At 32.9% G+C, this 144179-nt stretch overlaps 9 protein-coding genes and 1 non-coding gene across 19 annotated transcripts; 4 read left to right on the top strand and 6 right to left on the bottom strand.

Annotated features, from left to right (window-relative positions):
* Positions 1-6424: 6424 nt before the first annotated feature.
* Positions 6425-8418, bottom strand: LOC110665964 (protein CDI-like). Of its 2 annotated transcripts, none has more exons than XM_058143501.1 (2): positions 8172-8418; positions 6425-7496 (listed from the first exon to the last, which is right to left on the bottom strand). In XM_058143501.1, the coding sequence occupies exon 2, from the start codon at positions 7439-7441 to the stop codon at positions 6668-6670; it is 774 nt and encodes a 257-aa protein (XP_057999484.1). In that variant the 5' UTR covers positions 7442-7496; positions 8172-8418; the 3' UTR covers positions 6425-6667. The 2 variants fall into 2 exon arrangements, with proteins under 2 accessions (XP_057999484.1, XP_057999485.1); XM_058143502.1 differs by having other exon boundaries at positions 6425-7489.
* Positions 8419-37363: 28945 nt separating this feature from the next.
* LOC110640179 (growth-regulating factor 4) lies at positions 37364-42859 on the top strand. Its single transcript, XM_021791384.2, has 4 exons — positions 37364-37894; positions 38930-39284; positions 41985-42391; positions 42471-42859. Exons 1-4 carry the CDS (start codon positions 37645-37647, stop codon positions 42476-42478), a joined length of 1020 nt encoding a protein of 339 aa, XP_021647076.1. The 5' UTR covers positions 37364-37644; the 3' UTR covers positions 42479-42859.
* A 2344-nt stretch (positions 42860-45203) lies between these two features.
* On the top strand, positions 45204-67764 carry LOC110640177 (GPCR-type G protein 1). Of its 4 annotated transcripts, XR_009147701.1 has the most exons (14): positions 45209-45533; positions 45839-45939; positions 46886-46993; positions 60822-60942; positions 61919-62048; positions 63538-63616; positions 64176-64264; positions 65029-65121; positions 65540-65566; positions 65679-65765; positions 65987-66058; positions 66464-66594; positions 67195-67480; positions 67568-67764. XR_009147701.1 is itself a non-coding variant. In XM_058144342.1 (13 exons), exons 1-13 carry the CDS (start codon positions 45205-45207, stop codon positions 66717-66719), a joined length of 1407 nt encoding a protein of 468 aa, XP_058000325.1. In that variant the 5' UTR covers position 45204; the 3' UTR covers positions 66720-67188. The 4 variants fall into 4 exon arrangements, 2 of the variants coding, with proteins under 2 accessions (XP_058000325.1, XP_058000324.1); XM_058144342.1 differs by lacking the exons at positions 67195-67480; positions 67568-67764 and adding an exon at positions 66680-67188 and having other exon boundaries at positions 45204-45533; XM_058144341.1 differs by lacking the exon at positions 67568-67764 and having other exon boundaries at positions 67195-67483.
* A 2079-nt stretch (positions 67765-69843) lies between these two features.
* LOC110640169 (F-box/kelch-repeat protein At5g60570) lies at positions 69844-72080 on the bottom strand. Its single transcript, XM_021791373.2, has 2 exons — positions 71815-72080; positions 69844-71470 (listed from the first exon to the last, which is right to left on the bottom strand). Exon 2 carries the CDS (start codon positions 71451-71453, stop codon positions 70083-70085), a length of 1371 nt encoding a protein of 456 aa, XP_021647065.1. The 5' UTR covers positions 71454-71470; positions 71815-72080; the 3' UTR covers positions 69844-70082.
* Positions 72081-85270: 13190 nt separating this feature from the next.
* LOC131178921 (small nucleolar RNA R71) lies at positions 85271-85377 on the bottom strand. Its single transcript, XR_009147928.1, has one exon. It is a non-coding gene; the product is annotated as a small nucleolar RNA R71 (small nucleolar RNA).
* A 17964-nt stretch (positions 85378-103341) lies between these two features.
* Positions 103342-115435, top strand: LOC110640389 (uncharacterized). Of its 3 annotated transcripts, none has more exons than XM_058144339.1 (12): positions 103342-104194; positions 104444-104511; positions 105919-107274; positions 108004-108089; positions 108218-108312; positions 108419-108712; positions 109002-109517; positions 109681-110458; positions 110569-110799; positions 110911-111035; positions 113087-113373; positions 114153-115435. In XM_058144339.1, the coding sequence occupies exons 1-12, from the start codon at positions 104122-104124 to the stop codon at positions 115182-115184; spliced, it is 4941 nt and encodes a 1646-aa protein (XP_058000322.1). In that variant the 5' UTR covers positions 103342-104121; the 3' UTR covers positions 115185-115435. The 3 variants fall into 3 exon arrangements, with proteins under 3 accessions (XP_058000322.1, XP_058000321.1, XP_058000323.1); XM_058144338.1 differs by having other exon boundaries at positions 108413-108712; XM_058144340.1 differs by having other exon boundaries at positions 104434-104511; positions 108413-108712.
* Positions 115436-119959: 4524 nt separating this feature from the next.
* LOC110640368 (uncharacterized) lies at positions 119960-123885 on the top strand. Of its 2 annotated transcripts, none has more exons than XM_021791658.2 (5): positions 119960-120137; positions 121274-121406; positions 122387-122480; positions 123344-123424; positions 123517-123885. In XM_021791658.2, the coding sequence occupies exons 1-5, from the start codon at positions 120104-120106 to the stop codon at positions 123652-123654; spliced, it is 480 nt and encodes a 159-aa protein (XP_021647350.2). In that variant the 5' UTR covers positions 119960-120103; the 3' UTR covers positions 123655-123885. The 2 variants fall into 2 exon arrangements, with proteins under 2 accessions (XP_021647350.2, XP_021647349.2); XM_021791657.2 differs by having other exon boundaries at positions 119980-120137; positions 121274-121496.
* Positions 123886-124254: 369 nt separating this feature from the next.
* LOC110640367 (8-hydroxygeraniol oxidoreductase) lies at positions 124255-126393 on the bottom strand. The gene is made up of 7 exons (XM_021791656.2): positions 126224-126393; positions 126007-126149; positions 125769-125806; positions 125282-125684; positions 124966-125202; positions 124715-124870; positions 124255-124628 (listed from the first exon to the last, which is right to left on the bottom strand). Exons 1-7 carry the CDS (start codon positions 126264-126266, stop codon positions 124515-124517), a joined length of 1134 nt encoding a protein of 377 aa, XP_021647348.2. The 5' UTR covers positions 126267-126393; the 3' UTR covers positions 124255-124514.
* Positions 126394-127442: 1049 nt separating this feature from the next.
* On the bottom strand, positions 127443-129624 carry LOC110640366 (8-hydroxygeraniol oxidoreductase). Of its 3 annotated transcripts, none has more exons than XM_058144337.1 (7): positions 129452-129624; positions 129237-129379; positions 128999-129036; positions 128512-128914; positions 128196-128432; positions 127964-128046; positions 127443-127806 (listed from the first exon to the last, which is right to left on the bottom strand). In XM_058144337.1, exons 1-6 carry the CDS (start codon positions 129537-129539, stop codon positions 128005-128007), a joined length of 951 nt encoding a protein of 316 aa, XP_058000320.1. In that variant the 5' UTR covers positions 129540-129624; the 3' UTR covers positions 127443-127806; positions 127964-128004. The 3 variants fall into 3 exon arrangements, with proteins under 3 accessions (XP_058000320.1, XP_058000318.1, XP_058000317.1); XM_058144335.1 differs by having other exon boundaries at positions 127964-128119; positions 129237-129373; positions 129452-129618; XM_058144334.1 differs by having other exon boundaries at positions 127964-128119; positions 129452-129614.
* Positions 129625-131886: 2262 nt separating this feature from the next.
* LOC110640369 (pentatricopeptide repeat-containing protein At4g14050, mitochondrial) lies at positions 131887-133938 on the bottom strand. Its single transcript, XM_058144333.1, has one exon. It carries the CDS (start codon positions 133773-133775, stop codon positions 131925-131927), a length of 1851 nt encoding a protein of 616 aa, XP_058000316.1. The 5' UTR covers positions 133776-133938; the 3' UTR covers positions 131887-131924.
* Positions 133939-144179: the final 10241 nt, after the last annotated feature.

Genomic DNA, 144179 nt, shown 5'->3' with positions numbered 1-144179 from the left:
ACTTGGATTAATACTGGATAGAAACCTTTCTCTTGTCAGGCATATGTTCTCCACTCTCCACTGACCAGACCAGATCAAACTGCCCATCTGGAAATGGTTGGTCTAAAGCATCTGCAACTTGGAAGGAAACCTGCTAATTGTGATAGAAAAACTTAATACCAAATCAACAATTAGATTAAATAAAAAAAAAATATAGACCACAAATAAACAATAAAATTCAAATGATAACAATATAAAATCAAGAGAAAAAATTATTAGAGTAGCTTGTGAATTTGTGAATTGAAACATGCTGAATTTTGGCGCTACCCTTTGAGAGGAAACGGTCCGTCTGCACTGAGTAATTAATTAACCACGTCCCTCTCACAAGATACTTCAATCAGTTGGAGCTCTTGTATTCAACTAAGAGTTCGTCGAACCGATTATTCTTAATGCTCAGAATTTATTGATCGATCTACCAAAAAATACCAGACATAAAAATTGCTTCCTTTGGTAGTGTAAAAAAGATTGCTGGAAGATGTAATAAATAAATAAATATAGAATGAATATATAACAATCAATTCGTGATAGATAGAAGAAAATAAGATTAAAGGTTAGATGGGATTTAGTGGAGAGTGCATGACGATAATGGGTGGTTCATGAACAGAAAAAATATGTGTTTTTCAACGACTAAAAATTCATAGTTTTGATCCACTAATCAGAGATATTATGCTACTAATCATTAAAAGTAGCAACCAAGTAATATTAAAAAATAAAAATAAAATTAGTTCCCAAAAAATAGGGAATAAACTTTACTGGGCCAAAAAGTTTTTTTTTATTTTAAATTTTAAATAAAAAGTTTAACATTCCCCCACATGATTTAAAATTTAATTAATTCTGAGTATATAATACTATGTAATAGGCGTTAAGTACTTTTAGGGTTTGAACCTATACTTAGTGTTAGTGAGTTTTAATATGAAAGAATACAGTAACATAAATATTTTAAACTAGTCATTTTTTAACCAGATTAAAATTCACCATACACACAGTATGAGAAATCATCTAGGTTCTATCAATGTTGTGTTTTACGGTCATGCACAAGTATCTATTTCATGAGTGTCTTTATAAAATTGCCCAAATTTTCACAGTGGCGACCCCACCACCACACTCATTAGGTGAACCCTCCAAGAGCAATCTGTGATCATTAACGCACAAAAAAATATGCTATTGGGTTTGTTCAGAATTTAATTCATCCTATACATCACAGTAGAGAGCACTACACCATAGGAATGGAACTCGGAATTTTTCCGCAATAATAAAAATATTATGTGCTATCCCTCGTTACCATACATTTTCGTTTTTACCCATTGAACTTTATTCATGAGATCACCATACCTCTAAAGACGGGTGTCCACTGTGGCAACTACTCTATAGGCTTCAATCCCATTCCCCTCGATGTTTGAAGAATTTGCTGGCGTGCCAGTCCTTTGGTAAGCGGATTCACAATATTAGTTTCAGACCTGACAAAGTCTAAAGAAATCACACCATGAGAAATCAAATGACGTATAGATTTATGTCTAACCATTAGGTGCCTCCTTTTTTAATTAAAATTTTTACTTTTAGCTCTAACTATAGTAGCTTGACTGTCACAGTGTATTGAAATTGGAGGTAAAGGTTTAAAAATGAAATGCAAGTCATTCATAAAATTCTGAAGCCACTCTACTTCAGTACTATTAGCATCTAAAGCCACTAATTCTGCTTCCATAGTAGAGCGAGAGATTATTGTTTGTTTTGTAGACTTCCATGAGACTGCACCACCGCTAATGGTAAAAACATAACCACTAGTTGATTTAGTTTCTTCTGAATTAGAATCCAACTGGCATCACTATAACCTTCCATTACTGCAGGAAAACCACAATAATGAATACATAATCAATTGTTCCTTTAAGATATTTAAATACTCTTTCCAATGTATGCCAATTTAAAGAGTCTGGATTATGAGTATATCTACCTAATCTACCAACTGCGTATGCAATATCAGGCCTGGTATGATTAGCTAACTGCAATAATGCTCCTATTATTTGAGAGTATTTATATTGTGAAACACTTTCTCCAGTATTTTTTCTCAACTTAACTGCTGGATCAAAAGGACTAGATACAGGTGACACATTATCATAATCAAACATTTTCAATATTTTTTCAATATAGAGAGATTGAGTTAAAGCAATGTTGTTACCATTTCTCAATAATTTAATACCTAAAATTACATCAACTTGACCTAGATCCTTCATATCAAAATTACTAGATAAAAAATATTTGGTTGTATTGATAACATAGATATTACTACCAAAAATTAAAATATCATTTACATACAAGCAAAGAATAACATAAGCATCATCAAATTTCTTACAGTAAACACATTTATTAACAATATTAATATTAAAACCATCAGATAACATAATCTTATCAAATTTTTCATGCCATTGTTTAGGAGCTTGTTTCAAATCATACAAGGATTTTACAAGCTTACACACTTTTCTCTCTTGTCCTAATACTACAAAACCTTCTGGTTGATTCATGTAAATTTCTTCTTCTAATTCACCATTTAAAAAAGTTTTCTTTACATCCATTTGATGAATATCTAGCTTATGGATAGAAGCTAAAGCAATCAAAAGCCTAATAGTAGTAATTTTAGAAACAGGTGCGTAAGTGTCAAAGAAATCTACTCCTTCTTCTTGTTTAAAACCTTTAACAACTAACCTAGCTTTAAATTTTTCTATGGAACCATCAGTCTTTAATTTTTTCTTAAAAACCCATTTACACCCTATTGTTTTGCAATCAAGTGGAAGATCAAACAAAACCCAAGTTTTATTAGGAATAAGAGAATCCATCTCACCCTTAATTGCTTTTTTCCAAAATGGAGCATTAATAGAAATCATAGCATCATTATATGTTTTAGGTTCATCTTTAAGCAAGAAGGTGAAAAAATCAGCACAAAAAACTTTATTTTTTCTATTTCTCTTACTTCTTCTAGGTTCATATGAACTCACATTATTATGATTAGAACTAGAAGGACCCTCATTAACAGGTCTAGATAATACATTTTTCATAGGAAATATATTTTCAAAGAAACATGCATCTTTGTATTTCATAGTAATATTATTAGAAATTTCAGAAATATCAGAATGTAATATTAGAAAACGATATGAATTACTATTCAAAGAATATCCAACAAAAGCACGATCAATAGTTTTAGGACCTATTTTTCTTTTCTTAGTAATAGGAATATTAACCTTAGCTAAACATCCCCACACTTTGAAATATTTCAAAGAGGATTTTTTGTTATTTCATAATTCATATGGTGTTTTACTATAATTTTTATAAGGAATTCTATTTAAAATAAGACATGCAGAATACAAAGCCTCACCCCATAAATTATTAGGTATACCAGAACTAAGCAACACGACATTAACCATATCCATTAAGGTTCTATTTTTTCTTTCTGCTATTCAATTAGATCGAGGTGAGTATGGAGCAATAACTTGATGGATAATACCATGTAATTCACAAAAATCATTCATTTCATTAGAAGAATACTCACCACCTCTATCAGAACATAAAATTTTTATTTTCCTTTCTAGTTGATTTTCAACTTCTGCTTTATAAACTGTAAATTTATCAAATAATTTACTTTTAGAATTAATTAAATACACATAGCAAAATTTAGAAAAATCATCAATAAATGTAACAAAATATCTCTTACCACCACAGGTCAAAATATTATTACTATTACAAATATCACTATAAATCAATTCTAACAAGCATGTTTCCCTTTCCACCGATTTAAAAGGTTTCCTGGGTTGTTTTGCTTGAACACAAATTTGACATTTATTCTTTTATTAATTTCATATTTTGGAATTAAATCCAAACTCATCATTCTTTTCATATTATCAAAATTTACATGTCTAAGTCTACCATACCAAAAAGTATCACATTCAACATTAGTAACAGAAGTGAAATAAACTGTATTAATAGAAGAAGGCATTACATTCAACTTATAAAGTCTATCAACCAAATAACCTTTACTAATAAAATTACCATGTTTACTAATAACAACTCTATTGGAACCAAGAACAAGTTTAAAACCATGCTGATCTAACAAAGATGCACTAATTAAATTTTTCCTAATAGAAGGAACATGAAAGACTCCATCTAATACAAGAAAGTTTCCAGAAGACAATTCCAGTTTTATTTGGCCTTCTCTTAAGACTTGAGCCTCATTCCCATTTCCCATTCTCACAGATCTTGTGCCTCACTACCCAAATAAACTATAAAAATTCTAAAATTTTGCCCCGTGGTCCTTAGCATTATTACTAAGTTAATGCAAAAAGAATTAAAATTTTTTAAGCTACAATGAATATTTTATAAATTTTTAATCAAATTCAAACGCTAGATAATTAAGAAAAAGTAAGGTTCGGGTTTACCTATATCGATTTTGACCTAGGGAACGCGCTCGGGACATCTGACAACTGTGGGGTAGCCAAAATCTCGACCCAATTCCAAGACTTTTTCGATAGCTTGTCTGCCCGGTCTGAAATTTACAAACCCGGGCAACCGTTGAATTTCCGCGAATTGAAGGTACCCACACGAAGCCCACAACACTGGAGTTAGTATATAATTTTTACGAAATTTTCTAAACTCATTTAGTGCTCGAAAAAATACTACAAAGTTTTCATGGGACCCACAGAAAAACGGTGTCGAAAAATTTTGAAATTGATATTGCGTGAAGCTCTCGACGAGTAGAGCACTCCAGTACTCTCAGTTTTCTCGTGGGATTCACGGTTTAAGAGAAATTTAGCCCAAAAATCAAAATGGGCTAAAACTTTCCGGACAAAATTGGGCAAACCGCTTGATGGATTTTGGTATTATTGGTGTCTATGGAAAGCTCTCGAGGTGTAGATGAGGTTTAGCATAAGACATGGTCCAATTGGCGGCCGGATCGGCCGGAATCGACTAGAGAAGCCGAATCGGCACGCTGTGCGTTGGGGCGTTTTCGGGCGCGTTTTCCCGGCACCTCAGGCGATGGCCGGCGAGGGGGACAGGTTGGGGTGGCGTGCCGGCGAGCTGGGAAGGCTGGGGCGGCGGTGGGGCAGCAAGAGAGAGAGAGTGAGAGAGAGAGAGAGAGAGAGAGAGAGAGTGTCGGGCACGCGCGGAGGGAAGAAGAAAAGGAAATGGGTCGGTCCGATTCGACCGGTCGAATCAATTTGGTCCGGTTCGATTCGACTGGTCTGATTCAGGATACAAAATTTTGAATTTTTACTTTGCCTTTAGATCGAAAACGAGGCCTAAAAATTTCGAAAAAAATCTAGAAAACTCAGAAAAATTCATAAAGTCCAAATATATTTTTAGTTTTGCCACGTAGTCTTTAAATTAATTTTTAAAAATCATCAAAGTTTTATATTTTCGAAAAATCGAATCCAATTTCTAAAATCTAAAAAATTTTAAATAATTTTCTAAAATTTAATCAAAATAAAATATCAATATCTATCCATAAAATAATTAATTTAAAAATTAGGAGTGTTACATTAATAAAAGTGAAATGTAAAGGCCAAATTATTTACAGAAATAAAATTCAAGGACCAAATTATTATCAAACCTATAGTAGAGATTAATTATATAAATTTCGTTAAACCTAAGAGATTTCATTGTAATTTACCCTAATAAAAACACTAAAACATCTACTTACCTTTTAAGCCCATTTATTAAAGTCATGCAATGAAATTATTCACAAGATTGTGGATACTTTGGCCCAAAACAAAAAATTAAAACAGAAAAACACCAAACATAAGCCCCTTTCTCTCATTTAATTGTTGCTCTCTTAAGTTTTTATTCCCTTCTTTACCTTTTAACTTCGTAAGAAAAAAATTTAATCGAATTATTACATAATTATTTTTATTTCTATTTTTTTTAAAATAAATATTTTTAAATTAAAAATAATTAAAATTTTCATTTCAAACATAACCGCAACGCTGGCAGTAGCATCACATGAACTTGCAATTGAAGCAATGCAGTGAAGATTTAACTTCTCCAACCTGTCACTCTGCTCATGGTAAGAGTAAAAACTGTCCACCAATTCTCACTATCTTAGACCCAATATCCGAAACTCAGGCTACTTACCATCAGCTTCCAGAGATACATCAACCAGCTCTTTATGTGGATATGATATGCCCATAGACAAGTTATCTTTCTTTTAACATCCAGGCGTCTCATGTTCAATACCCAAAGGCTTTTAGCACAACTGCAGCATAAACCATTCCAGACCAATTCTTGCATTCAGCTTTATAAAGAAATCATCCCTTTAACAAGGTGAAAGGAGGGATGGGGGTAGGACAAGGCAAATACATAGCTTTCTGGCACTGTCTAATACTATTGCGTAGTAAACCAGTGGTTTACACCCCCAATGAGGTGATAAATAAATAAACATATTCAAGACTTTCATACGCTAGAAATGCCAATGTGGTAACTCTAGCAACCAAATCCATAGCTAGCTCTCCAGAGAAGCTTCATACTAGGATACACATAACAAATTCATCATAATAGAATACATGAATAAAACATAAGCAAATAAGCTTTACTAATAAAACCATGAATTTAAGAACAACATTCTACCAGAGTTGATGCCTGATTCAATCTAATTTTCAGCAACCTTCTTATTCTCGTTAATGTATTCTTCCATCTCCTTTAACCACAAGTCTGCAAACTCACAATTCTTCCATGCATCAAACCATGGCCCTCCACGAGTATAATGTATTGCTTTAGGAAATGTTGTGGTGTCACCCTCCAAAACCCTGTTATGGCCCTCAAGAAAATTCCACACAAATGGGATTGACCCAATTTCTTCATCCTCAAGCCACTGAAACCTATGAAGAAAAGCACCTGTTTGCGTATTTACAACCTCGGGTGTCAGCACCTTATTCTTTGGATGGCCACAATTGTACAACACCATAGAAGACCAATTCTTCCTTGGATACACAGTTTGCACTGCCCCATCCATTTTTGTGGTCTCTTTAGGGGTGTAGTCATGTTGCACACACATGATAGCATATTTATCATCAATCAAATTACTCAGTTCCCTAATGTCAGCCAAGTAGAGAAAATCACAATCAACAAACATTGCCCAACCTTCATAGTTGGCCAAGTATGGGGTCAAGAAACGGCTAAAAGAGAACTCTGTGCTTTCAAACTGGCCCCTCTCACGCCAATACAGATTTTTCTTTCTAAGTTCTGATTGAATGATGGGGTTGATATCAACAGGAATTGAAGATCGCTTCATGATGGAATGGCGACATACCTCATATGCAATATCTTCACGAGGATCATAACCCACAAGGATCTTGAAGGGTTTGTCACTTGTTATGCCTCCTTTTGTGTTCACTTTGTGAATCCCACCATTGGTTATGGTCATTGCGTTAATTGCTAATCATGAATCAGGATCATAGGATTGGTGTTTAAGCTGTTTTCTTAAGAAAAAAGAAAAAAAACATTCATAGGATTAGCTACAAAATACTTGATTACACTAGGTTAAATATACATAAAATAGAAGCTGCATTGCATCCATCGATATTATACGTATCAGCATCTCAGATTTGGTGTCTTAACTGCTTAGATTAAATACATCCAAAGTAAAGTAATTTATGTAATTTTTCATTTTAGTTTGGCATTCTATATGCAGAACGATTTGGTGTTTTAACCACCTTCTCTCTCCCAAAAAGAAAAGGAAAAAAAAAAACACTTTTCGCAGTATAATGATCTTTGTATAAAAATAATGCTCAAAAAAACACAAAAAGAAACGAATTGATCAATGCCCAGTCATGAAATTTGGGCATTTGCAAGGGTTCATTAATCAATGAAAAATCTAACAGTTCATGTTATAAATAATCAAAGAGTCAAATGCAACATATACATCAGACTGAACAGAATTCCAAAGATCAAACCCATAATAATTCTTGAAAGAAGAGAAAAGGAATAACAAATACAAACATGTTTTACATTGCATTGGATCAAAATAACAAAACGTCCTTTTGAGTAACAGAACAGATCATCATGAGATAAAAAGATGATGATACAGAACAACAGAGTTTCAAAATAAAAAGAAAAGAAATGCTGAAAAAAAAAAAATAATAAAAAAAGAGTACCTGTAAAATGGGAAATGCAGATCTTGAAGAAGAGAATTGAGGAATGCAACTTAAGGGCCGTGAAGAATTTGCCTTTGTGAATATTTTGGAGTTGGAGATTTGTGTTTCTTGGTACTTGTCACTACTAATAATGTCAAGAGGATTATTCAATAGAATTCATTTCTGTTCAATGGTTTTGCAGACGGACAGACAGACAGACAGAGAGAAAGAGAGAGAGGAGACTGAGCGGTGAGAAATATGAGCAGTGTTAGGAGCTTTATATAGACCCAAAATTGAAAGGCAAGTCTCCACTTGGACTCATAAGAGTCAAAATATCTAACGATAAGAAAAAATATATATATATTTTAAATATATTAATTAAAAATTATTAATTTTTTAATAATTTCAAATAAAATATAAAAATTCCTTTTTTGGTATATAAAAAAACTAATTAATAATTTATTCCCACTTTGCTTTCTGCTTTGGTGCTTCAGAGTTGGTTTGCAGTTCTGTTCAATGAAACACGTTATAATTTCTTTTGGCCATATTACAAAGAATATATTCTCTTAATATCTGCTTCTGAGTTTGCGGATTCATTGGAAATATTGATAATTCTAATTTTTATTAATTAAGTTTCATTTAGTGTTGAATTTATGAGGAAAAATTGCTTTTATAATAAAGAGGGCATTAAAAAACACTTTGAAATAAGTTATTTTATTATTATTTTATTTATTTTATAATTAAATTAAATTTTAATAATTTATTAAATAAAATAATTGTTAAAAAATAAATTATTATAAAAACTCTGAAATTATATGAATTCTATAGTTTTTAGTTAAAAAATTATTAAAAAAAATTGAATTTACCACGTGGTCTCAACCTACTACGTTTATTAAATCTAGTTTGGATGTTCACCCGGTAAGGAGATTGAACCGATGAATAAGTGGTTCGATCAACGAATCAATGATTTAATTAGTGGATTAATCAAAATTAATTAAATATAATATATATTAATATAAATAAATTTAATTAATTAAATTTTAATAATTTAAAATAAAAAATTCAACTTTTATTAAATTATATTAAATTTTATATAAATTTTGAATTTAATATGAGATATGAATTAAAAGTACTTAATTCAAAATTTACATGAGAGTTCAGATTATTAATTTTACCTATTTGTATTTATAAAAATAAAATATTTTTTTAATTATAATAAAATAAAAAGAGAAAACAAAATGAGAAATAACATAAAAAATATACATTTTTAGGAAATTATTAGATTAATTTTTATTTAATTTTCATCAAACGGCAACTACTTATTTAAATACTTACTTTTTAATAAAACTTTGTACTTATTTAATGAAAGCCAAATTTCAATTTAAATAGTAAAATATAAATTATGAGATACGAATAGAAAATTTGAGGGGCCCATTGATGAAGAATTAAAATTTATTGCACTTATTTAATATTGGTTTAAAATAATTATAAAAGTCAATGCAAGTTTTTAGAGATTAATTAATGAAAAAATAATTTTTATTATACATAAAAATCAAATACTCACCCTCCACATACTCATAATGTCATAAAATCAAATGGGAGCTCAGCTCCCTCATCCAATCCAATCATACATGCATCTAATAATTTTACAGATCCAACACGACATTATATTACAGACCCAATTCAAATAAAATATTTTTAACACATGCGAAATTGTAGAAGTTATTAAAATTATACAAAACATAACAGGTATTAATAGATTGCCTGTGAAGGAGAGAGGCAAGTTATAACTCAACAAAAAAATCTCTTGTATCGTGAAAAAAATAAAGTGAACAGAAGTGAACGTTATACTCAGAGAGTTAAATACTGATTTTAACTACACTTTCTATAGCTATCTAAAGTTAATGCATCCTAAAGAGTGGAATGCATCACCATCGTAATTTTTATACAAATCACATCATAACAGTAAAAAGGTAATTTGGAGCACTCACACACCCAATAATATTCAAACAGTACATATATGGGAGCTGAATCCCTATACAGCTCTCTTAATCCAACCTCTATCAGAGAGTACATCTTAAGCCGGACTTTCGCTTAATAGGGCAAATGCGTGGACCAACCCAATAATATTCAAACAGTACATATATGGGAGCTGAATCCCTATACAGCTCTCTTAATCCAACCTCTATCAGAGAGTACATCTTAAGCCGGACTTTCGCTTAATAGGGCAAATGCGTGGACCAACGAGATCATCTCAAACCGTGCCTACCCCGACTTATCCATAAAAGATCGAGTCACAACTAGTCAAGCTCCAGCCGTGTCTGCCCGTCTTATCCATATTCAACACTACACATCACACGCACGCCAATATACGCACACTGCTCCCAATTACCATAAAATAACACCCATGGTACTTCATTAATTAAGAATGCAATATAAAACGTACCTAGTGTTTAACTACATATATATATATATATATATATATATATATATATATATATATAAGTGATGCATGGACGTGCCTAAACATATAATAATATTAAAATTATAATTAAAATCAATATTTTACTCACAGACGTGAACCGAGGTCACTGCGGCTGCTGGACGGAGGAGGAAGGCTGTCTTGGCTCACCTGACAACTTCATTACAATTATTTAATATAATTGACTCAACACAAGCTTAAAAAGAATCAAACACACCCTAAATCATGCTGAAAATCTGACAGAGTCTCCCCAACCTGCAAAAGGGTTCAAAATACACTTCTATATTTACAAGTCACACAACCACAACTCAATCACATCACATGGCCCCTCTTGGGCCCATCTAAACAGTCAACAACCATAATTTAAAAAATTATTATTTAATCTCTATAACTAATCATTTTGCAAAAACTACCAAAATAAGCTATAAAAATTCTAAAATTTTGCCATGCGGTCCTTAGTAATATTATTAAGCTAATGTTTATAATTTTCTAACCTACCAAAAATATTTTATGGATTTTTATTCAAAATTAAGCCTAGATAATTAAGAAAAATGAGGGTTCGAGTTTACCTATGTCAATTCCAACCATTGGGACACGTCCGAGATGTCTGAAAATGATGGAGTAGCATATAATCTCGACCTGATTCTGAAGTTTTTTCGGTAGCCTGCCTGCCTAGTCTGAAATTTCATACTCAAGCAACTGTCAAATTTTCTAGAAATGAGCATACCTACGTGAAGCCCACAATACGGGGGTTAGTACATAATTTTTATGGAATTTATTAAGCTCATTTAATGCCCAAAAAAATATTATGAAGTTACATAGAACCCACCGGAAAACGGTGTTGAAAAATTTTGAAATGGGTATTGCTACGAAGCTCTTGTTAAGGGGAGCACTCTGGTACTCTCAGATTTTTCTTGGGGTTCACGGTTTGCGAGAAATCTACCCCAAAAGTTAAAATGGGCTAAAATTTCCCACACAAAAATTGGACAAACTGCTAGATAGATTTTTGTGTTATTAGTGTCTATGGAAACCTCTCGAGGTGTAGATGAGTTTTGGGACAAGACCCAGTCCAATCGATGGCCAGATCGGCTGGAATCGGCCTGGAAAGCCGAAACATCGAGCGCGCTGGGGAGTTTTTGGTGCGATTTACGCAGCTGGAGCTTGGCCACGCGAGGAGGCATCCAGCGGGCGCCGTGGCGGGGAAGGGCGGTGGGCGGCAATGAGAGGAGAGAGGAGAGAGAAAATGAAACGTCTGGAGTGAGAAATAAGAGAAAAGAAAAGGAAGAGGGTCGGTCCGATTCGACCTGTCCGACAGATCCGATTCTATTCGATTGGTCTAATTCAGATATCAAAAATTGAATTTTTGCTCTGCCTTGAGACAAAAAACGAGGCCCAAAAATTTCGAAAAAATTCTAAAAAACTCAAAAAAATTTATAGAGTCTAGATATATTTTTAGTTTGCCACGTGGTCTTTAAATTAATTCGTAAAAATTAACAAAGTTAATTGATTTTGAAAAATCAAATCAGATTTCTAAAATTCGAAAAATTTGAAATAATTTCCCAAAATTTTTAATAAAATAAAATACTAATATTTACCTATAAAATAATAAATTTAAAAATTAAAGGTGTTATAATATTATTTTTTATACATTTATTTATACAAAAATATTATTTGCCACATGTTATCTTCTATTATAATAATAATAATAATGATGATGATGATGATGAAAGGTCATTGATGACCATTAGTTTAAAGAAAATTGATTATTAATTTATGATCTCATAATCAATTATCATGTAATTTGATAACTTAAAATTATTTTATATCTCTAATGAATATTTTTATTATATTGTTATATTTTTTATTCTTTTTATTATGAAATATTTGTTAAAAAATTTAAGAGATCAAAAGTGTAGTCTACATAAAAAGTTATAAAAATAAAATATAGAGATTTTACTTATTTATAAATATAATGCCCATGCAATGCATGAGTAATTTATAATTTATATTTTTTAATTTAATTTTTAATTACATTTTAAATAAGATAAATTATTATAATTAAATTAATTTTGAATTAAATTTACCTTTTATTTAACTTAATTTGAATACATATTTACTTGTTATAATAATAAATTTTTAAAAAATTTATGATATAATTAATTAAAATACTTATCTAATTCTTTTTATACATATACTAATAGTAGTTTCCATGATTATTTCATTGAAAATGTAATAAAAATACTTTATTCTAAAATAATTTAAATTTTATGAAATTTTATATTTTATCTCATAATTTATGTAAATCAATATTTATTTTTTTATAAATTACATAAAATATATTAAATTAATAAGAAAATACTGTTATTTTAAAAATATATAAATATAATATTTTTTGTTATTAATATAATAAAAAAATTAAATTACTAACAATGAATTAAATTATTAAATTATAATAATAATAAAAATATATAATATTATTATTAATTAAAAATAACATTCTATTATATTATTTTTTAAAAATACTACACCTAAGTTTAAATTATTTTTTTATTAATTTGATATATTTTTCATAAATTAATTTATTGACAAAAATAATTATCAACTTACAAAAAATTATAATATAAAATAAATATATTTTATAAAAATTAAAATTTTAAAATATCTTCATTTTCTATTAATACAATAATTATTAAAAATGCATACTATTTTTTAAAAAATATATTCTATAATTTTAATACTATAACTTTAATTATTTTTAATTATCTTGATTTGTAACTAATTTTTTGATTCAATTATATTTGTAATTTATTTTTGAAATTTTACTTTTATATAAAAACATAGTTGAGGGATAATTTATACATAAAAATATAGATATTTAATTAAAATTTAAAAATAATTCTATTGAAAATTAATGATAATAAAATATGAATAATCAAAATATTAGTTATCATTGTATTTGATATATAATTATAATAAAATAAAATAAAATATTTAATAGTTTAAGAAATATTAAATAAGAAATTTAAAAAAATAATAATAATTAAATAAATATTAATAAAATATATTTAAATAAATAAAATTTAAAAATAATAACTAATAATTTTTGAAATAAATAATAAAAAAATAGCATAAATAAAAAAAAAGATTTAAGAGTATTTAAATAAATGAAAATACTTGATGAGAAGAAAGTATTTGACGTGTGTTAAATGTTTCATATGACATAATATATATAAATAAACAAATGAAAATTATTTAAATAAAAAATTAATTTATAATTAAATATTATTTAATTGAAAAATAGTAACCAAATATTTAAATTCAATTTTTATAACAGTAAAATATTTCTTATTTATTTGACCGTTTCAATTAAATTGTCATAAGTTAGCAATAATAATAATAATAATAATAATAATAATAATAATAATAATGAGCATTAATTAATTTTAAGAAAATAAAATAAAAAAATATTAAATTATTAATATAAAAGATAATACATACTGATTATAAATAAGTTAAATCTCTATATTTTATTTTTATAACTTTTTATGTAAACTACATTTTTTGTCTCTTAAATTTTTTAATAAAAATTTCATAATAAACATAATAGAAAATATAACAGTGTAATAAAAAATTTTATTAAAGATATGAAATAATTTAAGATTGATTAAATTATATGATAGTTAATAATGATATTATAAATTAATAATCAATGTTCTTTAAACTAATGGCCATCAATGACCTATTATTATTATTATTATTATTATTATTATTATTATTATTATTATTATGGAGATAACATGTGACAAATAATATCTTTGCATAAATAAATTTATAAAAAAAATATAAATAATTTTTAAATATTACATTTAATCATAAAAGGTCTTGATTTTTTAAAAGTTAAATTTAAAAAAATAATAATAATTAAAGTAAATAATATTAAGGTAGTATTATAAAAAATAATGATAATTAAAAAAGAAATGAAAAATTAAATGATAATTAGTATTTATAAATAATATAAATAATTTTTAAATATTATATTTAATTACAAAATGTCTTAATTTTTTAAAATTAAAGTTTAAAGAAAATAATAATTTAAATAATAAAATGTTAAGGTAGTATTGTAAATAATAATAATAATTAAAAGTGAAATAAAAAAAATTAAAAAATAATTAGTATAAAGTAGAATATTTATAATTAATCATGAGATCACAAATTAATAATTAATTTTCTTTAAATTAATGATCATTTATTATTATTATTATATTTTAAACTATTTTTTACTTTAAACTACTATTACTATTATTATTATTATTATTATTATTATTATTATTATTATTATTATTATGTGGCAATTAATATGTTTACATAAATAAATTTATAAAAAAATAATATAAATAATTTTTAAATATTACATTTCATTATAACAAGTCTTAATTTTTTAAAAATCAGATTTTAAATAGAATAATAATTTAAATCATAAATATTAAATAATATTGTAAATAATAATAATTAAAAGAGAAATAAAAAAATAAAATAATAATTATAATAAATAAGAGTATTTATAAAAGGTGACACGTTATATATTTTTTAAAAAAAGTGTCACGTGTCATTTTCTTAGAAATATCTTTTTATTTTTTATATATTAGTGTGCATTATTTTTTATGTTAATAATTTAATATTTTTTTTATTTTATTTTTTAAGATTAATTAATGCTTACTGTTATCGTCATTATAGCCAACTTATAACCACTACTACTATTATTATTATTAAGAACTACATGTGGCAATTAATGTTTTTGCATAAATCAATTTATAAAAAAATAATATAAATAATTTTTAAATACTATATTTAATCATAAAAAATCTTAATTTTTTAAAAATCAAATTTTAAAGAAAATAATAATTTAAATAATAAATATTAAGGCAATATTATAAATAATAATGATAATTAAAAAATAAATAAAATAATAAAATAATAATTAGAATAAATAAGAGTATTTATAAAAGGTGACACGTGAAAATTTTTTTAAAGAAAATGCCACGTGTCATTTTATTGGGAATATCTCTTTACTTTATATATATTAGTATGTATTATTTTTTATGTTAATAATTTAATATTATTTTTATTTTATTTTTTAAAATTAATTAATTCTTATTGTTATTATTATTATTATTGTGGTCAACTTACAACAATTTAATTAAAACGGTTAAGTAAATAAGAAATATTTTACTATTATAAAAATTAAATTTGAATGCTTTTGTTATTGTTATTTAATTATAAATTAAATTTTTATTTAAATAATTTTTATTTATTTATCTGTATATAATATATCATATGAGACATTTAATACACATCAAGCACTCTTCTCTCATCAAATATTTTCATTTCACCTAAATACTCTTAATTTTTTTTATTTATAATATTTTTATTATTTTTTTCAAAAGTTATTAATTATCATTTCTCAAAATTTATTTATTTAAATATATTTAATTAATATTTATTTTATTATTAATTTTTTATAAATTTCTTACTTACTATTTCTTTAGCTTTTAAATATTTTATTTCATTATAATTATACATCAAATGTAATTATAACTAATATTTTAATTATTCATATTTTATTATCATTAATTTACAACAAAATTATTTTAAATTTTAATTAAAAATTTATATTTTTACACATAAATTATCTTTCAACTATATTTTTATATAGAAGCATAATTTTAAAAATAAATTATAAATATGGTTATATCGAAAATTTAGCTATAAATAAAGATAACTAAAATTAAGTAAAATTACAGTATTAACATTGTGAAATATATTATTTGAAAAATAGAATATATTTTTAATATTTATTATATTAATAGAAAATGATGATATTTTAAAATTTTAATTTTAATGAGATACATTTATTTTATATTATAAATTTATGTAAAGTTTTTATCAAAGAATTATTTTATAAAAAATATATTAGATTAATAAAAAAATTTATATTTAGATATAGTATTTTTTAAAAAAGTAATATAATAGAATATTTTTTTAATTAATAATAATGTTACATATTTTCATTATTATTAAAATTAAATAGTTAAATTCATCATTAGTAATTTACTTTTTTTTATTATATTAATAATGAAAAATATTATATTTATATATTTTAAAAATAATATTATTTTACCATTAATCTAATATATTTTCAATAATTTACAAAAAATAAACATTGATTTTTATAAATTATGATATAAAATATAAAAAATTCATGAAATTTAAATTATATTTTGAATAAAATACTTTTATTGCATTTCCAACGAAATAATTATGAGAAATATTATTAATATATGTATAAAAAGAATTAAATAGATATTTTAATTAATTATACTATAAATTATTAAAAATTTATTATTATAATTGATAAAAATTTATTTAAATTAAAATAAATTAAAAAATTAATTTAAAATTAATTTAATAATAATAATTTATTTTATTTTAAAAATAATTAAAAATTAAATTAATATATATATATATATTACCCATACATAATAGGCATTATGCTATCACCATCATAAAACAAATTAAAGATGGAGCATAACTAGGAACGCAAAGTTGTAACTTGCCAAGCACGTGTGGGGTCTCAGTCGTAACTTGCCAACATTAAATTCTTCCACGTTTTAAATGTTAGAAAATTCTTATTTCGAAAAAAAAAATGGACATAATTCAATTATAAAGTTAAATTAAGGATAAAAAATTATAAAGGGTACATACTCTTATTCTAAAGTGAAATATTAGCACACCTCCTATATTTGGAATGGAATAAATACGATCGAATACCTAAAAAAAGACCTAACATTCATTCTTAAAATTGAACATATTACTCATATTTTAAGTTAATATAAAATATCAATATATATTTTATTATGAATTTAAATTATAAAATTTATAAAGAGATATATTTAATATATAGATTTTATATATTGATATTTAACTTTATTATAAATTAATTCTAAATAAAAATCAGGATTATAAATTATAAAATTGAGAAAGTTTAAGCAGAGTTACATTCAAAAGTCTTTCGTGCTATCATAATTATATTGGAATAACTGGGTCATATTTTCGTGTCCCAAGGATGGGTTTGGGTTGAGTTTTAATGATATGAGTGTAAATGTTTTGCCAGTTTCCTTTCATTAGTGATATTATGTCTGTTTTATACGGATATTGACTCGAATATTCACTGTGGTTGCTGATTTAGTTTCAAGGGTAAAATATATAATTTTAAAAATTTTACCCTGTGCTTTGAAAAACTGTTTAGAGGGAAACGAAAATAAAGAAAAAATAACAAGGGAAAATGTAAATGAATGAAAAATTATTTTCCTTTCCAAATTTGAATGTTAAGGATACTTTAAATATCATAAAAATACCAAAAAAAATTTCAGAAAAATAATTTCAATGAAATAAGGAGAGCTTGAATAAAGTAATATTTTAATTTAATAACTATTGACTATACTAATTTGATGATTAATTTAATAAAATAATTTTATCTCATTTCAATTTAACTCTTTACGTTAATATAATAATTAAATATTATTTTTATTTAAAAATATAATAAGAAGTGGCAATATATTATCTAATAATTTATCTCACTGAATATCAATTCAGATTTAATAATAAATTTTTTTTATGAGATTGAATTAAATTAAGAATTTTAAATTTTAAATATAAAAAATATTTTAATTTAATAATTCATTTAAAAAAAAAAACTTTAGAAATTATAGGAAACAGTTGGGCGTGACCACGTGGGATGATCATGATCTATTTGTTAGGAAACTTTAAAAAATAAATAAATAAACTAATACGCTTATAAATTATCAACGTATGAATTAATCTAGAGAAGAATGGAAGCAATTGTCTCCTCTGCTTCCGCGTCTACACATCCACGTAACCTTTTCTATCTCCAATTGTAGCAATACTATTCCATCTCTGCACGATATTCCATGATTCTTTCCCACTACAGCCACACATTATAACCATTCATCATACACGTGCGGTGTCTCACGTGATCAAATCCTACGTGGAACTCCATTATCGTTACTACGATGAAACGCGCTCATCGTCGGCTACGCGTATGCGGCTGCGGCAGAGGATTAGCTGGAGCTGCAATCATCGGGGAAGCTATAAGATCCTTCCCGGATCTCATCTAGAACAAGAGTAGAGATCTAGGTCGGGTACCATGATATCAGCATTACCAGTGGGTCCCTTCCCTACAGCTGGTCATAAATCAGCAGTGGTGATAGCATGATAAAGAGATTTTTTTTCCGTAGAATAGGGGTTTTCTTCTAGTTCTTTTATATATACCTGAGTATGTAGATGTAGGAAATCATTGTCACTTTAAATAAAATTATAATAGATTTCGTATAAAAATATATGTGCATGTTTTTCTATGGATTAAGTGTTTATACACTTTAATATAAATAAGAAATTTTTTAATTTATAATTATAGGTTAAAAAATTTCATAAAATGGAAATGTGTATTGGCTGGGTTTATGGTTTAATTATATGTAAGAAATTGTCTTTTGATGGGAATCTGAGTGAGCCCTGATATCTGGAGCTCTATAAAATCGTGATCTTCGAGGGGAACGAAAAAAAGTTAGAAGGATCTTCATACAGATTCAACGCTAGATTTATGGCATTGGCATAGGCCACAATTTAAAGAAGCACAGTAACAGCTACACGTCCTTCACATCAAAATACATGATATACAGATATTGAACATGAGGGACCAAGAGCATTGCCATGATTGAATGTTTGAATTATTTCCTTTCTGCAGACCACTAATATGGTCTACAAATATCTGATATGACTTATAAACACAAGGACCAAGAACCTTACATTTCACAGAAAAAGTTTGATTATCGTTCGCAATTTAGCATCACGAAAGACAAGAGAACAAACAATTTTTAGAGATGAAAAAGGCTGGCCAAACAATCATATGCTTTAATGACCAGCCAAGAACAAAGCCAAGTAACTGCTAGATGGTGATGATGAGACTGACCCGCTACGGACCTCCAAAAAAGAAAAACCAAAATTTAAATACAATGCGCATCCAACTAGACTGAATTAACTGAAGAAATGAATGAGAATTGCATAGAAAAATAAGAAATCATAATTCCAAGAGGATACTGAATAGCTGCTTCACTTGGCTTTCCAGGTTCAGTTGTAAAATTAAGGATACAAACAAAGGTTCTTCGGATAACATTTTAAAAGCAGACAAATTCATGGAAAGCTATGCGCTCAAGCGGCTGTATATAGTTTCTGTTCCAAATATAGTCATCTAACAGGAAAGGAAATTATCTCCAGAATGATCATTTAAAATCAACCTTGAGCATACAGACAGGGCAAATAGCAAATGCAAAACCTAAATTATTTCATCTTATACAGTGTATAAGAAAGGCATCTTCCCTTCAAAAATTTCAGCATCAATGTGTTCCACTGACTTGCATCAAACCCAAATCTCTAGCTTTGGGTCCAGTTTCAGCTTTGGAATCTACAATTCAGGCCCTAAATGATTTTTCTTTTGTTGGAGGGGACTTCAATTACTTTTTAGGCTAAAAATGACTTTGCCCAGTGACAAAATTTTCAAACTATAATTCTAAGTTTATTTTTCAATCCCTCCACATTAAACCTTTCACACTCTCTGGCAAGAAATTTCCAATTTACTCCAAGTAGAAATTGCCACTTGGAATCAATTTACTCATCCAAATTCTAAGCATTAATGGTCAACTCATGCAAGTAAACAAACATGATCAATATTAGCAAAGTGAGGTTGGGGCGTGTACTTGATAAGTTCATATTTTTAGAGACAATTCAAAAGCAGAAAGTCTAACAATTTGATAAGAGTGGCTGTTATTCAACTAGTCATCAACAATAATTAAAAATTTTGTGACAACTGAGAAGTAGCGAAATAACACTATGTGTGTAGTTTGCTAATTGTATCATATTCAAAAAAAAGAAAAAAAAAAAAACGGTGACACAGAGTATCCTACCCAACCATAAATTCTGCTAGTCTGGCAGCTATCTCATTTGCTGCTTTGGAGTCCTCCAAATTCAAATGGCTCCGAGATTCATGTCTCCTGTCGTTCATGGCGAGGATGAAGGTACTACAATCAATGATAGCATCACCTCCCAATGAAAATTACCTCAGAGCACATACACAATGGCAGAGGCAGCAATAATATGGTTTGGAAAGCACAACATACCGAAAAATAGTACACCTGACTTAGCTTTCAAGAGTAGTGCCCATCTCTGTTTGGGCCGCACTGTTAACTTTGATTACCAATGTGATTCTTAGTAGATTTCTCAACTTCCCCACAATGTACTTTACCTTATCAAATCAATATCATTGAGGCTATTTTAGTGGTTAATGAAAAGAAACATCGCTAAAGGAATCAGAAGAATAGCCTAGGAAAGAATGAAAGCATCTGATCAAACATTTAATCAGGTCCTTACTGTGCAAGAACGCGCTTCTGCAATTCTAACTTGATTCATCTACTATAAAATACGAGTTTGTTGCCAGTACAAGATAATAAATTAATATACAAACCATTCCCTGTTTCGTTCAGTCGTCCTTTGATAAACAAGGGGAAATCATATTGTCACATCCCCTGGGACTGACCTTTGCAAATATATATTATTTTGCATCCATCCCCAAGTCAGGGAGAAAAAAGGGGAAAAGGCCTACTAATTAGCAAATAAACACTACACGACATGAAGGTGACGTATTTTCCAAATATTTTAGCAACATAGGTACACAATGAAAAATTACTTGGATATGTCGTCCCATACTCTAGCTGTCCTCAAAATTCAACACTGATGTCAACTCTTCATGGATCTATATGAAAAAACAACAATGGGCATGAGTTTATATATAATTGAATTTGTATCAAGGACAAAAGGGCATGCAGAACTATCATTCAACTTCCATAAAGCAAAGTTTGTCTGCTGTCTACCTAATCACAGATATAATGCAAGAGTGACCAATGACAGGGAGTGGTTGGTGGGGGAGCATGAGGGATAGAATCAGAAAAGGCTTCCCAGTCCTAGAAGAGGAGAAGGAAAATAAAAACTAAACTATGCTTTTGAACCTCATCAGCAGCCACTAGGGAATGAATAATCTTCAGTGCAGCATCTATCAATCTCAATCCCGAAGAAAATAGATCGCCGATACATTCTCTGCCTATATATTGTTAGGTGAAGACTTCAAATTCTATTTTGACTCGAAAAAAAAATATATCATGCATTTCGATGGTTCCACCAAAATTTGATGGAGCAAATTATCAAATTTGGGCAGTCCAGATAACAGTCCATCTTGAAGCATTGGAGAGGCCGCCAAGAGGTCCAATGGTTCAAAATGGCCTGTCGTCTGGATTGTCGATAATTCCCTTCATCAAATTTGATGGAACTATTGATGTGAAGTTTGATTGTCCTTCCATCTTTGCAAGTTTTATTTTGATTCTGTTTATTGTGCAGTTTTTTTTTTTTTTTTTTTTTTTATTAAGGGTTTTCTCTCCCACACAGATCTCTCAAATCATGAAATATGAGAAACAAAAAACAAAACAATTGTTGGTTTTTAAGAGGCTAAAGTTTGTAGCGAGGAGAAACAAAAACATATTTGAAACTTGCTGAAAATCTGACCACTTATCTTATTAATTGAAGCTCGAATTTATACTAAAAAACATAACAGAAAAAATCGTGAAATCTGTTGATCACTCCTATTCCAAAGCATAACAGAGCTACTCCTAAAATATAGCAACAAAAATATCAAACAGCAACTTAAATGATCGGATTTAGCATAAGTTTTGACTGTTTCAACCCAGTGAACGTTTGTTTAGAAGTATCGTCTTTCACTACAGGGAAAGATTTAGTTGCTTGGGGAAAAGGAGTTCCAAACGATTTAATGGTGTTGAAGGACTCACGAACCCACTGATCTGTATTTGAATAAGCTATTATTAAGATTCATCAGAACATCCTGCAGTTAGGGTTTTAAATTCATTCTTCATGGAAAATATTATACCACTAAATTGGTAGGTAAGAAAATAAAGCAGAGGCCATGAAGAAAAACTTCAGTCAAATGTTTTTGCTCAATCCTATCTCTCAGTGGCATGGCAAAAAAAAAAAAAACAAAGCCTAGCTAGTCCAATTCAATTCATTGTGATTAGCTCATTAAAGTGGAATCCTTAATCTCATGGCCACTTGATTATACAGAAAATTCAATTTTTCATTTTGATGTCCCTAATACAAGGAAAGGATTAGAATCAGAGAAGTGTACGTTAACTGTTGACTCAAATTTTGACCAAACAGCCTCAAAAGCTTCCATTCACTTGGCCACATATCAATAATCATCACCAACTTCAGCCTTCTCAACCTCAAAATTCTCAACAATCTTAGGTAGTTATTGAAAAGTTAGCTGTTAGCTGCCACTTATTTTGCATTTATTTAGAATATTTGTTTAGGAATTTTTGTGTGCATATCTGTTCTTACCTTTTATTGTATAATTTTGATACAATTTTGGTAGTTTAGCTTGATTAGAAACCTATTTGTTAGCTGTAATTTTTATATATATCTTTGATTTCTGGGGCAATAAACATCAGAATTTTTATTCTAAAATTTCTTAGTTCTTTTACATGGTATCAGAGTCATGGCTGATGAAAAGAAAAATGAGAGTTCTGGATCAGGGAAGAAAACTTCTAGTTCTTACACATTGAATTCGAATGACAACCCAGGTAACTTGATCACCCAAGTTCAGTTGAAGGGTGAGAATTACTAAGAATGGGCGCGAGCTATGCTGACTGCATTGCGGGCCAAAAAGAAATATGATTTTATTGATGGATCTGTTAAGTAACCAGCAAATGACTCACTGGAACTCGAAGATTGGTGGACGGTTAACTCTATGCTGGTTTCTTGGGTGTTTAACACCATTGAACCGACGCTTCGCTCGACCATCTCTCACATGGAGAACGTAAAGGATCTGTGGGACGATATTAAACAGAGGTTCTCGATTGGGAATGGTCCACGAATGTAGCAACTGAGATCGGATCTGGCGAATTGTAGGTAGGAAGGTCAACCGATCGTGTCCTATTTCGGAAGACTCAAAACGTTATGGAATGAAATAAACAACTATGATCAGATACCAGTGTGTATCTGTGCAGGCTGCAGATGCAATCTTACCATTGAATTGGAAAGAAAACGTGAAGAAGAGAGGGTTCATCAGTTTTTGATGGGCTTGGATGAAGAAGGATACGGAACAGTGCGCTCTAATATTTTGAGCACTGAATTCTTGCCTAATTTGAATCGTGCCTATGCTATGGTTGTTCAGCAAGAGCGGGTGCGAACTATGACACGAACCAAGGAAAAAAGAGGCAATCCTATGAGTTTTGCAATTCGAGCTGGAAGTCAAAATTCAGGGGGGGATAAAGACAAATCCTCAATTTGTTCTAATTGCAACCGAGAGCGACATGATGCTGAAAGTTGTTTCCAGCTAATAGGTTATCCAGAATGGTGGGGTAATAGACCACGTGGAACTTCTGCTGGACAAGGAGGTGGTTAAAAGCGTGGCAATGGAGCAGGACGTAGCAAGGGAGGAGTTGCTTGTGCCAACGCCACACAAGCAACTGGAGTTGATGGTGGGCGTGGAATTGTGACAGATTCAAATCGAAAAGGTCTTAGTGGATTAAATGAAGAGTAGTGGGCTACTTTGCTGGGCATGTTGAATTCTTGTCAGAATGGTAGCAATAAGAGGCTGACGGGTAAGCAGAGGATATTTTCTTGAATTATTGACACAGGAGCTTCCCATCATATGACAGGAACGTTGGCATTTTTTAGTGAATTGCATGACATTGTGCCATACTCAGTCGGGTTACCTAATGGAGAAAAGACCTTAGCGGTGAAAGAAGGAACTGTGTTGCTTGGAGGAGACTTGAAATTGCAACGAGTCCTTTATGTGCCAAATTTGAATTGCAATATGATCTCTGTATCACAACTAGTTAATGATTCAAATTTGGTTATTCAACTCACTAACAAAATTTGTGCTATACAGGACCTAAATTCGAGGAATCTGATTGGATCGAGTGAGCAACGCGAGGGGCTGTACTTTCTCAAGGGAGTGATATCGGTACATGCTTGCAAGGTAACTGATGTGGGGTCTTTTGAGCTTTGGCATAAGAGAATGGGTCATCCTTTCCAGAAGCTGGTAGCATAGTTAGAAAAACTAATAAAACTTGTGAAGTTTGTTTTAGAGCAAAGCAAACAAGATAGATTTTCTTTTCTAATGACAATAAAGCTGATGGTTGCCTTGAATTGATACATTGTGATTTGTGGGGACCTTATAGAGTCCCAACTTCTTGTGGAGCAATTTACTTCTTTACAATTATTGATGATTACTCTCGTGCTATTTGGATATATTTGCTGAATGGAAAACAAGAAGTAGCTTGTGTTCTTAAGAAATTTGTTGTGATGGTTAAACGCCAATTTGAAAAAAATGTGAAAATTGTCAGAAGTGATAATGGAAGTGAATTTATGTGCTTGAAAGAATATTTTGATGAACAAGGGATGTTGCATCAGACTTCTTGTGTAGGAACACCTCAATAAAATGGCAGAGTAGAAAGAAAACATCGTTATATTCTTAATGTGGCAAGAACCTTGCGTTTCCAAGCAAATTTACCCATAGAATTTTGGGGAGAATGAGTACTTGCAGCCGCGTATTTGATTAATAGGACTCCATCTATGTTATTAAATGGTAAACCCCATATGAGATGCTCTTTGGGAAAGTACCTTCTTACAAACACGTTCGGATTTTCAGTTGTTTGTGCTATGCGCATAATCTGAATCGGGATAAAGATAAATTTGGTAGTAGAAGTCGTAGGTGTGTTTTTGTGGGGTATCCATTTGAAAAGAAGGGATGGAGATTGTATGATTTGGAAACTAAAGAATACTTTATATCAAGAGACGTGGTATTCGCTGAAACAGAATTTCCATATGCAAATGAGAAAACAATGGGTGATGAACTCATTAAAAATGGAGTTGAGGAGTGGGTGATGAAGTTGATGGTTTAGAGAACAACTTGGGAAAGGAGCACGATGAAAGTGTGAGTAGAGAAAGTGAGGTGAATCCTGAAACGAAAGAATTGATCCATGAAAACAGTGAGGGAGTGGATAGAGGTGAAGTTGTTGAAGATCAACCAGGTAGGTGACAAAGAGCCAAGCAACCTAGTGTTCGTTTGAAGGATTATGTGACAAATGCCATCAAAACAAGCTCCTCAGTATGCTCACCTTCCCAATCTGATTCCTCAGGTACGCCTTACTCTATAGCACATTATGTGGGTTATGATAAATTCTCTGCACAACACCGATGTTTTTTGGTAGCCATTACTACAGGACATGAACCAAGCTCTTATGCAAAAGCAGTTAAGGATGAACGGTGGAGAGCGGCTATGAGAAAAGAAATACAGGCTTTGGAGGATAATGGTACATAGACAGTTGAAAATCTACCATTTGGGAAGAAAACAATAGGAAGCATGTGGGTATACAAAATTAAATACAATTCTAATGGAAGTGTTGAACGATACAAGGTGCGATTAGTGATATTAGGAAATAATCAAGTTGAAGGCATAGATTATCAGCAGACTTTTGCTCCTATAGCAAAAATGGTTACTGTGCGCACCTTTCTTGCTGTGCGACTGCAAAGAATTGGGAACTCCATCAGATAGATGTCCGAAATGCTTTTTTACACGGTGATTTAGAGGAAGAGGTTTACATGAAGATGCCGCCTGGATTTGCTTCTCAATCACCAGGGAAGGTTTGTAAACTCTGGAAATCTCTGTATGGTTTGTGGCAAGCACCTAGATGTTGGTTTGCGAAATTGGCTGCATCTCTGAAAGCTTATGAATTTTAGCAATCATATTCATATTATTCTTTGTTCACTTTTCGAGCTAGGACTGTTCAATTGAATGTGCTTATTTATGTGGATGACCTTATTATCTCCAGCAATGATGTTTTCGCTGTACAAAAATTCAAGAACTATTTGAGTCGTTGCTTTCATATGAAAGACTTGAGGAAGCTGAAATTTTTCTTAGGGATTGAAGTAGCCAAAAACTCGAATATTTTCTTATGTCAACGTAAGTATGCGTTGGATGTAATTTCAAAAGTTGGATTACTGGGTTGCAAGCCGGCTAAAACTCCTCTTGAACAAAATCACAAGCTGGCCCTTACCGAGAGTGATGATGTGGATGACCACCTTTCGATATAGGCGTCTGGTGGGACGGCTTATTTATCTAACAATAACTCAGCCCGAGTTGTCTTATTGTGTGCATATTCTTGCTCAGTTCATGCAACAACCGAAGAAAGCTCATTGGGAGGCAGCTGTTAGAGTTGTGCATTATTTGAAAGGAAATCCAGGTCAGGGTATACTACTGCATGCCAATTGTGATCTCAAATTGTCTACTTACTATGATTCTGATTGGGCTAGCTGTCATTTGACGAGACGGTCTTTGACCGGTTATTTTGTTCTTTTGGGTGAATCCCCTATCTCGTGGAAGACTAAAAAGCAACAGACAGTGTCGCTTATCCGCTGAAGCTGAATATCGGTCTATAAGTACTATAACTTGTGAACTTAAATGGTTGAAGAATTATTGAATTCTCTTGGTGTGGTGCATACTGAACCTATGAATTTGTATTGTGATAGTCAGGCAACTCTGCATATAGCTGCTAATCCTGTCTATCATGAACGTACCAAGCATATTGAAGTGGACTGTCATTTTATCCATGATGAGATATTGAATGGTAACATTCGAACAGATTATGTACGTAGTTCAATGCAACCTGCGGATATCTTCACAAACGTGTTGGGAAATGATCAGTTTGACTTTCCTCTTCATAAGTTGGGCATTCGAGATCTCCATACTCCAACTTGAGGAGGGTATTGGAAAGGCAGCTGTTAGCTGCCACTTATTTTGCATTTATTTAGGGTATTTGTTTATGAATTTTTATGTGTATATTTGTTCTTACCTTTTATTGTATGATTCTGATACAATTTTAATAGTTTAGCTTTATTATGAACCTATTTGTTAGCTATAATTTTTTATATATATCTTTGATTTCTAAGGTAATAAATATCAAAATTCTTATTCCAAAATTTTTTAGTTCTTTTAAAGTAGTGATAGAGATAAATCAGCAGGCCGCCTGTATTTTGCTGCTCTGGTTGACATTTTATCGGATTTCTGAGATGACACTTCATGCAGGACAAAAAATGGCTGTGCATAAACAAACCAAATGTTGACTAGATTAGCGGTTCTCTATCAACATCTCACCAATATTGTCCAGACGCAATAATAAAGTAGAAGAAGAAATAAACCAAATTAAAACGATCAGATGACTACAGATGAAGTATAATTAGTTACTATTTTTGTTTCCACCAAACAAGAAGTTGCAAGCAATGTGGGTTTTGGCTTCCAAATTTCTTAGGAAAGAATTTTGAGAAAGTAAGAGTGAAAGAGAGACGCACTTGTACATTGTTCTCGCTGATGTCAGGGGTTGGAAGCGAATCGGAAGCAGTGGCTGTTGCGGAGGGTGCCACTTCGGAAGGCGAGAAAGAGAGGAGAGGGTTCGCGCTTCATCAGTTTGGCGGGAAATTCCTCCGAGGGTAAGCCTGTCCTTTTATTATATTTTCCGTACAGAACTTCGGTAGTTGGGTCGAGGACTGAACTATGAGAATCGCGGGATCCAATTCAGCCCATCTTACTAATCAAAACTTTAATCTCTAACTATAAAATTATTCATCTTTCCATAATGTTTGCCTTTGGATTTTGCATCAATTCACATTTATTTTTATCATGTCTCTTTTCGTAATTAAAAAAAATCCTTAATTCACAAAATAATTAAATCACTTGGTGTTATATTTTTTAGAAAAATATATTGCTTAATAAAATCAGACTGATGAAACTCGAATTTAAAACATTATCAAGATAGATCTTGATAGCCAAGCATTACCACGGCCAAAGGCCCGATTGCTGCTTAGTTTCACTCATAGGCTTTTAGCCAAGCATTATCGAGTTCCTCTGATATTGTACGGACTATAGAGATTATTGTGTTAGCTTGGAGAGTGAGGACCAGCTAGGACTAACCCAATTTCATTCTTACTCCAATCTCCCTCAATTATGTATCAGCTCCTGTCTTCTGCTTTTCTTCGCGTGAGAATTCCCGTTTTTGCATTGCTTTCTTCTTCCAAATTCCTGTTTGATTTTGATATAAATGGCATTTCCCACATATAAAGATAAATGTTGCTTTAACTACAAGAAAAAAAATTGAGAATTAAAATTAATAATTTTAATTATTGATGAATAAAGAAATAATGTTGAACTCCTTAAGTTAGAGATTGAAAATTGGAGTCAAAAGTCAATGAAATGGGGACTTGATAATGTGACAAATTAAGTTGGAATGTCATTGTTATAAGTTGGCCAAATAATAGTATCCAGCTACTGGATTGCTCATCATCCTATCACGACACATAATTTTGCTGGCTACCATCCAACACCAACGCCTCAAAGTGTTTAAAAGAAGACTCCATCATATCACATCAACAACAACCATGCAATTCTTGGTTTTCGAGTAATGAAGTCCTTGCAATGAAAAATATGGGCTACTAATTTATTTTTTTCCATTATAATTGAATTTTCGCATGATAAATTAGTCTTTTCATAATAAAATTAAATTATACAAAATTAAAAAAGCCTGACGAACACAAGGGATTTGTCCTTTTGGTAATTAGTACAGAGAAGAAAATAAAATATAAATGAATAAATATACACACACATACTTTTCTGAAAGAAAGAAAGTTGGCGAATTCCTTCATCACCTGGTCCCCATATCTCTTTCATTATTTCATTGGGAGGGTAAAAAGAAAATGAAACACTTGTTGTCCTCTCCCTAACCAACATGTGAATATGGGCCCACTCATCAACCTCGTCTATCAAGTATTTGCATCACATCTAAATTTTATTGACAAAAACCTCTTAAATATCACATGGTGCATTTCAACTGTTATAAAAATAAACAATATTTTTAAATTAAAAAATATAAATTTTAATCATATTAATATAATAATTTACACTTTTACCAAATTAAAAGTGTGTCATTACATATTTATAAAAATTAAATATGTCAAAATATTTTAAATATAAAATTTTTTTAATAAAATTCAAGATAGGTTTATATAAAATTAAATAAAAATTAATTAGAAATTTATTTATTTTTAATTTATTTAAAACTTAAATTTTTTTAAATTAAAAAATATATATATATTCACGGTCAAATTAGTGTTAATTGTTAAATATTTACATGCATTTATGAATATATAATTGATGATGAAAAAATTTTTGTCACTTCCTTAATAGACAAGACAGAAGTAATCTTATGTCGCATTTTATTTTGTTTATATATCCAAAATAAATGTATATTTACTTACTTCAAGAATTAATCATTACTGGCTAAAAGAAAGAAAGAGAAAAAAAAAAAATACCACTTGCATCGACATGGAGTGGGATAGCGACCTAATTAACCATGTTTGGTGAATGGTCAATTCCCTGCTTCTGATCAGTATTTCTCATTTACCTAAAGCTTGTATTCTGGTTCAACAAGCTTGTCATTTTCTATATGGACTTTGATTATTTACTTTTGCTTTTTGGTTATATATCTCACGATTCAGGGACTACTCTAGCTTCAGAATGATGGATTGATACAGTAACTGATCGAGTTAAACTGGGTCTTCCATACCCAATGACTCGGATCATACTTGATTTGTACGACTCACCCGAGGGATGGTTCGACTCCTCATCCTGAAAGTTTCATTGTCTGGCCATGAGATGGTTCGGATGATTCAATTTGGCACTTTTATGGCTCGGACATTGTTTTGAGATCTTCCATTAACCCATCTGGAGATATATTTGCTTCATATGTCTCTTTGTTAGCCTATTTAAGATTGGTTTCAAGAATAGTACAATCATTTTTTTTGCTTGCAGATAAAAATTATTACTAGAATCATGCTTTAATTTATAAAAGATGATATTCTTATTTTACTATTTTAATTGAAAATAAATTTTTATAAACTTAGAAATTAATATTATTAATATTTTTATTTTTATTTGTAATTTTAATATTTTAATTAATGTATTTCAACTTTGTTAAAATATTTTTTATTAATAACATAAAATATAAAATATTTATTTATATCTAAAAACTTAAAATTAATTATAAATTTTTCTATTAACAATAATAATTATTTTATTATTTTATCTATATTTTTAAAATTATTTAATTATCTTAAAAAAATAATTATTTTATTATTTTAATAATAAAATAAATGATATAATATAAAAGATTAATAATTATATATTTATTTAAATAATATAATATATTAATTTAATAATTATATATTTAATTTAATAATAAAATAAATAATATAATGTAATAAATTTATAATTTTATATTTATTTAAATAATAAAATAAATTATATAATAAATATCTTTATTATAAATATAATTTTACCAAACACTTAATATAAAAGATATATTTGCTTGATATGTCTCTTTGTTAGCCTATTTAAGCTTGGTTTCAAGAATAGTACAATCACTTTTTTTGCTTGCAGATAAAAATTATTACTAGAATCCTGCTTTAATTTATAAAAGATGATATTCTTATTTTAATATTTTAATTGAAAATAAATTTTATGCTTATATTTATTTATATTAATTATGAATTCTAGTGATTGATATTATATGAATTTTATGTAAAAAAAAATATTTAATTTTTGTCATGATTTACAAATTTTAATATTTATTGCGAATTTTATCTTTGGTCCCTGGAACTTTATAACTAGTTTTGTATTGGTATAGTTACACTCGTTATAAGTAAGACAATTCCCCTCCTGATTGACACAATGTGCAGGCAGAAAAGTTCATTGCAATTGAAATCTAATTAAATAGATTATTTGGAAAGGATCCAAAGTTTGTTGTGAGATATCAAAATTTAAAAATACCAAAAATATCATATACCCTCGACAAGGTTTTAATAAAGAGCGAATTCCTTTTTTAAATTACGTATGTCTGTTATCTTTTGTTATGTATATAAACTTAGAAATAAAATAAAATAAAATAAAATTTTCTCTCTTATCTAGTTATAATATTTTTTTATTAAAAATTAAAAGAATGAGAGAACTCTATTGAATCGAGTTAAAATTATGTATTAATTAATTTTTTGAAAAAAAAAATTTTAAAAAGAATAACGTTGGGGGAAAGTTAGTGGTGATGGAATCAAGATGAAGAGTGGTCCAATGGACATGGATTATGAATAGGTTTACAGCGGAATACAATGATACAAAACCCCAAAAGTGGGAAAAGGAAGTTTGGTGGACCCCACAATTCTTTATGGGAGCTTTTCCTTTTGCCAATGTTTCTTTTGCTTCGAATGTCACCTGCATTCCGGCAAGCAACCGGTGACTTTCTATGGGGTTAACCGGCTAATGAAGGTTTGGGTTGCTTTTTCTTTTCATTTTCCTTCTCTGTCCAGCTCATCACGTGTGGTTGCTGTCAGGCAAATCCGCAAAGGGGACACACAATCACAAACACATAGGGTGTAAACGAAATCGTTCAAAATTTAAGTAGTTGAGATTTGATTTGTCAATATTTTTTTAAATTTAGATTAAGTTTAAATTTAACTCCTATTTAATTTAAATTAAATATTTATAAATTAAAAATTGACTTGTTTAAAAAATATATTCTAAATAAATTGAGCTAAATTTATTTTTTTATCAAAGTGGTAACTCAGTAATTTATAAATAACTCGACTCATTTATCTAATGAGTTTTAAGCCTAAAAATATAAAGTAAATTACATAATTTTAATTAATACTCATATAAAAAAAATTAATTTTCATAAAAAAATTTAAATAAAAAATAACTATAATTAATAAATACATTTTATATAATATATATTAATTAATATGTTTAGTTATTGGGCTATGAGATTATTTGCATGAGATTAAAAAAAAAAGTGCTATCAATTACAATTAAAATGTTAAAGGTATTTTTTACATATATTTTACAGTTAATAAATGATTAATTTTTCAGGATTTGTGATTGACTTTCTTAATAATATATTTTTTAATGATTGAACATGAATTCTCACTTTATAATCACAGTAAATTTTATTATTGTATTCAATACTTGTTAATAAAAAAATATTCATTTATCACTGTACTGACACTTGTTGATAAATAAATATTTATTTATTTAATTTTTTTTATAAATCTATAAACGTGTCATCATATTGTGCTGAGTATTTTTTTTTTTAAATTACAACATTTTTTTTAAAGAAAAAACTTTGCTTCAGACAAGTAAAACATGATAACAATAAACCAGTCTCATTTTTCATGAAAAGCAAGGTTTTTTTTTTTAAGTATTATTAATCCTTACCATAGTGTTTTAAAATAAAATAGAAAAGCCTTATATTTGTTTTTATTAATATTAATATTATTAATATTTTTGGTAAAAAACATGAAATGTTGCCCTCTTGATTCACGCAATGAACAGTGAAATAGTTAATGAAGACTGAAGAGCATGGTAAATGCTGACATTGCTACCTTCGCCGTCCTCATAAAAGTGATTTAGTGCCAATCTCACAATTTTAAAAAGCCGCATTTAATATATATAAACTCGATATTATATAAAAATAAATTTAATAATTATTAAATTAAATATTTGTAAATACTAATCACTGATTTTTCTAACTTGCGATCCTAAGAATCGTTGCCATAGAGAGAAATGATATAGAGCGAGAGGATTAAGGTAATAATACTTCGATCAGTAAAGCTATCCTCCAATAGGGCAATGGGACTTCGATCAGTGAATCGTTGTCATTCCAACTCAATCTCGACGAGTTATAGGGTGCCACTCCTTGCCATTAGGAGAGGTTTATTTTATAATGTTAGCCCAACGGTGGATAATGACCATGAGAAGGGCGATGGCGAGGATTTGCAGAGGTGAGAGTAGAGAAAGCACCTTGGTTTGGATTGAGGAAACTCTTGGGTTTTAGGTGTTGGTGGTGAAGGATATGGATCAATTTGTGATATGGGGTGGATTGATTTGCGATGGTGAGTCTTGGAAGAGAACAGAGAGCTATGCGTGATGGTGAGGGGGCGAGTGTGGGTGTCTTGGGGATATATATATATATATATATATATATATATGTGTGAAAAAAATTAATTAAAATAATCATAATGAAAATAACGAGAATAACGTTTATGACTATATATATTTCAACGTATCGTATTAGGATAATGTAGGAGATATTTTTATTTTTTTTTATGGGGAATTTTTTAAATTATCATTACTTGTATTATTATTTTTATCAAAATAAAAAGAATATTATTTTTATTAAAATTCTTTATTCTTTCTTTAGGTATATATAAATAATAATAATTTTTTAGTAAGATAATAATTTCATTAATGTTATATTATTTTTTAATAAAAATATCGAAAAAAGTAGAGATTTATATATAAGTCTGATGAGAGAGTAATATACTTTCAATCATTTAATAAAGTTGATAAAGTCATATTAGATTAATATTATATTGTTTTATTTTGTATCTAAACTAATATCTCACAATGCATGCAGTTTAAAAAAAAAAACTTATAAAATAAAACAAAAAAAAAACTTAAAATGGATAAAATATTAAGAGATGAGTATAATTTCTATAATTTCATTTTTTTAAAAATATTTAATTAAAATATCAATAATAATATCTCTGTTTATGGAAATACATAAAAGTAGTGGAATAAATACATGTAACTTTAGCTGGTTATTCAAACATATGCGGCAATTCACAAATTAAAAATTATATGTGTTTATGACAAATGAATTCAGTAATTTCTTAAAACAAATGCTCTGTTCTGAGTCATTAAAACATTCAATTACATAAATGATTTTCAACTCACACCTCTCTATATATATTCAAATCACCTATTTTTTCTATTTAAGATATTCAAATCACCTCTTTCTTTTAATAGAAAATTTGTCAATTTATTAATAAATATCATAATATAATTACAATATAAAAAGAAAAAATATAAACAAATAAAAATTTTTATTCAAAGATGATCTCTCCAACCAAAATAAATTAAAAATTTAGAATTGTCAAATAATTCATTAAATAATACAAAAAATAAACAAAAATATAGCTAAAAGAGAGAAAATATAATTCATTAATGGAAGAACATGGACTCTAATATCAAGAAGATAATCTCAGATTCGTTTCTAATGAATACATATATGATGAGATAAACTATATCTATTATTTAATGAGATAAACTAACATTTGTCCAATCAAAAACAAATATGAGAGTATTTTTTTAAAAAAAAAAACACATTTCTTACTTAAATGAACACTTTAATTTATAATGATTCAACTCACAATATAATATTTACATCTCAAAGATTCACCCCAAGCGTTCTCCTTCATTATCAAACTCTTTCATGAACTAGAGTTAGCCAAGTTCATTCATAAGTTTTGCCTTGATGTTTGTCAGCCAATACAATAGTCACTCTCTTAAATTCACCTTATATGCCTTGGATAGTGTTTGAGATGTCTCTCAACACATTTAATACATTCAATAATGTACTAATAAATAGAAGAGATATGATTTAATAATGAAGATGAATAAACATATAGACTGAAAAATAAGCTTCAAAATTAATTGCTTTCAATGCTTATACATTTGTTCGTAAAATAGATGTTAGACATATAAAAGATGGCCAACCACCCTTAAACAAATTAAATACGATTGTCATTTTTTTTTGGTACAACATAAATTGTACTGATAGACTTTAAAAACAACATAATTTGATAAATTTTTCCTTCGCATAACTAGAGATACAAAGTAGTGCATTATTTTTTAAATATATTAAATTACTTGATACAGTCATACTATAAAATATAGACTTTATCTATTAGCGATAAGTATTCTTATTTATTTGGATTATGAAACTCACGGTAATATCTATGTAAGGGGCTCAGACATCTATAATTAGGTATATTATTATATCTAATTAATTGTTTTCAATCTTAATTCTAATTACTAATTTAATTAATGGACGAATTGTCCAAAATTGATGCTTTTAGCTGCTCCATAAAAGCTTTGATTTTCAAAAAATGGTGTCTCGATTTTGTTTTTTAACAATTGGAAACATCATATGTTATGTCTAAAATCATGTGCAACTATTTAAAACAACTAGTCCTTCAGAAAATTTAATCAAATTTGTTCTTTATAACTCTTTCTTTTTTACAAGCAAAAGCCTAAGGGATTTTTCTCATCTCAAATAGATTTTATGTCCTTGATTCACATTTTTCATATATATATATATATATTTTATTATTATTTATCATTTGTCATAGTCTTTTGTTTCATCCCTTATTGCTTGGCAACATATGCTTGCAATTTTGTTAGTTTGAATACATTAAATTTAATTTGTTTATGATCAAAATCATTTTTTTTAATTATGAGGCTAACAAATTGTATAGAATTAAATAAATATTTACACATCTTAAATATTGAAATTGTGCATTAATAAATAAATTATATATTTAAATATATTTTTTATGAAAATTTAAATTCAAGCTAAAAATGAATTAAAAGTAGATTTAAAAGTGAATTGTATGATTATTTTATTTAAAATAAAGTAAAATGATTTTATTGTAGATAAAAAATTTAAACTTTGTGAAATGTATACATTTTATTTTATAAATTTTACATAGACTAATTATTACATAAAAATATTAAATTAATGTAAAAAAGATACACTTAACAATAAAATAAATATAGAAAATAAATATAATTTTTTATAAACCATTATAATAGAATATTATTTTAAATTAATAATAAAGAATAATGCATTTATATTTTATTATTATTGAAAGTAAATAATTCAACTTATTGTTATTAACTCGAACATAATGTTTAACGTATTATTTTATAAAAAAATATAATATTATATTTAAAATATTATATTTTTTAATTTAATATATTTGTTGTGAAATGATTATTTTTGAAAACAATCATTTTGCATGAACATGGAAAATAAAATATAAAAAAATGATAAAATTATAATTTTTTTTGCGAATATTGCTAATTTACAAAATAAATATTTGACAGAAAATAAAATAAAATATTTAAAACTTCATAAAATTTAAATATTTTATAAAAGAAAATATTTTCACTTTAAATAAATTAATCTAACTTATTAGGGCCATTACCAACCACTTGATCTTATGGTGGGTCCAAAGCCATTAAACCCACATTCTGCCAAAAGAAGAAAAGTTCAAAAACCCAAGAAAGAAAAAACCAAAAAAAAAAAGAAGAAAAATTAGTATTAAAAAAAATAAAACACCGACCACCCACGTTTATACATGCCTACATAAACAGTTTTAGTAATTAGCAGAGTGAAAACATACAAATTCCTTAAATTTTGAAGTGAAGAAATTAATTTTTTATTAATTATAAATTTAAAAAATAGAGGTTTCTTTAAAAAAAATTTGGTTGATTAATCACTAAAGAAAATCACCCAATAATTAGCGGCTAACTTTTCATTAATACAAATGCAAATGCAATTGTCTCCCCCAATAAAATCAGACCAAACTTGGCCTTGAGGATCCCCTCCTCACAGGCGCTGCCCCCCTTTCCCAACACAACAACCCACACAGATACTCAAGACTGTGACACACGCACACACTCACACACATATATACACGCCTACAACATACTAAATGGTTGAGACACAGCCTGATCTGTGTCCCATGTCCCTATTCCCTGTCCTGGTCCATGTTTGAGCTTCTGGGTCTGGAAGATTTAGTGCTAATATAGTTAGTAGCAGTAGTAGTACTAGTATTTGGAGTAGTTTGAAAGTGGTGGTGACGGTGGAGATGAATAGTGGTGCTGTAGGAGGGGTTGGAGGTGGGGGTGGGGCTGGTCCAGGGGCAGTCACAGGGGGGATGGGGACAGGGGTGTTGGCAATGAGGTCTCCGTTTACAGTGTCTCAATGGCAAGAACTGGAACACCAAGCTTTGATTTTTAAGTACATGATGGCAGGCGTGCCTGTGCCACCTGATCTTGTGCTCCCTATCCAGAAGAGCTTTGAGTCCATTTCTCATAGATTCTTCCACCATCCCACCGGTAACCAAGTTCTTTAATTGTTTGTCTATATTGTGTGTGTGTGTGTGTCTACTCCTCTCTCTCTTGTCTTGGTCATCTGATTTTTGGATTCCTGATTGAAAATTTGGTGCTTGATTTGATTTGGGAATCTTCCTGTGTATCCCTCTCTTTCTCTCTCCCTTCTTCTTGGAATAAAACTTTGGTTTTTGTTGATAATCACTGTGTATTTTTTTTATAGAATAAATCTATTTTCTTAATCCAAAAGCTTTTCTTTTGTTTGTTGGCTTGTTTTTGTGTTCTTATTTTCGATTTGGTAGATAGAGACAAGAAGTAAATACAAGTTTTAAAGAAATGGTACCTTTTAGTGGATTTTAAGTATGCTTCAACTCTTTTTCTTCTTCTTCTTCTTCTTTTATTTAAAAGAAAAAATGAATAGATGAACTGAGAGTTTATATATTTATGGGCTTTCAATCTCAGAAGACGAACGGAGTACCCTTTTGCACCAGAAATTCTTTGTCTCTGAATAACAGTTGGGGGCCATGGTATAGGCACTACTTGGTCTATAAAATTAGCTTTCTAGGGACAAAGACGAGATTTGGACACTCTGCAAATTTTTCTGCAAGAAAAGGTTCAATGTCTAAGTATTATTGTTTTAAGTTTTTAACACAAACTTTTCTTGCTGTTTGCTAAGACCATTCCATTCCCTGTCCATGATTTTATTCTTTTTTTGATGTATTGACAGGGTTAAAGATTTAATTCTTTATTCCAAGCATTTGACAATTATATCGTCCTCCTCCTTTTGGGTTTAATAATTGTTGATATCAGAAGATGGTTTAAGCTCATTTCTCTAGTCATCCATTTGATGTTGTTAATGTCTAGATGATTAAGTGCAGTGTACTTCTGCTATATTTTGTTGATACACTAGCACGACACTGATTATTAAGCTTATAACATTCTAAGCAGAATGAATTATCATGCCCCATTGTTCCTGATTCCTCACTATTGATATTGAATTGCTTGCTTTATATAGTATCACATTTCAGCATAATTTTGCAGTGGGTTATTGCTCCTTCTATGGGAAGAAGGTTGACCCTGAGCCGGGGAGATGCAGAAGGACTGATGGCAAGAAATGGAGGTGCTCCAAAGATGCATACCCGGACTCCAAGTATTGTGAGCGCCACATGCACCGTGGCCGCAACCGTTCAAGAAAGCCTGTGGAATCACAAACCCTTACACAGTCATCATCTACTGTGGCATCACTGACTGTTACTGGGAGCAGCAGTGGGACTGGAAGCTTCCAGAACCTTCCATTGCATGCCTTTGGTAATCTCCAGGGCACTGGTTCTGGAACTAACCAATCCCATTATAATATGGACTCTATTCCCTATGGAATCCCTAGCAAAGATTACAGGTAATGCTTCTTGTATGTATGTACATATATATGTATTTGTGCTTTTAATTATGTGATGTTGATGGGCTAGGAAATTTGAGAGTAACTTGAAGGCTGATCACTTGAGAGAACAAAGCTTGCTTGCTAAGCTCATAAGAGTGCTTATGGGAGGATTATGTTTTTCTAATTGTTATGACTAGCAATATAGATTATTTAGGAAAGAACAACAACAAATGTGTAATTCAAGTATAGTTTTCATGGTAGCAATTTTAAATATGTTCAGTTGTTGTATACATCACATTCCTCCTTTCTTGGAGGTGAGGGTCGATTCTGGATCATTGTCATCATCTGGGAGTAGAAATGTTGCAAACAAGTTTCAAGTTTCTGTTAGGCTCTGGGTTCTGGGCCCTGGTGTCTACGAGGCAGAGGAACTTTGTAGTGTCACAACAGAGTGTTTTTCTTTTGTCAGTCTTGCTCTTTCAGTCTGGTACTATGCATTCTGCTTTCTATGTAGAAATAATGCTAGAATTCTGACAGCCACTAGGAATTGTCTTCAGCACATCATTGTGTGCAAAGTTATAAACTCTCTGTATAGAGTAATATATGAGACAGATAAAATGGGTAAGCCTACTACAGCAGAATTATTAATTATTTGTGCAAGGGTAGCCTGCAATTTTCAAAATAAAAGGAAGTGTCAGTTTCAGCCTGAATTTTTGTGTTCCTATAAGAAACTTTGCAGAGTTTACTTGTTATTTTTAATTTTTTGGCATCTTAGGCTACGTCTGCAAGGCTGCAAAACTATTACTTCCTTGTACTTGATGGTTAAAGGCTTGTAACTTTTCTATATAAATGTGAAATATGTACGCATAAGTAATTAAGGCGCTACAATTTTTGTTTGGTGTTCAAACTTGTTGCCATATGCAGTAAATATTGGAAAGCTTTATCTGTTCATACTGTTGCCAGATCTAGTGGTTGTTGGGCCCATTTATCAATTGTGCGATAGGAATTGTATGGAAGACTCTTGCAATATAGGTAGCAGATGAATTGCTGGAACTTCTTAATTTTTAGAGAGGTTCAGGTTATGGGCCCTGATGTCCTTGATGACAGCTGTCAATATCTGTTGTCTTTGCAGAGCTTGTTTTCTCTGTCTTTTCTTTGGTCTTGCATCTCTGCTTTTGCTTTCTGTTTTTGCCGTTACATTTGTTGTAGAATTCTGGCAAGCTCTGAACTGTCTTGAGTGTGCAAAACTAGTGGTATCTTCCTCTGCAATTTCTGTTGAAATGTAAAGATGAGGAAGGTGGACTTACCATTTCTGCAGAAAAGTCATGTTTGAAGGATTAGCTGCCTGAAACCTGTTGGAGAAAGTCGGATGAGCATTTCATTCTGAATATGTAGCATTGAAAATGATTGTATGTGCTACTTTTCTTAGTATCTGTCTGCAACATTTTACTGCCATGTAAGCTATCATGATATCCAGGTAATGTTGGATGTTTTATCTGCTGTCCCTCTCTCTCTCCCCCACAACACCCCCCCCCCCCTCCCAAAAAAAAAAAAAAAACCCACCAACACCTCTTTGCCTTTTTTTTCTTTCATAGAATTCTTGGAACCGCTTTTGTCAGTTGGTAGATGCAACTTGCTATATTAGCTGGTTTATTTGCTTTTGAAGATAATTCTGTTGGGGATGTTAATGGAATTCCATCCTTCAATTTGAAGCTTCTCTCATTCTTTTACTTTGGACAAGCCACTGAAAAGTAGGTATTGCAACTTAATTATGAAAAAGATTATAGTTGTTGATATTGTCCGGTTACTAGGTACAATAATGTTTGATTGCACTTTGCTATCTGGTTCCATCTAAAGGCAAGAATCTGAAAATTATTTGAAGGTATTTGAATTTTATTTCTTTTATCTATCAATTCCTTCTATAAAACCTTGAGAAATTTTATCGTTGTCTTCTTTTAGGTATTAGGATGCCCATTACTATTTGGATCTCAAAATCTATTTAGCCACTATTCTCTTCAGTTTTCCCTGCTAATTCTAGTGTTTCTTTCTTGGTGCCATATACTTTTTAAGCCTTCTGATTTATCCATTGCTGGGCCCTTAAGTTTGATTTAGCACTTGATACAAGATTTTATTTCATCAATTCTCTGCAACAGGAAGGACTTTCATTCTTTCTGAATGACAGAGAATTTATGCTATATATTAGACCTCTTGAATGAACAACAAAAATTCTTGTTTTCTGTTCATTCATTCATTTATGTAGAACTTGTTGATTCATTTATTTTTATGGAAGCTGTTTTCTGACAAAAGATATGCAGTTTTGAAATGTGTTGTTTTGTTATTTTCAGTATCACATTAGTTTGGGGTATGTTGAATGTAATCAATCCTACGTATTTTAACACTGGACTTGGACAAGTCACAAACTTGATGTGGAGACACCAGAAGTCATCAAAGTGTATTTCTAGGAGCACGATTGCAATTCCAATGATATCTCAAGTCCAAACCGATTCTGCTCTTTCGAGATATTGAAATACATTTTAGTTTTTTGATACTCCTTATCCTGCAGCATTCATTGCTTGCTTCATGGCTTTATGCTTCTCTTTAGAATTGATGCGTTGCTTATTTTGCATTGTCTCGACTGAAATCAAGGGGCCACCATAACATAATTTAATGCTTGAGATTCAATTTTAAGAAGAAGATTCCTCTTAATGGATGCTGAAACAGGTGTGGTCAAGTACTTAAGCCCGAGGTTGGTGAGCATAGTTTCTTCTCTGGAGCTTCAGGAAGCAACAGGGTTCTCCAGACGGACTCGCAGCTCGACAGTGCATGGCCTTGGATGCAATCCAGAGTATCATCATTTCCCACATCAAAGTCGATTGATAATTCGATGTTGCAGAATGATTATCCCCAGCATTCATTTTTCAGTGGTGAATTTGCAACTGGGGAACCTGCGAAGCAAGGTGGTCAGTCTCTTCGACCCTTCTTTGATGAGTGGCCTAAGACCAGGGATTCTTGGTCTGGCTTTGAAGATGATAGATCCAACCCAACCTCTTTCTCCACAACCCGGCTTTCAATATCCACTCCCATGGCTTCGTCTGACATGTCCACGCCAAGTTCTCATTCACCACATGGTAAGCTTAAAACAAGGATTGTATTTCTCAGAAACTCCCATCTCTTTTCTGATTTCTTTCTTCTGATATCGTGCTGCAGATAACTGAGGCAGGTCAAGAAATGATGGAGTACTCGCAGAATGTCCTTGAAAACTGTAACCATATCAAACATGTGCATGGTTGAAAGATCGGTCGATCTTTAGACGTACCTTGATTTTCAATCATGGTTAAACTGTTGTGGGTTATCTACCTAGATGTTTGTGTAATGCATACATTTGAAAGCTTTGCAAACTCCTCCAGTTTTAGTTGTGGAATAAAACAAACTCAGGCTGTGGTGATTAGGAAACCCAAAAGCATTGTTGGGTTTTGTATTGAATCATAGGGCAAAAATTTTGTGGCTTCACTTGGACTAGTTGCTCCATGGTATATAAAAATCATTAGCTTTGCAGGAACTATAAAGCTTGCAAATCTGATTCCAGTTGATCTTTACTTCTGATATGCGTGTGGATACATACCCATTTCTTTTTGATAATACAAGCAATAGTTTTTGGATTTAGGAAGAGGAAGATGGTAAAGGTGGCATGATTTTTATTTTTATATTACAAAGTTTAACTGCTGATTGACAGGTGAAATTTTTATCAAGATTTAATTTATTACGGATTAAAATATAAATTTTAAATAATTATATATTTAATTAAAATATTTATAAATAATTATTAAATTAATTAATTTTATATTATAATATTAAATAAAATTTAGACTAAATTTAAAAATTAAATAAAAATAATATAATAAAATATTTAATAAAATCAATTATAAACGCATAATTTATAAATATTATTAGAATCCTTCCTTTGTGAATAAAAAAATTAAAAAAAAAAGCGATGAATGTCGGCGAGCGTGGGCAGCCATCCGAAAAGGTAAGAAGAAGTGACGTCAACCAGGAGTGGGGGCCCAAACAGCTAGAAGATGACGGAGTGGGATCACGTGCTCAGGGCATCTAATGTAATGTGAATTAAATAGATAAATAAAACAGAAGATTTAATGCCGGACGTTCGCGTCATTTCGTCCGTCCACGTCACTTGCTTTCTTTTACTTTCATGAAAATATAATTATCGATTTTTTTTAAAAATTATTATTTAATTTTATAATTTAAGAAAAAATAATTATTTATTTTATATGTTTTAAAAATATATTACTTAATTTTTATATTTTATTTTTTAAAATTTTTAATTTTTTTATTAAAATTTTAATTAATAAATTTTAATATCAATTAAATTATTATTTAATTTTTCTATTTTAATAAAATTAATTAGTTACTTTGCATATTTTAAAAGACATAATATTTTAAAATATATATATTTTTAATAAAAATAAAAATCTTATTGTGTTAAATAAATCTAAATTTACATTTTTAAATTACTTAAATATTTTTATTGGATTCCCTATATTTTATTTTTGTATTTTTTAAATTGAAATTTGATTATTTAGAGATTTAGAGGAATTGATTTTTTTTTTCATATATAGATTGTACCATTTTTTATAAAAAAAATAAAGAATGAGAAAATTAAAAAAAAGAGTGTGAATATAGAAAATAAGAAATATGAAAAAAAAATAAAGAATGATAAAAGAGAAACAAAAGAGATATTGTTAGAGTAGTTTAAATATAAAAATTAATTAAAAAGATTAAAAAACTAATAAAAAATATAATCATAGAAATTAATTAATATTTTTTTTAAAATATGAGGATCAATAATCAGTTTTATTAAAGTAGAAAAATTAAATAATAACTAACAAACAAAAATTAAGAGAGAGATTAAATAATTTAATAAATTAAAAATAAATAAATTAAATTATAAAATATTTTTAGAAATATAGAGATGCAGTTATTTTCATATAAAGAGTATAAATAATATTTTTTTAAATATATTTTTTTAAAATATAAAATTAAATAATTTTAAATTTATGCAATTGAGTTTTATTTATATAATAATTTTTTTTTTATCAAATCATCGTATTAAAAAGAATATCTTACATAAAATAAGACTTGCAATTTAAATAGGTTTCTATTGTTTAGAGGAATTTTATTATAAAATAATAAAGCAGTAAAAATAATTAAATAAATAAATACAATACATTATTAAATATTTTAAGAAATTGTTGTATAATAATAAAAATTTTAAAAAATTATATTTCGTTATAAAAATTATTAATATTTTAACGATGGAAATTCTCTCGTCTCCAACTCCAAGGCCCACTATCACCCGTCGCGTCATCATCGCCGACTATTCACTGTCACCTTCTCCCATGTCTCGCACGTTTGCTGCGCCATTCTTTGCTGCGCCACGTCTCATTCAGCTTCCACCCTTTTTTTCTAATCATCACCATCATCATCGTTATTATTATTATTATTATTTATTCACCTCTTCGATTTTATTTTTTATACATTAAACTTTTTAAATTAATATTAATATTAATTTTAATACCAATTAATATTAAATTTATAAAAATTAATTATTTAAATACTTCAATATTATTTTTCTTAAATTTTATTTCATTTATAATTTTGCTATTAATATTAATTATCAAAAACTTAAACTAATATGCATTAATAGAATTAGATGAAAAAGGAAAGAATTTATAAAAAAGGGAAAAGAGAGAAAATAATAAATTATTTGGGGCCGAGCGAGGTCTTCGCCCAGCCCAGTAGTTAAGGGTTATGGGCTCAGGAGATGGGCCTACATGGTTTTGAGCTAAAACCACCAATTTTCGTAACAAACCAAGAAACGTTTCGCATTCATTTTGGTTCAAATGAAACGTCTCGTTTTCATTCCATGGAAGACAACTCCATACGCAGATCGAGAGAATCACAAAATTTAGATTTAAGAGATAAGCGGAGATTAGTAGAGAAACTTTCCGTTAATATAGTGCGTGTGTGTGAGAGAGAGATGGGTTGGGGAATGGCGATTTACGAAGGGGTGGTGGTGGTTGGGTCGCTTTGCTTGCTGGGCTGGGCGGGGTTGTGGTTCTTGAACCGGAGACTCTACAAAGAGTATGAAGAGAAGAGAGTGTTAGTTCAGATCATTTTCAGCGTCGTTTTTGCTTTCTCTTGCAATCTTCTTCAGCTCGTCCTTTTTGAGATCATCCCTTTCCTCTCCAAAGAGTAAATTTCTTTTCTCTCTGCCAATGCTTTTTTCACTTGATTGTATGTTTAGTAAGTTTTTATTTGCTGAGAAAAATGATTTTGAATTAAGAAAATTTAGAATAAAGGAGAAATTAGAGCTTCAAATTTAGTTCTGGAGCTAAAGCAAATCTTCTGTTAAGAATTGAGATGAGAGAAATTATAGTTTAGTTTTGTAGTTGTTTCAACAAAATATTTTTTTTGACCCATTTTAGTGAACTTTTTGAAGAGGAATTTGAACAATTAATTTCCTGATCTCTGGTGATTGTATTGTTCTTTTGGTGTAGGGCAAGATGGATTAACTGGAAGGTGGATCTGTTTTGTTTGATATTGTTGTTGGTGTTTATGTTGCCTTATTATCATTGCTACTTGATGCTTTGTAACAATGGTATGTTGTCTTTTTTATGCTGTTTTTAACCATTTACTCCTATCTTTACTTATCTGGTTTGATGATTTTGCGTCTTTACTTCTTTACATCTATTGGAAAGATTATCATTGCTCCTGTATATATATTTTCTATTGCATTTATATGGTGTAATATTACTCCCTTGTTCTGTAATACCTAATATGGGATTTCTTTATACATTCTCTAGATTGGCTGATCACTGATGCTATATGCATTTTTTTTCTTTTCTGTATGCATTCTTCATGAACTTTATTATAAGAAGATTTTCTTCCATATTTTGATCTGTGTACCATACAACCTAATTGGTTTTCAGATAACAAGCTGACATTAACATTATAAACCCATGTGTAAGAAGTACATGCAGCATAATTTTGAGGACAAAGGGGGAAAGAAAACAAGCCAACTGCATTATTAACTAGATAAAAAGATGACTGTCAAGCTATCCTGATAATAATTCATCACTTAGCTGTCTTAGATTGTTGGAATGATTGTAAATGAAAAATAGAAAATTTCATCTGGAAGTCTGCTAATTATAAGATTTTGCTGTATAACTGTCCAAATCACATTTTTTCTAGAAACATGCTGCGTGTATTGGGTACTTTTATTTCAGTAGCTGAGTTGCTGTCAATTTACAATTCCAGTTCAAGAAATTCTACTGTTACCGATACTAGTGCAATTATATTCACTTGTATTTGACATTCTTTGGTTTATTTGTTCTCCTGAATCCTAATAGAGAGCTAATTTATGTGAAAACCCATTTTGCAGTTCTGTTTGTCATTTGGTAAGATTTTATATTTTCTTATCTAAATAATGATTTCCCTGTACTTGTTCATTTTTCTAGGATCAGAATTAAATATATTTTTTTTATTGAGAAGTTGTTTGGTGATCAGTTTTCCTACTTTTGTATGGACTGGATTTTTTGCCCCAGGTGTAAGGAAGGAACGAGCTGCTCTTGGAGCCATCTTGTTCTTGCTGGCCTTTCTATATGCTTTTTGGCGCATGGGCATTCACTTCCCAATGCCTTCACCTGATAAAGGTTTCTGTTTGTTTTCTATCATGTTCTAGCTCTCTCTCTCTCTCTCTCTCTCTCTCTCTCTTTCTGTGTGTGTGTGTGTGTGTGTGTGTGTGTGTGTGTGTGTGTGTGTGTGTGTGTGTGTGTGTGTGTGTGTGTGTGTGTGTACACGTGCACATGCAAGCCGCTTTTCCATTTTTCATAGATTGTAAATTCATTCCCATGCATGAGATTCTTGAGCTTAAGTTGTGATCTTTTATCATGAAAAAATTGTTTTCATTGAAAAAAAAAATAATTTAAATTTGAATAATTTTAAAGTTCAATGTTTTTGATAATGATGAATGAAAATTTGAATGGAATAATATGTTGATTTTGATAATGTAATGAATGATTAATGAAATTGATTTTGTGTATGAAAATGATTGAACATGATAAAAATTATTTAATCTAAATTTAAATTTTGTTTTATTTGTCCATAATTTATTTTTCTAAAATTGTCAAAGTTTGTTATTTATCATAGTATAAGACAACATTTTATTATGTAATTTTTGTTTAAGTTTTTATTCTTATTATAAAATTTATTATTATTTTGCTTTTTCTTTTTCTAGAAGTATTTTATACATTTAGATGTAGTTTTTTTTGTTTTTATACAATGAACTTGCTTTTTTTTAATGAAATGTTTTTCAATTTAATTTAAATTTTTATATATTTACTTTGCAGGCTATTTTTCATTAGCAATATTTTTTATCTTTGAAGGCTTCTTTTTGATCCAAGAGGAATTATTTATGGTTTGTTTATCATTTTTAATTTGGTTTTAAGATTATTATATTAATTAAATAATAAATTAATTAATAATTAATTAATTTTTATTTAACTAAATTTTTTTTTTATTTTAGTTTTATTTTATTAAAATTTTAAATTTATAAAATAAATTTTTATTTTACTACTTTAAAATTAATAGAATTTTTAGTGATTTAATAAAATAAGTTAAATAAATCAAATATGAAATTCTATTTAAAAGAATTTCATAGAAAAGATAGCTATGAAAAGGATGTCAAGGTTTTTCCTTCAATGAAGCAAAAAAAGTTCAAAAATTTAGCTCTCTTGAAAAGGTTTTAAATGCTCAAAGTAAAAGAAAGAAAATTGTGTCAAAGTCAAAGTTCAAAAAAGTTGGGAAGAGGCTAAAAAAAAAGAAGAAAAGAAAAAAAGACTTGAAGGTATGGAAAAGGAATAAATCAAGGGAAAAGAGAAAGATGAATGATAAGGAAGAAAAGAAGAGTGGAAAAGAAAAATGAAGGAGAGGAAAGTGGGTATGGGGATGTTAATAAATGAGAAGATTGGAAACTAAGAAAAAGAAAAAGAGAAAAAGATAAAAGAAAAGAAAGAAGAAAACAAAGAGAATAATGAGAAAAGAGAAAAAAAGAAAGAAGTGAAGAAAAAAAAGGCAAAAAAAAAAAAGAAGAAAGAACAAGAAAAAAAGAGAGAGGTTAAGTAAAAAAAGAGATATGGAAAAAAAGAGAAAAAAATAAAAATAGCAAAGAGAAGAAGATTAAAAAAAAAAGAAGAGAGAAAGAAAGTTAGTATAAAACAGAAGAGAAAGAAAAAGAAGAGAGAAAAAGAGAAAAAAAAAAGAGAAAAAAAAAAAGAAAAAGGATAAAATTAAGAAAAATATAAAGAAAAAATAAGAGAATTAAAGATGAAAAAAAAAAAATTAAAGAAAAAAATTAAAAAAATTTAGATAGATCAAGAAATAATTATAATTAAACTTAAGTAATAAAAAAAGAAAAAAATACGTGAAAATAAAAGAATGAATAATTAAAAAGTGTGGGATAGTTTAGATGATAAATGATATATAAATAGTGAAAATAAGAATATATTGAACTGAATTATGGTGAAAAATGTTTGAATAATTAAGTAGTTATTTAAAATACTTATTTAAATAAATAAATTAGAGCTCAAATAAATTTAATTGAATATTAATTTTTTTAATATTTTTAATTTATTTTCTTATTAATTTTTATTTGAATTGGATCTTGAGCCATGATCAAAACTCAACTATGATCAATGGAGTCTCATTCTCATCGATATTTTATGGAGAGCATTTGTAATTAAATAAGTAAGCATTCCAGAAAGGTGTCTGTGACAATATTTCTTATTACCCAACCTATGGAAATATAGGCCGGAGAAAAGATGAGAAAAGCCACCCTATGGGCTCGACATTAACTGTACCATGACTAAACACACCCAAGCCACTGGGGCCATAGTAAAACTCACCAAACAAGCCTCAACTAAGGCCCATTTTTAACCAATTAAAAACATTTGGTAATAAAGAACTCAAACCATAACATTCATATACTCGGGAGCTCACTCACCATTGTAAACTCATAAAATTACTCAATCATGGGATAACTCAATCACACTCTCATACTCACATTAATATATAAAAATAAATGACATGATAATTCCTCATCCAATACACATCACATAAATCAAATAAACATATCAAAATAATTATAAATATAAATTACACAAATATTTAAAAATAACATAAACAAAATATATGTAAATAATAATAAAAAATAAATAAAAATAAAAATAATAAAAATAAAAAAAGATATTGAAAGCGAGTAAAATATAATAAAATAAAAAAAAAAGGAAACCTAAAATAAACTAACTCACCAAAACTATTCGTAATACATAAAAGTGACTTTTAACATCAATATCATCAAACCATATAAACAAATACAACATCTAAAACACAATATCCAGACAATCATCAAATAAAATATCATTTCATCACTCCTCTGCAATCTCTCATACTAGCAACAATGTGAACACATACAGTGAATTTTTAAACCAACTTTCAAATCAACAAGAACTCAAAGTGAAGAAACCAAAGCGTGACGCCATGACCACTCCAGTTCAGAACAGAACAAGAACCTCCTACCATCGGGTCCCATACAGCATACCCACGCGCACGCACATTACACACATATCCACACTACTCCAAACCACACAACCACAACACGCATCATAATACCACATGCACCATAACAACAACATTCATGGCTTAACATATTATATACACATAATATATTATAATAAGCGGGCATATAATATTATAATAATAGTGAAATTTAAATTAATTATTTATATATTACAATTAAAATACAATTAAAATTAATATTGTGCTGGAGGAAGAAACTGTATTTTACTTTGAGAAATTTTATTACTCACATATAAAAACAAAATGATCAAATAAATCATTTAAAAATAACAAATCCACAAACAAAAATAAAAAAATCAAACAGTCCTAAGTCATACCGAAATCCACATCTCACCACTAAAACATCACATCACACAAAATTCTCAAATATCAAATACATCAATCACACAAATCATATCCTCACTCAATCCACATCCACAATCATAAATCAAAATGCAAATCACATCAAATATCCCCTAAAAATTGATCAAAATTAAAATTTGCTAAATAAAAAAAATAATTTAAAAAAAATAAAAAAAGCATTAATAAAAAAAAAATTAAATATGCCTAAGCTTTTTAAGAAATTTTACTACTAGATAAAAAAAAGAAAATTATTTTTTAAAAAAATTTTTTAAAATTTTAAAGAAAGAAATTTAATTTTAGGATTTTTAATAAAAAGAAGAATTTAAATTTGCGATTGGAGGAAGAGGGAAAGGGGAATGCACAACAAAGATGGAGGTAGAATTCGTGTAGATAATTGGGAGAGAATTCTAAGATCGGACAAAACTTGAAAAACCACGGGCATTGCATCCGCTATTCCAGTCCATAAACAATATATAAATTAAAAAATACAATAAATCCTAATTACCCAAAAATTCCCTTAAAAAAATATAACGCATAATTTGCATGTAATTACTCGAAAGAAGAATATTTATTATAAATTCATTGCTACATAAAACAGATTTTGTGCATGATCTAGAATCTTGGTATCTCACTTGGTCTCCCACTTGGGACTCATTGTTGCTCTCCTCATGTCAAGTTCTCTTCCACTTATTTTGGGTTGTTGTAGTTCACTAGAGTTATCAGAATCTCTTTCGGAGCATGGAGATGAATCACTTTTCTCTTTTAGAGAATGTTGGGTGGTAGTCTATGAAGGAGGGATGCATGCTGAGCACTCTATGAAGTGATCTCAAATGGTGGATGGTAGCAACTCTGCCAACTTAGCAACTCTTCAAACAACTACTCAACCCAACTCAGGACCTCACAAAGTTGCCCTTCTTTCCCAAACCCAACCTTCCTCTCCTCTTCTTTTTCCGCATAACTCTCTTCGGAAACCTCAAATCCTCCTTCTCTTCTCCGCCGCTCAACCGTCTCCTCGCCATCAAGTGCTCTCTTCTCACCACTTTCTCATTTCCCAATTTTATTCGCACTAGGTCACACAACTATCTTTCCACTTCTCTCTCGCACTCTCTTCTCATCAGACCTACGCTTCCCCTATTTCTAACCTTTCTTCAGACCATAACTTACCATCCCATAGTCCTATCTTGTACCATCCCTATGTTTGGAAAAACTGGTAATTATTGTTGCTCATCATGTTTTCCAAAAAACAAAAATCCCATTGACATGCAAATCCAAAACATTCATGCGTCGTGTCTGCTAGTTGAAGCGAATGTCCTTCCAATGGATCAGTCTTCATTGGTCCAGCCCAATCAAAGGCAAATTTCTCCAAAAGAAATGCTGCAACTTTCTCCAAAACCGAGATCGACCATGGGAAATGTGCGGATATTATGGATGAAAAATCTTCGTAGAGTGAAGCGATTTCGTTCCCAATTGGTTCAATAAATTATCTTCAGGCCGCGGGAAGATACGGAGCCGAGGCAAAAATGGCAAATCCATCATTTCTCATATATAATTATATCCTCAACTCACCATCTCCAAATCCTCAAAATTTAAACTTCACTCATCGGATACATCCGATCTTTCCACTGGTTTCTTGCACTCTCTCTTAACTCTTCCACTTCACGCTCACTTCATCTGTCTCTTAGACACACATGCCATTCTTCCATTCTATCTTGCAATCTCCAATCATCATGGTTCATCACATTCATATACATCATTGTGGAACACAGCACAACATTACTCATGTTTTGCACAGGTGTGATATCAGATTCTATTCTATAGACACCACCCACATCATATCACAGCACCACCACTATCTCTCACCATTTGCACTCTGGCATCTCACCACCTCTCACCTCTTTCTCTTTCTCCATTCTTTCTAAATTCTCTCTCTGATTGTTCATCATCTGGCTTGTCCTCAATCTCAAAATCCTTTCTCAAAAATGATCCATCAAAGAATAAACTTTAAAACATCATCCATTAACAAATCAATCTAAATCTTTCTCAACTTCTTCAAAAGCATTCTCATCACTCTTCAGATTTTTAGCCTCTTGGAAGCATCCATGTGCAATTGCAATCTCGAGGAAGATTTTGGCCTCTCCCATATCTACTCCTCAAAAGCTCCATCCATCTCCTGGCCTCTCTTCGTTCCTATCTTCATCATTATCTCTCACACTCAAAGATCTACTTCAAACTCCTCATATGGAACCATATCTTGTTCTTATCCATTTAGTGCAAAGATTACAGTTTTAGTATCCTCCTGCGCCTTCACCAAAAGCCAACGTAAGATTGCTTACCCATTTGGGACACCACCCTTCTCACACCCTCTTTCAACTTCCATTCACACACTGTACACACACCCATTAACAAACATAACTAGGTGTTACGCAAGTGTTAAACACCACCACGCTATCCTCCTCCTTATCACTCAGGTATAGACCCTCCTTATCCTTCGACCTTTCCCTCCTATCCACCTATTTTTCTTCTATTCCTTTCTCTTCTATTTTTTTACTTTCTATTTTCTTTTTTTTTCTATTTTTTTTATCCTTTGTTTTTTTTTTTATTTTTTTGTATTTCTTCCCCTTCATCTCTTTTCTTTTCTTTTTTTTCCTTAGTCCTATTTTCTTTTTCTCTTTCCTTCATTATCTTCTTCATTCCTTTACTTTTCTAACCTTCTCTTTTCTTACTTACTCTATCTTTTAGACATAACTTATTTATTTTAACCTTACCTTTTTTTTTTTCCCAACTTAACCTAACAAATATATCCCTCCCCTAACTTAACTGTCGTATCATTCTCATCCCATCAGGAACTCATGGATAGGGGAAATAAACTTCTAGTAGGAATAGGCTCTCTGAACTATGTGTGTGTCATGCCTTAATTCTAAATAAGATGCTTGTGTGTTTTATTCTTTTTAATATAATCCACCTTATCTTGCCTGACTTTCCAAACTTCAACCTCAAATTACCCATTAGCAATAATTTCATCTATTGAAACTCATCCATAATTAGTATTTCCTCTAGCTCATAGTTTAAAGCAGTTGCAAGCCTTAGTAGCTAACTCAATTTAACTCTGTCATTACTTTGTTTGTCCTTTCATACTTAATACTAGGTATGCACTTACTTGTCATTCTCATATCAGAAATTATGTATGAATTTGTGCCTACCAAACTCTCAATAACTAGGTCTCCTTGACTGAGTTTCTGTTCCTTATATAACCTTCTAGAACCAAAAGCACAAGCTAAACTTGAAAAGAAAGAAAATATCCTCTTATATTCAACTACACCCGATAGTCATATTATAACGTTTCACCTAAGTTTCTTGGTCTTTCTCTCAAAATTACATCATCTCCTAGCACAATTATGCTCTACCTATAAGGTATCATCCATGAACCCTTTGAACCCTTTGTACCATTTTCCTTCTTGACATAATATTTTATAATTTATTAACTTTACTTATACTCGACCTATGATTCATATCTATCATCGTTTTATTGTGCCCTTAACTTTTGTTGATTCTGAAAGATTTCTCTCACTAATAAATTCTTCCAATACTAATTCCACCTTATCTAGGGTCATTAATTTGATCCTTGAACTTTCTAGTGATTTATAACCATCGGACACTTTGTCACTACCGTTCTACCCTACTATTGTCCTCGTTATTGCTTCACTACAAAGTGATTATCCGTGATCACACTAAAAATGTTTGCCCGACATTCATGAACCTCTAACTACCTTCTCACTATCTCAAAAGTCTAACCTAAAACCTATGTGTGTCATTATCTATCATTCTTTTCCTCATCATACCTATTTGATCCCTTAGTGACTTTTATTCAACTTTTGCTTACTAACTTCTCTTTCTCTACCTATTTAGGTAGTCCACATCTCATCGCACACCTTCTAACATTTACTCATTATTATTGTATTCCATACCTCCATCACTTTTCTCACTAATGTGGTCCCATTTTGGGTTTTCCATCCTTGTCATTCTCCTTGCCAAGAATAACACTTAGCCTATCCTATATCTTAACTTTGTTTCTTTTATTATGCGCTCTTTAGGTTGTCCTTTCATTTATTTCCTTTGTCTTACCCAAAATAGAACTTGACTATTCTATCCACGGTTCCATTCTTTTTCCTAACATAGTATTTGTACTTGCTAACTATATCTTTAGAGTCTCTATCAGCGTTATCATATATGTCCTGCTACTCAGTTTGGTCCTTTGACCACTCTAGCTAGTACTTCCACTAGCATTTAGATTATATTGCATCTGCAATTGTCCAATTGTCCAAACTTTCATTCTGCACTTTCTTTATCCATTGGCCTTATGATTTATCTTCGCTAATTTATTACTCTTAACACTATTATAATTAGATTATACTATTGTTTTGAATAATTTGAAATTAAAAAGAAATTCGACAATCAGTCATACTTTTATTGTATGATCTCTATTCTTATCCTTTAGCTTACATAATACCCTTATCTCGAGAGAACTAATTTAACTAATTTTATTATTATTATTATTATTATTATTATTATTATTTTCCATGTTTACTCAACTAGCCAAAACTTAAGATTAGCACCCAAACTCGTCATCCAATTCAAAGGATTTACATCCATCATGATCTGATTATATATGATTCCTATAATGGAACTTGTATCCTCTCTAGGATACCCGAGCCAACTACTCTCTACCACACTCTACAGTCCCATCTGGGACACTATTCCATAAGTCATCATTATCAGTAATAACCTTCGATCCATTCTGAAAAGATAGGACTATATCCAAACTTGCTGCAACAAAGGTACTACATCTACCACCTTGCCAGAACCATGTCAAGTTAATGACTCTTTTATCATATCATAGCTCTATAAATCATCAATTCATAGTTTCGACCTTCTCTAGGTAGTAGAGTTGTACTTTATTCCATACTGATACACACAAGGTATACTATTCTCACTCTATAAGTGTCACCTTTACTTTGCAACTAGTCCGAAACCTCTGGTCTGATGGCAACTCTAGCTCATGCTGGGGTAACTGAGTCACTGACTCTAGTTATCACCCAACTGTGACCTTTCAATATTCTAACTCTAGACTCTTAACCAAGAGTTCCCAACTCCTCTGCAAATACAGAGCTCTGTTCTGGCATAACTGTACCAAAACAGAAGCCATCTCAAACACCCTCATTATGGAGCACCATGGGGATGCACGCAGCTCTACACAATAATCTCATGTCGTCTTCATGTCTGCAGCTTATAGAGCAGACATCGAGAACATTGTATAGTTACTACGATACGTCCTGACAGACTAGGTCTCCTAATTTCTTATCTCTCCTGAATCTTCTATTATCACAAACTTATTCTGACTGGGTCATCTACTGATGACTGCCAATAGTGGTATCCTTATCCTTATCTAGGGCAACTGTACTTTTAAGACTCACTTTTATGTACTCGTGCCTTACACGAAATGGGCACACCATTTAAACCCATACTGACAAAAATATAACATTTCTTGGAGTACGTATCCTCATGATAGACCTCACATGTCTACTAACTCTATTTCATATTTCTGTGTACTACACGAAAATCAAGACACTAACTGAGGTAATCTTATATTTCCCGAGGTATAACGTAGAATCTAGAAACAAAGAATTACAGGAAAAGACGAAACAGAATCCTATACTCCGCATGTGACTCCTAGTAGACTCTTCCCAACACTTAGATAATTTTTCCTATGAATGGAGCCTAAGCTCGATACCACATTTGTCACGACCCAACCTATGGGTGACCCAAGACTAGGACACAGGCGACCCTAAAGCCCCCGAGGCCCGTAGTAAGCCTAACTGTTCATTAACCCAACTCTAAGGCCCATTTGGGCCCAATTTCAAGAAACCAAACGGACAGAGTCCGGCCATAAAATGGACTTTCCAACGGGGAGTTTTCGACTCACCCGAGCTGTAAACATAATAAATACTCAATTGGGGAGCTCAACTCACCCTCCACATACTCATATCCTCATAAAAATAAATGGGAGCTCAGCTCCCTCATCCAATCCATCAAACATACATATCATTATACGTTTGTGTCCAACATGATAATAATATTACAGACCATAATAAAATAAATACTTCTAACACATGCGGAAATTCTATGAGTAAATAAAATTACACAAATATTGATAAAAAAACTTAGAAGGAGAAAAGCAGGTTAACCAAAAATAAAATCCTCCTGTAGCCTGAAAAAAATATTGAACAGGAGTGAGCGTTCGACTCAGAGAGTAAAATATCAATTTTAACCATAATCTCTATAACTATCTAAAACTAATGCACCATGTAGAGTGAAATGCAACATCAACATCATTTTCACATCATAACATCAAAAAGGTAATTTGGAGCACTCACGCACCCTGTAGCATCAATCATAACATATGGGAGCTGATCCCCTATACAGCTCTCTTAAATCCAACCTGGTGCCAGCGATGAACTCAAGCCGGACTTTCGCTTAATAAACTAAATCGAGGGTCCCAGCGAAGAACTCAAGCCGTGACTACCCCTCGAAGGATCGGGTCCCAGCGAAGAACTCAAGCCGTGACTACCCGTCCTGTCCATAGTCCACACCAAATCACACGCACACCAACGCATGCACACTACTCCAAATTACCACAACAACATTCATGGCACGTTAACAGTTATGAATGCAACATAAGTCGTGCCTAGAGTTTAACTATATAATATAGGCATATAAGTGATGCATGGGCATGCTGAACATATAATAATATCGAAATTACAATTAAAATTAATATTTTACTCACAGACTTGACGGTGGTCACTGAGGCGGCTGGGCGGAGGAAGAAGGCTGTCCCGGCTCACCTGACAATTTTATTACAATCATTTAATACAAATGACTCAATACAAATCAAGAAAAGACCCAATACGTCCTAAGTCATGCCGAAAATCCAGCAGAGTCTCCCTTATACCTAGGACCTACCCAACCTGTAAAATGGCTCAAAACACACTTCTATATCCACAATCCATATATCCACAACTCAATCACATCACACAGCCCCTCCTGGGCCCATCAAATCAATCATCCATCACAATATGTAAAATTTCAATTTAGTCCTTATAATTGATCATTTTTGCAAAAACTGCTCAAATAAGCTCTAAAAATTATAAAACTACGCTCATGTCCTTAGAAATATTACTAAGCTATTGCAAAAAGAATCGTAATTTTCTAAGCTACCACGAATATTTTATGGATTTTTAATCCTATTTAAGCACTAGAAAATTACGAAAAAGAAAGGTTCGGATTTACCTTTGCCGATTCCGACTTCGGGAACGTGCTCGGGATGCCTAACAATGGTGGGGTAGCCAAAATCTAGATCCAATTCGGAGACTTTTCCTGTAGCTGGTCTGTCTGGCCGGAAATTCACAGATCCGGACAACTGTCGAATTTCCGCGAATTGAGGATACCTACACGAAGCCCAATAATAATATATAAAAAAATCAGGGGTGTTACAAAAGGTCTACATATGGTTTTTATCGATTTGGAAAAGGCTTATAATAGTGTTCCAAGAGATGTCTTATGGAGAGTGTTAGGACAAAAGAGGGTATCTATTAAGTACATACAAGTGTTAAAAGATATGTACAAAGGAGCAACTACTATTAGTGTTATTAAAGGCGCCAAAAGGCGGTGGGCGAGGAGGCGAGGAGGCGAGCCTAGCCAAGCGGTGCCTCGCCTGGGATCATAGTTATTAAAGGCGCGCCTCAGGCACGCCTCAGGCTCAAGGCTCACCAGGCTCGAACCCTAGTGCCTTATGCGCCTAGGTGTGCGCTTTTGTTCCAGGCACAAGGTTCTAGAAAGGCATGCTTTCTTTATTTTTATCTTTAGCGAGCACTTTTATTAGCAAAAAGGACAACCATTTAAACTCAAACCAGTAAACCTAATTCAAGATATATGCCAAAGGAAAAAAAAAAAAGAAAAGCATCACATTTATTTGATTTTTATGAACTTTTTAAATTTTTTACTTTTGCGCCTCACCTTCCTTGGCGCCTTAGTGCGCCTTGAGCCTTTAATAACTATGCCTAGGATAAGAGAGGTGAGCGCTTCTCTTGCCACAGCAAGGAGGCGCCAGGTGAGGCCTCTCTCATGTTACCTCTTTATTTATTTATTTATTTATTTTATTTCTGTGTTTTAAAAGGAAAAATACCCAACCTTTTCTCATTTTCACACTGCAGCAGCCAAAGAAACAGTAATTTTCTGTGAAAATTTAAAAAAAAATAAAGAAAGGAAGGAGTAGATGGAAGAAGAAGCAGAATCACGTTTTGGCGAAAATCCAAGGAAGAAGAAACAAAATGAAATACAGCAGGTTGGTGGCGATAAATTGATGGCAATAAATTGGAGTGAGAGTAATTGGAGTAATTAGGTAGCTTTACTACATTGGTGGCTGGTAAAAATAAATTGGAGTAATTGGTGGAGTAATTAGTTGACTTTACTATGTTAGTGGAGTCATTAGTGGCAGTAATTATAATAAATATAATTTCATAAAATAATTATAATAAAGACAAAGTAATTTATAAGCATATTTGAAAATTATATTATTCTAGTAGTTAATAATAATAATAATAATAATAATAATAAATGATTTTAAATTTGAATATATATATATATATATATATATATATATATATATAATTTAGGCTATGTCACGGCGGGGCGCCTCACTTTAAAAAGGCATCGTCTCGCCTTTGGCCTCGCAAAAAAGGCAAGGCGAGACCCTATCGCCTTAGCGTCGCCTTTCACCTTAATAACTATCTACTATTGTGTGCACAGGGGGAGGGGACACAAGAGATTTTCCTATCTCAATTGGATTACACCAAGGTTCAGCTGTAAGCCCTTACCTTTTTACATTAGTTCAAGATGAATTGACGAAACATATACAAGAGATACCCCTTGGTGCATGCTGTTTGCGGATGATATAGTTCTGATAGATGAGACGCGAGAAGGAGTCAATAAAAAGCTAGAGCTTTGGAGAAGTACTCTAGTGTCAAAGGGCTTTAAGTTAAGTAGAACGAAGACAGAATACATGCATTGCAAGTTCAGTGAAGGCCGAACTTGGGATAGGGAAGGAGTTAGTTTGAATGGAGTGGTATTGCCCCAAAGTAATCACTTTAAATATCTCGGCTCAATCTTTTAAGTAGATCGGGGATGTGAGGAGGATATTAGTCATAGGATTAAAGCCGGATGGTTGAAGTGGAGACGTGCCATGAGAGTTTTATGTGATCGCAAGATTCCTAACAAGTTGAAAGAAAAATTTTACTGTACAGCCACTTAACTGGCCATATTATACGGTGATGAGTGTTGAGCAATGAAAGAGTCGTATGTGTCTAAGTTAAGAGTTGCGGAGATGAAAATGTTAAGATGGATGAGTGGCCATACTAGACTAGATAAAGTCCGTAATGAGAGTATTAGAGAAAATGTAGGAGTGGTGCTTATTGAGGATAAGTTGAGAGAAGGGAGATTGAGGTGGTTTGGTCATGTGAAGCGTAGACATACGGAGGCTCCAGTTAAACAAGTAGAACACATTGGGTTAGAGGATAGAAAGAAAAGAAGGAGTAGACCTAAATTGACTTGGAGGAGAGTAGTACAACATGACTTAGAAGCATTACACATTTCTGAGGATTTAACCTAAAATCGATTTTAGAGTGGAGAAAGAGAATCCATATAGTCGACCCCAATAAATTTTTGGGATAAAGGCTTGGTTGAGTTGAGCTACATATATTTTAATGATGTTTTAAAATTTGTATAAAAATATTCAAATTTTAAATGTTATTATTAATTATATTTTTCTAAATGAATAAATATATTTTTAATATTTATGAAATTTAAATATATATTAAAAAATAAATAAACATATTATTTATAAAATTTATTTTATAAATAAAAAGGTTTTTAATGGGTCAATTTCTTCTGGACCTAACTATTTTACAAATTTTAGTTTATTGTATAAGGGTGGGCTTTGATTTATGGCCATAAATTATGGGCCAGCCCACTTTCTATTGACTGGGTCACTGGTTTAACCAGTTGGGTCACATGGGTCATTAGTTTAACCAATTGGGTTGCTCGTTTTTTTACTTTCACTTCCTTATCTGATTCAAATGAAAACCCTGCCCGGTTTAGTGCCTGGTTCACGGGGCAACCCACACTCTGGGCTGGGTTTGATAACACTGCTCTGGATAATCCATATATGATTTTGATGTAATTTTCCTGTTCAATCATGTGCTTGTTCCATAATCCTTAACATACTATAATTCCATGGTGAACCATATAATTTATAATGAAAAGAAATGCATATCTTTGCACAACTTCCTACATGGTTATTAACTGATAAGTTTGCATATATAAATTTTGGCGTGTCAAAAATTTTACATTGATTCTTTTGCTGTTTTGAATGTAATCAATTTTTTTTTTTAGGTTTCTTTACCATGCCTCAGTTAGTCAGCAGAATTGGGGTCGTTGGTGTGACTGTCATGGCTGTTTTATCTGGCTTTGGAGCTGTGAATTTACCATACAGTTATTTGTCCCTCTTTATTAGGTAGGTACATGCTATGATTTTAGCTTCTTTCTGTGCAACTCCCAACATTTTTTCTCCACTCTTTTGCTTTTAATTCACTGTAATTATGCATTTCATGCATTCTCGGCTTCACTTTCATGGTTGCTTGATGTACGGCAGCTTGTAGGACTGAATGTTGAGGATGGATTTTTGGTTATTTGAAAGCTAGAATGAGTGGAAATTTAGATGCACAATTAGGATTTCTTGAATGGTGGGATTGAGCAGGTGAAATTAAACAAGAAAGAGAAGATTTGGGGATGCCTGCAGTGCAAATTAGGCACAGTTAACAGTAACACAAGAACACTGAATGGTAAAATAATGGAGTTTAGGCTTCACATCTAAATTTTGTTGGGCATCACACGAAAATTCCCATAGGTGACACCCAAGGTAGAATTGCATCACACAATCCAAATTAGAATAGCTGCTAGTATTTAATTCAATTAAAAACTGAATTTTAAGCATTGCAATTATAGCTATTTAAGGACTTAAACTAATCCTCAACCTTAAAGACGCTGACATTATTTGCTTCTTTATTATTATTATTTTTTTTCCTTTTCCTTCTTCCTTGGAAAGTCTTATATCTAACTAAACAAGATAAAATTATATTCTAGGAATTCACTTTTCCAGGGATTCAGGAATGTTGTATTCTATTGACCAAATGCTTCATTTATATTATGCTGTTTGACTAGGCTTTCTTGGTATTAAAAGTAATGAGCTAGATTTTTTAATAATAATTGCACTATATTTTCACTTTCCTTAGGAATTCACTTTTCCAGGGATTCAGGAATGTTGTATTCTATTGACCAAATGCTTCATTTATATTATGCTGTTTGACTAGGCTTTCTTGGTATTAAATATAATGAGCTAGATTTTTTTAATAATAATTGCACTATATTTTGTTCCTGTTATAATTAAATGATTACTAATTTTCTGCAAATTTTTGTCCTTAATGTGGTAGAGAAATTGAGGAATCAGAGATCAAGGCTTTGGAAAGGCAATTAATGCAATCAATTGAAACTTGTGTTGCAAAGAAAAAGAGAATTATTCTTTCTCAAATGGAGATGGAGCGAATTCAAGGATCAGAAGAGGTTTCTTATCTTAGTATATTTATTATCATTGCTTTTATGTTATTGCTTTGTTTTTTATTCAACAACTTTTGGATGTGAACCACTTTTTCACCAAATTTATGTATGTTTTTCATGAGATTTTCCGTAACATTTTTTTGGTATGTGATTCATGATTTTCTCAGATTTAATGTTCCATAATTGTCATGGTATCATTTACACAGTATGGAATTGTGCTTCTGAATCCTAATATACACATTAACATGTATCACACGATATGCTTTTATGGTAGAAGTGAATTTAGAGAAATATAAGGAAAAAGAATCTAACTTTGGCAGGGTTGTGTTGTAGAAATTAATGGTTGTTTGCACAAAAATTCTGCTGAAGGCTTAGACTATCTTATTGTTTTGAGTCTGACTACATGAATCTCTTTTTCTCTGTTGTGCTTTATTTAGGGCCAAATTTACGTGCTGTTGCCTAATTGTTTTCTGCCATTTCAACCCATGCAATTTTTAATCTATCATTCTTGTTACGTGAATTCACCCATTCTTCTGTATTTGTTGATACTTATTGGACATGACTAAACAATCTAAAACAACCCTTTAGGCTTTAGCTTATATTCATGGGGTATCTTGCTGTCTTCCTCTGAATGGTTCCATGTTTTTTTGTCTACTACTACTTTATGTTTCCATATATCTTTCTTAGGATTTCACTTTGGGTCCACTCACTTTGTGGACATGCTGTTTATTGAATACTTGCTCCTTTTTCAAATGCTAAAAGTTAGACACATGCATTAGATCAATTTATGCAGAATAGAAAAGATAAAAGAATTATTACATCATAAAGGCCCTGAGATTTTCAGTCCTAATGGATGGAGAATTGGAGATGGTAAGGCAACACAAGCTCAGTATAACAAACGACAACAACAACAACAACTAAACCTTAATCCTAAACTAGTTGTGGTTGACCATATGGATTTTTTTGCCTTTTGGCTCTGTCACTGTCAGAAGCCAGGTCCACATCAATATCCAAAACTTGTAAATCTTTTGATACTACTTCCATCCACATCATCTTAGGCCTCCCTCCTTCCCCTACTAACCTATCACACTTTCATACTGGGGAATTTGATTCTATGCGTTGTACATAATCAAACCATCTTAGACAACCCTCTCTCATTTTATCTCTAATACTAGCTCATTGATTTTGAAAAAATGTCTTTGAATAATTTTAAGAACCATTCTCTCCTCTATAAAAAAGGCCAAATCCCGTTACCATTGCCTGGTGTTACGTTATAATTTAGGAGTATTATCATTAGAAACCCTAAAAAGGTCTAATCCATATATAATTGGTAACTTTAGCTTATTCTTCATATTCTCAAAATTTTTTACTTATTTCAATTTTTATTCCCCCACCCCCCCCCCCCCCCCCAAAAAAAAAAAAAAAAAAAAAAAAAACAGTTGCTATCAATAGTCCCAATCGATACATATGGCTCACTTCAGGTTGTGTATTGCAGAAGTTAAAGGCTAGATCTTTCTTCAATCGAATAGTTGGAACAGTTGTACGATCAGTTCAAGATGACCAAAAGGAGCAAGGTTATTTTACCTTTTTCCTTGCAATCATTGCTTTTGTAGATCCTCAAATGTGGTTTTTAATAGATTTTCATTCATCTTTTTTGCACACATCTTCAACTGTCATTACTTTTGCTGGTAGGTTAATAATTTCAACACCATCTGGCATTCAGATATTCTTCATTTTCTTTTCACTTCAGTAACTGTATGCTGTCATCTTGATTTCCATGTACAGGGTGTTCAAAGTATACAAAATATAAGCATTTAATATTGAAAATTTTCATGTGCAAGGTGTTTAAGTTATTGATAAATGTTCATCTTCAAACTTGTCAGATTCTTTTTCCTCTGGCTTGTGTTTGTTTTCATCTCAGTATTGTTTTTGAAATTTGGTTTTGTCATTAACTCTCTGTTGCTTTTAATATTTGGCATTGCTGAATTGCATGATAGAGTTTTGTTTCTGTGATTCTGTCCACAATATAAGCATTAGGCTTTTAATTTCTAAAGATTTTGTCACATATCTGTTTTATCCTTTCCTGTTCTTTTCTATTGATTCTTAATAATATTGTACCTGTTCGTTCTGCAGATATTAAAACCATGGAAGCAGAGGTACAAGCTTTGGAAGAGCTTTCAAAGCAGCTTTTCCTAGAGATATATGAACTTCGCCAAGCTAAGGTACATGTCTAGGGCATGCTGCTGCAATATGTCTCATTCATTAACACTATTTCAATATCTTTAGCGGCTTAGGGGCTAAAATTTGAAACTATTTAATATTTTTGGAGGACTGGTATGGGCTGGATTTATGCGATTGTAGAACGATCAAGGGTTCTAATGAGTAAAAAGAATTACCTTAAGATATCTTCGATTCATCTTAATAAAGTCAGACTTACTAAGTCTGACTAAACCCTTGAAACAAAGAAACATTTCATCATCTCCTAAAAAATGCCTTTTTTTATTTTTATTTTTTTTGGGGGGGGGTTAGGGGAGGATGGTTCCTATGATCCATGTCTAAGATTTTCTGTTTTTTATTTTTTAATTGTCATGCGGTATCTGCTCTATAAAGAATTGGTTTGGTATTGTAGTGTTTGACTAAACATTCCAGTAAATCTTTATTATATTTCTAAACCCATTTAAATGAAATCTTCTTTTGCAGTCTGTTTAAGATATATAATCATACGCTGGATGGGTATGTGTGTGTAATTTTAATTGTTTTTCGTGTTTTTGACCTCTTGGACTTGTTTATTAACTCTCTTTTAATAAAAACAAATGTGTTTATATGTGTTTGCTCTATTTCACGTGAAAAAACAATATATCTATTTTGAGAAATGCACCCATGTTTACTAATTAAATCTTATTTTATGATCTATGATTTTCCCCCCTTTCTTTCTTAATGTTGACTCTCTTTTTAACCAGTTCTCAGGTTTATTCTTACTTTGCAGGAGGCAGCTGCTTTTTCTCGGACCTGGAGGGGTCACATGCAGAATCTACTTGGCTATGCATGTTCTGTCTATTGTGTGTATAAAATGATCAAGGTATGGTTATCACATTGCTTGACAGGTGTTCAATATCTTTTGGGATACTTCATTTCAGTGAAAGGTTATCATGTAATGTGAAAGAAGTTGTCAACATGAAGTGAACAGGACTTCTTCTTTAATTAAAAAGATATTCCTCAAGTCCCCTCACAAACAGAGAAAAAAGTCTGATTTTTCAGTAAATTATACCCACCCTTGTCATCTACAGTTAGAATATAAATTGTCACAAGGTATTGAATGAAAATCTTTTTGGTTTATTCATTGCACACAATTCTACCATTGGCAATGCTTTTCTTTTTTTTTTTTACTTTTTCCTCAATGAAAAGGAATTTTGGATTGGTCATTCAATGTAATTCTTTTTTCTTATTTCAATTTCATGTATGAATAAGGTGACTGATTACTGTACTTACTTTTGCAGTCTTTGCAAAGCGTTATTTTCAAGGAGGTAAAATGGTTCCTTCTTACTTGCTCAACTTTGTGTTTCCATTATAGTTTCAAACCTAAGCATTTTGCACTTTATTGTTATTGTAAATTGTAAATAATATGTTTTTTTACAGGCTGGCTCAGTAGATCCTGTGACTAGGACTATCAGCATATTCTTGCAGTTCTTTGATATAGGAATCAATGCTGCATTACTATCACAGGTCAGTTAAAAATAACTTTTAAATCACACCTCCATTTTTCATAGTGCAGTTGCAAGATATGACTTAGGAGTAACTTTGCCAGTATTTGGGGTCTAGTACTCAAATGCAAAAATCAAATGAACTTTCTGGTGCTTTTGCTGTTAGTATTGTTGACTGCTTTTTTAAATGTTAAGTATGTTCATGGCTTAGACCACTGTCTTACACATTCGTTTGTTGTACAGTACATTTCGTTGTTATTCATTGGAGTGTTGGTTGTTATATCAGTTCGGGGGTTCTTAACCAATCTGATGAAGGTAATTTTGCTTTTTCTTTTATCAGTTTTTGCAATTTATGCGCTATAGGAGTCTGTCTAGAGGGGTGAATTTCAGCCTTTAGCTTGTGGATGAATGGCTGTATTTTGTCTATGCAAGTGTTGAACAAAAAAAAGATGCTATATGAATAATTCAATTCAACTCAACTTAATCTCATTTCCAATTTAGTTGAGGTCTGCTAAGTTTTGGGTTATTTTATATGGCATCTCCCCTGCCCCAGTCCCCACCCAAATGAAAGATTTCGACCTTGTTTGGGTTGATGTACCCGGCTGCTAGCCCAGATAAAGGACAACGGTTAAATTAGGTGAAATAGTTTGAAAGTAATTGAAAAGTAAAATGGAAGCAGCTTATCTTGGAGATTGACTAGAAGCGTTTGCCTGTGTGCAGTTTTTCTTTGCAGTTTCCAGAGTAGGGAGTGGATCTTCAAGTAACGTTGTACTTTTTCTGTCTGAAATTATGGGAATGTACTTTGTCTCTTCTATTCTTTTGATAAGGAAAAGCTTAGCAAATGAATACAGGTATGATGATGGTTTGGCCCAAAGGCTATATCATTTTTTTTTTTTTTTGCCTTTTTGTATAATAACTTCATTTTTTACTTTCTAGTGAACACCTGAAATTTGTCGGCTGTGTTCAATTGGGCTAGCTAACATACATCAAGAAGATGCTATTTGAATCCTATTGCCAGAGGAACCAGAAATTACTCCAAAACATATGTGCAATCAGGAAAAAAAAAGGGCTTGTGTTGGAAAGCTTATCAGCCAAATTGCAGTAGCATTGCAATGTTCAAGTCCCAAGAACAAAAAAATGTTGATTCAAAATTTCTTTTTAATAGTTTCCAGCAGTGAAAAAGACCCCCAATCCCTGTTTTTTGGTTGATAAAAGCAAACCAAGTAAATGTGACGCCAAAATCACAAGAGTAGAGATGAGATTTCCTTCCCTTGAATGCATATATATAAGTAGGATCAGGTGGCTGCATATATATGAGTAGGATCAGGTGGCTGCTAATTAATCATTCGATGCATGATTATAAATGACAAGGACCTTATTCCCACATAATCATACTGCATGTGAAGTTGCAAACTGTTCTTGATTTTATCTAATGGGGTATCTCTTGGCAGGATGATCATAACAGATGTATTGGGAGGAGATATTCAGTTTGATTTCTATCACCGGTGGTTTGATGCCATCTTCGTAGCAAGTGCTTTCCTTTCTCTGCTTTTGCTTTCTGCACATTATACATCACGACAATCTGACAAACACCCAGTTGATTGATATACTCATCGTGCAAGTATCAGTCAATGAAATATCTTAGTTCTTGATCAATTGAAGCAGCTGTAAAAAATTTCCCAAATTTGAATCATCACATGACCAGTTCTTAAGCCTTTAATCAATATGACAGTACAGGTATCGATTTTGCATGCTTTTTTGTTGCTTATTATTTCTTTTTCTTTTTACACGTCAAGAATGACAAATATTTGTGGCTTATTGCAGATAAAAAAAATTACTGAAAATGCAGTGAAAAGATTATAGGACACTGTAGACAAGGACTTAATTTTACAGAGTCAACAGTGGTTTTTGTGTATTCATCAATGTGTAATAGAACTTTTGTAATTAACTTTGATTGACGATGATGTGTTACTCAAATACCGGATTCCATTTATTCATAAGCTTTCAACTTGTTCTTCCTATTCAACTGTAAATTCTAACAGTTGCATTGGCAGTCATTATAATGCAGTAATGATGGTATGTGTGGCGGGGGAAATTTTAAAATACTTCCGGTACATTTTTCTCTTACAAAAAATGTGAGTCCTCCATAAAGTAAAGACAGTGGCTCCATAGCATGTGCGCTAGATGTATTGAGTAATAGAGTCATATTGAGGCAGGTTCACGGCGCTGTGGCAACGGAAGTTTGTACAGGATTCTCTCCTACTTTTGTCTGAGTGTTTCTGTTCAAGGTTTCTAACTTTCTACTATCTCCCTAGTACTCTTTCTACTCAAATTTCAACTTAGAATATCTTCGTGCATATTGAGAAAGATTTAGTAACATAAATGCTAGTACTTTCCCCCCTTTATTGTAACACAGAAGATAGACAAACATTAAAATTGCCTACAAATGATCTGTTCTATACTCAAATTAATGGGATCATTAATTTTTATTTCATCAAACAGAAGAAGAAAACATCAATATGATTTTTTTTTATTTTTAGGAATATAATATGATTTATTTTGGAATCCCCTTTATTGAATAGAATCTGTCCCAGCTTCCAAACAAAAAAAGTTTACATATCAAACTGACAAGTATATCAGTTACGGTCAAGGTCATGGCATCTGATACCTATTTTCAATAGCATAGTAGGTAAGGCTGAGTGGGCTACAACATGAGAAAAGGCAAAGCAACAAAATCATAACACACAGCTGGGCTGTAGAATAGAAATTGAGTGTCAAAGCGTTTTTTAAACCAGATACCCACTAGTTGAACCCTCCTAATTCAGTTCAGTCATAAATTGATAAAATATAATCTTAAAAATCAACGTTTTTCATTGTTTTCAGGGGGGAAAATTAAAAAAAAAAAAAATAAAAGAGACAACATTCACCGATTTGAAACAATGCCACAGAAGGGACATAAATATCGTGTATGTCATTAAGGGACTTTCTTAGGCAATCTGTGTTTTCCAAATGGAAGAAGGAATGGGGGGAACTGGTGCGAGTTGCCAGCCATAATCTTCTATTCCTAATGGAAGACAATTTAGGTTGGAACAAATGCCCTTCCCCTACCATCTTACCATTGCCAATTCCCCCTAGTCAGTGTGTCTAAATCTAATATCTGGTCTGCTAAAAAGTTTTCCAATAAAATCTAACCAACCACCCCAGAAACCAAAAAAATAATTCTCATTGGTTTAAACCACCGAGGACTATCCAAGGACTGAAAATTTTTTCAAAGCTTGAGATTTTTGCTCCAGCTCTGCGCAAGCTTCATCAAGCCATTTCGACCTTGGCTGAGCTGCTTCGTGGATCACTCATGAGGCAGCGGCGGCGTTATGACTTACAAGCAGCAAATATGTACATCTCCATATCATTAATCTGCCCAAATTTCTATGTTCTCCACCACGCAATTTGTGCCATTTAACTTCATATCCTTCAGTAAAAAGTATAAAAGTACTAGGATTTTCTCTAAAATGTATTTATTTATTACGACAGTTTCAGCCCTTGGTCCTTCCATGAATTGTTCTGCCACTAAACTTAAGCAAGCCACCTTTCTCCTAACTCTAAACCCTTAAGAAATGATCAAGCTATGCTTCAATTGGCTTAAACCAGAAAGCACGGCATCAAAAGCCAATTTCCTCATATCACTTGTAAACCAAGCCGTAAACCTCTAACAAGGGAGCAAAAGCATATTTGGGTCATCATCGAGATTTTGTAGAATTTCCAACATAAATACTTTTCTTTAGGTCACTGGACATTACATCCAAACATAAGAACTTAGAATGCAGCAGGACATTCAGTTATATCCTATCCTCACCTTTGAAGCTTTCATTTAATCCCCATTCCACAAATGAAAAGTATGCACTAGCTTCTAACTTTCAATAACAAATTCAACGTAGGGCAGAGAGAGCAAAAGAATTGAGAGCATGAAACAACCACAAAAATATGACTCCAATAAAAGTAGTTGTCTAGTACAACTACTAATACTACTATAAATAAAAGTTAGATAACAAGAATGAATGAATATCATCCTTAGAGGCAAAGGCTTGTCTGTAGTAGTGTAGTTAATGAACGTAAAGGGGCTTAGATTGAATCATTATGAATTCTCAATGTCAATGAGTCGATTATGATCATCTAAATGCCATAAAATAAATAAGAACCGAAAAAAGAAAAATATTACAAGTTAACATTGTAAACTTTTCAACAAAAATTATACCGAAAGAAAAAGTGTCACCTTCCCCAATCAAGCATTTGATTAAACACGTGTCAAAGTTTGCACCAAAGACAAGTATGTGCCAAAGCATTAGCATCCCATTACCGCACAATTGTATACAAAAGCACCTGCTCGCTCCTTGACAGCAAGAACATTCCATTCTGGCCCATCCATACTTCTATCTTGTGGATCCCAAGAATGCAGCACAATAACTTCACCTTCAGGACCTCTATGCCCTCCAATCACTAATAAGCTGCTACCACATGCTTTAAATGCTAATCCCCAACCATGAGAAGAGTCAGCCCTCACTGGCAATTGCTTGACAACACTCCATGAATTATTAGTCTTGTCATATTTCTTGACCTCATTTGTTGCTTGATCAGCAGAGTAAAGTTGATTATTTACAACAGCAACCAGAGGCGGAGAACGCATGGCAGGATGACCCACACTGGAAACAGGGTACATGTTCTCTATCCTCCTCCATATTCTTGTCTCAAGGTTATACTCCTCACCACAACTTAAACATTCTGTTTGGCTTGACATACCCCCAATGACATAAAATTTCCCATCCATAAATAAGCCCGAACACAGCTTACGTGGCAAGTTCATATCTGGTAAATTCTGCCACACACCTAGTTCAGAATTGTAAAGCTCTGCAGATCTAAGAATGCGTCCATTCTTGTCGCTTCCCCCAGCAATAATGGCAATTTCTCCAAGGCTACTTGAACCAAATAGACAACGAGGTAAGCTCATAGGAGGGCATCTAGACCATTCATGAGAAAGTAAGCTGTACATCCAGATAGCAAATCCTGACAGCTCACGACCAAAAACAAGTAGTTCAGTCCCTACCGCAAGAGACTCCTTGTCTGCATAAGTAAAACATTCATCACATGGCATCCTAGGTAATCGCATCCATCTTTGCCTGATGGGATCGAAAGCTTCCCAGGGCATTAAAATACAAGCTAAATAAATCCAGTGTTCCATAACCCCAAGCCGCCGTCTCAATCTATATAAATATCCACTTCCAAGCAGTGCTTTGAATTTTTTATTCACACAAGCCAGATTTGGGTAATCTGATCTGCAGCTCCAAGCAAAGATATCTAATGCCGTGTCATCATGAAGACCAGGCAAAAAACTATCATCTGACGCTTGGCCATCATGATTCTCTCCAGTTCTTCCCAAGACTGAAGATTTCATTTCCTTTAACAATATCTGCTCCAACTCAAAACCAAGCATCTGTCTTTCAAGCAACCATTTCCCTACATCTTTGGGATTAACATTTCTAGATAAGAGGAAGGAAGCCAGTGACTGCAAATTTTTCTGGGAAAATCCCAAGTCTTCCTCCAAGTAGGCAGGAAGCTGAGATGCAACACAATTCTGTAAAGTAACAGTTACTGGTGAATCACCACCAGCCCCTTCCACCTTCACTTTGGGTTGCTTAAGTGCGTCTCTGAACACCATTGTAAACAGCGTACGTTCTAAACAAGCAACCCCAAAAAAATGTCACAGGTGGTAATTAAGGAACCAACATAGCAAACAGTGCTACTAACAAGAACCTCAAAACTTAAGCAATCACAGGTCACAACTGAGAGAATTTACAAATTTTAGAAATTGAAAGTAATGAAGCTAAGGTCAAAATAAGATCTCTGTTTAAACAGTGGCCCATCTACCGCAAACACAAAAAGAGTCCATATAGATCCTCCAGGCATCAAATCTAGCAAGTTATACACTAAATAATAACATGCAATTATAGAATTATACCCAAAACAAAGAAAGAAAAGATCCAAGGTGCAAAAACGAAAAATTCATAATCCAAAACTACCTCGAATCGCGCCGCCTCAAATCCAACAATTCTTGTATCGAATTCCGCACGAAAAAACACAAAACCAATCCGATCACTCACTCTTTCAAAAGGTAAAAGCAGCTTTAAGCTTCTTCAACCCTATCATCTCCTCCCTCTCTCCACATCAATCAAACTGTTACGACACCTACATAATCCTGTATGTTTCTCTCTGCTGAGAGAGAGAGAGAGAGACAGAGAAAGAGAAAGGCGTTGCTTTTCGTTATCTGCAAATTATTAAGCGTTTTCGGCATCGCACCCAGTAAATTTAAAAAGGAATTTTAATTAAAAACAAAATTAAAAAAAAAAAGGATTTTTGATTCTTTTGTTATAGTTTTTAACGTTTTCTCTGTTCTTTTTTTTTTTTTTTTTTAGTGTTTAACCGCTGCTTCGTAAAATCTCTGCTTTCCTTTTTTTTTTTGTTTTTCACAGTTTGACGGGTCAGCTCTTCCCTTCTCTTCTTTTGGTTATTGGCTTTGGCTTCTTTCATAGTGCAAAGCGCTTCTAGTGATGTGCACGTGCCTCTTGTCTTTCTTTCTCACTTGGTTTTGTAAAAAAAAAAAAAATCTTTTATAATAATTATAATAATAATAACCAATGATATAGCCACTAAAATAGTGTCAAAAAGCAAGGGACAGATAATTGACTATCAAGTAATATATAATCTGAATTGAGTAATTATGAGATATTTAGATAGAAAGTTAAAACTCGGATGGAGAGTTATTTGCTCAATGTATTTGAGAATATTCAAATCACTTTGCAAAATAAGAATCTAGACATATCTACTGAAATCAAAGATTCATTCACACTAGTACTTTCAAGCATGATGGACTTTTAGTCACATTCAACTACTAACTCCTAATCTTATCATGTATTTATATCAAAGCTTATATAGGTAATTGTATGTGCACTAATCAGTTAATCTTATTCATTTTACAGTCCAATTCCCATTAGTGATTTCGGCATAGGAATGGACTCAAATTCGACATTTATTACCCGCATAAGAGGAGAACAATATCAACAATTAACTTTTGTCCTGCAAGCACATGGACTTAAATCATGTTCCAAAACTCTAAGCCCAACTTCCTTACAAAAACCCTAATATCGAAAAAATAACACTAGAAGCAGTTGAGTTTTCTCTTATAATGGAGGACTAAACTCGTGGTGACACCAAAAAACACAAGAAGCTAGAAGACTAGGGCAGTCGAGAACCAAGTGTAAAAACATAGTGTAGCTCTAGAATTAACTTAACCATGCAAATCTTGAGAACAAACTCTCATCGAGTTAGGACTCTTCCTTCGGAGGTTCACCGGGTGGCAAGCAAAGTTTCATAGGCTCTCATAGCCACTTAAGAGACTAAATGCCTATAGATAGCATCAATAATGTCACTCGAACTGTAATACCCTCACTTTAGATAGTCCGTACATTCTACTGTTCCGGTAATCAATGGTTGTCCGGAGAGCTAGAATACCTGAAACTATATTTATACTAGAGTGAGGAGTCATAAAAAAAATCAAATAATAGTAAGAAAAATTAAGAAAAAATTTTAGAAATAAAATAAAATAAAGTTAAATGAGCCGGTGCCCCGGTGATGGGTGACCCTAATGGGAAGTTGCTGTTTTTACAGCTAGTAGCCCTAAATCTGAGGGAAATTGCTTGAAATAATTTTTGAGATTCTAGAGAAGAGTCATTGAGGTTTCGATGGCATTAGAATGCCAAGAAAATGCTTAGAAAATTTTATCAATCGGTACAGACAATTTTAGTCCGTTAAGCAAAACGAATGGCATTTTGGTCATTTCGCCTTCAGAGATTATTTTTTATCAACTTATCCATTTATATAAGTGAATTATATGACAAAAAAATATGAATAAAAATTTATGAAAATTAAATTGAAAATGAATAGAAAAGAAAGAAAAAGAAAATGGAACTAAATACCTAATTATGACATAATATGATATCATTAAAAACTCTCCACCCAATCACAACTTGACAAACTAATTAAAAGGGATAAAAACTAAATAAAAATAGACAAAATGGAAAAAAATAAAATCCGCACTCCCATCTTCAACCAGCTGACCCATAGAGAGAGAGAGAGAGAGAGAGAGAGGAAAGAGTTCCACCATTGATGCTCACCCATAAGCTTATCAAACCTTGAATTTCTACTATAAAATCACCTACTCTCTTCACTAAATTTGATCCTCATACCTTAGAACACCTCTAGGTAGCAAATTGAAGGAGAAATAAAGAAGATTTACAAGCTCAAGTCGGAGCTCCAAAGAGATTAGTGCCCATTATCTCTATCTTTCTTTAAATTCATGTCTAGGAAGTTGAATTCAATTGGAAATGATGAGAAATTGAAATGAAAACCTTTGATATGCACACTTTATATTTTCGGCAACCATAGATAGGTTAGGGCTTTGATGAATTCTTTGAATTAAAGGGATATATTGGCTGCCCTTAACATGAGTTTTATGGTTAACACAATAATAGGGGCCTTTATGTATGAATTGGAAACCATGGTTAATTAGGGTTAGGGTTTTGAACCAATAATTGGGGGTTGATGCAATGGAGCATGAATTGTTATTTTAATGGTCAATTATTAACTATTTGGTGTACTTTGAACTAAAATTGGAGTGACTTGTGACATTAATTAGAGGAAAGGTAAGGCTGCCTCATGAGTGCATTCTGGACCCTTTGAGTCTAGTGTGCTTGTGGGGTTATAACTCAAACTATGTAACTCTAATTGGATGTAAAACTAGACACATCATACAACATTTTTGGTGAAGAAAACATACCCAAAAAACCACAATAGAATGGCCTAAAAATTGGCATAATCTGGGTAACACACATTCTGCCTTGGGCAAAATGACCAAATGAACAGTGTTTGTTCATTTAGTCATAACTCAGTGTAGAAATGTCCAATTGACTTGAATTTTATATCAATAGAAAGCTTAGACAATTTAGAACAATTTTCATGAAGAACACCACCTCAAATTTTGACCATAAGCCATATGAAATGCTGGCAAAAAATAAGGTACTAAAACTGCCAGAACACATTCTGCCTAGAAATTTTGGGTAGATACCAATCCGGCCAGCCTTGCTAAAATTAGCTTATCTTGAGCTAGAAAACTCCAAATGGAATGATCCAAAAAGAAAATTAAAGAAGCCACATAAAGGAACAACTTTCATGAAGAAAGTTTTATCAAATTTTTACTGTAGCCAGATCCAATGGAACAGTGAATTTAGACCTCAAATTCTGAAATTTTGAAATAAAATCTAGGAGGCTAGGAATTGAGTTTGGCAATCAATACCAATAAAAATAAAATGCAAAATGTGGTATCTTGGTGAACTTAGGCTTAACAAATCTATTATGAATTAAAAAGTCAACATTTGAAGGGAAATGGTCAAGTGAATAGTAACCCCAATGATATAGGAAATGGTATAATAAATTAGAAAAACTATTAGGATGGTTCATATAGATAATGTGATTAATGAATTTAAATTCTTGAAGTTGAGTGACTCTAGGATTTAAGAAAAATTTAGTTAAATTTGAAATCCATGAAATTTTTATAAATTACTTGGAATAAGAATGATAATTTATATACATAGTGTAATGAATAAATGAATATATGAATGAGACTTTAATTCTCATTATTGGAGAAAGGATAAGGAAAAATGCTTTAAGTACAATTACACATGAAAATAATTGTTATAAATTGTGATCAATATAAATGACATAATGAATGAATAAAATGATGAATGCATAATTTAGGTATAATTGTATTTTAGATATTTACACTTCTGTTACTAATAAAAATTAAAACGTTATAAATTATAATTGGAATATATAATGAAATAATGATACTTATGAATCCTTAAAGGTACTAATGTGCCCATATATTACCTAGACACGTGTATCATATTGGATAGATTGGCATGCCAATAGAGTATTATTTTAGCAGTACTGCGTAAGGCTTTATGCCTATATTCATTGCTTTGTGCCCGCACTCATGGTTTGCCCGATTACTTATTATCATGGCTTCTATCCATATTGATTTGTTATCATGGCTTTTTAGCTATACTGACTGTATACGTGGTTGACGTACTGAGCTTACACGTCCCATGGTATAACGATCCGAGACACTGCGGCGTCCAGTGCCAACGACCTGCTTATCCAGTTTAGTCAGCCTGTCATAGGTTACTTTGGCAGTGAAATTTGTTAAGAATAATGTGAATTAAATGAATGAATAAAAAAGAAACTAAAATTAGTTTTAAAATTTTATTTACTGTGCAATAATTCAAAATACCTAGAAATAAATTAGTGAAATGATAAGAAGATTTGCAGAAGAAGTAGAACGTAAATAAATATTACAAATGAGTCTCTCATAATAAATTAAGATAAATTTAAATATTGTTAAATAATTGAATGTTGTATATATTATTACTGAAAAATTTTTACACTAAGCATTTTCAAAGAAGGATAAATTAGGATAACCGAAAATTAATATTAGTAATCTCACACGAAATTAAATTAATTCATGAGCATCAAAATATTGCTTCGGTTTTATCTTTATTGTATATTATTTTCTTTGTTATATTATCACACCACTAAGCAGCAATGCTTAGCACGATGGATTTTTTTTCTTGCGCAAGTACTGAAGATAAAGCCCAGTAGATATTAGACTGGGATTTTGAAATTCTGATTTTCAGAGCGTTCAAGGTTGTCGCCTCCTCAGCAATGCATGTAGATAGGGCACACATAAGTCATTTTATGTATTTTGTATATTATAAATATTTCTTATGTTGTAATGTAAACTAGAAAATTATAATTAATATTTATGTGTTGTAAATTAATAAATTGGTTAGTTTATATGTGATTAAATTGTATATCATGTAAATTAATAAAACTTGAGAATTTCTATATATAAATTGTGCATGAATGGAAATGCATGGAAATGAATATGAAATTGAGATGTATGGATGAGATTTGAAATATGAGATGATTATGAGAATAATTGATGAGATTTTTATTGTAAAATATTATTGAAAATTTCAAGCAGTGAATAGTGAAACACGTCAAATGGTAATATAATAGGGGAAACTCCATTAGTTTCTTCGTCGAATATAATTGTTTTTAAAATAATACGCGATTAAAATTATTTTAGAATAAAGTAAGATAAGATAGGATAGTCGGGCATCAAGTGTGACATGTCTTGCTCGGCTACACTATAGATGATTGACGGGTGTCTCACGAACATACCAACCCCAAAAATTAAATCAAGCAAACACAACCAAATGACAAACATCACAACAAGCAATTCATTCTTTGCTATAGCAGAGGGAAGTTGGAAGAAGTGCATGCAACTATCTCGGTACAAATAGATGCCCATTGCAACGTCGCAAGCCAGCCCCACGCAATGTATAAATCATCTTAATTGAACCGCTGTTAAGGAGAAATAAGAAACCAAAGCTACTCATAAGGAAGGCAAATTAAAACAGGGCTTTCTCTCCGTTGAAGCTCTGATCTATCAAGAACCATGAACTAAAAGTATTTACAGTCTCCTAAAAGTGGAGGAGAGCAACCCACTACTAGGAGGAGGAATGGAGAGTCACTGCCACCCTATAGGGGCAGAGGTGGCCGCTATTCGGTAAGAAGAAGACCTGAAGCTTCAGAAAAGAAAATGGTTTGTTTTCAGAGAAAATTTCTCCCTTGAAAGAAGAGAGTTAATAATAATAATTAACTTCTAAAAATTTTTTCATATTTATCATATGCTTTTTTTACGGTTATCCTTTAGAAGTTATACTCATAATTTACTTTTTATATATATTAGACAATAGATATATTAAAATTTGATTTTCATAGGAAACTAATTAACAATGAGATTTTATAAAAAGTTTAATGTATACATTAATATCGAAATTATTTAAAAAAATTTCGCTGCATCATTAATTTTTTATTTTAATTTATAAAATTATTAATTTTCTTTTTTTTTAATTTTTTGTTTCCTTCAATTTTTATATACACTAAAATTATTGCGATGATTTTTTTAATTTATAATGAAATAAGTTCGATAATTTATTCAATTGTTAATTATTAAATTAATTAAAATTTTCTTATTAATTAGATAGATAAAAAATTTAAAGATATACTAGTTAAAAAATTTAAATTGTAATAAACAAAAATAAATTGAACAATTTTATTAATTTTTTATACAATTAACTTTAATCGGGGCTCGAAATTATTAACTTAATACATAATTATTATGTAGTAATATTTGTTTAAAAAATGCGAAAAATCAAATGTTTTTATAATTATTTAAAATAGTTGAGTATTTATCTTCACTGAAAGATAAATTAAAATAAATAGAGAGAAATTTTAAAAGAAATGTCAAAGCATTAATAGCTAATGAATCACGTAGACGTGTTCAAAAGGGCTGTTGGACCAGGCCCATGCCATTGAATTAATAGGCTCCAAGTATTTGCCCGAGTCTAAGTTATATATATATATATATATATATATATATATATATATATATATATATATATATATAAGATTAAAATAATTTTTGTTTTAATTAAATTAATTATTAAAATACAACATGGATCCATATTTTTTAAAAAAGGAAAATTTAAAAATTTTTTTTATCATTAGGCTTGTGTATGTAAATCTATATATAATATATAAATGTGTGAAAGGTGAAGAAATATTATTCTTATCCAAATTGTTGTTCATTATTTATAATATTTATAATTATTTTTTTATTATTTAATTTAATTTTATAATTTATATAAATTTAAATTTTTTAGAACTTAAAATTTAATCGTCTACATAATTTAGAGTTTGTATAAATCTAACATTCTTAATTTTACTTATATTTAAATTATACTTAATTAAATTTTTATTATAATATAATTTCAAATAAAATTTTATAACAATACTTTTATAATTTATATTATTTACAAAATAGAAAGATATTTTATTCATATAAATCACTTTTTTAATGAATCTTAATATATTTCTCTTTTTATCTTATAATTATTTATATAAAAATATTTTAATATAATTATATTTAAATTTACATAAATAAATAAATAAATTAATTAATTTTTACCAGCTAAATGTATGAATTTTTTTATTAATATTTTTGAAATTTTCTTTTAAATTAATTTCTTATTAGTTAATTTCAAAGATATTTCAGATAAAATAAATTTATATTTTTTAATTATACATATATTTCTAAATTTTTTTAATTATTACATAATACATAAGTTAGTTGTAACTAATATTGAATTTATAAGTCCTATGTAAATGATAAGATATATATATATATATATATATATATATATGAAAAATATTATAAAATATTTTACATTATTGAATTTATACAAATATTTAATTAATATGTAATATATAATAAAATTATATGAATATAAAATTTTAAATAATATATAATTACATACAAAGCATATAAAATAAATTATATATATATAAATAAATATATTATTTAAAAAATTAATAATTAATGTAATATGTTAGGCTTGAGTTTAATTATAAAGTTAATATAATTAATAAAATAATTAGAATTAATGATATTATTTTTTTATTTTAAAATGGTAAATTGTTAAAAGTTTAAAAAATGTGAATGTGAGTAGATATGGAAAAAATTTAAAGATTTTAATTTTTTAATATTATAATCTAAATAATATTTTGAATATAAAATTATTATTTAATTAGATAAATTTATATTTAAATATAAACACAATTGATATTTTGATTTTAAAATAGTTTAATTTTTATATGAATTTAAGTATTATATCTTTTAATAAAATTTTTATTTATTTAGATTTAACAATTTATTTTGTTAAAATTTAACATTTACTTTTAAAAAAGTAATTATAAAAAATTTAATTTTAAAATATGTTATAAGTTAGTTTGATAAACTAGTTTTAATGTAAATCCAATAATTTTCTATACGTTTTTTAATATAATCACTCTAATTAAAAATAATAATATACTAATATTAGTATTTTTTATTCTATTAGTATTAATTTTTTTATTTTATAAAAAAATTTGGTTATTAATTTATTATTTATAATTAATTTATTGGTGTTAATATATTTATCAATGTTATTGTTAAATTTCTTCTTCATTATTAAAAAAAATATAAAACTATGTAAAATATTATATATCAAATAAAAATCAATAATATTGATACTTATTTATATAAATGTCTATAGTTAATTTTATAAAATAAAATTAAAAAATCCAATAAAAAATAATTAGAAATTTAATAATATATAAAACTATACCCAATTGAATTTATTTTACCATTATGTGCATAAACAATTTTGAAAAAAAATTAGATTTTTCACGCTAATTATATATATTTTATAAAAAATTATATAATGTTAAAAATTAATTAGTCTTGATAAACTAATAAACTTCATTATTGAATAAATTTAACACAAAAATATATGAATCAATAAAATAATAAATAGTTAAATTTATATATTTACAAAACACTTATAATTATAAAATTATATTATAATAATAAATTTTCATAATAAATTTTACATCTATAATTTTTTTATTTTCATTGATATACTTTCACTTTTATTAACTTAATTTATCATAAAAAATGTAAATACAATATATATGTCATAAAAAATGAAAAAATATTATATTATCATAATAATAATAATTAATATATTATAATAATAGTATATAATATAAAAAATTAGTAAAAAATAAAAATATTAAATTACGGTACATATAATGAATACAAAAAATATATAATACATATTTAAAAGAAAACTAATATTTGAAGTGGGCCATTAAAATTCATTTAATGCGCACTATTGTTACAAGGAATTCTAATTTTAATGATACTCCACTAATTTTTTTTTAAACCAAAAATGGAGATTTTATTGAGAAGCCCCTAAAGAAAGGGATGTTAATGGATTGAGTTTTTGCAGGTATCCGGTTCGATCAAATCCTAATAGGATGAATTTAGATAGTATATAATTACGTTTAGGAAAAGTTCGAATTTGAAAAATAATACCCATAAATGATTCAGATTTTACATGTTGAGTATCCGTTACCTAAACCCGTTTACATAAATACTTAATTAAATATAAAATATATTTTATAATAATATTTATAAATTTTTATATATTTTATTATATATAAAATAGAATTTAAATATTTTATAGAATTATTACATTTTTAAAATATAAATTATTAATAAAAATAATTTTTTATATAAATTATTAATTAAAATCAATAAAATTAAACAGATTCAAATTTTTTTTAGCAATAATAATCGAATTTGAAACAAATTTAAATTTTAAAAATATTATTTAAATTCGAGTAGAATAATTTTTTCAGACACCCTATCAATTTTATTGCTAATAAAGGGTAAAAAAGAACAAACATACAAAACTTGTTTCATGGCATTATATACAAAAAGGAAGGGTAATGTAAGGTTCCTCAGGCAAGGCTATTACCAGCAATCTTACAAGAACGCTTAATAAAATTAAAATCGACATGATCTAGGGACTGAGCTTGGACATGAAAAAAAAAAATAATAATAAAGATGCTTAAACGTCTCCTCATGCACACAAAAAACAACAAGCCTCCCTCTTTGGTAATCAGTGTAGACTCTTATTTTATGATTTATTATGAATATGTGCATTGAGATTATGAGAAATTCAATAATGAAAAAAATTATATGACTATAAGATAAATCAGAGGCATGAAACTGAATTATTAATCCCGTGGTATGATCTTGAAAAAAAATAATATTTTTTTGAGAAATAAATTTAATTAAATTTAAATAAAATTGTTTTATTTAAATTTAATATGGGTAGTTTTTAAATGTACGTAATTAAACTTATGGGGCCTAAAAAAGTCTAGTTAAGAATTTTAAATATGATCCATTTTATTTATTTTTTAAAAATTAAAATAAGAAAATATATTTTTCTCTATCCCTCTCATACAAACTCTTTCTCCCCTTTTGGCCCCACTCTCTTTCTCACTCCTTGGTGGCACCCCTTTTTCCTCTATTCCTATTGGTTGAAACACCTCACCCATATCACAGTCTTACCCAAATTCCTCAATCCCAATTGTTTAAGTTATCCGAATATTATCACACTAGGATTTCAAACCCTACCACACCTCTTCCTCACTCTCTATTGGTGCCTTCCCCTTCCCCTCTCTTCCTATTGGTTGAAACACCTCATCCATATCTCAGTCTCAACCAAATTCTGTAATCCTAGTTGTTTAAGTTATCTGAACTTTATCACTCTAGGACTCCAAACCCTATCGCACCTCTCTCCCAAAAACCTATAAATACCCTACTGGAGAAGGGAAGAAGAGAGGAAAAGGAGGAGAAGACAAAAAATTAAAAAAAAAGGAAAAATTTTAAAAAGAGAAATAGTCAAAATTTCTTTTAGTTATTCTTTCTTTCTCACGATATTTCCTGAAAGTTAGTTCTTTTATTTTCTTTTCAAGATCTATGTCATGTAATGTTTAATTCTATGTTCCTTGTTTTTAATTTATTTTGTATGTTTATATAGATCATATAATCACGTTTAATTTGAGGGGATACATAACTTTGCACATGTTCAGTTTTTTATCTCTCTCATATTTTTATTATTTTTTGAATCTGTAAAAAATTTGTAAAAATTATATTCATATTCTACACAAAATTCTATTAATTTAGGCTTAAGAATCACTAAAAAAGATTTAATATTTTGTAAGTTATGACTGTTTGAAATTAGGATTCCTATAAAATCCGATTTGCAGGATACCCAACTTGTGGAGCTCATATCTCCCTTGTTTCTTAATATTTTTGTGTAAATCTGATGTCTAAAATTAAGTTTGAAATCTTGTGAATCTTTTCTAATTAGTTTCGCATTCATATCTGTTATGGTTGGTGAGTTATGAATTTTATAAAAAAGTAGTGTGATTCTGTCATCAGGAAAATTTACGATTTGTGTAGACCATTCGGCTAGGGTTTTGTTTGGTTTATAAATTTTATGATGTTTTATGATTTCTTGGCTATCTTCTGTAATTTTTTCATGATTTTTAGGAATGTCTAACTATTTTTCAAAAATCAAATTTCTTACTACTGTCAATCTATCATAATCTGGAAATTGTATATTTATGTATGTTCTTGTGTGTGATGCACTTGTATTATATAAATATTGTTAAGTACATTTGTATAATATTTAATAGCATTTAGAATAGTAATCTCATGCATAACCATTAATTTCATTAACTTCTGTAAATTCCATTGCCAAGCTCTAAATTCCATATTTTTTGCATCATTTCAGGTATTTGGGTGAAGTTCTAGGGCACAGGAGTGTGGAAGGAAACTTGGAAAGGTTAAAGGATTGAGAAAAGCTACTGATACGAAGTACACAGGTCGTGTAAGCAAAGCCATAAACCCGTGTAACCGACTGCCAGAAGAAAAGTCAGAGAGCCAAAGAAAAAGCAAAAGTACACGGATCGTGTAATTAGACCCGTGTAAGCAAAAGAATTCTCCAAAAACAGAAGAACAAGGGCCGTGTAACCAGACCCGTGTACCCAGCGTGGACCCGTGTAAACTCCTGTGCCAATGCAAGATGCAACCATTTAGCTCTAGTAAGTTACACGGGCTTGGACCGTGTAATGACAAACAAGGCGTGTACCATGCGGCAGCCATTTTCCTAATCCGAATTTCAGCTCTTGTTTACACACTCCAAAGAGACTCCTAATACTTTTGGGATTCTAAAGACCTAACCCTAGATCAGCTATTATAAATAGAAGTAGAAAACGACAATAGAAGAGGGGGGCTCTTCTTTTCAGTTTAACCTTTTTGCATAGCTTTTTGGAGTTTTTCAGAAGGGTTTTCATTTTTCATACGTGCATCCTCCGCAACCGTCTTGAAGAGTAGAACACCACCACAGAAGGGAAATCCTCAACCGAAGTTCCATAAGGATCAAGACTGCAATCATTCCTCTTCGGTTATTTTGTTCTATTTCTCTAAACGGACTCTTTATGTTCTTTTATTTTATTTTCTCCATGTTTGTTGAACTCATCATAAGTGAGTAATTCCTTTATTATGGAGTTAGGAGAGTAGCATTTGCAATTGTTATTATGGATAAATATTGAGTTTTATTTATTGGATTTGAGTTTGGTTCTTTGATTCAATTTCTTATGGTCTTAATGCATGCTATGTGTTGGTACCTACTTAGTATTGATTATAGATATTAATTGAATGACTGAAAGGTGAAGATTAATATTAGAAAATTGAGATCTTGAACCTAAGAAATCTGACCGAGAGATAGGCAGATACCTTTGGGGAGTTCCAAAATTAATAATAGATTTTAAAGGGTTTTAATTAATTTAATCACTATGAAAGTAGAGTTTAGGTTAATTAAAATACACCTTGAGTGCCTTAAGAGAGGACTTAGGATATCCTATGATTAATTTCCATCAAAGCAATTACTCTCAATCCGATAAATAGACAAGATTAAAATCCAAAGTAAGGTTACAGTGTGAAATCTTAATTCTAGAATCGTTTTTATAAATAGTTCAATTCAAAAATTACTTTTAGCATCTAAAATAGATTTAACTCATTCTCTATCTATATTCGGTAGCCTAAACAGTCAAAATTGCCATGTAGCCTGGTACTTGCTAATTAAATTCCTCGTGGAAATGATACTTCACTCATCACTTTATTACTTGTTAGCGATCTGTGCACTTGCGGTGGTTGAAAAACTAGCAAACAAGTTTTTGGTACCGTTGCTAGGGAGTTTTAATTTTAGTAATATTAGGTGATAAGTAATTTAGCTGATTTAGGCAATTTCATTTATTATTGAATTTTGTTTAAATTGTTTTATTCTCTTATTCTTTCTCAGGTGATTGGTTTGGTACATGACCAGAACAAGACCAGAGGAAGAAGTCTTTGATTTGGATCCAGAGATAGACAGAACTCTAAGAACTATCAGGAGGGAGAGGAAACGTGAAGGACAAGATCAAGGGAATCCAGAAATTCCAAATATGGCCAATAATAACAACAACAAGCCAAGACTCTTGAAGGACTACGGAGCTCCCTCCATACAAGGATTCCAACCTAGTGTTACAAGACCCACAGTGGATGCCAATAATTTTGAATTAAAACCGGCATGGCTCTAGATAATCCAACAGACCCAGTTTGGGGGTTTACCAACAGAAGATCCGCACTATCAACTCTAGTACTTTCTTGCCCTCTGTGACACATTCAAGATGAATGGGGTCTCTGATCAAGCTATAAGACTCAGAGCATTTTCATTTTCCCTACGAGATAGAGCAAGGAAGTGGTTACTTTCTCAACTAGCTGGAACATTCACCACATGGGAGGACCTCTCACAAGCTTTTCTAGCAAGGTACTTCCCACCTGTAAAGACTTCAAAGTTGAGAGTTGAACTCAACACCTTTAGGCAAAGGGAAGGTGAATCACTCTATGATGCATGGGAGAGATATAAGGACCTACAGAGAGAATGCCCGCACCATGGCATAGAAGATTGGCTCCTGGTTCAGAACTTCTATAATGGGCTACTGCCCTCTACAAGAGCACAGTAGATTCAACAGCAGAAGGTGACTTGATGGAGAAAACAGTGGATCAAGAGCTTGAACTTCTGGAGAGGGTCACATATCACAACTATGAGTGGTCGATTAAAAGGGGAAATACAAGGAGCACAGCAAGAATCCTACAAGTGGATGCCCTAAGCATGATAAATGCTCAATTTGACCAGCTCAAAAAGAGGCTTGATAAAATGCAGGCCAATGCTATAGGGATGAACAGTCAACATGATGACAGCTATGGAGGAGGATACAGGAGTTCAGAGTACAACAGCTTCAAAGAACTCCCCACAGAACAGATAAAATATGTGAATAATGGAGGAAACTTCAACCAGAGATAGCCCCACAACTCATATTCAAATACATACAACCCTGGATGGAGGAACCACTCAAATTTCTCATGGTTAAATTCTCAAAATCAGCCAATAAATAAACAACAAGGGTACAGACCACCTGCACCCCCTGGATTTCAGAACAAAGGACAAAACCCTACACAGCCACCGCCACTCCCTCAGAACCAACAACATGAATCAAGATCAACTATGGAATCCATGATGGAAAGCTTCCTAGTAAACCAGCAACAACAAAATGAAATGATCAAACAACTAGTTTCTATAATGGACCAACTCGCCACCCACAACAAGATGCTTGAAAATCAAATTGCTCAGCAAGCAACCTCTTTAAGCAAAGTTGCTAGTAAATTGCCTAGTCAACTAGAGATGAACCCAAAGGAGCGTTGTAAGGCAGTTACATTGAGAAGTGGAAGAGTTTTAGAACAGTCAAAGAAAGTGCCAACAAAGAAAACCTCTGAAAAATCTGAAAGCCAAGCAGAGAAGAAAGAGGAAGAAGCCAAGAAGGATCAGGAGGAGGAAACAAGGAAGAAAAAGAAGCTACTAGAGCCATGATACACTTGAATTGTGTAGATATTTTTAAGCATAATTGTATATTATCTCATAGCATTTAGGTAAGTAATCTCATGCATAGTAGTTGATTTCATTAGTTTTTGTAATTTCTATTGTCAAGATCTTAATTTCATGTTTTCTGCATCATTTCAGGTGTTTTAGTGAAGTCACAGAGCATAGGAGTGAAAAGGGAAGCTTGGAGGGATTAAAAGATTCAGAATTTCTGCTGATACAAAGTACATGGGTCGTGTAAGCAAAGCCACAGACCCGTGTAACCTTCTGCCAGAAGAAAGCCAGAGAGCTAATGGAGAAATAAAAGTACACGGGTCATGTAATTGGACCCGTGTAATCGGCATAGACCCATGTAAGTCTCTGCCGGGCACAAGCTTGAAGAACTTTTTGAGAACAAAAGTACACGGCCCGTGTAACCAGGCCGTGTAGTTAACACAGACCCGTGTAAGTCTCTGTGCCAATGCATGACTCCACAATTCCGCTCCAGTAAGTTACATGGCCCGGGACTGTGTAGTGACACACGGGCCGTGTACTATGCAACAGCCAGTTTTATAACTTGAATTCTTGCTCTTATTTTTTGATTCAAATCAGACTTCTAAAGCTTTTTGGACTCAAAATGACCTAACCTTAGAGCAGCCATTATAAATAGAAGCAGAAAACATAAAAAAAAAAAAGGAGAGGAGGAGAATAATCTTTTTTATCTTTTGACAGCACTTTTTAGGAGTTTCAAAGAGGATTCGCCTCTGAAGTCTCACCAGCCGTCTTGAGGAGAAGGATATCAGTATCAAGAGGAGTCTTCCAGCCGAAGTTCCACAAGATCCCTGGGCGTATGAACCCCTTATCTAGCAACTCTTGTAACTGGATTTTCAGTTCCTTCAATTCTGTGGGCACCATCCTATAAGGAGCAATAGAGATTGGTGCTGTACCCGGCAGTATCTCAATAGCAAATTCAACTTTCCTTTCTGGTGGCAAGCTAGGCAATTCTTTACGGAACACATCTAGGAAGTCTTTTACTGTAGGTATGTCACACAGATCTGGCTTAGCCTGCCTAGTATCCACCACATGTGCTAGGTAGGCTTCACAGCCTTTTCTCATCAGTTTTCTTGCAACTATGGCTGAGATGACATTGGACAATAAATCTGTTCTTTCCCCCACAACTGTAATCTCATTACCCTTAGGAGTTTTCAATGAGATCCTCTTCAACTTACAATCAACCATTGCCTGATGACGTGACAACCAGTCCATTCCCAAAATCACGTCAAACTCATGAAAAGGCAATTCAATCAAGTCTGCCAAGAATTCATACCCTTGAATCCTTAACGGGCAACCCTTATACACTTTGTTTACCACTACGCTGTGGCCCAATGGATTAGTGACCAGAATGTCTTGGTCACTCTCTCCTACTAGTATCCCCCTTTCTACGGGTAGGTTGATGCAGATATATGAATGAGTGGATCCTGGATCCACTAATGCATGCACAGATGTATCGTAGAGGGAGAACGTACCCCTGATGACGTCCGGGGCATCTTGCTCCTTCTGAGCTCTCATGGCATAGGCTCTAGCAGGTGGTCTGTCCTCAGGCCTCTCTGCTGGCTCAGATGTAGGCCTCTGTGATGGTCCCACTACGTTAGATTTGCCAGATTTTCTACCCCTTTGTGGTGCAAGAGCGATTCATGCGCTTGTGTTGGAGCATAGTAGTTCTGCGTGGGCGGTTCCTCGATTGATGCTCACGACCCACACCTTAGCGAGCACCAGTCACTCTCCAACACTCCCCTTATGCCACTTGGACAATGTGGACATGCGAGAAGATCTTTGGGCTGGTCCCTGAACCCCATCCTCGAGAGGCCCACCGATGGTGTGGTGACCTCTCCTAGGGGTAACCGTGGCTGGGCCCTGAGGTGACCACGACCTTGTGGTTGACCTGAACTCTGTAGGTGGACCTTTAAACTTCTTCCTGGTGTAGGAGATGAACTAGAGCGACAGAGCCCCTCTTCTGCTGTCTCTCCCTTTTAGTGCTCATTTATTCTTACTTTTTCAACTTTTATTGCAGCTTCCACTAACTTGGTGAAGTCTGTGATTCCCAAGGCAGTGATCATGATCTTTATATTGTCATTTAATCCTTCTTCAAATCTCTTACACCTTTCAGCTTCATTAGGGACTATCTCCCTTCCGTAGCGGCTCAATCTGACAAATTCCTTTTCATACTCGGCCACTGTCAACTGTCTCTGCCTCAGTTAATGAATTCCCTTCTTCTCTCTTCTAGGTATACACTACCCACATTTTTCTTCTTAAATTTGAAGAGGAAGAAGTCCCAAGTTATTACTTCTGGATGTACTTCACTGGACACCGTATCCCACCATTCATATGCATTATCTTGCATGAGATACATGACTTCTAGATTTTGTTGAGTGCGATGGAGTTGTTTTAAAACTCGCCTATTACATTCAACCAATTTTGGTATGCAGAATCATCTTCTCTCTTGCTAAAGAAGTCCACTGCTCCAAATTTTCTCAATCTTTCTAGATGTGATTTCGGTTGTGGAGGTGCTGGTGGTGGTGGTGGTGGTGGCATTACCCCAGCCATTTGTTTGAAGAATTCGGCCATTTGCTGGAACACGGCCTGTGGAGGCTGAGCAGGCTCTGCTAGAGCTGGTGGAGCAGGTTCTCCCCTACCCCTAGTCTCAGCTGGTGCAGGTGGAGCATGACTCTCCACTTCCTTCTTAACTGCCCTCTGTGAAGTAGGGTCCATATCCTATTCAAAATAACAAAGACAAACAGATCTGCATTAGTGTCACCTCGACTCTTACAAATGCAATGCATGGTATGAACTCGATCTAGGCCCAGAAACGCCTAAACCGTGCTCTGATACCACTAAATGTGACACCCCTTACCTGTCTACAGTGTAGACGAGCAAGATATGCCACACAGTGTACCGGAACACCCTATTTTAATTCAATCATTTTTTATTCTTCCTAATTTATTTTTTTCATAGTTATGGAGTATAATTTGTGAAATATAATTCATTTCAGTCATTTATTGAAGTCATAAATTTATTTGAGGTTTCGTAAATTTTATAGAAAATCCAGTAGAGTACTGGCTAAAAATGGAGAAAACAGTTCTTCGGAACCTGTGAAAAACACTTCCAATATTTTCGATCAATCCCAAACTCCATTTCATCAACAAAATCTCAATATGTTTTTCAACAACATTTCCATTTCTCAATCATTCATCTCATATGATAATCATGTAAAAGTCATAAATAAATGTTCACTTTTTCATTCATAAACACAATTTTCACTATTTACATTAATACCAAAATACATTACATAAGTTTCAATTACATATGAGAAAATAAAAGTTAATTACAAAATATCCAAAATGAAACCTAGTGTCCTATCAATGCACTGACGTCGGTGAGGTGACACGGACACTATGCAGAGCTGCAGGAGGTCTCACCCAGTCTGTGGTCTACTCGGCTCTCGGTCAGTATCTCCAGAACCTACGCGTGGCAAAAGCAACGCGCTAAGCAATAATGCTTAGTGATGCCAATAATAAAATAAAAAGAAATAACAGAAAATAAATATGCAGTGAATGTATTGATGTCTCATTGCAAATAAATTTTCATTGAGTATTTGTAGTCTTACTTATTTTGTACTTGTTATATTCATTATTTCATTAAATTTATCCACTTTCATTTTTGGTTGCCCAAGTAACCTATCTTTGGACAACCGATTTGGATAAGCAGGTAAAGCGCCTTTGGGTATCAAGTACCTCGGGCCGTCACACCATCGGTCACATATGTGTCTCCCGGTATGCAACAGAACAGCTAATAAGCTGTAATAACATTAGGCACAAGGCCAAGTATCAACATAATGTCAGAATGGCTAAAAGCCATGAAATCACATAATGGCATAATTCCATGTGCAGTACTGCTAACTGAACCCTATTGGCATGCCAAGCTATCCAAACCAATCTTGTTAGGTATACTAGGGCATTTCACACTTTTAAGTTTCACAATTTTTGGAATTTAAGTTTTAGTGTTACTATTCCATTCATTGGTCAACAAAAATGTTGACTTTTGCATAGGCAATAGGTACGTTGGTTTTAATATCATCAACATACCACATTTTGCATTCAAAATTTGTTAGTATTGGTTGCCAATACCATTTCTAAGCTTAAAGTTAGTTGGGCAGAATTTTCAGTTTTTATGCCTTGTTTTTACTGTTCTATTGGTCAATTTTTCAGTGGGAATTTGGCAAAATGATCAACATGAAAGTTGTTTCTTATTTTGTCTAGTTGAATTTCCTTTTTTGAATCACTCCATTTGGAGTTTTGTAGCTCAAGTTATGGTCCAAAAACCACAACTGGCCGGATTGAAATTTTTCTGGACTGACCATATCTATAGTGCAGTGAATAGTGACTTCAACTCACTTGTTGGATAGGTTCTGGTCATAATTTGGGTTAGGTTTCTTCATGAAAGTTGTTGGTCTATATCTCAGCTTGTTGTGGGTAAAATTTCAGGTCAATTGGACCATTCTACACTGAGTTATGGCCAAATGACCAAACACTGTTCATTTGGTCATTCTGCAGAAACAGACTGCAGGTCACCCGGATTGGGGCAAGCTTTTGGTCCACTTGGTTTGGTCTTATGGGCATGGTTTCTTCACCAAAGTTGTGCCATTATGTGTCTAGTTTCATGTCCAATTGGCCAAACACCAATTGAACCTCTACAATTCAAGTTATGGCTGCCCAAACCTGCTGGACTCATGTCCAATTCTGCAGGTCACCTAGGGCAGCCACACTAAACCTAAATCCCATCACTAAACACACTTCATTTCTTGTTTACCAATAACCAAATGGTCACTAATTGACCATTAAAACTCACTTTCATCATTACATGAGCAAACCCTATTGTTGTTAATTGTCCACATTTTCCATGTTCATACATGCCTAAACTTTGTATTTCACTTACACAATTAGGTTCAATTAATCATTTAATACCAAGGGCAGCCTATGAACCACTTTACTTCAAGCAAACTCATCAACCCTAATCAACCCTAAGCTGCCAAAATTATAGGAAATAAATACACATAATTTTTATTTTGTTTTTCTTACATTTTCTACTTATCTCATGGCATTAAGCATGAATTAAGTAAAAATAGTAAGAGTTTGGACACTAACCTTTAATGGAGAAATTTTCAAGCTTGCAAAAGCCCTTATTTGTCACTTCTTTTTGCTGCCTTAACCTTGCCCAAGGTGCAAAGACAATTTTTTATGAAAGGTTTAAGAGGTTTTATGAGGGAAATTAAAGGGAATCAAAGCTTAAAGAAAGAAAAAGCTATGGAGGAAGAAAGAAGAGTTCGGCAACAAGAGAGGATGAAGAGAAATCAGATTGTTTCTTTCATTTTCAGCCCCATTTATTCATTTTAAATGGGTTATAGCCATGTGTCACCATGTAATTGGGTGAAGGCACACTAATGACATCATGTGAGGTCATAAATTCCCATTTAATTCATTTTTTTTCTTTTCTTTTCTACTCATTTTCAATTCAATTTTTAGTAATATTTATTCATATTTTATGTCATAATAATTATTTACTTAACTGGACAAGTCGGCCAAAAATCATCTCTGAAGACGAAATGACCAAAACGCCCTCCGTTTGGCTTATTAAGGCAAAATTGTCTGTACCGATTGAAAAATTTTTCTAAATATTTTCTTAGCATTCTAATGCCATAGGAACCTCAATGACCCTTCTCTAGAGTCCCAAAAAATATTTTATGAATTTTTCCCTGGTCTAGGGCTCCTAGTTGCGAGAACCGCAACTTCCCACTAGGTTACCCATCGCTAGGGCACCGGCTCATTTAACTTGGTTGTATTTTATTTCTAAAATTTTTTCTAAATTTTTCTTATTAATATTTGAGTTAATTATGGTTCCTCACTTTAGTTTAAATATTTTTCCAGACGTTCTAGCTGTCCATTCCGACACTGGTCACCGGAACAGTAGAATGTACGGAGTTGCTACAAGGAGGGTGTTACAAGGCTTGATAAAATGCAAGCCAATGCAATAGGGATGAATAGTCAACATGAGAATAGCTACGGAGGAGGATATTCAAAATATAACAGCTTTAATGAACCCTCTACAGAACAAATGAACTATATGAATAATGGAGAAAACTTCAACCAGAGGCAACCCAACAATCCATATTTAAACACTTATAATCCTGGATGGAGGAACCACCCAAATTTCTCATGGTCCAATCAGCAGAACCAGCTAATAAATAAGCAACAGGGGTACAAACCACCAGCACCTCCTGGATTTTAGAACAGAGGCCAAAACTTTGCACAGCTACCACCGCCTCCTAAACCTCAGCAACCTGAACCGAAGATAACCATGGAATCCATGATGGAAGGTTTCCTAGTAGCTCAACAATAATAGAATGAATTGATTAAATAGCTGACTTTCAAAATGGACCAACTTGCTACCTATAACAAGATGCTAGAAAATCAAATTGCTCAGTAAGCAAGTTCTTCAAGTAAGGCTACTGATAAACTGCCTAGTCAACCAGAGATGAACTCAAGGGAGCATTGTAAGGCAGTTACATTGAGGAGTGGGAGAACTCTAGTACACTCAGAGGAAGAACCAACAGAGGAGACCTCAGAAAAATCTGAAAGCTAAGCAGAGAAAAGGGAGGAAGAAGCCAAGAAAGATCAGAAAGAGGAAGTAGCGAAGAAAAAGAAGTTAATAGAGCCATACCAGCCTCCCCTATTTTTTCCTCAAAGATTTCAAAAAGCCAAATTGGAGAAGCAGTTTGGGAAGTTTTTAGAAGTTTTACATAAACTTTATATCAACATTCCCTTCACAGAAGCACTCTCTCAGATGCCATCCTATGCCAAATTTCTTAAGAAAATTTTGTGAAAGAAAAAAAACTGGAAGACTATGAGACAGTTGCTCTAACAGAGGAATGCAGTGCCATATTGCATAATAAGCTGCCTCCAAAGTTGAAAGATCCATGAAGCTTCTCCATACCCTGCCTCATTGGCAACAAGAAAAAAGACAAAGCCTTCTGTGATCTTGGGGCAAGTGTGAGTTTATTGCCTCTATCAATATGCAAAAAGCTGGAGATCGGAGAACTGAAGCCCACAACAATTTCACTGCAATTGGCTGATCGATCATTTAAATATCCAGTGGGCATACTTGAGAACATCCCCATCAAAGTGGGCAAATTCTTTATTCCAATAGACTTTTTTGTCCTTGAAATGGAAGAAGATGTTTAGATCCCTATCATCTTGGGAAGACCATTCTTGGCAACCGCCGGAGCAATCATAGACGTCAAAAATGGGCGACTAACCCTCAAGGTAGGAGAAGAAGAAGTGAAATTCAACTTGTTTGATACAATGAAATACAAATTCAAACCTGATGAATGCTTTAAGGTCGACGTAATTGACAAACAAGTTGAAGAGAAATTTCATAAGATATATCCTAAAGATCCTTTTGAAGCATGCATTATGCACAGTCACACGGCAAATAATAAAAACACAGAAATTGCAGCCTATGCACAATAGCTAGCAGCTCATCCACCCCTACCCCTAGCTCAAGCCTCTAAGATGAAAGAGTTAAAGGAGGAACAACCCAAGGATAAGCTCTAGGAAAATGCCAAACAGGTAGAACTGAAACCTCTCTCCTCCTCACTAAGGTACACATTTCTGGACTCAAACTCTAAATATCCTGTTATAATCAATGCTAGCCTGTCTAAGTTAGAAGAGGAAAAATTGTTAAGAGAACTTAGGATCCATAACAAGGCCATAGGGTATAAAATAGAAGACTTGAAAGGGATCAACCCCTCGATTTGCATGCATAGGATACCCATGGAAGAAAACAGTAAACCCACTATCGAGCACCAAAGAAGACCTAACCCAAACATGAAAGAAGTAGTTAAGAAGGAAATTTTGAAACTATTAGATGCAGGTATCAAATACCCAAATTCTGATAGTAAATGGGTTAGTCTAGTATATGTAGTTCCTAAGAAGGGTGGGATAACTGTTATCCAAAATGCAAGCAATGAACTGATCCCTACTAGGGTAGTCACTGGTTGGGAAATGTGTATAGATTATAAGAAATTGAACAGTGTCACCAAAAAAGACCATTTTCCTCTCCCTTTCATTGACAAAATGTTAGAGAGGCTAGCAAAATACTCTTATTTCTGTTATCTATATGGGTATTCGGGATTCTTTCAAATTCATATTCACCCAGAAAACCAAAAAAAGACCGCATTCACTTGCCCTTATGGAACATTTGCATATAGGAGAATGCCTTTTGGTCTTTGTAATGCCCCTGCTACCTTTTAAAGATGCATGATGGCTATTTTTTGGATTATATTGAAAATATCATGGAAGTTTTTATGGATAATTTTTCTGTTTATGGAACTACTTTTGATGATTGCCTAGCTAATTTATCTAAGGTGTTGCAAAGATGTAAAGAATCAAACCTAGTCCTAAATTGGGAAAAATGCCACTTTATGGTAAGGGAAGGTATAGTGCTGGGACATTTGATATTAGAAAGAGGAATTGAGGTTGATAAGACAAAAATTGAGATCATTGAAAACATGCCACTACCAACATCAGTTAAGGGAGTGCGAAGCTTTTTGGGACATGCAAGGTTCTACAGAAGATTCATTAAAGATTTTTTCAAAATAGCTAAGCCACTTACCAACCTGTTAAGTCAAGATGTTCCCTTTCATTTTGATGAAAATTGCCTTGTTTCTTTTAACAGGATCAAAGAAGCCCTAATCTCAGCACTAATAATGCAGCCACCAGATTGGGAGCTACCATTCGAGGTGATGTGTGATGCAAGTGACTTTTCATTTAGAGCGGTGCTCGAGCAAAGAAAAGATAAAAAGCTCCATGCCATTATGCCAGCAAGACACTCGATGACGCGCAAATCAATTATACTACCATAGAGAAGGAATTCCTAGTAGTGGTGTTTGCAATAGACAAATTCAGATCTTACCTAATTGGGTCAAAAGTCATCGTTTTCACAAATCATGCTGCCATCCGGTACCTTTTGAACAAGAAGGAAGCAAAACCAAGATTCTACTCCTGCAAGAATTTGACCTTGAAATCAAGGATAAAAAGGGATCCAAAAATGTAGTGGCTGACCATCTTTCTAGGCTGAAATTGGAGTACACAGGAGACTTCGAGGATTTGCCAATTGATGACTCATTTCCTGATGAGCAATTACTAGCATTCTCCCAGACTCCATGGTATGCTAACTTTGTTAACTTTCTTGTATGCAGGGTATTATCTCCAAACATGACTTATTAGTAAAGGAAGAAATTCCTATATGATGTGAGATATTACACATGGGAGAAACCTCTACTGTACAAGAGATGTAATGATGGGCTGATAAGAAGATGCATACAAGAGGAAGATATGGAAAGTATCCTTCATCACTGCCATTCATCACTATATGGAGGACATTTTGGCACCTCAAAAGCAGTAGCCAAGATCTTGCAAGCAGGATTTTACTGGCCATATTTGTTTAAAGATGTGAGATCCTTTGTCCTAGCTTATGATCAATGCCAAAGAATAGGTAACACTTCAAGTAGGAATGAAATACCACTGCATGGTATACTTGAGGTAGAATTGTTTGATGTATGGGAGATAGACTTCGTAGGCCCATTCCCCTCTTCCCATGGAAACAAGTATATTCTCGTTGGTGTTGATTATGCGTCAAAATGTGTAGAAGCAATAGCCACACCAACTAACTATGCTAGAGTGGTCACAAGGTTCCTGAAGAAGAATATATTCACAAGATTTGGCACACCGTGAGCAATAATCAGTGATGGAGGAAGTCACTTCTGCAACCAGCAATTCGAGACTCTACTGAAAAAGTATGGAGTGACTCACAAAGTAGCCACACCTTATCATCTTCAAACCAGCGGCCAAGTAGAGATCTCAAACAGGGAACTAAAGTGGATTCTAGAGAAAATTATAAACAGATCCAGGAAGGATTGGTGCATGAAGTTAGATGATGCACTGTGGGCATACTGCACTGCATATAAAACCCTAATTGGCACAACACCCTTCCGACTGGTTTATGAAAAATTATGCCATCTCCTTGTCGAACTTGAACATAAAGCTTACTGGGCAATTCAGATTCTAAACTTTGACCTTAAAGCTGCTGGTGAAAAAAGGCTCCTACAACTAAATGAGTTGGAAGAAATCCGACATGATGCATATCAAAATGCCAAAATCTTCAAAGATAAAACCAAAAGATAGCATGACAGACGTATAGCAAGGAAAGAAATAAAAGAAGGAGACCTTGTCCTGTTATTCAACTCTAGATTGAAACTCTTTCCAGGGAAGATGAAATCAAGATGGTCTGGACCTTTTAAGGTCACTCAAGTCTTTCCACATGGAGCAGTAGAAATGTGGAGAGAAATCTCAGGAGTATTTAAGGTCAATGGGCAGAGGCTGAAGCCTTACTTTTAAGGAGAACCCATAGAGAAGGAAGTCAATTGCACCCTCAACCATCCTACTAACAGACCGTGAAAGATGAAAGCAAAGTTGAGCTAATGACTATAAACAAGTACTTTTTGGGAGGCAACCCAACATTTCTAATTTTTCTTTCTTTCTTTCTTACTTTAATATTTATTCACATTTTCTATTGTAGGAATCCCAAAAGATCTTAGATCCAGAAAAGCAAGAAGGAGTAGAGAACAAGAGAGGAGAGAAATCATCAAGTCAAAACCATAAAAGAAAAGATTAGACAAATTCGGGGAAGTAGCTCTGTTGCTAACATTTGCATCCATTTCATGTGTTGTGATAATAATTTTTTTTTCTCATTTGGGAAAAATTTGGAAAATCAGAAAATTACATGGGTCGTGTACTGGTTTCACACGCCCCGTGTAACTTTCTGGAAGTCCATAATTTCTTGCAATTTTTAACTTTGAGGGAGACAGAAAGTTACACGGGTCCATAGCCCAATTTACATGGACCATGTAATGTTACTAGCAGAATAACTTGAAGACAGGAAGTTACACGGGTGCTCTTTGTACTTGACACGGGCCGTATAACATGTCCAGCAAAGCAACTCGACGGGCAGTAAGTTACAAGGGTCCCTAAGCTCAATTATACAAGTTGTGTACTATGTCAAGTTTTGAAATTTTCGAGCAGAAATTTACATGGCCCTACATGTCGGGACCCGTGTAATGATACATGACCCGTGTATCATGTGGTAGAAGCGACTCTTAGGGTGCGAAATGCGCTAAACGAAGAGTCCTAACGGCTCTTTAAATGCACCCCTCGCCTTAAACCGATTCATAAAGGCAAAACCCTTCATCTCCACCCCTCCTAGTCTATAAAACCCCTTAAATCTCTTCTCCCTTCACCAAACCCTACTCTTCTCCTTCCCAAAAACAAATCAATGGCTCCTGTGAAGTGATCTGCGTGAAGAATGGGCTCTTCCTCAAGGCACGAAGGGGAATCCTCACCTTCTCCCCCTCAGCTGACACCCTAATGCCCAAGAACAAGGGCAGCATCTCCTCAACCCTCTCAACCAGCCCCTCCTCAACTGCAACCCCAGTCACAAGCTGCTCCACAACCCGAAATCTCCATTCCTTAGGGATTCCGTGATGATGCCCACAAGGCAATGTGCACCTGGCTTCACACCTGAAAAATTATCTCCATGAAATACATGGATTTTGCACTGCTGGAGCAAATCAGGTTGTAGGAAGAGATCAACGGGTTACTCGATAGCATCGGGTGGAGAAGGTTTGCCCAAATCCAATTTTCAGCATACCGAGACACAACTTTAGAGTTTTTGGGCAGTTTCAAGGCCACCTTATGGCCTACCGACAGGGAAGACAGAGACAGAATTGAATTTTGCCTCCTTGGTGTCGACAGGTGATGAATATAGATGAGTTCAATGCCATCTTCAGCTTCGATAGTGCCGGCCACCAAAAAATCCCTAGGAATCGCATACTCTATAACAACATCAACTTATGGAGTTCCATTGCCCCGAACACGGAGCCGTATAACTCCAACAAGTCCAAATCCACAGGTATTACAAGTTCAGCCCTACGTTACATGCACCTATTTGCCGCCCACACCATTATGGGCCGTGGTGACAGCCTTGGCGTGATAAACGGCAGCAAGCTATTCTTCTTGTGGTGTATGGTCATCGGGTAGCGCTGTAGCATCGGCTTCTTTTTGTGCAACCACCTCCGCCACCTCTGTCAGCAGTTTACTGGGCACATCATGCTTGGTGATCTCGTCACAACCATCGCCCTCCATTTTGGATTCATCCCAGGACATCATAGGCTATGCTCAGTCAGTGAAACATCAAGAATAGATCAAACTATCTGCATATCCATGGGAATATGTAAGAAGGAGGGCAACACCTGTTACCTCCTTAATGCCGAAGGGAATGCAATCCCTTGAAGAGACGAAGCACAATAAGGGCCTAGAGAGACTTCGCAGCCACAGGTAGAACCCCAAGAGCTAATGTTTCAGGAGTCCCTTGCTCGAGTGCCTCCATACACACCACCACCCATAGACCCGGTACTCGCATACCTACAGCGCATGGAGACCATAATCAATAACAGGATGCGAGCAATCAAGGACAGCCTCCAGGAAGCCCATAACAAGTTGGACATGCTAATGGAGAGGCTTGATGAAGAGGAGCCAGCATCGCCATCATCACCATCAGAGACCTTTTAGACCTAGGACTATAGGATAGGTTCTTTATTGTAAAATCTTGAATACCTTAGTCCTAAACTGCAATCATAGGTCTCTTTTATTTGCTTTATGTCCAAACTTTTCCATACTTAATAAATAATATGTTTTCTTATAATTTGTGTACGTTTTTTCTAATTTTGTATATTATGTTAACATTAAGGACAATGTTCGGTTTGAGTTTGGGGGGGGGGGGGGGGTTACAAGTGCATTTTATTTCTTGCATATCAAATATCATTACATGCATATCATTACATTATTTAAATTTAGTTATATTATTCTTGTGTATCAAAATTCCAGAAAATTTTTGAAAATTTTGAACTTTGAACTGTGAAACTTAGCATTATAACCAATTTATAGTAAGCTAATAATTGGACTCAACGGGATAGAGGAATGAACGTATTTGGATTGGCAAAAAAGGGATTCTAACATGTTGTTTGTAAAGAACATAATCTTTCTAGTGGAACTAGACTAGTTAAACCCCTTCATAACTATTAATTTGTCACATCAAACTTGTAAAGTTAGGAGAAATTTCTTGAAATATAACAAACCTGAAAATGCCTCACCAGCTCTATAATATATCTCTTGGACCTATCAATGCGAAATCCTAGCATATGCTTGATGAAAAAATGATTAAGGCATTCTTTGATGTAACCATTTTTCATATTTTTTAGTATTTAGCTCATTCAAAAAAATATATTAACGAAAAATATTTTTTCAGTTGACAAGGAAAATTAAATTATTTTTAAGAAAAATAACTTTATCTTTTTAAAAGAAGAAATTATTTTTTGAATTTTTATAATCTTTTATATATATATATATATATATATAATATAATCATATATCATTAATTTAATATTACAATCAAATAATAAAAAATATTTTTTATGAAAAAATATTTTATTAAAAATAATTTCTATATAAAATATTTTTTATATATAAATTATTTTCTATAAAATAAATAGAAATTAAGTTATTTTATTTTTTATTAAAATAAATTTGAAATTTAAAATACCATTTATATAACTACAAATTATTAAAATTGCACTTGTTAAGTTTTAGAGTTTTGATGTAATTCACGTGTGAATAATTTCTAAAAGTTGTTAAGAAGCCATTAGTATTATTATATAAACGTGGCTTAATGGCTTCTTAGCTAAGTTTAGAAATTATAATAGGGTAGTAATGAAAATTATCTTATCTAAATTTAAACTTAATTAATATTTTTGATGCTTAAATTTATTTCAAATTTAATTAAAATTTATCTTTAACTTCTTAAACTCATTTTAAACCTAATTATTATTATAAAAAAAATATTTGAACCTGTTTAGTTTTTAGATTTTAATTAATAATCTACATAAACATATTTTTAATAATAATTTATTTTTTAAAAAATTAATAATTATATAAAATATTTAAGTTTTAATCATTTAAAATATTTTTATATATTAATAATTATATAAAATATTTAAATTCTAATTATTTAAAAATTTATAAATATTATTATAAAAAATATATATTTTATATATAATTAATTATTTATATAAATATATTTAAATAATTAATATTTAATATATAAAATTTAAATTCATCATGAATATTATTTATCAAATTTAAATATACCTTAAACACACATCATACTAGAATTTAACGGGGTTGAATACTCACAAGTACTCATGCCTTGCCATTCCGATTTCGGGTCCCCACCTCGGCCCATTAGCTCCTTACTTAAAGCAAAAGAAAAAAAAAATACAATGACCTTCATTATTAATAACTGAAATTTTAAAACTTCCACAAAAAATTAATTAATTATTTTTTAATCCTTATCCATTTAAATAGTGCTTTTATATCATTTCATAATTATAAAATATCTAAAAATATCTAAAATTATATTGAAGGATAAAATAATACGTAATATAAATATTATATCATTAAATATATTTATAAGTGTATAAATTATATATTAATTATAAATTATGTAAAATTATATTGCACCTATAACACATTTATCATAAAAATTAAATTATATAAAACAGGCCAATTTTTTTTTTAATTGCTAACCACATTTATTTTAATGTATTTAAGTGATTTATTTTATTATTAAAAAAGAGAGTTTATTTTATGTTAACTTGTAGCCACTTTTATAGAAATAATAAATTATAAAATTTTAAATATGAGCATGGAAATGCGCATTGAAAAATTATATAACACATTTAATGCATATAAAAATAATATACCACAAATTGATCAAAAGTATTTAATAATTTTTAAGCAAAATGCCTATTTTTCAATAGTCAAACAAAATTTTGAATTTTTCAGGTTTAAACAATCCCTTAAGTTTTTAAAAATATCAAATAAGTCCTTTATCAAATAATTACATATCAATTAAGCCATTCAAATTTTAAAAATAAATAAACAAACTATTTAATTTTTAAAAATATATCAAATAACTCCACATCAAAGAAGTATTGTCCAAAATCCAAAACCTAATATTTGAATTATGATTAATTGCTCTCACATTTTATAATTTGTACCACTCTTTTAATATTGTTGCTAACATAAAAAAAAAAACGATAATGACAATAATGATAAAAAATATTATTCCCTACAAAATAATTAATTTTGTAATTATGAACATGGTGAAAGTGATAAACTCATAAATAAACCTATTGAATCATTTGGTAAAAAGTATTGATCAATACATTTCATGATCAACAGATATTCACTGAAAGTTACATATCGTATTTGCATAATTTATATTAAAAATAAATTATAATTTATTTATTTTTTAATTTATTTTTTAAAAATTAAAAATTTATTTTATTAGTTAAGAACTTATTTAGTTTATTTTTAAATTTGAAAGAGTTATTTAATTTTTTTAAAAATTTAAAAGATTTATTCGAATTAAAAATTTTAAAACTTATGTCGGTATTGACTCATATTTTAAGGGTAATTTTGCCTAATTTTTAATACATATTTAATTAAACTAGTATAACTAAATAGTTAAAAGTTTAAAAAGTAGATAAATTATATAGTTATGTTTTTTAATTATTAAAATTAAATAAATTTAAATTAATTTTTAAAAATAAGTAAAGAGGATAAAAAATAATACAATAAAATAAAAAAATAATTAATATATTTTTAAAAATAAAAAGATTAAATAATTAATTTTACTAAAATATAAAGAATATGTAAACATTATTCAAGTAACTTTTCTCTCTCTACCATTTAGGGATAGAAGGGCAAGGGAAGATGTTGGTCTTGATCTCCCCAGCTTGGTTTGAGGCAGCTCTCCCTCAGCTAGGCGATGGTGGGTGTGTAAAGATTTTTGGGGCTGTATGGTTTTGCAGGTTGTAACACCTGGTGAGAGCAAATCAGGACCCGTGTTAAAAAGGAGTGATCTAGTGGGCTAGACGTGGTCTAATGTGGAGGGAGGGTATGGCGCACGGAGGAGTCCGTCGATTTGTAGGCCATTCGCCTGCTCAAGACTATGAGAGACTTAAAGGCCTTGAACCTCCATGTGTTTTGCCCACTCTTCCTTCCAGGATGATTTAATTTTAATTAAAATTAATTTATATATTAATATAATAATTAAAAATTTTAAAACTATGCTTATAATTAAAAAAAATATAAAATTTTATATAAAATATTTTTTAATAAACTTATAAGAGATTAAATTAAAAAAATTTTAAAAATATTAATAAAAAAATTCATATATTTAAGTGATAAAAATTATTTTTTTTTACGTAAATTTAAAAATAATTTTATTAGATAATTTTATATAAATAATTAGAAAATATGGATAAAAATTTATTAATTTTCATTAAAGGTGATTTATATAAATAAAATATTATTTTATTTTTATAAAAAATATAAATCATAAAGATATTTTTATAAAATTTTATTTAAAATTATATTATAATAAAAATTTAATTAAGTAAATATTGAATTAAAAATTTTTAATATATAAATTTTAAAATTATATAAATAATTAAATTGTCTCTTCTATTGGTTAAAAAAAAATCGCTTTTCTTCTGTACAGATTTTTGGCGCAAGATAGTAAACTACAGTGACCATGTGTAACGTGTTATGGGCTTGGACCTTGGGTTAAACCACGCACACGCGCCGAGTCAATGCACGTGAGCCTATCACGAACCACACTTGCCAATAAACAGTTTTTCTGTAGCACACGTGCGAAGAGACTTGGCTTGAGTCTTCTCAGTTTTTGAAATTCAATTGAAATAGATTTGAAAAAAAAAAAAAACAAAAGAAAAGCAATACATAAGATAAAAAGGAACCTCTAAAATTGGAATAGCTGACCCAAAGGGCAAGACTCCATTAACTCATTTTCCAGGAAAATAATGTGGAGAGAGAAAAGAAAATAAGAAAAAAAATATAATTCTAGAGAGAGAAAAGAACAAAAAAACTTATCCTTATTTTTGTTATATTTAGTGATTAAAAAAAAATATAGAGAGAGAGAAAATAAAAAATAACTAAAAATATATATAGAGACAGAGGAGGGACAGACAATTTAAGCAGAGAAAGCAAGAAGATGATTATGGTAAAGGGTTCTGTTAAACTGAGCATTTTAGGATTTCTCTTCAGATCATAGAGAGCGAGGTAGTGCCCAGAGTGATTAAATAATAATAATAATAATAAAAATAATAATAGTAATATTAATAATTACTATAACATTAAGTATTTTTTTTTATTTCATATATATTATATATTATATATACGTATATATAGGTGGATGGGGGTTTTATTTTTGTGTGTGTATTTGCGTATCAGATCCTCTTGTTAGAGGTAGTGAAAGGGATATCGTCTCTGATTGTTGCTCGTTTTTTGGATTAGGAGAAAAAGGGGAAACCTAGATAGTGAGTTGATTATAGGGATATAATTAGTGTTCAATTTGAGATTGAGTTGCGTATCTATTTGGGAGGCGGAAGGAGAAATTTTGAGCAATTTGTGGTGATTGAAATGAATTGGATTTGATGTGGTTGTATTGCGGCGGATTGTGTCGGTGGCGGCGGGGATGGCAGCCGGGCAAAGGGAACGGAGCGTGGAGGAACTTTACAACTTGACGGAGGTGATTCGGGGAACTAAAGGCATGTAATTAGGGTTTCGTTTCTTATTAATTTTTTTTGTTAAATTCTATTTTTTTGTTTGGATTACATGTTCAATTGATTTGAGTTATTGAGAGTTCAGTTTTGCAATTTAGGTATTGCAGAATTGGTCCGTTTGTTTTATTGTTCTTTTTAGCACTTGATGATTTAACTAGAGATTTATTCATTTACTTTTAGCAGTAATGGAATAGCAATTGATGTACTTTTGATGTGCTTTTTAGATCACATCAGTCTTGAGGGGGAGTTGTCGCATGCAAGGGCCAGTAGAGGAAACTGAACAAGATATTGAGAAGAATATGGTGAGAAAAAAGGGTAATTTGCATTCTGTTATTCTTATATCTTCTTTCTATCTCTTTCACTCTTCAGTTGGCTTCCCTTTACCTTCCTCTACGAAAACAATAAATTAAAAAAATTCAAATAGAAATAATCTAGAGATTAGGAATGGGTTCTCTCAGCTATATGTTCCATATCAAATATGAGTGCATGAATCTGCTTATATTGCAATGGGGCTATCCTTTTTGAATCCCTTGCTTAGTGGATTTCATAGAATATGCAGATGAACCATGAAGTTTTTAGAATTTGTACTTTATGATTCTCATTTGAAGTTGCTCAAATGGTGTTTGGATGACAATTTAGCTTTTGGCTCTTTAGTTTTAGTGAAATGAGAGGTTTGTCAGGTGAGCACAACGAGCTATTTTTCATCTTATATCATCTTAACTGTGGACTTAAACTACTCAAATTCTAAGGAGCATGGCCAATTTGTAGCAAAATCCTAAATATAGCTTGGACTTCACTATTTAGATGAAGTCTTATAAGAGTACCATAACTTATTGCTGGTAGACAATGTTAAACTTGCAATGAACCCAGTCAAATTGTTTGTTCTCCTTGTGAAACCACGTTTTGAGAAGATCTTGGGGTCCAAATGGGAAGGCACAATGTTGGATTATTTGTTTTTTGTACAATTATCTCCTGTTAATTTTACTTGCAAGGATATTAATAAATTAATTACGAAAATGCTGCAAAAATAGTGTGAAAATTTTCAGCTTTTTATTGGCAAGTAAATGGTGGGTTCCATTTAACATTTAGTTGAGAGACATATTAGTGTGGGCATTTATTGGCAAGAATTTTTTTTGGAGTCAAAATTCTTTAGCAGCAGTTGATAACTTCTTTGTTTTAAGTGCTTATTCTCAAAAAATACCTTAATTTGTTAGGTAAAAAAATCTCCTTATTTTATTAAGTTAATGAAAAGTACCCAAAATCACGGCTCCTACCGCTGCTGTGATTATCACTGCTACAGCCATCACCGCTCACACCACATGACTCGCATTCACTACCATTTTGCATGACTCACACTCACTATCTCCTGGTGATTTAATCCTTGTTAATTTCATTGTTTACTGTTATTAGCTAGGACTTTTTCTTTTTTTAAGTGTCTGATTCTATTGGTTTTGCTCCCCCTCCTTTTTTTCTCTATCAGCAATAGTTTATATGTTGAAAATTACATAGGCAAGCTTTTGGCTTCGGGGATCAGGAAGTCATGAATTCAGTTCTTATCTCTTGCTTAAGGATCTGGTTCTATTGGTTTTGCTCCCCTTCCTTTTTGCTTTATCAGCAATACTTTATATGTTGAAAATTACATTGGCAAGCTTTTGGCTTTGGGGATCAGGAAGTTGTGAATTCAGTTATTTATTTATTTGTTTGTCTAGTTACCATCGCAATCTGAGAAAAGATTTGGCAAGCGTTCCATGAGACGTAAGGTTCGTACAAGTACAAGAGCAGAGTCTGGGACTTGTAATGTGTGTTCTGCTCCTTGTTCATCTTGTATGCATCTCAAGGTAGCCTGTATGGGATCAAAGGGCAACGAATTTTCTGATGAAGTCTGTCGTGAAACTGCAACAAGTCAGAATTCTATTAACGAGGATGAACTTTCACCTTTTAAAAATAGAGCAAATGACAGCTTACATCATACCACTAGTGAAGCAAGTAATCTGCTCAGCATCAATTCGAGTCACGATTCCTTGTCTGAAAATGTGGAAAGTAAAGCAAGCATAAGGTGTTCTGATATAGTTGGTACCTCGGTTGAGTCTGAGATGCTTCCGAAATTGTCCTCTGGGGGAAATTTTGTAGTGGATCAACTTTTTCCAAAACCGCTGAGCATTTTGGATCAGATAACTTCATCAAATAAGAATGAGTATCCCAAAGTTGTAGAAGGGCATGATGACAACATTTCATGTGTTAGTAGATCTAATGATGTGAGTGTAGCAGTAAGTGATCATAACAAGAATGTAGACAGGAGGAATATATCATGTAATTCAGCTTTAGTTAGTAGTTTAGGATCAGAAGGAACTGGAAAGGCACCAATTTCGCCCAAGTCAGAGGCACCTTCAGATGATGCATGTGCTGGCAGTAACACTCCGAAGGTCCAGAGCAGGTGCTTGTCCTCCACTACAAATGAAACACATTTGGAAGAAGATAGCAAGTTAGGCAAAAACAAGGTCTCGAGTCAACTTGCTGAAGGAACTGGGAAAACACTAATTTTGCCGGAGTCAGAGTTGTTAGAGACACCTTCAAATGATGCTTATGCTGGCTGTAGTTCACCGAAGGTCCAGAAAAGGTGCCTGTCCTCCACCACAAATGAAATACATTTGGAAGAAGATACAAAGTTTGATTCTTCTAAGGTTTCAAGCCAAATTTCAGAAGGAACTGGAAAGACGCTAATTTTGCCCAAGTCAGAGTTTATAGAGACACCTTTACATGATGTGTATGCTGGCAGTAGCTCACCAAAGGTCCAGAGCAGGTGCCTGTCCACCACAAATGGAACACAATTTGAAGAAGATACAAAGTTAGATACTTTCGATGTTTCGAGGAAACTTCATCCAAAGGTAGAAGAAGGGACCAGAAAAGTTAGTGGAGATCAATTGGATGAAGTTATTAAATGTTCCAACCAAGTTGAACCAGATGAGAAGTCAAATGAGTCAGTTGAATTACCAGATATTCAGGAGCCTGCTTTGCAATTCGTATCTGGGGATGACAGTGATGAGTCAGAAATTGTGGAACATGATGTGAGTAATTGCACTTTTCCTTTTTAGAAGCTTACGATGTGCTTTCCATTGTTTTTGGAATTTGTATTTTCTTTTCAATTGTGTTTATTGCATTCTGGTTTGGTTAAGCTATTTATCCATATTGAATATGTATATTTGCACATATGTAAGTTGGATATATCAATATGATATATTTTGTTTAGCAATGGTAATGGGTAAAAGGACAATGATTTCAAAAACTTGATGATTTTTGGATCTAAAGGTTTATACTCTATAAAGGCCTTTTTTTTTTTGTCTTTACTGATGTTTTACTCTCCCATTTTAGTGCATTTTATTGGGGCAATCAGCAGAGGGGAATTTTGTTGAGGTCATAGGGAATTATATTAATTGGCCTTATCTAATTCATCATGGTGGTTGCTGTTAATGCAAATTGGTGTTTTCCAAGTTGGTTCAGGAAATAAAAGTTGAAAATATATTCCTAATGGAATGGAATTATTTTGATGAAATCAATTGTACCTACAATGAAAAGGAGGATTCTTGAAAGGATCAAATATCTTTATAGAAATGGAAGTTCTTGGAATTAACATGTTGAAGAAAAGAGTTATCTTTTAATTATTTCAATATGTTCCAGTAGCTGTGAATGAGGGTTTTTTTCTGGATGTGTCGAGGACTTTCACTTATTCTTCTGGTTGTTTTCTTTTCATGAGGATTTTCTCCTCTCTGCTGAAGTCATTTTTTCGCTTGAAACAGGTAAAAGTATGTGATATTTGTGGGGATGCTGGTCGGGAAGATTTGCTTGCTATATGTAGCAAGTGCACTGATGGTGCAGAACACACGTAAACACATATGACCTTTGATCTATGGTTTCTTCTGTTGTCAACTTTTATTTGTTAGTTTATCATGTTCTATCAAATCAAATGCCCATAGTTAATGCAAGTTTAACATGATTGTTGCTATCAATCAGCTATTGCATGCGAGAAATGCTTCAGAAAGTTCCTGAAGTGGATTGGTTGTGCGAAGAATGCAAGTTAGCTGAGGAAACAGAAAACCAGAGGCAAGGTAAAGCCAGAATATAAGCTGAAATTGCCATATTAAAAAAATTGCAGCATTCTAGACACAAGCATTTGCACTTTTAACTCTTCATGAAATTGGTTTGAAGGTTCAGATGTTGAAGGTAAAAGAACAAACAAAGCAAACGCACCAAGCTCTGGCAAGAGACATGTAGAAACAATGGAGGTGGCTTCAACTTCAAAAAGGCAGGCTGTTGAAACAAGTTTTGGATCTCCTAAGTCATCCAGCCCCAGCAGAACAGCTGCACTGTTGCGGGATAGTTCTTTCAAGGGCTTAGATAAAGGGAAAGTAAAGCTAGATCATCCAATATCTGTTGTCAATCACTCCAGTATTGATAGTCCAGAAACTACACGTTCTTCTATTGGTCCACGAATTCAGACACCCAAGGGTATGGCAAATAGCTTTATGGATGTGGAATGTAGAAAGTCAGTTTGGGTTTTCTGCCAGTTAAAACTTCTATCTGCTTCAACTCATCCAAAACTGATTATTGCATCTAATACCTTTTCTATATGGGTATCTTTGAGTTGGTTTGCTGTGAATTATATCCACCTGCTGGCTAGTGCAATTTAAGCATTATGTAAATTGGTAGAATGGAGGTCATGGTTTTCTCATTCTGATGTTCATTATGAAATTGGCTTATTATTGCAAGCACCAATTCATTGCTTTTCTTTGTACAGGTACTTTATTGAAGTCCAATTCATTCAATACTTTAAATTCCAAACCAAAGATAAAACTTGTTGATGAGGTTCCTCAAAAGCAGAAGGGCAGTAGAGAAAGTCGTTCTCTTGATATGAAGGAGGGGACTGCCAGGATGATAAGCAAATCTTTGTCATTTAGAACAGTGAACTCAGGCCGTTCCAATGCTACGGAGTCAAAAGTTAAAATGCTTTCTTCAAAAATTTCTCAAGCTCAGGATATAAAAGCATTAAAACAAGTGAAAGAACGAAATGCATTTGAAAGTAAAAGTTCATCTAAATTAGATCGTCCCATGGGTAGTTTAGTGACAACTAGTTCTAATGTCTCTATGCCTATGATCAGTCAAAAGCTCACACCTCGTGGTGATAGTGTGATGATATCATCCACAGGCAACAACAAAGAGTTGAATGCGTCACAATCTGATGGAAAATTGAATACTTTATCAAGGTCAACCAGTAGTGTAGCTCGTAAAGGTGCAGAAATTCCAGTTACTTCTGGTATGTTCTTGCCTTCTTGATGGCAAGCCTTCTCTGGAACATTATATCATCTGATGGTTATCTCGGATTCTTTTTTTTTTTTAAATAATTTTTACGGCAAATTTTCTTCTTTTTTTTTTGGTCGGGTAAAATTAATTGCACTTTTTTTTGTTTGCCCATGTAGTTCGATCTTTACCCGTGAATGGGATGAGCAGTGCTTTTGTTGAACAAAAGTTAAACCAAGTTAGCCCAAAGGATGAACCCTCTTCGAGTTTTTCTTGGACTGCAGAGCGACCGTATCATAATGTAGATGAAAATGTGCAAGATGGTTTATCTCGGTCACGGGAATCATCAAATCAGAGTGAGAAATCTAGAGAAATTTCTGTTTCTCGCATGAGGCCTGCTATTACTGCTGGGCAAAAAAATATCACCTGTCAAAAGTGCAAGGAAATTGGGCATGCTACAGAATTTTGCACATTTGTTACTCCTTGGGCTTCTGGTATGGATACACCTTCTGCTAGAACTGTTAGGGAGGACGTGAGCCAAGGTAGTAAGTTAAAAGTTGCAATTGAGGCTGCCATGCTTAGGAAGCCGGGAATATTCAGAAAGAAAAAAGAAAGTGAACAATCTGATGGGTTGTCCTCATCAAATGTGGATATAACTTCTGAGATAGCTTCTCACGATCAGTTTTCGGTTTCAAATAAGGTGAGGAATGTGATTTCTGATGAAGGAACGGATGAAGGACAAGCAAATCTTGGTATTTCTTCCTTGGAGAATTACAGACAGACAAATATTAATAATGAGAAGCAGCTGAATGTGCATTCCACTGATGCTGTTTTTCCTTTCAAAGCCAGGGACTTGGATTCCACAGTCCCTTCAATTGGAAAACCTAGTTGTGCTTTGGCAGCAATGTCCCTCTTTTCAAAGATTTTAACCATCCCGGAGCATGAATATATCTGGCAGTAATATTTCTTCCTTGTATATGTCCATACATTGTTTTTTCCTCTATTCTTCATCTCCGTACATCTCAAAATGTGTTCTAGGTAAGTGAGATTTTGTCGCATTTATGCAGGGGGGCCTTTGAAGTGCACAGGGGTGGAAAAATTCTGGACGTATATGGTGGAATTCAAGCACATTTATCAGTTTGTGCTTCACCTAAAGTTCTTGAAGTGGTAAACCAGTTTCCCCAGAAAATTGCTCTAGATGAAGTGCTTCGCCTGAGCACATGGCCAAGACAGTTTCATGACAATGGTGCCAAAGAGAATAATATTGCTCTATATTTTTTTGCTAAGGATCTTGAAAGGTAAATAACGCATACACTCTGCTTTTTTCTTATCTAAAGTGGTGTTTTTGATGTATGTGTCCTGTATTCTCAATGTACTTAATTTAATGTTTTGTACTGCTTGTGATACAGTTATGAAAAAAGCTACAAGAATTTGTTGGATAACATGATTAAAAGAGATTTGGCACTTAAAGGATATTTTGATGGTGTAGAATTCTTGATATTCCCATCCACTCAGCTTCCAGAGAACTCCCAGTGTAAGATTTAGTTGTAATTTCTGTTATTTTCCTCGTGTTTGGAACAAATGGATTTGATTAGATGTTGTGAAATTCATTTGCCATTCCATTATTGTTATGTTAGACGTCCCATAATTTCAGTCGAAGAAATTCAATATAATTAGCCAAAATTAGTCTAAATTATATTAACATAGGTGCATAGTTATTAAAGGCTCAAGGCGCACTAAGGCGCCGAGGAGTCCTGGAGCCTAGGCGCAATGCGCAAAGTGTAGGCGCGCGCCTGAGCGAGGTGAGGCGCAAAGTAAAAGATTTAAAAAATCTATAAAAATCAAATAAATGTGATACTTTTTCTTTTTTTTCTTTGGCATATATCTTGAATTGGGTTTGCTGGTTTGAGTTTAAATGGTACTCCTTTTTGTCAATAAAAGTGCTCGCTAACGATGAAAATAAATAAGGCATGCTTTTCTACAACCTTGTGCCTGGAACAAAGGCGCACACCTAGGCGCATAAGGCGCTAAGGTTCGAGCCTGGTAAGCCTTGAGCCTCAGGCACGCCTTTTAATAACTATGCATAGGTGGCATGTTACTAGCTTGCAAAGCACCAACTAAAAGGATCTCTGAGCTTTCCCTCTCTCTCCTTCTCTCTCATGTTACTACCTTGAAAGGCAACAATTAAAACATGGACCTAATTTTGAGATCCTTTCGATTCTTTCCTCATAGTAGTTGCTTAAACATGGAGCTTGAGTAGAGGTGGCAAACAGGTGGGGTCAGGCTGGTTCAGATCATTTGGGTTCTGTTTATCTCGGGTTGCGGGTCATTCATCTCTCTCTCTCTCTCTCTCTCTCTCTCTCTCTCTTTTCTTTTTGGGGTGGGGGTGGGGTTTGAGTCAAGTCATTTTGGGTTGCAGGATGCTTCAGGTTACCCTTATGGTCGCTGTACATAAAGGATTTCGGGTCAATTTGCAGGTTACTGGTTGTTTTTGGTCAAAATATTAATTTTTATCAGAAAATTAATTTTTATTAATATAATTTTTGAGTCAAAATTCACGCTAATTGGGTCAGCACTAACAAGTCAGTTTCAGGTTGGGTTGTTTGAGCCATTGGGTTGGCCTTTAATTGAACCCTTGAATTTGTGGGTCATTCAGGTTTTCTGTATGTTAAAACGGGTTACTGGTCGCTTTAGGTCAAACAAGTTTGAATTGGGTCAAAATTTGCCTCCTCTAAGCTTGAGCAACTGAATCCGAGTAAGCATTAGCATCATCTTATGTGTTAAGAAGTGAAAATAGTAAAAGAGGTTATAGTTATACTGCATGTGAACACATGGTTATATTTCCATGCATGGACTCTCTGACAAAAAAGAGAGCCTCAACTTGTGTGGAAACATGGATTGCTTGTATGTTAAGGAACTTATCATATGAGGATATATTGAATGCAATTCTATGTTTGTTCCACACATGAATTATTGTGGAATTCAATTGAATTTCTTGCATTAGTGTACATCATATGAAGCATAAATTTTTTTGCTGCTAAATTTTGCTATATAATGGGCATAGTAATAAAAAGGATAAAAACTATAATTTTACTCATATCATCTAAAGAAGAAAAAAAATGTTATGAATCTTTAAGGATCTTCATACATAAATGTACACACACACAATCATGTCGTGTTTGATTTGGCAGGATCTGTCTGGTATCCACAAGTTGAAATGGCATGGCATGATTATCAGCCATAGGTTACTGATAGGATTGCATACTTGTCACATAGAGGCTTATTCTAGATGAGGTGAATGCTGAATCTGATCTCTTTTGTAGATTGATGATGAGACCTGTGCAAGAAAAAAAATCTGCCACATTGAGAATAATGTAGCATGATGTCTTCACTGTTAACCTTGATCTTATTTTTTTCTTTATTTTGTCTTGCAATTGAATATGATGATCAGTGTTATTCCTGATTGTCTTTTTTGGCCAAGATCCTTAGTTGCATGCCTCAACTCAAGATGTGCTTGAAACTCCAAAAATCTCTGTACCTGTGCTCGAAACTAAGAATTTATAAACTTCGTGATCTGTATGGCAGGTTGGAACACATTGTTTTTTCTTTGGGGCGTGTTCAGGGGAAGGAGATCTAATTGTTCAGATTCCTTAAATAAGGCAGCTATTCCTAGTTCTAATGTGGTGCCTTGGGACATGAATTCTCCTGACAAGCTGTATACTTCATTAAATGGGGATATTGATAACAAAATATCTAGTTTACAAACAAACTCAGAGCAGCAAGATGGTAGACTCGACTCCAATTCCTTGTCAAAGAATGCAGCAAACAGTGCATTTTTCTGCTCAGAAACTAGAAGCACCAGTCCTTCAAAGGTATATATTTTTTTCATCCGATAGAGTACAAACTTGACTGCTTGATGCTCTATTCATGTGCCTATGTGGTAGACTGGCGTTGAATGCATGCCTGTGCTTTACACAGAAATTTGACTAAACTTGCAATGACTAAACTTTTGTTTCATATTTTGGTTAAATAATTACTAGATTTAGTGGCTTTATGATTTGCCTTTGTATTTTTATTGTGAATGTATCATTCAATGAATGTTAATTTGGGAAGTTTTATGCTAGATTGAACTGGATTGCGGTTTTCACATTCTTGGTTTTGTGATGTTGTTCTTCACATAGTTCTTCTTTCTTCTTTTTTTATTTTTTTTTCCTCTATTAATTGAAGGATCATTGCTATTATTTATGGTAATGCCATAAAATATTTGGTTTTTAGGTACTCTTTGTATCATCATCATTTTATGGCATTACTAACTTGAATGCTTGTTGAGTATATCTTTTAGTCTTGATATTAGTATTACAGTTTTAAAGTAGGGATGACTTCTAGTGAGAAGTGGGCTTGTGGCTGATGTCTACATAATTTTTTCATATATTTTGATTTTATGGAATGTTCGTGTCTATGTCGTCAGTGGTATTGCACCCATAGAATTTCTTTCTGCTTTACTGTATACGTGTTTGATTGAAATGTCGATATTGCTTTAATCCTGTGTGACAACCTAGAATACATTTATAGGTTGATATTGCACCCATAGACCTTGTTATTCGAAGCTTCATGTCACCTTCCTTTACGGTGTTTGCTGTTCTTTTACCAGGAAGTCGCAGCTCCTCCAGAGAGTAGATTAGATACAGAACGGAAGCCGTCTGCTCAGGCAACTGGAACCAATAATGGTTGTAATAGCAGAGAGGAGACAAAATCACATGTAGATGCTTCATGTGTCAGAGAAGACTCATCATCCTTCAAGGTTTTCCAGGTTGGTGATCAAGGTGAGGATGTCAGGGGGAGTGGTGTTGAGGAGAAAATGGTGGATATAATGGACACTGATAGAGATGAAGCTAAAGTTGAGAGGAACCTCAATGAAGATTCCCTGAGGATGGATGCAGAAGCTTCCACAGTTAGAGACTTAAATGTCAAAGGCCTTGACTGCTGGCAGTCAAATAGCAGAAAACGGTCTTACTTAGATCTTTGTGAGATAGCCCCTCAGACTTCTAGTAGCACAGGTCAAAAAATGCTATTGGATACTGTAGACGGAGAGATTATTAGCAAGAAGCTGAAAACTGGTTTCTGTGAACAATATGGGTGTACCAGTTCGAGAGAGGGAAATTCATTGAGTGAAGGTTTTGCTTCACAGATATGTGATTTGGGTTCCAGTTCCTCAATTGAGGAGAAAAGCTGTGAGAAAGCTGTTGATGAAAAAGTTATCCTGGAAGATATGGGAACTACTGAAAGGTACTTCTTTCCTGTGGATTCACATCGCGTAAAAGATTTTCGATTGGGGGGCAACTCCATGCCCTGGAAAGAATACTCATCAAATGATGAGGACCAATTCCGTGATGGGGTTCCAAATCTTGAGCTAGCTTTAGGGGCTGAGACAAAACCCCAAAATAAAGGGATCCTTCCTTTCTTTGTTGGAATGGTAGGGAAAAATAATACCCAGAACAAGACTCCAGATAATGTGAAGGAAGAGGAGGATGGTATATCCGCTTCCCTTTCCCTTTCTCTTTCATTCCCATTTCCAGAGAAGGAACAAACTGTCAAACCTGTTTCAAAAACAGAGCAGCTCCTGCATGAAAGGCGCCATGTGAATACTTCACTGCTCCTTTTTGGGGGCTTCTCAGATAAGTAGGCCCATGGTGATTCATTGTATATTGTTGTGCACCGCATGGATGTGGTAAATGTACCTGATCATGTATGATGATCTTCCATGGGCTTTATAGGGGAACTCAATTTCCATCTGTTCATAACCCACACAGGATTTACTAATAATTTTTCTTTTTTACTTATTAGCTTTTCTGTTTTTGGAGTGCATAGTCACGGCTGTTTGTATATAAAGAGAATTTAAGCCGCCTAAAATGCCATGAGATATTTGCAGACCAATATCTTGATGTTGAGTATTCTTATTCTTTTTTTGTCTTTCCAAATTATATGTGCTATCTGATTTTCTTACTGCTATTGGTACAATCATCTTGTTTGTAACTGTTCATTGCCAAGGAATGGTATTAACAAATGATGCTTGTGATTTTGTGAGGGGGTTGAAAATTCTGCTTTACCCTTCCCATCTTATTCTCCCTTGAGAAGGCTGATGTTATGATCGAACGAACATGATCATTATTAAAAAGAATGGGATTTTAGCTGGTGGTCTAGCAAGGAGCTGGAATTCTAATTGTCTTGCTGCGTCATTGACTGGAACATCAAACAATTATTTCTCGTCTGTATAGTGCTGGAATCAGACTTGGTTAGCCAGTTTAGGGGCATTGTCCGGAGATATATTTTTATCTGATATGTTTGTATAATTACCTGGTAGACGATGTTATGCATGTCGTGCCATTTCAGAGCATAAATCCTGCTTGTGCCTGTATTGGGAAGCTTGCCCGGCAAATGTTTTGCTTCTTCATGCATGTTGCTGTTCTTGTTGCTGGGATTTGCTCCTGAATTTTTATCCTATTGAAAGCGAAATTCGAGGTGCTTCTATTGGTGACAACATGGCAGCTAAGGTCGGGTTTTGGTCAGGCTTTATTCTCTGAGAGGTTTTCTGCTGTCTAGGTGGCGGGGAGATACCGAAACTTGATTGGTTCATCACACTGCCTAATGCAGCAGTTTTCGACGTGGCTGTATCTTATTGAATATCCCCCTTACAAGTCTTGCGGGTAGCGTCCGTATGCTTCTGTTGGGCTCTGCCTAGAAGTTTATTCTAGGTTGTCACACAAGTTATAACGGGGAATGTTGTTAATTCATTTTTATCTTCATGGTGTGTTATTTACCTCTTTCGGGGAAGATGAATTGGGTACTTGTCCTAATAGTGATAGCAACCAGCCATTACTCTCAACGTAGATAACCATTTTTTTTTTCCCTTCTTTGTAAACATTAAAAAATAAAATAAAATCAACTGGAAGTAATCCATTCTATTATAGCAAAGGAAGTATTTCTATATCTCGAGAATAGTTGAGGGTGGGTTTATGGTCTCTGCGAGAACGTAGAGAAGGAGAACAACTGCCGGCGCCATCTTGCATTGCCATTATCCTCGAACAGATAATGCAAATTTCAACACTTGGTCAAATTCTACTTCTTTGTATTTTGGGCCGTTCCCCAACCTATGAGCAACAAAATAAATAAAAACTACAAAAACTCTAATGTCCCTTAAGAGTACAAAGTTAGGATCAGCCAAAAAGGCTGTTTTTTTTTTTTTTTTGCCGAAGATCACTTTCATGAAAGCACTAACTGGATATAAAGGAGGATACAAACAGGATTTGATAAGAGAGATTACAAGTAAAAGATACATCCCAAAGAGCTTTAGAAGCTGAACTATGCACTGCTTGATTACCCTATCTGTGAACGAATGAGAAAGATACATCCGAAAGGGGGGCAGAAAGAGTTGAAATATCGTGAATGATATTCTAAATGTCCATGGGTGCATTCTCTCCTTGAAGGGCCTTGATAACCACTTGACAGTCTCCTTCTATTATAATATGATGGCCTCCCTACATGCCAAATTTTTGAGGGTCAAGGCATCCGACATTGCTAGAAGAACTTTACATACCCAACCACAGGGCGTACCCAAGTGGTCTCTTGCTATGACTGCTATAGCACCCTTATTCCTTCTACCGTCCACTGTTGCATTAAAGCTAAGCTTGATTTTGTGGGTGGTTTGGTGTGTGGGGTTTTGGTGTGTGGTGGGGGGGCATGGTGGGTGGTGTTTGAGGGGTGGCATAGAGAATTGAATCCTTTCATTTGGAGCATCTCACTGAATCACTGAACCTTGGCCTTGGACTAAGTAAAATCATGATAATGCTTAATTGCCAAAGCTATGGTTTCCTGGAAATTGACTGACTAGTTGTCAAAGGCTAGCTTATTTCTTCGTTTCCAAATGCGTCATAAGAAAAAAACAACCAAGTTTGTCATGTCTTACCCATTATCACTGCTCATCAACTTTGATGTAATTTCAATCCAGATGTCTTTCATGTTTTGACTTTGAAGCAAGGTAGAATGTAGACATAGAGGGGAATGTAACAAAATTTCCAAAGCTTTGGGGAAAATAAAAAAGATATGCCTAATGGATTCCCCTTCTCCGCAGGCACTGCACTCCTTGGGGATATGAGACATTCTCCTATTGAGCAATTCTTTGTTGGGAAGATGCTCCTTGAGTACTTTTCATAGAAAGATGGACATCTTCTTTGGAAGATGTAAATTCTAGATCCCTTTCCAAAATTTGCAATTATTGGCATTTAATGAAGGTCCTGGTCCCGCTTGGCCTCTAAGTTGACTTTGTCTGATAATTTCCTTTGCGATATAGTAACCAGAATTTACTGCACAAGCCCCATGCCATGTATGATGCCAGATAAAAGAGTTTGTATGCTTGATGATTGGCACCAGAATTGACATAATGTTCCTAAATTCTTCTTTGTGGAAATTTGCTCGCAATTGGTCTATATCCCAACAAAGTTGGTTCTCATGCATGAACTATGACACCTAAGCAACTTTTTTATCATGGTTTTCTTTAATTCTTGGAGGATTAGGATAGGACCCTGGAATTCATAAATCCAACTTGCACAGAATGGAGTGACTGTCCTTATCTTGTCACCGAACCCATTTTTGACGAACCAAAGGATGCTCCGCCACCCCATGACGGATTGCTACTTATTGGCTCCTCAATAAAAGAATTATAGGGAAAATATTTCTTTTTAAGCACTCGGCTTGCTAAGGAGTGACGATTATTCAGGAGTCTCCACCCTTACTTAGCTAGAAGCGCCATATTGAAAGCTTCAATGTCCTTGAATCTAAGGCCTCCATTCAATTTTGGCTCACATAAAAGCTTCCAAGAAAAGCAATGGTTATTTCATTCATCTTGCTTTTGCCCCCATCAAAAATTGGCCATGAGACTATTAATACTTTGGCTAACTATCCTTGGGATTCTGAAGCAAGTCATTGTATAGACCGAGATTGCTATAGCCACTGCCTTCTATAGAACTTCCTTACCACCTGTCGAAAGCAAATGTTCTTTCCATCCTACTACTTTGTGATGAATTTGATCTTTGATATGGTTGAACATTTGTTTCTTGGACTGCAGGATGTTGGTTGGTAGCCCCAAATATTTGTCATGGCTTTCCATTATACTAATTTGAAGGACGGTGAAGATGGCTGAGCAAATAGTCCTTAGAGTATTTCGGCCGAAGGAAATAAATGATTTGCTCAAATTGATTGTTTACCCACTTGCATAAGAGTAATCATGGATAATTTGCTTGACCATCTCTGCTTCTTAAGTTGATCCCTTAGTGAAAATAATAAAATCATCTGCAAAAAATAAATGTGTGACAGTAGGTCCCTTTCTTGAGATTGAAATCCTTGGAAGAGAGGAAGTTTTAATTCTATGGGAAAGTCCTTCCATGCAAAAGAGAAAGAGGCATGGAGAAAGATGCAAATCTCTGGTTGGAGTAATGTGGCCTACCTTCTATCCATTGATTTGCAATGAATATGAAACTGCTGACACATTCCATGATCTAATCAATCCATTTGCTATGAAAACCAAAGCATGTGAGCATATGATTGACATAATTCCACTCCACACAGTCATAAGCTTTATTTATATCAAACTTCAAAGCCATGCCATAATTCCTTCTTGATCTGTGATGGTTAAGGTGGTGCATGATTTCATGGCATACAAGGATGTTATTTGAAATTAACCTTCCTTTTATGAAAGCGCTTTGCTCCATCCCAATCAAAGAATCCATAAAATGCTGCAAGTGTCGTGTGAGGATCTTTGAAATGGTCTTGTATATATGACATTGTATAGCCCAATTGACCTAAGATCTTTCATCGTTTATATGTGTTTAGATTTTGAAATGGGTGTGAAGAGGGTGTTAGCTATTTTCTAATCTACATTTAATATAAATTTTCCCCCCAAAATGATAATTAAAAATTTGGGATTTTTTCTATTATATAATTGCGTTTATAATAATAATGTACTATATTATTATACTTCATACAATGGGCATAAGAATTAGATTAAAGTGAAAAAAGAATTAATTCAATTTTTGAATATTTTAAATTTTGTATTTTTTTTTTGAAAGAATTTATATCGAATATTGATTTAAATTAGTTATTGAATCGATGATAAAAATTTGCCATTTCTCGAATTAGAAGAGAATATAGTGAAATAACATTCTTGGATGGGGAAAAAAAGACATTAGCATATGTTTATCTCAACGGCATTAATTGAATAAGTCACTCTTGGAGGAGGTTGGTCGAAGGCGGATCATCCAACGCAAGCCAACAACCATCTTGGGCTCCACGGCAGGGCCGTCGTTGTGCGTCTGGTTTTCCTATACTCAATTTCCTATAAATAATTTTAAAAAATATTAAAATTAAATTAGAAAGAAAAAAAAATCTCTCTCGCCCCGGCCTTAGAACAAGAGGGTATATTTGGAAATTAAATAATCGATCCTTCCTCACTTAATACAATAAATACACTCTGTTCTCTATTCGGTGCCCATCCACTCTCTCTATATCTCTTTTCACTTTCTCTGTCTAGATCTTTTCTCCTGTTCTATCATGGCGACTAGTTTTGCTCCTGTGTCAATCTCAGGTACAAAAATACGCACCTCCAAACATCATCCTTTTCTTTATACTCTGTTTGGTTGCTGAGAATACTCGGAATTTGCTAAGAAAATGAAATGAAAAACGAAACTCGCTAATTCTATAAGTTACAATACTACTGATTGCTACCATGTCATTGATTGGTAGTGTCTTTTTTGAAATTTTTTTTTTTAAATTTCATGATAGAAATTATTTGGTTAATTTTTTTTTTTATATATATTTCATTATTTTATAGGATTTTCCTTTGGATTTGTGCTGCTATTGTTGAGATTATTTAATTTGTTTAGATTTATGATTTTTTTTTTTATTGTGGCGGTTTTGGGGATTCGTATTTCTTAAAATTACAAGTGATCATAGTTGAATATAGTTTCTTTGGTATTTCAGCTAGTGATTAAATTTATTAGCAGTAGATCAAGAACAATATATATTCGTCCTGTTCTTTTGATTTATAGACGATCCTCTTTTTTTTTGCGTAGCTTGATTCATATACGATTTTTGCCATACCTTATTATGGTGCTAATTTCTGACAACAATGCTTCATGTAGATCTAAGTAAGCCATTTTGTATGATTTCCAGAAATAGAATGAGTCTTATGATTCAAAATGAATTAGTGGTGGACTTATTTTTTTTTATTTTATTGGTTTCGAATGGAGGATGCTACTGGCTACTTTGGTAAAAGGGCCATAATTTTATTAAAGCCTATTGCTTGTATTGCAAAATTTTTTTGGTGTAACATAATATTTTCAATTTTTTTTTAAAGCAAAATTACTGAAGATTTTGTAACTAGGAAATTGTGTAGGTTTTAAATGATGATTAATATATCAGATGGCATATTGTTATATCAAGATTATTTCTTGATTAAGTTTGTTTTAACCACAAATAGGTTAGTGTTTGGTTGAACTAGAAACAAATAACTTCATAATATATATATATATATTTAAAATCCATGGACTGATCTTTTGAGAGTTCGTACATTATGAGAATGCTTTTATTTGTTTCTAGGTGGTTCTATATATATATATATATATATATATATATATATATATATATATATATATTTAAAATCCATGGACTCTGATCTTTTGAGAGTTCGTACATTATGAGAATGCTTTTATTTGTTTCTAGGTGGTTCTCAATTGAAGGCGGATGAACTTTGGTCCTCAAAGTCCAACTCATTTGCAAAAAAATCAAAACTGGCAGTTCAAAGGAAGTCAAACCAGGTGGGAAATCGCAAGTTGTCTGTTCGTGCAGAATACAAGTATGTTGTTCTGGTCTCTTTTCTCTATAATGGACATCCGAATAAATTATATGAGAAAAGCATTGAAAACCATGGAAACTTAGATACAAGGCATGTCATCGTTTGCCGGAATTTATAGTATTTATTGTCATTTGATCCTTTTATTGTGTTTTCCTTTTTTATTCAAATTAATACATACAACTGAGGGTAAAAAAAAAGCAGCTGAGAGTCCATATTCGCCTCCCCTCCCCCCCTCACCCCATCTCCCTCCTCCCTTCTCCCCCTTTGATCTATTATTCTCTGATTTTATTGCATGATACTTGGATGGAAAAAGGGCATAAGTTTGTGAGACTTGGCAAGCAAGCAGATTTGGGTATGAAGAGAATAATTTTAGTAGGCAGTTTGGTAGCATTGGATGAGGATATATGAGCCCTAAGGTTCAACACATCCACTTTAGGAAGGTCGCTGCATTGACATCTTGCAGTAGGGAGCAATTAAGAATCGAAATTAGATAGTTCATCTTCTTAAGTTAAATTTCAAATATCTCTCTGAAGCCATCATCATTGGTAAATTATGATTTACGATGGAAGGTTGTGTTGCCAGTTGCTGATCAGGATGTGAGATGTTTCTTTTTTTGTGGGTGCCGTGTTTATATCTGCTATTTCTATTTTTTTTCCTTCTATGATTTAATGTATCATCATTTATGTGGACAAAAATGTTGTTTTAACACAGGTCTGCTATTCTATCAGCCATAAGGACTTTTTTTTTTAAATCACCTGTAGCCTAAGTGAATGGTGTTATGGGTGTGGAATGAACCCCTTTTTCTTTTTAAATGACTGTTTCTTATGATTTTCATATTGTTAATCTAGCTTTGTTTTTGTATTGTTTACCTGAACCATATTATCTGGATTTTTATATCAGGCTAATTTTTCACTCTCTGAGTGTACCTTGCTTATGCTATTTTTTGAGATTTGTCTTATCATTTCCTCTGTTATTTGCAGTGATGGTAGTAGGGGTGGTGGCAGTGATTTTGTTGCTGGTTTTCTTTTAGGAGGCGCCATATTTGGAACTTTAGCTTATATTTTTGCTCCTCAGGTGATTATATGTCTTTCTTTAGCCCTTTTTAGTTTTTGGCATTAAAATTTTCCTTCAAAGGTTTTGAAAAGATGTAACAGCAAAGGGAAACATTTCCTTCTTTTAAATGCATTATGTAGAGGGGAAACACAAAATACTAATTGCTGCACAATTGCAGAACTGTCTCCAGCTCATGACATCTTGTTGAGTCTTGCATGTCTGAAGCATGAAGATGAATTATAATTGATGCTTCTCAAAAATTGTATTGTGCATCTACAACAAATAGTGGTTTATGAATTGGATGAATTGCTGAACTTTCTCCTTTTGCAACAGGAAATGTGTAGCCTATGAAGGTTATTACAATGTTTAATAGCCTGACATCCGTGCTATTCCATCTATATGCTATGCTTACAACATTGAAAACTATTGATGTTGAAATGCTGCTTGATACCATTTTGTTGCTTAATCTGTTGTCCATTGATATGGGTGCTCATCCTTGCCTTTGTGTTAGCCAATGAAATGACGGTGATACTGTAACACGATTCAACAGTTAATTGAAAGTACTATTGTTATACTAATATTTTTTTGCCTTCTATATATTTCTTCATTTATAACTGTATCTTCACTCGATTGCCTGGCGTCTACAAGTCTGTCTTAATGACTTATCACTGCTGAAACTCCTGTGCATAAATAAAAGCCAATCGCCTGTTCATAATCCATTATATTATTGTTGGATGATGTCAATGGAGATGCTGTTTTTTGTTGCTCCCTAGTCATGGAATGTTTGGCTGTCTTATATAGTCCCTTATGTTGAGCTGAAGCTTCAGCTCTGATATTATGTTGCAAGTGCTGGTTTTATTTTTGTTTGTTTGCTATTGCTTCAGATTAGAAGATCCCTGCTAAATGAAGATGAATATGGGTTTCGGAGGGCCAAGCGACCAATATACTATGATGAAGGTTTAGAGGTAATAATAATATCATCATCTTTGCTTGAAGTAGGAATTTGCAATATGACATTGATTTAATATTTGACATTCTTCACTTTCCCGAAAAGCAGAAGACTAGGCAGACCTTGAATGCAAAAATAAGCCAACTGAATTCTGCTATTGACAATGTATCTTCACGCTTGAGAGGTGGCAATAATTCACCTACGGTGCCTGTTGAAACTGATCCCGAGGTAGAAGCTACCATGTGAGATTAGTTTATGTTTCTTCATTGTAGTCTGAGACTTCATACCGTTTGAAAAACAGATATGCAACTGTGTCACCACTGTGCTTATGGCAGGTTTAGCTTTTTAATGTTTAAATCAGAATACAAGTGTTATGGTTAACATTATTGCAGCATACAACGCTGGCCTTTTTCATGTAGACTCGAGAATTTGGGGGTTTGTAGTGGAAATAGTAGCTTCCAACGGCTGTTTTCTCTCTTTCTAATTTTCTTTTAGTGATTGCCGATTGTGACTAAACAAAGGCATTTTGAAAGTTAGAAGCTGCATTTATTATTGTTATTATTATTATTATTATATTTAAAAACTGGTTTACATGCCCCAAGCCAAATTGTTTTAGAACAGTTAGAAAATTTTTCAAAGTTTTTCATTTTTAAATTGAATCAAGCTGTGGTGGAAATACCCCTGGTAATAGCATATTACTTGGAAAATGGGCTTTGGATTGCAAGCTAATTTTCCAAAACTATGGTTTCTGTACCTGGCAGTCTGGTGCAAGTAAATCCTGCTTGCTAGAAGAATTGCTGATCTGTATGATGGAAAGGATTTTATAGGGTTTCGAAAGTCATAGTATCTTGTTTGCAGCCAATCCCAACATGCTAAATCATTGAAGTTATTTGTATGCTAGTTCTTTGCCAAGGAAATCACTTATCGAACTAAAAGTATATCTGGCAACAGTTAGATCCTAACATACTGATACATGAAAGCCCATTTTTCTGATATCATTAATAGCTTTCACGTCAATTTATTAGCATAGATGGCACTAATTTTCTCTGAAAGAGTTGTAGGAAATATTACTTGGGGGCAGACACGCTCTACACTTGTAGCTGAGACTAATGAATCTTGACAACAACCTTTACACAATCTGGTTGCTTCAACATATCAAATGCCTTGCCTATATCTTGCAGTGAAACTTCATGAGTCAAAAGCTCATCAAGATGAAATTCCTGTCCAAAAGTTGAAAAATTGTTACTATGCCTTACGAAAATCTGAGTTGAGTACCATCCCAGCAATATAAAACCAAGAGCGTTACCTTGTTTTTGCAGTTGTCGAGCAAATATGGAAGGTCTGATTTTATTGTGAGCCCTCCAAAAATGGACCCCTTGAGAGTTCTGCCTGTCAGTAAGGGCAAGAAGTCGATTGTCACAGTTTCATGTCCAGAACCTATCACCATTGCTTTTCCTCTTCCCTAACAATCATCACAAAACAAAACTTGTAAAAACTCACCATCATTTGCCTACCAATTAAATTGCACAATGAAAAAGAACAGAAGGGAATAGGTACCATTTTTGTGGATTGAAGAGCTTCATTGACTAAGGGTGCAGCGCCACTGCACTCGAAGCAATAATCCACTCCTATTCCACCAGTCAAGTCTTTCACCAGTTGTGAAATGGGTTCGTCAAATTCATCTGGGTTTATGAAATGTGTCATTCCAAAAGCTTGTCCCTTCTCTCTTCTTTTACTATTCTTATCTACACCTATTATGGTAGCTGCCCCTTGCATTCGAGCTCCTTCAATAGCCTGCAATTCTTTTGATTTCCCATTACAGAAGAAACAACTACTAAACAAAAAAGCAAGAGACCATTTGAATGAAACATACCCCTAACCCAACTGCACCAAGGCCTAATACAGCCACAGTTGAACCTTCTTTAACCTTTGCCTCCTTCCAAGCTGCTCCAAACCCAGTTGAAAACCCACATGATAAAAAACTTGCATAAGGCAGAGGTATAGTTGGATTAATCTTTGCAGTGTACTTGGAATCAATAACCATGTATTCAGACCATGTGGAGCAAGTAAACACGTGGTACAAGTTATGGCCTCTAATGGACATTCTTGAGGTGTTGTCTGGCATTAGACCGTTACGTATTATGGGGAATTTTGGGCACAGATTAGTGTCTTGTGATGTGCAATTCTCGCATTCTTGGCACTGTGCAATGAAGGTTGGGATCACAACATCTCCTTCTTTTAGGCCATTTACTTTGTCTCCTATGCTCTCCACCACTCTTCAATTGCACAATTTACTCCATTAATAAGAATTTTCAATGTTGGAAGCAATTTTAAAAGCAAAACACAGAAAGAGAGCTCACCCAACGCCTTCATGTCCTAGAACTCTAGGGAAAAGTGGCTGAAAAAGGAAAAGTGGCCAAATATTAAACCCTCTAATGATCCAAAAAGAATAAGGGTTAAAATTATATATAGCGGGGTTGATAACATCTGAAATCGCAAAAGCTTTAATTAAGTCCTGATTAATTTTTTTTAATTAATTTTTCAGTCTTTTAAAATCCATTCAGAAAATAATTTTAATTAAAAGTGAAGAATACCCACAAATGGAAATCCATGGGCACGAGAGATGTCTGTGTGACAAATACTAGCATATAGCATCTTGACTCGAACTTCAGAAGAATTTGGTGGGTCTACTTGTATCTCTTCCACCTTCAATTCCTCCCCAACTCCCCATATTACTGCAGCTGAAGAAACATCCCAGAATTAATTATGTCCTAGAGAAAGTTTTTAACATGAAAACACAACACATATGGCTTACCTTTGCATGTTATGACCTGTGAGGTGTTGCTGCTCCTTGACATGGCTATGGATTGTGTAGGTGAAGCTTTGACGATAGCGTTTTTTATGAGTTGATCGAAGATGTAGAAACAGAAAGGACAGGGTTCCTCTCTCCTTACCTCTTTAATAATTGTATAGAACAGGACAAGTTGTGATGAGACTATTTGTTTGCCAGTTCTTTACCAAAGAATTTTACAACAGCTTTACCCTGACTTGCTAACACATGTAGGCTTTCAAGTCAATTTATTAGTGGAAATTAAAAATGGTAGAAAAGATAGGAAAAAATAACAAGGAAAATAATTTACTTGATTCGGTTATTGAGATTATACGTTCATGGACAAAAAAAACTTTAAAGGATTATATTTTATTCGCTTGTGTTTAACATAATATATATGAGTTTATATTTATAATGAAAAATCTAAGATACCTATGGCATTTTATCAATAAATCATAAATATTAATTTACACAAGCATAAATCAAGCTAATGATTTTGCTATTCAATTGCATGATTTTTTAATAATCATGAGATTCTTCAATAGTCTCTCTCAAGTTGTGCATGAAGCCATGAAGTGATGATGAAATTCATAGCTTGTAAATGGTGAAGATAGATAATTGAATAGAATTAGAATGTTTATTGGTGTTGAAATTGAACAAAAATGAAAAAATAGATGAATGAAGAAGAAAAGAGAAATTTCTCAATAATTGCAGTTGAAATGGCTTCTATTTCAGACATGATTGAAAATTAAGACTCAAATTAGAAATTTTTTTAACCGAATTATAATGGATATTTTCAGAAAAAAGAGAAATAAAAAAGAGAGGAGAAAGAAAAATAAGAGTTGAAACTCAATTCCTACACCATGTTGAAGTTTAGAATGATGGAAAAATAGGCGAAAATAATAAAGGAAGGATGTATACAGTACTATGATAGAGAGCTTACTTTCACAAACACAAAACATTAAAAAATTACATTTCATTAATTCACTTGCGTGACCTCTACTCTAATTTGAAAATTAAAATTTTATAAGAATTCAATTCGATTATTTTTTATAATTGAAATTAAAAAAATTAATTTTTTAATTTAAAAGAATCATTTTAAAATAAATAAAAATCAAATATAATTATGTAATAATTTAATTGTGTGATAATTCAATTGAATTCTTTTCTTACAAATAATTTATTTTAAAAAGAAGCACGTACATTTAACATAATATATAAATGTCCATATTTATAATGGAAGATTAAAGATATACATGATATCCTATCAATAAATCATAAATTACTCATCTATACAAACATAAATCAAGTCAATAATTTTACTAATCAATCACATAATTTTCTCATAATTATAAAATTCTTCAATAATTAGCATAGATAGACCGTGTGTTCTCTGAAAGAATAGTGGGGAATTTTATTTGGGGGCAGACATGCTCTACGCTAGTAGCTGAGGACTAGTGAATCTTGATAAGAACCTTTACACAATCTGGTTGCTTGAACATCTCAAACGCTTTGTCTATATCTTGCAATGAAACTTCATGAGTCAAAAGCTCATCAAGATGGAATTCCTGTGCAAAAGTTGAAAATTTGTCAGGAATGCAAGCATTATATATATCTATGCCTTTAGAAAATCTGAGTCGAGTATTATCCCAGCAATATAAAACTGAGAAATTCTGAGGTGTGCTTGGCACACGTAATAAACCCTTGTAAAACTAAGAGCATTACCTTGTTTTTGCATTTGTCGAGCACATATGGAAGGTCAGAATTTATTGTGAGCCCTCCAAAAAGGGAGCCCTTAAGAGTTCTGCCTGTCAGTAAGGGCAAGAAGTCAATTGTCACAGCTGCATTTCCAGAACCTATCGCTATTGCTTTTCCTATTCCCTAACAAACATCTAACAACCATCATTTGCCGATCACTTAAATTGCACAAGTAAAAAGAACAAAAGGGAATAGGTACCATTTTTGTGGATTGAAGAGCTTCATTGACTAAGGGTGCAGCGCCACTGCACTCGAAGCAATAATCCACTCCTAATCCACCAGTCAAGTCTTTCACCAGTTGTGAAATGGGTTTGTCAAATTCATCTGGGTTTATGAAATGTGTCATTCCAAAAGCTTGTCCCTTTTCTCTTTTTTTACTATTCTTATCTACACCTATTATGGTAGCTGCCCCTTGCATTCGAGCTCCTTCAGTAGCCTGCAATTCTTTTAATTTCCCATTACAGAAGAAACAACTACTCAACTAAAAAGCAAGAGACCATTTGAATGAAACATACCCCTAACCCAACTGCACCAAGGCCTAATACAGCCACAGTTGAACCTTCTTTAACCTTTGCTTCCTTCCAAGCTGCTCCAAACCCAGTTGAAAACCCACATGATAAAATACTTGCATAAGGCAGAGGTATGGTTGGATCAATCGTTGCAACGTAGTTGGAATCAATAACCATGTATTCAGACCAGGTGGAGCAAGTAAACAAGTGGTACAACTTATGGCCTGTAATGGACATTCTTGAGGTGTCATCTGGCATTAGACCCTTGAGGTTTAGTGGGAATTTTAGGCACAGATTAGTCTCTTGTGATGTGCAATTTTCGCATTCTTGGCACTGTGCAAGGAAGGTTGGGATCACAACATCTCCTTCTTTTAGCCCATTTACTTTGTCTCCTATGCTCTCCACCACTCTTCAATTGCACAATTTACTCCATTAATAAGAATTGTCAATATTGGAAGCAATTTTAAAAACAAAACACAGAAAGAGAGCTCACCCAACGCCTTCATGTCCTAGAACTCCAGGGAAAAGTGGCTGAAAAAGGAAAAGTGGCCAAATATTAATCCCTCTAATGATCCAAAAAGAATAAGGGTTAAAATTATATATAGCGGGGTTGATAACATCTGAAATCTCAAAAGCTTTAATTAAGTCCTGATTAATTTTTTTTAATTAATTTTTCAGTCTTTTAAAATCAATTCAGAAAATAATTTTAATTAAAAGTGAAGAATACCCACAAATGGAAATCCATGGGCACGAGAGATGTCAGTGTGACAAATACTAGCATAAAGCATCTTGACTCTAACTTCAGAAGAATTTGGTGGGTCTACTTGTATCTCTTCCACCTTCAATTCCTCCCCAACTCCCCATATTACTGCAGCTGAAGAAACACCCAAAATTAGGTATGTCTTAGAGAAAGTTTTAACATGAAAACACAACACATACGTCATACCTTTGCATGTTATGACCTGTGAGGTGTTGCTGCTCCTTGACATGGCCATGGATTGGATAGGTGAAGCTTTGAAGATGGTGTGCCTCATGAGCTGATTGATAACGTAGAAAGAGAAAGGACAGGATTGGTTTCTCCTTCTCTTTCTAATAATTGTGCAGAACAAGACAAGTTCTGTTGAGATGTCAACTGTCAAGTGGAGAAAGATTATAAAATACTCTTTGGACATATAAAAATAATATTTTATCTTTCACAACAAAGTGAACTCCTTTATAATGTGAAGAGTAATGTACTCTTTTGAAGCAACCGAATAATCTCTCGTCAAGCAGGTGCTTAGCACTAGCACCTGAAGGCAACTGCTAGTTGGATGTATATATATATATATATATATATATGTAAAATGCTACACCTAAATATGATTTTCATTTATTTTAAAAACACATACATTATATATAAAATTTTTAAATTTAGTCTATTATATATTAATTAAATAAAATTTCAAAATTATATCTTTAAAGAAAGTAATAATTACTTAATAACTTATCTTATAAACTAAATATTTAAAAAATAAATTAATATGATAGGGAAGAAATGATTTGTCTTAATTTAATTTTAATTATGTTATATTTAGTTTCAATTGTGTCTGAGACGCGTTGTTAATATTAAATAATTTTTAAAATATTTATCAATGAAATTTAATTTAGTGGTGCTGAATATCATTTTAATTATAGCTGCGAACTAGAGGCAATTATATCAAATAAAAATAAATAAATAAATAAATAAATAAATAATTCAACATAATCTTCTCTTCATAACCTACCATGTAGTCTTGGCTGTGTACCACTTTTGATTCTAGTCAGGGAAGGCCGTAAATGAACTCAAAAGAGTCTAACTTGCCTACAATGTCAAAAGCTGTTCTCCCATTCGTGAATCTTCCTCATGGAGTCCCGAATGAATTACCAAAATTAATCCCATTGGGAAATACTGGTCTAGCTTTGTTCTTGATGAAGAAGTTGTTTCCTACATCAACCACTGAATCTCCAAAAATGTAAAAAGCTGGAACATCCTTTGCCAAAGTGAGCCCCAACATGCAGTACACAGCAAAAATTTTTAATATAAACAGCAATAGTAAGTTTGTCTGATATGACACTCATTACTACAATCTGTATGAAACTTAACAGAGAAAAGGAATTTTATTTTAGTTTGGAATTAGGAAGAAAAGATTTGTCATGTTGCTTTCAACATTAATTTAAGAAGACGAGTTTAAAGGCATTGAGTCTCTTATAATAGCAGAACAGAAACAGCAATCTATTGTTGTTAGCCTTCACCTAATATATTAAAATGAATACATATATATTTTGGGTATAGTATCAAAATCTCTTCAAACCGCTATAGCAAATTTTAATTTCTTTGATGACTATGAAGAACTATGCATGGGTTTCCAAATCCAGCAAGTTGAACTCTCGAAGTTTTGCCCTATAGGGTACTGTTTGATCACAAATGCTCACAGTATTTATTAGATACTATTTAACAAACCAAATTAGACAGAGGTAGGCAAAAGCAACCTACGCCAAGCTGCGACAAAGAACAATTAATTGCTCACAAACGACTTGTCCAACATGTGTTCAACGAAAGTTGCAGTAAAAATTTTCATATACCCAAAATTGCAACCACCAAAAATCAGCAAAGAGAAAAGGGAAAAAAAAAAAAAAAAAGGATGCCTCAAATTACAGATCAGATAATCCTCACATAAGAATTTCTTTGTTAACTTACTGGTAGTTGCTAGAGCAAATACCTGTGCCATTGTGCGATTTGCGAAATCCTTTATGAATCGGGAAAGCTGTTTTTCAAGTAAAAATCAACTGTTTCAGTGACTGATAGTTTTCTTGTTTTGCAGGCACATATGCTCTCCACTTTTTTTTTTCTTAATCAAATATTGATCAGAATCATTACACAATCTGGTTGCTTCAATGGCTCAAATATATTTCGTCCATATCTTGCAATGGAACGTCATGAGTGAAAAGTTCATCTAGATGGAACTCCTCTAGAAAATTATATGAATATTACTAGTAGTTTCACTAAACTCAGCAAGAATTGGTAAGTGTCAAGAAATCATCACCATACCTTGTTCTTGCATTTTTGGAGTATAATAGGAATTAAGGTCATATTGAGCCCTCCAAAAATGAACCACTTGAGATTTTACCATTGAAAATATAGATCATTTTTGGCTTGAAGGCCTTGATTTGCGAAGGATGCAAGCAATAATCTACTCCTATTCTACCTACAATGTCTTTTACCAGGTGTGAAATAGGTTTCTCAAATTCATTTGGGCTTGTGAAATGAGTCTTTCCAAAGGCTTTTAATGAAAATTCTTGAAATATCATTTGGCATTAGACCCTTTTAAGGTTTATCGAGTATCTTAGGGACACATTAGTCTCTTCTGATGTGCAATTCTTGCAGTCTTAGAATCACAAAATCACCAAAAGTCATTGCATGAACATTTTCCATCTTTAAAATGATGATACCTAGTGGCATCTCGCACAATAATTTCTCTATGCACAATACTGCTTAGTAATTTGAAAACAGTATGGCAATCTCCACAAACACGAAGATTTTTCACTATGCGTATGACTGTTCCTGGAACAGACTTAAGTAGGCCATAAGCCACAGCCGTTCTCTCACTATGCCAAAAAAGCTGCCTCTCTTTCTCTACTTCTTCCATGTCATGTAAAACAGAGCTAGTATCAGGAACATAACCTCTTCTTCTCATCTCTCCATCTAACTCCTTAAGCAAACTAAGTATTTCATCCTTCATAGGATGACATGTCTCCCCAGCATGGAACGCTTGGATTTCCTTCCCAAAGGTGATGGTACTAAAACCTGGTTCCTTTTTAAATTCCCTAGCTGCCATCAACTTCCTAACCATTGACATACGTTCCCACATACCAGTACCAGCATAAATATTAGACAACAGAATATAGGTCGAAGGATCTTCAGGATTCAAGCTCAACAACTTATTAGCAATCCTTAGCCCCATTTGAGTATTTCCATGGTGCTTGCAAGCACTCAGTAATGCTGCCCATGTAGGTTCATCAGGCTCAAACGGCATCGCAGTAATGAGATTCTCAGCCTCATCAAGGCACCCAGATCGGCTAAGAAGGTCCAACAAGCATGTGAAGTGTTGCAAGGAGGGCTTAATTCCATAGTCTTCGGTCATGGATTTAAAAAGTTCTCGGCCTTTGCTAACTAACCCAGCATGGCTGCAAGAATAAATCAATCCAACAAAGGTTACTTCATTTGGCTTCACCTTAGCTAAAACCATGTCATCATATAAAGCTAATGCTTCATCGGCTCTGCCATGCTGAGCTGCTCCAACTATTATAGATGTCCAAGAAACAACATCTTTATGAATTATTTCATCAAAAATGTTTTTGGCTGCTAAAATATCACTACATTTTGCGTACATATCCACGAGAGCATTACTGATGAACAAGCAGGATTCATAACCAAGTGCTATGACAAGGCCATGAACCTGTTTTCCAAACTCCAGTACAGCTATATTAGCACAAGCACCAACAACGCTAGAAAGGACTAACGGGTCCACTATATCAACCCCTTCTCTTCTCATTTCAATAAATAAGTAAGAACCATCAATCCCATGTCCACTCTGAACTAACCCTGATATTAATGCAGTCCAAGAATATAAATTCCTCACTGGCGCCCTTGAAAACAAATCCATAGCCTCTGTTTTTAACCCACTCCTGGCATAGCCAGATATCATTGCAGTCCAAGAAACCGGGTTTTCTTTCAAAATAGAATCAAAAACAACACGAGCAATGTTCGGTAATCCACATTTTGCATACATATCAACTAAAGAAGACTTAACAACGTCATCATCACAGAATGGCGATAAAATAAAGTGCGCATGTATTTGCTTCCCTTGCCTTATAGCACCCAAGCTGGCGCATGCCTTAACCAGAGAAGCATACACGAAATGGTCAGGTTGCAACCTATCAAACGCGAACATTGTAGGGAAAATGGAGAGACTTCTGTTAGGGAGGTTGGCATGGTTGTATGCATTGAGAATGGAGGCCCAAGAGACATGGTCTCTGTGGGGCATTTCCTCGAACAGGTAATAGGCATCTTGAAAGAGGCCGCATTTGCCATAAACATCCACAAGAGTGTTGTATAAGTATTCGCTTTCGTTTAGACCAGCTTTGATGATTAGAGCATGGAGTTTCTTGGCAATTAATGGGTTTCGTCTTTTGGCGCAGCCCTGGAGTTGGTGGAGACAGCGAGCGATTCGCAATCTTGCACGCAACGGCATTATGGTCCTTCCCTTTTCGTTTTTCCCTTTGTGTGGAAGTGTGGTACAACGGATCGCGGAGGGATGAGAATAAACAGGGACTGGGGCTAAAATTAACCAATTACATTCAGCCTCCCAACTCGAGAAGTTATTTCCTACGCCGTGATTTCATATAAGATATATAGCAAGCCAATAAAATATAAGGTAAATTACACTTTACTCCTTTATACTTTGACCTTTTTAATATTAAAAATATATACATTTTTTATTGCTATTAAAATATAATTTTGACTCTATCTGTATTATAAAGACAAATTGTTAAAGGTTTTAAATAATAATGACATAGCACATTGACATGGTATGTTGACATGAGTACACCACATCAATATGCCACGTCAGAATCATTAAATACTGTTAACATTTTGTTTTTACAATTAAATAGAGCTAAAGTTTATGTTCTTAGTTACAATAAAACAAAATATACGTCCTTAATACTAAAAAAAACTAAAATAATGATATTAGAGTGTACTTAATCCTAAAATATAAAGTTTCATAAAACTATAATTAATTACAATATAATTTTTTTATATTAATTATCATAATTTATGTGTAAACTTTTTATTAATTTACCATTTCACATATTATATGGAATAATTGGTCCACAGTATAAGTGGCGAAGCCGCACTAGAGTCAAGGAGACACTGGACCCCTTGAAATTTCTAAATCTCTTAGGAGTATATTAGTAATTTTACTAAATTAAGGTGGAAATATCACCTTTTTTTTTTTATATCCTAGACTTGAACAAACTGATACTCATTATTCTATACTATTAACATATAGTTAGTGGACTAAACAACCCATTTTCTGGCCCAGAGGTAATCATAGGTTATTTTATTTTTTATTTATTTTATCTTCAATCATAAATTTATTCTTTTAGGGAGATAAGATTTTTGACTTCTTGTTACTGTTATTGCATCTTCAATTACATTTTTTTTTAATCAGGAGAAAAAGAATAACATATGTCATAATTATAATTAGAACAAAAGTATATTTATAAAAATAAAATCTCTTTTTTTAAGAAAAAAAAATAAAATCTATATTTATACAACAAAGTGTGTGATAAAAGATTAAATATATATTCCTTAGACTTATATTTTAATATATAAAATAAAATTGATATTAAATTTATATTTTTATATTGTTAATTATAAAATCGAATTGTCAAAGTAAAATTGATCATTAATCTTACTAGTTACATAAAAAATCCCTTTCATAATAAAATAAGAGATGAATTACTAAATGATTGTTTGATGAATTACATTAAAAAAGATATAATTATAAGTATTGACAATGAAGTTATTATAATGAATTAAATTCAATTAATAAAAAATAAATGATAATAATTGTAATTTACTTATAATATCTTATTAACTTTTTATTAAAAATTTTCTTATCAACTTATATCTATTTTATGTATATTATTTTTATAATTATATATTTTAATTAGACCATTTCAGATGAATTCGTGCCTCCTTCACTACACAGTACAATCATTCCACAAATACTCAAAACTAAAGTGTGGGTTGATTGCAGTTTCACCATTATTGAATTAGTGATTTGGCCTAATAGTTTCATGCTTGTTCAAGTTTTAAATTACTTTTTAAAAATTAAAAATATATCAAAATGTTAAATTATTTTAATTTAAAATAATTAGTGATGTGAAATTAAATTAAATTAAATTATATAAAAAATAAATTTTCAATTCGATTTAAATTTTACTCAAATTTGAATTAAAATCAAAATGTGTTCAAGCATAGTAACATGTATCTACTAACTATATATGTGATTAAACTTGATTCCTCACACATTTTAAATTTTCCTTGTCAATCTGCCAATAAGAGAGTAATCTGATACTCTAGTTGATTTTCTTTTATATAGTAAAAGAAGTGAGGAGACCTTCAACTTGATTTTTTTTATCTATTTATTTGAGGATAATTTATTTTTATTGAATGAAAAGAAGATAACTACCTCCTACTAAGTAGCCTATCAATTATTATTTGAAATATATATATATATATATTATACTCTTACCTGTAGAATAATCAACGATGACTTTATTTAGAAACTACATGATATCAAGAAGAAATTATACAAAAATTTTTATTTATGTGATTTAAATGAAAATATTATTTTTAATTTATTTTCTTTCTCTTTTAACAAACTGAATTTATGAGTTAATCATACATGGCTTTTTATTGTTCTTTGATGTTTTTTTTTTTTTCCTTTTTTTGCCCTAAATTAAGGTTTGAATTAATTATATACGTCTTATTGTTTGGATTAATTAGATTGCCCAGTAAATTTGTTCATCATAATTTAAATATAATGATTGCATTGATGTTTTATTTCTGAGATAGGAACGTCAGAATCTTCCCGATCAATCTCATCGAAACACTCATAGAAGCGATGTCGAAAGTCAACCCAGAGTATTCCACCCAGAGTTTTGTACCGTGCTTCAATAATAAGTTGAATGGAAAGACGTCGACAGAAACTCTCCTCTAGTGCATAAAACATCCGTAACCCACATTTCACCACATTGCTAGCATTGATATTAAATTGCGCATATAAAGGCTGGAATATTAGCCCCTAGATCGAGTCCACCAAACAAAGAAAGTTTGGACAGCTGCCCGCATCTGTAAGTAAACAAATATTTATGAATTGAATTTTATAAAAGAGAACATAGGTAACGTCTCTCTCTCTCTCTTTCTCTCTCTCTCTCTAGAGAGAGAATTTTCTCTCCAACAGTGATTTACATTCTTGTTTCTTAGTAGAGCTAAGCATTTTCACCTCTTTAACTTTTTTTGTCTTCTGGATAGGGAATATAACACCCTTAATTTTTAAATTTATTATTTTATGGGTAAATATTAATATTTTATTTTATTTAAATTTTGAGAAATTATTTGAAATTTTTCAGATTTTAGAAATCGGATTTGATTTTTCAAAAATATAAAACTTTGATGATTTTTAAAAATTACGTGCCAAAATTAAAAATATATTTGGACTCTACGAATTTTTCTGAGTTTCTATAATTTTTTCGGAATTTTTGGGCCTCATTTTTTGTCCAAGGGAAGAGTAAAAATTTAAATTTTTGTATCTCGTATCGGACCGGCTGAATCTAACCAGACCGGATCGGACGGATCGAATTGGACCGGATCTTTTCTTTTCTTCTTCTCCTTCCCCTGCGCGTCCCGACTGCTCTCCTTCCCTCTCCATTTTCTCTCTCCTCTCTCTTCCCCTTGCCGCCCCACCGCCACCTAGCCCTCCCCCACACTCCGGCGCACCCTCCCTGCCCCTCCCTCGCCGCCGATAGGCCTTCAGGCCACCGGAAAAGTCGCGCAAAAGTGTCTCTACGCGAGCCCGCCGCTTCACCTTCTTGAGCCGATTTCGGCCAATCCGGCCACCAATCAGACCGGGTCTTATCCCAAAACACTTTCGCACCTCGAGAGCTTTCCATAAACATTAAGAACACCAAATCCATTGAGCAGTATGCCCAATTTTTGTCCGGGAAGTTTTAGCCCATTTTGACTTTCGGGCTAGATTTTTCGAAAACCGTAAACCCTACCAAAAATCCGAGAGTACCAGAGTACTCCACTCATCGAGAGCTTCGCGGTAATACCCATTTCAAATTTTTTCGACACCGTTTTTCGGTGAGTCCCACGAGACTTCATAGTATTTTTCCGAGTATTAAATGACCTTAGAAAATTTCATAAAAATTATATACTAACCCCCGTGTTGTGGGCTTCGCGTAGGTACCTTCAATTCGCGAAAACTCAACAGTTACTCAGATCTGCAATTTCGGGCCAAGCAGACAGGCTACCGAAAAAGTCTCCGAATTGGGTCGAGGTTATAGGCTACCCCACCATTGTTAGACATTCTGGACGCGTCTCCAGGGTTGGAATTGGCATAGGTAAACCCGAACCCTCATTTTTCTTAATTATCTAGTGCTTGATTTTGATTAAAAATCTATAAAATATTCGTGGTAGGTTAGAAAAATATAATTCCTTTTGCGTTAGCTCTACAATATTGCTAAGGACAGCAGAGCAAAATTTTAGAATTTTTGGAGCTCAAATGGGTAGTTTTGCAAAAGGGGTAATTATAGGGACTAAATTGTAATTTTTCAAATTGTGGTTGTTGACTGTTTGGGTGGGCTCCGGAGGGGCCATATGATGTGATTGAGTTGTGGATGTGTGGATTGTGGATATAGAAGTGCATTTTGAACCTTTTTACAGGTTTGGTAGGTCCTAAGTATAGGGGAGACTCTGCCGGATTTTCAGTACGACCTAGATTGTCTTTGGTCTTTTTCCAAGCTTGTATCAAGTCAAATATATTAACTAATTACAATAAAATTTGTTATGTGAGCCGGGAGAGCCTTCCTCCTCTGCCCAACCGCCGTAGTGACCTCGGTTAAATCTGTGTGTAAAATATTAATTTTAATTATAATTTCGATATTATTATATATTCAAGCATGCCCATGCATCACTTATAAATATGTATCTATGTAGTTAAATACTATGCATGTTTTATATTGCATTCATAATTGATGAAGTGCCATGAATATTGTCTACGGTAATTTGGAGCAGTGTGCGTGCATTGGCGTGCGTGTGGTATGGTATTGGATATGAACAGGACAGGTAGACACGGCTTGAGAGACACTCGCTGGGACCCGGTCCTTTATGGATAAGTCGGGGTAGACACAGCTTGAGAGACACTCGCTGGGACTCCGCATTTGGTTTATTAAGCGAAAGTCCGGCTTGAGAGACACTCGCTGGCAGAGGTTGGTTTAAGAGAGCAGTATAGGGGATCAGCTCCCATATATGTACTATTTGAACAGTGTTAGGTGTGTGAGTGCTCTAAATTGCCTTTTTACTATTATGATGTGGTTTGTATGAAATTTATGATGATGTTGTATTCCATTTCTTAGGATGCATTAGCTTTAGATAGCTATAAAAATTATGATTAAAATTAGTATTTTACTCTTTGAGTCGAACGCTCACTCCCGTTCATCTATTTTTCCAGGCTACAGGAGGATTACTTGTTGTGACTAACCTACTCTTCTTCTTCGCAGGTCAATTAGTAGTATTTGATGTATTTTATACAATTGAGTTAAATTTTAGACTCACATGTGTTAGGAGTATTTTAATTAATTTGGGTTTGTAATATAATATGGTGTTGAATTTGTAAGATTATTAGTTACATGTATGACTAGATTGGATAAGGGAGCTGAGCTCCCATTGGATTTTTGATATTTTGAGCATGTGGAGGGTGAGCTGAGCTCTCCAATTTATTATATATTGTGTTTACAGGTTAGGCGAGTCAAAAACTCCCCGTTGAATGGTCTATTTTATGGCCGAACTCTGTCCGATTGAATTCTTGAAATTGGGCCCAAATGGGATTGGGTTAAGGGATAGTTAGGCTTACTACGGGCCTCGGGGGCTTTAGGCTGGCCCAGGTTCTAGTGCTGGTCTGACCCATAGGTTGGGTCGTGACAAATATGGTATCAGAGCTTAGGCTCTAGATTCATAAGGAATATATGTCTAAAGTTTTGGGAAGAGGCTAATAGGAGTCACATGCGGAGAATAGGGTCCACATTCATCCTTGCATTGTCATCTTTACTTCTAGTTTCTACTTTATATAACTATGTGTAAATATGAGTCTATAGAGCTGTGTAATATGCCATTTTGAATTTTTATGGGCTAATGCTATTGAATATCAGGAAAAAGCGTAGAAGTAGAAGAGCTACCACTGCACCAGAAGAGGATGTGCCAGACGAGGTGTCAACACAAGATGAGGCGCCTGCCCGAAGGAGGCGGGGTAGGAGACTTAGAGATGTTCAAGTAGAAGAGCAGCCGCCACCAGTTCAGGAATAGTCTGTTGTGGCCCAGGGTCTCATGGACCCAATGGCAGCTACCTTAACCGGATTGCAGAGAACCATCGATATGATGGCACAATATATGGTCCACCCTCCACAACAGCAGTAGCCCACCGCACCAAGAGGAGAACCGGGAAACCTTACAAACAAATAATTAATTTTAAGAAGTTGGTGCCTGGTACTTATGACGCGTCAGATGATGCCTATCTGTTTTTGGATTCCTGCAAACAAGCAGGGATGGAGTTGCAGTTGACTGATAGGAGGCTTATAGAGTGTGTGCAACATGTATTGGGGCCAGTGCCAAGACAGTGGATGACAGAATACGTACTACCTCGTATTGAGGGATTATCATGGACCTAGTTTGTGGAACTATTCATCAACAGGTTTGTACCAGAAAGCTTCAGAGATCAAAAGCAGTGGGCCTTTGAGGCCTTAAGGCAGAATGGCAGATCCGTAGATAAATATGCTATAAAATTTTTGGAACTAAGTAGATATGCCCCCACAGCAGTAGTTACAGAAAGTATGAAGGTAAAGAGGTTCCTAAAGGGGCTAGATAGGAGGTTTGCAAACCTGGCCATGATGTCTAATCAGTCTTTTGATGTGGTAGTTGATCGAGCCCGACAGATTGAGATTAGCTATACAGGAGATGACAGTGGAAGGGCAAAGAACAATAGAGCAGAAGGTTCTTCAGGTGTTCCCTACATGGGTACCACAGATAGCGGAGGCCAAAGTCACTACAGAGGAAGTGGTAGAAACAACAAGAAATGTGATTTTAAACACAAATATCGAGGATTCAGACTAGGGTATAGATCCAGTAGTAGTCACAGTTCGGGTTACAGCAGTTCTAGGTCTGGTTCAGGATCCTCCTTGGCACCTTGCACGCAGTGTGGAGGAGGACATTCAGGACTTTGTATGATGGGTTCAGGAGTATGTTTTCGGTGTGGCCAGCAGGGTCACTTTGCTAGAGAATGTCCAGTGTTCAGCGAGTCGCAGATGGGGTCACAGGTTTCTGTTGCAAATGTTCCTCGTCAATTATATCCTGGTGCTTCCAGCATGGCAGGCAGTCAGTTCAGTGGCCAACAGGGCCGAGGACAAGGAGGACGTGGATTTGGAGGCAGGTCAAGAGGTTGAAGTCAATTTCAAGGTTCTGCAATGCAGGGTAGGGGTCAAGCTCGAGTTTTCACCTTGACCCACCAGGATGCTCAGGCTTCCAATGCAGTTTTGGCAGGTATTCTTCTAGTCTGTTCCTATGAGGCTCGTGTTTTGATAGATTCGAGTGCTACGCACTTATTTGTCTCCCCTGTTTTTGCCATGAGATTGGGTAGGAACCCTATAACTTTAGAATGCCCCTTGTCTGTAGCTACCCCATTTAGTGACAACATAGATGTGGATATGATTTTTTCCGATAGCCTAGTGGTAGTGGATGGAAGGATCCTCCTAGCAGACTTGGTTCCTCTACCAGTAATGGATTTTAATGTAATTTTAAGAATGGATTAGTTGGCAACTCATTATGCCACTTTAAACTGCAGGAATAAAAGGGTGTACTTTCATAAACTTGGTGTGGAAGAGTTTAGCTTTGATGGTGACAGGAGCGTGGCTCCATATAACTTGGTGTCAGTAATTAGTGCTAGAAAAATGTTGAGGCGTGGATGTCAAGGGTATTTGGCATTGGTGAGAGATACATCTGTAGAAGGTGTTAACATTGAAAATGTTCCTGTTGTCAGAGAATTCATGGATGTCTTCCCTGAGGAGCTTCCAGGGTTGCCACCAGGAAGGGAAATAGAGTTCTGCATTGATGTTATGCTAGGTACAAATCCCATATCAATGCCCGCTTTACAGGATGGCACCAGCAGAATTGAAAGAGCTAAAGGAGCAGCTACAGGAGCTTTTGGACAAGGGTTTCATACGTTCGAGCACTTTACCTTGGGGCGCTCCTGTTTTATTTGTGAGAAAAAAAGATGGGTCCTTGAGGTTGTATATTGATTATAGACAGCTGAATAAGGTGACTGTGAAGAACAAGTATCCACTTCCTCGGATCGATGATCTGTTTGATCAGCTCCAAGGGGCTAGATTCTTTTCCAAAATAGACCTATGATCATGCTACCATCAGTTGAGAATCAAGAATGAGAATGTGTCCAAGATAGCATTCAGGACAAGATATGGTTATTTTGAGTTATTGGTGATGTCTTTTGGACTCACTAATGCACCAGCGGCCTTCATGGACTTGATGAACAGGGTGTTCAGGCCATTCCTGGATTGTTTTGTCATCGTATTCATATATGACATTTTGGTATACTCTTAGACTGAGGAAGAACATGTGTGGTATTTGAGGATGGTGTTGCAGACTTTGAGGGAGCACCAGCAATATGTCAAATTTTCAAAATGTGAATATTGGCTAGAAAGCATCTCATTCTTGGGACACGTGATTTCTAGTGAAGGCATTCAAGTGGATCCTAAGAAAATTGAGGCGGTAACTGATTGGCTTAGGCCTACAACAGTCATTGAGGTGCGAAGTTTTCTGGGCCTAACTGGCTACTATAGGCATTTTGTGCAGAATTTCTCCAGGATAGCAGCTCCTTTAACTAAGTTAACTCGGAAGAATGTTTCGTTCATTTGGACAAATGATTGTGAGGAGAGCTTCCAGAAGCTTAAGGAATGTTTAACTACCGCCCCTGTATTGACATTACCAATGAGTGGTGAAGGATATACTGTGTACTGTGATCTAGAGTTGGCTTAGGGTGTGTTTTGATACAGAATGAAAAGGTAGTGGCTTATGCTTCAAGGCAGCTAAAGAGGTATGAGCAGAACTACCCCACCCATGATTTGGAAATGGCGGCTGTAGTCTTTGCACTAAAAATCTGGAGACAGTACCTGTATGGTGAAGTGTGCGAGATATACACCGACCGCAAGAGTTTGAAGTACATCTTCCAACAGAGGGATTTAAATATGAGATAGAGGAGATGGATGGAGCTTCTGAAGGACTATGATTGTACCATCCAGTACCACCCTGGGAAGGCTAATGTAGTAGCAGATGCTTTGAGTAGAAAATCTTCTGGCAGTTTGGCGCACATATCAGCGGAGAAGAGACCGTTGATTCAGGAAGTACATGAGTTGATGTATCAAGGTCTGATCTTAGATATTTCAGACGAGAGGGTATTATTGGCCCATTTTTCAGTGAGACCAAACCTGCGAGACAGAATCAAAGTTTCCCAGCATAAAGACCCGCAATTGATGAAGATTATAGAAAAAGTACAGCAGGGTGAAGGTGGTGAGTTTGGATTTGCCAATGATGGCGCTCTTGTGCAAGGTTCCAGGATATGTGTGCCCAACGTGGACAATCTCAGAAATGAAATCATGCGAGAGGCACACTATACACTATACAATGTCCACCCAAGCTCCACCAAGATGTACCATGATGTGAAAAATAGCTACTGGTGGAATGGCATGAAGAGAGACATAGCAGACTTTGTGTCAAAGTGCTTGACTTGTCAAAAGGAGAAGTTTGAATACCAGAGGCCGTCAGGGAAACTGTAAGAGCTCCCTATCCCAGAATGGAAGTGGGAAATTATCACTATGGATTTTGTAACTAGGTTGCCTCATACCACACGGGGATATGATTCGATATGGGTAATTGTAGATCGTCTAACTAAATCAGCTCATTTCTTTCTTGTAAAAATCACATATTCTGTTGCACAGTACGCTTGGCTTTATGTTTGAGAAATAGTCAAATTGCATGGAGTTCCTGTTTCCATAATATTTGACAGAGGACCCCAATTCACTTCTAGGTTTTAGAGGAAACTGCAAGAGGCACTTGACACGCAATTAAACTTTAGTACTGCCTTCCACCCTCAGACAGACGGGTCGTCCGAAATGACAATCCAAACACTGGAAGACATGCTTTGCATGTGTGTTTTGGATTTTGGAGGTCAATGGATGATCAGCTACCCTTGGTGGAGTTTGCCTACAACAACAGTTATCATTCCAGCATCGGCATGGCACCCTATGAGGCGCTATATGGTAGAAAGTATAGGTCTCCTCTGTGTTGGATGGAAATGGGAGAAGCGAAGGTGCATGATGTAGACTTAGTGCAGTACACTTCATAGATGGTTCCTTTAATCAGGGAATGATTGAAAACAGCTTTTAGTAGGCACAAGAGTTATGCAGATCCCAGACGGAGGGATGTAGAGTTTGCAGTAGACGATTACGTATTCCTGAAGGTTTCTCCGATGAAGGGAGTCATGAGATTTAGAAAGAATAGCAAGTTGGCACCTTGGTATATTGGACCTTTTGAGGTTACTGATAGAGTTGGAGCAATTGCCTATCGGTTGGAGTTACCACCCAACCTTTCTCATGTTCATCTTGTATTTCACAACTCCATGCTCAGGAAATACATACTTGATTCTTCTCATATATTACAGCTGGATATAGTAGAGCTAAAAGAAGACTTGACGTTTGAGGAATAACCTATAGCCATAATGGACTACCAAGTGAGGCAGCTA

The sequence above is a fragment of the Hevea brasiliensis genome, chromosome 3, assembly GCF_030052815.1.
Source record: "Hevea brasiliensis isolate MT/VB/25A 57/8 chromosome 3, ASM3005281v1, whole genome shotgun sequence".
NCBI lineage: Eukaryota > Viridiplantae > Streptophyta > Magnoliopsida > Malpighiales > Euphorbiaceae > Hevea > Hevea brasiliensis.
Note: the sequence above shows the minus strand (reverse complement) of the source record. Positions and strands in the feature narration are given on the sequence as shown.

What these genes read in the sequence shown, in the direction of transcription:
- LOC110665964 (XM_058143501.1), bottom strand. Translation starts at nt 7,441, where the DNA reads ATGACCATAACCAATGGTGGGATTCACAAAGTGAACACAAAAGGAGGC.
- LOC110640179 (XM_021791384.2), top strand. Translation starts at nt 37,645, where the DNA reads ATGAATAGTGGTGCTGTAGGAGGGGTTGGAGGTGGGGGTGGGGCTGGT. An exon ending in ATTCTTCCACCATCCCACCG is followed by an intron (nt 37,895 to 38,929) that starts GTAACCAAGTTC and finishes ATAATTTTGCAG; the next exon opens with TGGGTTATTGCTCCTTCTAT. An exon ending in ATCCCTAGCAAAGATTACAG is followed by an intron (nt 39,285 to 41,984) that starts GTAATGCTTCTT and finishes ATGCTGAAACAG; the next exon opens with GTGTGGTCAAGTACTTAAGC.
- LOC110640177 (XM_058144341.1), top strand. Translation starts at nt 45,319, where the DNA reads ATGGGTTGGGGAATGGCGATTTACGAAGGGGTGGTGGTGGTTGGGTCG. An exon ending in TATTTGTCCCTCTTTATTAG is followed by an intron (nt 60,943 to 61,918) that starts GTAGGTACATGC and finishes TTAATGTGGTAG; the next exon opens with AGAAATTGAGGAATCAGAGA. An exon ending in AGATGACCAAAAGGAGCAAG is followed by an intron (nt 63,617 to 64,175) that starts GTTATTTTACCT and finishes TTCGTTCTGCAG; the next exon opens with ATATTAAAACCATGGAAGCA.
- LOC110640169 (XM_021791373.2), bottom strand. Translation starts at nt 71,453, where the DNA reads ATGGTGTTCAGAGACGCACTTAAGCAACCCAAAGTGAAGGTGGAAGGG.
- LOC110640389 (XM_058144338.1), top strand. Translation starts at nt 104,122, where the DNA reads ATGGCAGCCGGGCAAAGGGAACGGAGCGTGGAGGAACTTTACAACTTG. An exon ending in CAGAAATTGTGGAACATGAT is followed by an intron (nt 107,275 to 108,003) that starts GTGAGTAATTGC and finishes CGCTTGAAACAG; the next exon opens with GTAAAAGTATGTGATATTTG. An exon ending in TTTGCTAAGGATCTTGAAAG is followed by an intron (nt 110,800 to 110,910) that starts GTAAATAACGCA and finishes CTTGTGATACAG; the next exon opens with TTATGAAAAAAGCTACAAGA.
- LOC110640368 (XM_021791657.2), top strand. Translation starts at nt 120,104, where the DNA reads ATGGCGACTAGTTTTGCTCCTGTGTCAATCTCAG. An exon ending in TGCTCCTGTGTCAATCTCAG is followed by an intron (nt 120,138 to 121,273) that starts GTACAAAAATAC and finishes ATTTGTTTCTAG; the next exon opens with GTGGTTCTCAATTGAAGGCG. An exon ending in ACTATGATGAAGGTTTAGAG is followed by an intron (nt 123,425 to 123,516) that starts GTAATAATAATA and finishes CCCGAAAAGCAG; the next exon opens with AAGACTAGGCAGACCTTGAA.
- LOC110640367 (XM_021791656.2), bottom strand. Translation starts at nt 126,266, where the DNA reads ATGTCAAGGAGCAGCAACACCTCACAGGTCATAACATGCAAAG. An exon ending in CTAGGACATGAAGGCGTTGG is followed by an intron (nt 125,685 to 125,768) that starts GTGAGCTCTCTT and finishes GTGCAATTGAAG; the next exon opens with AGTGGTGGAGAGCATAGGAG. An exon ending in CTCTTCAATCCACAAAAATG is followed by an intron (nt 124,871 to 124,965) that starts GTACCTATTCCC and finishes GATGATTGTTAG; the next exon opens with GGAAGAGGAAAAGCAATGGT.
- LOC110640366 (XM_058144334.1), bottom strand. Translation starts at nt 129,539, where the DNA reads ATGAGGCACACCATCTTCAAAGCTTCACCTATCCAATCCATGGCCATG. An exon ending in GTGCCCATGGATTTCCATTT is followed by an intron (nt 129,037 to 129,236) that starts GTGGGTATTCTT and finishes TTCCTTTTTCAG; the next exon opens with CCACTTTTCCCTGGAGTTCT. An exon ending in TCGACAAATGCAAAAACAAG is followed by an intron (nt 127,807 to 127,963) that starts GTAATGCTCTTA and finishes ACTTTTGCACAG; the next exon opens with GAATTCCATCTTGATGAGCT.
- LOC110640369 (XM_058144333.1), bottom strand. Translation starts at nt 133,775, where the DNA reads ATGCCGTTGCGTGCAAGATTGCGAATCGCTCGCTGTCTCCACCAACTC.